This window comes from Thamnophis elegans, chromosome 4 (genome assembly GCF_009769535.1).
Source record: "Thamnophis elegans isolate rThaEle1 chromosome 4, rThaEle1.pri, whole genome shotgun sequence".
NCBI classification, from domain to species: Eukaryota; Metazoa; Chordata; class Lepidosauria; order Squamata; family Colubridae; genus Thamnophis; species Thamnophis elegans.
The window spans coordinates 105458504-105602682 of record NC_045544.1 but is presented as its reverse complement, the minus strand read 5'-3'; the positions used below and the strand labels follow the sequence as shown (position 1 = coordinate 105602682).

The 144179-nt window shown below is 37.7% G+C and overlaps 2 protein-coding genes and 1 long non-coding RNA gene across 3 annotated transcripts; 2 read left to right on the top strand and 1 right to left on the bottom strand.

The window, feature by feature from the left end:
* Positions 1 to 33076: 33076 nt before the first annotated feature.
* EFEMP1 (EGF containing fibulin extracellular matrix protein 1) lies at positions 33077 to 85956 on the top strand. Its single transcript, XM_032216204.1, is given in 14 exon segments — positions 33077 to 33253; positions 47601 to 47688; positions 48599 to 48647; positions 50109 to 50168; positions 50171 to 50347; positions 71705 to 71830; positions 73824 to 73898; positions 73901 to 73936; positions 80463 to 80585; positions 81469 to 81588; positions 83735 to 83769; positions 83771 to 83857; positions 83946 to 84143; positions 85019 to 85956. Coding segments are annotated over 13 exon segments (1332 nt in total). The 5' UTR covers positions 33077 to 33253; positions 47601 to 47607; the 3' UTR covers positions 85184 to 85956.
* On the bottom strand, positions 81233 to 107312 carry LOC116507854. Its single transcript, XR_004255240.1, has 3 exons — positions 106888 to 107312; positions 102566 to 102714; positions 81233 to 81602 (listed from the first exon to the last, which is right to left on the bottom strand). It is a non-coding gene; the product is annotated as an uncharacterized LOC116507854 (long non-coding RNA).
* Positions 107313 to 107504: 192 nt separating this feature from the next.
* On the top strand, positions 107505 to 143893 carry PNPT1 (polyribonucleotide nucleotidyltransferase 1). Its single transcript, XM_032216539.1, has 28 exons — positions 107505 to 107812; positions 108379 to 108439; positions 108600 to 108674; positions 109252 to 109357; positions 111700 to 111749; positions 114011 to 114074; positions 114167 to 114214; positions 114711 to 114824; positions 116947 to 117133; positions 119463 to 119514; positions 120188 to 120245; positions 121300 to 121396; positions 121830 to 121932; positions 122757 to 122827; positions 124459 to 124495; positions 125891 to 125957; positions 126038 to 126127; positions 126871 to 126924; positions 130235 to 130344; positions 133772 to 133843; positions 133953 to 134016; positions 136126 to 136209; positions 138549 to 138632; positions 138724 to 138830; positions 139515 to 139570; positions 140809 to 140887; positions 141490 to 141537; positions 142702 to 143893. Exons 1-28 carry the CDS (start codon positions 107601 to 107603, stop codon positions 142849 to 142851), a joined length of 2400 nt encoding a protein of 799 aa, XP_032072430.1. The 5' UTR covers positions 107505 to 107600; the 3' UTR covers positions 142852 to 143893.
* Positions 143894 to 144179: the final 286 nt, after the last annotated feature.

Sequence of the window (144179 nt, the reverse complement as noted above, 5' to 3'; positions counted from 1 at the left end):
CATAGATAAAGTGTATTTGTAGAAATCTCTTGTGCATTTGATGAATGCATATTGGTAGGGTAGAAATGAAGTTACTGATCATGCCTCCCAGCAACACATTAGCTTAGGAGTTTCAATACTGCATATATTGTTTTTGAAAATTGAAATATAATTCCTTGGGTAAATGAAGACTATAGAGGTGCCAAGAAAAGTCAATTTATTTGGCTTACAATGAATACTTTAACAAATAAAAATATCTCTCAGACTAGTTACCAGTCCCAGATTGAGAAATCTCTGCAGGCAAATGTGATGTCACGATTGCAGTTTCACAGTTACCAGTAGAGGTTCTGCAATCTGGAAGGCTACAACACTAGTGGTGGAACCTGCCTATGGAAATTCTTACTTTATTTCTGAGGAAACATCAAGGATGGCATTGTTAACTTCCTGTTATCTCCAGGAAAGAGTCTAGAGTTTTCCATCGCTTCCTTGCTGTCCCAACTTGAAGAACTTCACTCTCCCAGACTTCAAGGTTGTCATAAGCAGCATCCCTTACCTTTCCCTCTTCCCGAGTTATGTAGAGTAGGAATACAGTTTGCACTAAAGATGTGAGGCACGCAAAACGTAGAGGTGACTTTGACCAAGTGAATGTTGGCAGAAAGGTTGCTAGATCATATACTGATTGCAAGCAGCTGAATCATGCTTTTCTGGTGTCATATCACTCCATGTTAATTTGGAAGAGGCTTTTTCCAGATGGAATTTTCATCAATAATGCTCGGCTGATGTGAATGGCAAAATTTATAGCACAGTCTACAAGCACATGCTTACAGGCTTGTGTGCAGATAGAATTGCCAGGTTTTGAAAAGAGGCTAGATTTGTGCAAAGCCTTTGAAAGAAGTGTTTATTCAAGCGTGCTAGCTTCAGCAAGAAGCTAGAATGATCTGCCAACAGGTAAAGAAAATTTGTCAAAAAAAAAAAAACCAGCAGCACTAATGATTTTGTATACAAGGGCTGGTCAGGATTTTTGATTTGATTTTCAAAGGAAGTTTCTAGCATGCAAGCGCACAGGAGTGTTGCAAAATATGTTTTTTAAAAAGCCAAAGTGGTATTTACAAATGTCAAAGCGCTGCCCATTTTGATGCAGGTAGTCCAGCCACAGTTGGGACCACAATTTCCAGTACTAATCAAGGAGTTTGTTAAGTGAGTCATGCCCAATTTTATGACCTCGTTTGCAGTTGATAAGTGAATCAGGCAATCATTGAGTGAATCCAGTTTCCCTCATTGACTTTGCTTGTCAGAATCTGTCTAGCAAAGCTGCAGATGGGGACCCCAGATTGCTGCAAGCATTGTAAATACATGCCAGTTGCCAAGCAGCCAAATTTCAATCGCATGACTGTGGGAATGTTGCAGCAGTCATAAGTGTGAGGACTGGTTGTAAGTCACTTTTACAGTGCCATTATAATTTCAAACAATCACTAAACAAATGGTTGTAAATTGACAACCTATTGGCTTCCTACATGCATTACAATCCTGCAAATATCCCTGCAGGAGTGTAAATGTAACTATTGCCTGTAACACCTTGACACAGCTGTGGTTCCAGGATCACCCACTGTGCCCAGCTGCCTGCCCCACAATGCTGGGAAAAAAACAGATGCTTTAGGAGGTTGCAGCAGGTGCTACCTTTGTGCCTCTGCACCTGCCAAATTTCTAGTGATCAAATCTGAATTCCTGCCCAACCCTGCTGATATAATCTTTGATTAGTGGCAGGGGGGCGGGATCATTCTGGTATTGAATGTTGAACCCTCAGTGCTGTTTCACCATGTTAATTTTGTGCTGCATTTCTGATCTATCCTGTACTAAAATAAGCATATCTTTATTGATTAGGAAAAAGGATAAAAATGGAGCCATCCACATTTCAACAAGCAATTTATAGATATGTGAATAACCAGCTTCCTGCAGCAATTTCTCTATAATGTATAATTTAGTTCTGTTAATGTGGGCATTAAATTCACACAAACTTCTCTTCCAGTTATGAACAAAAATGTTTGCACTAAATAAGGAACAAAAGCCAATGTGACTTGATTAGCTTTGATTGACCATCTTATGTCAATAAAGCTATTATGCCTTGAACAAATCAGAATCAAGGAAACCATGTTTTAATATAACAGATAAAGCAAATTTGTTTCTTCTTTATTTTTCTGTTTTGTTTTGCTGACTTCGTTATTGTAGTTGCCTTTATTCTCTAGGGCTGTTAAATCCTTAAAAAAAAACCATCCCAAATTGGCTTGAAGACCTAAATAGGAGGATTCAGTTATGTTGATTTTGTCACATAAAGCTGAAATATCCAAATGAATTACAAACATTTGGCACTAAGCTGTAAATAAAAATCCCTCATATTACTCAGGGTTGCTAAAAAGGCATAACTGTCTTTGGCAATGTGCAGCATATTGATGTAGTAAAGCTAAGGATGTGGAACCAAAAAAATAATCCTATTTTTATGTTCCTTGCCCCCCCAGGTTGAAGTTCAGGGGAACAGCTGGAGATATTTGTTCACGCCAGCTCTGGTGCTGGAGCACAGCTGTGCCTTGTCCGGCATTTAAACTCCTTCCATTAAACTCTTGTAGCCTTCAAACAACACATATTTTCTGCCAGAGATTACTAACGGTAGGATTTAAGAAGACATTTTGAAAGCCGTTATCAAATCTCAAAATCTAATAATACAATAAAAAGATACAGAGTTTCATGTTACCATGCCATTTACACATCTGTGGAAGTGAACTCCCTTTCACTGGATATAATCAAATGGAAGCTGGATGAACATCTGTTGAGGGTGCTGTAATTTGCACAGAGCAGGGTTGGATTTGATCATCTAAATGTCCCCTTCCAGCTTGATGATTCTATCGAACCAGCACTGACTTTAATTTGACAAAGCCCTCAGCAAAGGGTCTTCTGGAGGCCATATCATTTAACTGCTTGAGGGCAAGGGGGGAACTCTGGTAAAGTGTTAATGCAAGATCTATGCAGAAATATCAGGCCTTTATAGGGACTCATGTTTTTTCTTCAAACGCTGGACAAAGTCTAAGTTTTACTATAGGAGTGAGTTATTGGAAGGGAGGGCTAAATGTTCTATTCAATTTTATGTGTGAGGAGTATCCAGTAACTCCTGGTTACACAACTGGGCATTAGTCTGTCCATGGACAATGTCCTTGGTACTTGCCAGGTTCTTTGATTTTTATTTCAAAAATTGCTTTAATTGAAACAAATAGAAAGTGACCAGGATATAAAGCAATGTATTAATACTCAAACATAGTCTGACCTTCCAGCAATACCTCTGGCCATATGTAGACTCACAGACATTTTTTTTTGAAACAAATAATTTGAAATGTGAACAGTTGCAGCCCAGTTTGTTTGAAAATATGCCTGCCTATTACACTAAAAAAGGCTAAGGATAAACTGAGGCAAGAACAAACATCCTAGATGTTTTAGAGATCTGGTAATGGATGACTTCACCATCAACTTGTAGCAGCCAACAGCCTCTTATGAAATGGGTAGATCTGTGGGAGGGGATGATTGTTTTATATTGTAGCCTGCACCAAAAGTACCATCAGTCCTAACTAGGCCCTGGGTTAATTCAATTCAATATGACCATTGGCAAAGCCTCCTGATGGCCTACTCAACTATAACTCTATTCTAATGGATATGAATATGAAAATAACAGAGTTGGAAGGAACCTTGGAGGTCTTCTAGTCCAACCCCCTGCATAAGTATGAGGTCTTAAATCATTCCAGACAAGTGGCTGTCCAATCTCTTCTTAAAAGCCTCCAGTAATTGAGCACCCACAACTTCTGAAGTGAAGAGATGGGCATTTCTTAGACAAACTTCCCAGAGGGTCCTACAACTGTGCTATATCAGAACGATTGGGGGAAATTAAAATGATAGATGAGCACTAGAAAAAGAAGGATATCAAGGAAAGGTGTTGGAGCTTCATAGCTGTACAGAGATCACATGCCAATGTGAACTGATCTAGTTTTCTATGTATGTCAACAATATACTTTTTAAAATATGTGTTTGATGCATAAAAAAGAGGCTGAAATTTTGCCTGATCTGATATTTGTGTTTAAGGTGAGATGAAGTTCCTCTTCCCTTAATTGTCAACCAGATAATAGCTCAGTTTAATTTCCCCTTTAGGTCCCAATAGGAGCTGCTGTGAACTAAGAAAACCCCTGTTAACAGAAAATATGCTCTCTCTAATTAGCCACACCCACAGCCTATTGTATTTGCTACTATGATACCCGGGACTAAATAAATACATACTGACTTTGAATCAATATACCATATAGCATGTTTAGTTTCTCTATACTTTTCCAAAAAAAACCATAAGACTTCAGGTGTTTGAATGGATTCTGCTACTAAAATGGTGTTTGAGCTGCCAGAATAGAGAGCAGAACTAAGGCACTACTAAAAGTTACACACTAATAAATGATTGTAACACATAGAGATAGAGATTTTACTTTTCTGAACCAATGCCAAGTTGTCTTTGTTCAGCTTTGCTTCTTGTTTTTCCCTCATCTTTGCTCTGTTCCTTTTGTTCCTTGGACTTTAGCCCGCCCACCCATCTTACACAAGTTAATAGCAATTTGGGATTAATTACAGTGAAATGTAACAGGAATTACAGCTATTGTCCCTTTTCCATTCATGTAAACCTTTTCCAATATCTCTAGTTCAATATTTTGCTCAATGTTGCATTTCATTGCATTCCTTATTACCCAAGATGAACTAAATATGCCATTAGAGAGGAACAAGTTATTCTTTTAGCAGCTTTACTGCTCCATATATGCCAAGTATCACCGGAACATAAGTTTCAGCACTGCAAAGGGAGATGTTTGACATTCACAACAACCTCTGCTTTCCATCTTTTCTTCTTTTTCATGAAATGCTCTTCTTATTGATATCAGATGTTCTGAATACTAAAATTGGCTATTCTGAGCCCAGCAAGAATGCTTTCACCTTAGTGTGAGGTTTAAGATCTAAAAGATCCAAGATAGTGGATGTGTTCACATATAGCATCTTAAAGCATTGTTTACTTTAATGAGAATAACCATCTGTGAACATTGGCTTCTCTTGTCTTTGATGGATTGACAGAGTTCCACCAAACAATTTAGAAGCTTTAGGTTCTGTTTTAGACTAACCATGTTTTCCTTTATCATTCAAATCTGGCTAAACTGTGGTTTTTAAAAAATTAATGATGCCTGAAAGTTAAATCAGTTTCAAGTAATAATTAGCTAATTTGTTCCAATGAGCAGTATTACAGTTTTGTGACTAAATGTTAAATTGTATTTAATCCAAAGTGGAACCAGAGGGAAAGTGGGGATATCCTAAAGTCTGTCATGGGAATTCGGAATCACCCTTAGTGGCTCCCCCAGTGCTTCTTTCTATTAAACTAGACATACCCAGTTCCTGGAACTGTTCTTCATATTTTTTCAGTCTCCAGTCCCCTAATCATCTTTGTTGCTCTTCTCTGCACTCTTTCTAGAATCTCCACATCTTTTCTACATCATGGTGACCAAAACTGAATGCAGTATTCCAAGTGTGGCCTTACCAAGGCATTATAAAGTGGTATTAAACTTCACGTGATCTTGATTCTATCCCTCTGTTTATGCAGCCTAGAATTGTGTTGGCTTTTTTGGCAGCTACTGCACACTGCTGGCTCATGTTTAAATGGTTGTCCACTAGGATTCCAAGATCCCTTTCACAGTTACTACTGTTGAGCAAGGTACCACCTATACTGTACCTGTGCATTTCATTTTTCTTGCATAAATGTAGAATCTTACTCTTTTCACCATTCAATTTCATTTTATTAGATAGTGGCCAATGTTCAAGTTTGTCAAGATCCTTCTGTATCTTTAGCCTATCTTCTGGAGTGTTGACTATTCCTTCCAACTTGGTGTCATCTGCAAATTTGATGAATTCCCCATTTATTCCCTCATCCAAATGATTGATGAAGATGTTGAAGAGTACTGGGCCCAAAACAGAGCCTTGGGGTACTCCACTGTATACTTCTTCCCTCCATGAATATGCAGTTCCATTGAGGACTACACGTTGAGTGTGGTTGGTCAGCCAGTTACGAATCCATCTGGTGATGATGCTGTCTAACCCACATTCTTCTACTTTTTCTAGTAGTAGGTTATGATCTACCTTATCAAATGCCTTACTGAAGTCCAAGTAAACTATATCAACGGCATTCCTCTGGTCCACTAATTTTGTCAAATTATCAAAGAATGCATTAAGATTAGTCTGGCATGATCTGTTTTTGACAAACTCATGTTGGCTTTTGGCTATTACTTTGTTTACTTCTAGGTGTTCGCTAATTCGTTGCTTGATTATCTTTTACAGAATCTTTCCTGGTATTGAGGTCAGGCTGATAGGTCTGTAGTTTCCTGGATCTGTTTTTTTTTCCCTTTTTTGAAGATGGGAACCACATCAACTCTTTTCCAGTCCTCTGGTAGTTCCCCGGTGTTCCAGGATCTCTGAAAGATATAGTTCAGTGGTTCTGAGATCTCGTCTGCCAGTTCCTTCAGAACCCTGGGGTGTAATCCATCCGGTCCTGGTGATTTGAACTCTTCTAGGGCGAACAGGTGCTCACTTACCATTTTCTTCCCTATTTCAACTTGTGTTCCTAATCTGATTTTTGTGGTGCTGTTTTTGATAGGTTGGATTGTTTTATCCCTTTGTATAAAGTCAGATGCAAAAAAATGAGTTAAATAGTTCTGCTTTTTCCCTGTTGCTTGTCACCTTCTTGCCACTTTCTCCCAGCAATGGACCAATTGTTTCCTTAACTGTTCTTATGGTCCCTTATGGTCTTATGGTTCTTATGGTCCCTTCCCTATTCTGTCCATTTTGCACAGTGTAGAAGTCTATTGCATGAACTCATCCTACTTTATTAAAGGTTAACATATTTTCATCCTACTACTCTTAATAGGTTTATAAATACATTTTCTGAACACATTTCCCCTACAGATCTTCTTGGGCAAGGAAGGTCAGAGATGGAACAAGTAAATGTATGATCTTGTACACATTGCCAACTTTATACCTAATGTTTTAATGTATAAATAAGCCTCTTATCTTGTTTCTAAGACTGAACTGGTGCCATTAATACTCATTCATTGCCTCAATTTAAAAAAATATTTTAAATTTTATAATTTGTTTCAATTCCTTCCACCCCCAAAACCAGATGCACTAATAAAACAGTGCAAAGCGTTGATTTATATAGAGTTGAATCAAAACTCTTTGACTGGGCCAAAGAATTTTCATGAAAATATAAATGCATTTGCAATGAGCCTTGCATTTTCTATTATTTTCAATTGAATTACATGCAACTTACATGCAAAAATTGGTTTAGTTTTGTTTCTACTGGCTCCTTTTACTGAAGGGCATGCTTTGTATATGGTTTTTTTGTTTTCATTCTTCTAACTGTACATTATCTGGAGTCACTCTGAGAGAGAAATGTGTGGTAGCTACATTTGACAAATAAGTAAATGGAAGCAAGCAACCATATTCACATATGTTCTATCTGTAATATAGGAATCTCTCCAGACTCACCTTACTTTGAGAAGAGATAGATAAGGTTCCATGGAACCGGTGGGGAGGGGGAGTCAGTCCTGTATCTCTTGCAGCTGCACAATGATTTAAGGCTAATTCCCCACTGGTAACATCTAGAAGAATGGATATAAAAGTGAACTGAAAGCTGCGAATTTAATATTGAGCAATTCATTGGCAAATTTAATAACATAAACAAAACTATTATAAAGTTATAGGGAACATGTGTTTTTGACATAAACACTTTTATATTCTCTCTTCTGCCAAAGTAGTTTATTTTGTACAAATATTATAGAGTCTTCATCAACCCAAAGCTCAGTGGATTACATTACATAAGTTTTTTTTCAAAGCATAACCTGAATATAAGATTGTTGCATATAAATTTGAAGGTCAAAATATTGTCAGTTGTCCTAGAACTCTTGAAGGAAAAATAAGATCAAAACGTAATAATATCATCACTTTGATTTGGCCTGATCTCATCCAGAGCTCCTTCAGGATGTCATATTATATGCATTTGGAGAGGAGGAAAGGCATATAGCACTAGAAGTGGCCATCAAGAATATAAATCCAACCTTAGGTCTTCCATAGATGGCTGTGAATTGGTTTAATCTCAGCTGGCAACTGTGAGCAGTTAATAAATCCTCTCACAGTGGTATCTGGGATTATGCTAAACACAGCAATTTCCTTGCTTTTATGGATCAATGCACCTGCCAAAATACAGTGCCAATTAGAGTCTTTTGCATGAAAACTTCTTCTCATAAATGCACACTTTAACCGCTGACCTTACTGACTGTTGCGCATTATAAAGCATTCTGTATAAACACGGCAGCTACCACAGATTATAATTCATTCCATTCTTACAGCATATTGGAAATGTATTTAGTCAACTCAGCTGGTACATACTCAGCAGTTTGTGTTGTCCAAAGAATCCCCCAGAGAACAGAGAGATCCATTCTACAGAAAACAGAGCATGACCAGGTTCTCACACAATACTAAGCCATAAAGTAGTTTATCTGCTTTCAGTTTAGCAAGTTATGTGAATCCATCCACGGTAATCTAGCATCAGGCATGAACTGGGCTACTATGACTTGCTCAACAAACCATGGAGTAAAATATTTTGATTTATGATTAGTCATCTTATAAATTGCTTGCTGGCTGACCTGAGTTGTATATGTTATACAACATACATGTTGTATATGTTTGTGAAGACCTGTTCTATTGGAGGCATTTGTGTTTTATGAATATGTGTGAGTATTCCTTGAAAGAGAGAGTTTTAGCTGAGGAAGGAAGGGTGAAATAGGTTTCACAATAAAATGGAGGTGATTTTACAGAAAAGGAAAAAACTAGCATTTGGCTACTTATATTATATTAGGAAATTGGTCCATGTGCTTCATGCACAGATGCCAGGGAAGACAGACAGAAAGAAATGACCTCAGATTAGCAACCTTTTAGACATTCAGATTCTTCAACAAATTCCCATTTCAAATACTCATTTCATATCTCACATCATTCCATTTCAAACACAGGACCCGAAGGAAATTTTATATCTTGTTGTAGAAAGTTTATTAAATCCCCTTATATAATCCCCAATTAAATGAGTAGATTTTTTTAATAGTTTTGCACAGAAGCTCTATCTGCTAAATTTAGTAAATAACTAAATATCATATATATTTTCTTGTCTACTAGGCATTTGCTATGTTGCACTAGGGAAAAGGTTCCAATCCAAACTAATGGTGCAACAACATACATTATTCCCAAAATGAATAATCAACACAAAGTAGTCCCTAAGTCTAGATCGCGATGAAATTGTAATGCTTTAATATATTCTTCAAGGAATAGAGGGATAAATTGGTAAACAGCATTCCAGGCTGGAGCCATACTTTTTCTAGTTAAAAGCAGGTTTTTACAGAAAATTCTGTGAAATTGTTTGGGGATGTTTTCACAGAGAAAGAAAGAGAGAAAGAGAATGAAAGAGAGAGAGAGAAAAGAGAAAGAAAGAAAGAAAGAAAGAAGATAGATAGATAGATAGATAGATGATAGATAGATAGATAGATAGATAGATAGATAGATAGATAGATAGATAGATAGATAGATAGATAGATATAGATAGTTGGATTCTTGGGAATGGGACAGAGATTATCATTATCATTCTATGTCAGGGGTGTTAAACTCAAGGCCTGCAGGGTGCTTAGATCTGGCCCATGGGGCCATCCTGGAAACAGTGACGGACTAGCCCGCGGAGCCTCTGCCAATAAAAATGGCAAAGGCAGGAGGCCATCACAGCTGAAAAGAAAGCTTGAGAGGGGTTACAGGTGGTCTTTACGATGGCACAGGGTTACAGGAGGCCGTTGCAGCAAACAAAATGAAGCTTAGGAGCCCATTTTCACTGGCAGAGCACTCGGGCCACCACGGACACTCCCGACACAAGTGACATAGCTGACCATGCCCACCCTGGCCACATTCACTTTGCCCCCTTCAGGTCAAACACAACCCTGATGTGGCCCTCAATGAAATCAAGTTTGACACCCCTGTTCTATGTCATAGGCAAGGAAGATAACATTGTGTATTTTGGAAAAACCAGAAATATGCTTTGAACATTTATAATTTGTAGCCATCTATCCCCATTTTATCTAGTTATGTTTCAAATAATCATTTTTGTTATGGAAAGTCCTCAATATACAACCACAATGAAGCCCAGAATTGCAATCATACATCACTGCAGTCATTCAGCAAATCCAGCATATTCAATGGGTGTTCTTTGTCATTTTATCCTGGAAAATGGCAGCAGATATCACAAATCACAGTGACTTGACCCTGGACATTGCAACTGTTCATAAATGTGACAAGTTGCAAGCACCTGAAACACATTCATATGACCATGGAGGGATGTACTGTAGTCTTAATTTCAAGGACAGATTATAAGTACTTTTTTGAAGTCCATTATAACATTAATAGTAGTACCCAATAGTAGTAACTGTGCGAGAGATCTTGTAGTGGACTTAAATATGAGCCACAGTCCTGGGCTGCATTAAAAGAGGGATAGAATCAAGATCAGAACTGTTAGTATCACTTTATATTGCCTTAGTAAGACCACACTTGGAATATTGCATCCAGTTTTGGTCACAACAATATAAAAAGAAGAAGTTGAGAATCTAGAAAGTTTGCAGAGAAGAATAACAAAGATGATTAGAGGACTAGAGGCTAAAACATATAAAGTAGGGTTGCAGGATTTGGGCATGTCTAGTTTAATGAAAAGAAAGACTAGGGGTTACATGATAGTAGTGTTCCTATATGTCAGGGGTTGCCACAAAGAAGAGGAAGTCAAGCTATTCTCCAAAGTACCAGAAGGCAACAGATGGAAACTAATCAAGGACAGAACCAACTTAGAACTAAGGAGATTTCCTGACAGGACAATTAATCAATAGAACAATTTGACTCCAGAAGTTGTGGGTGCTCCAACATTGGACATTTTAAGGAACAGATTGGACAGCCATTTGTCTGAAATGATATAGGTTTTCCTGCTTGAGAACTAGAAGACCTCCCAAGGTCCCTTTCAATTCTGTTATTCTGTTATTCTGCATTATTCGGTTATCAACTGTTGTAAGTCAATGTCTAACTGTGTGTTTTTTAAAGGCTTTATATAATCACCTATTTCATACAAATAATTCTGGACAATTTATAAGATTACAACAGACAAATTCACCAATCAAGCACCTCCAACACCCAAAGATAAACAACTGACCCTACTCAACATCCATAGTAACAGGGTTCATCTATCCACCTGACCCAAATGCCTGGGGAAACAGCGAGATCTTCAACGTTGAATGTATTGCTCAACAGTAATTTACAATCAATCATTTAAATGCCTCAGCATGTATCATTTAATGCCTTAGGATCTGTCAATCATCCCTACTCTTGAAATGAATAGCAAGGGTTTTTTTTAAAAAAACCTTCAAATTAAATTTTAATACCTACTTAAATGGCCACAATCATGCCATTTTCTTGACGTGATAGGGTAGTAAATTGCAATTTCTTGCTTCCAGGAAATTTTATTCCATTTCCTGGTGTAATCCACCAGCCTGGATTTCCCAGATGATCCCCCTGTCATTGACAAATTAGGGCCAATGCCATATCAGTCAATGATGGCTAGCTGCCGCTATCCAGATGGACTTTTTAAAGAATTCTTCACTAAATAACAAATCTAAAATAAATACCCAATTAGAATAATAAACCCAATTAGAATAATAAACCTGTTTTCTTAAAGAATAACAAGACAGCATTCATATTTGATCTTATTTTTACATGGTAATGCACAGAATTGCATTATAAGGGTTTGTGTTACTTTAACTGGATTAAAATTGTTTTTGATATTCCTTTTAAAGTCACACCAAAAAAGCAACTTTTACTCTGCAGTCAGCCTTCTAAGAGGATTCCAGAATTGGTCCTTTGAATCAGAACCTGCCCTTTGAACCAAGCCTTACCTGAGCTTTGTTGACCTCTGAGTAAATCTAAAATAGAGTCGCTGAGCTCCTGATTACATGGACAATATGCAAGCTATTTTTTTTTTTAGCAATAGCAGTAGACTTATATACCGCTTCATAGGGCTTTCAGCCCTCTCTAAGCGATTTACAGAGAGTCAGCATATTGCCCCCAACAATCCGGGTCCTCATTTTACCCACCTCGGAAGGATGGAAGGCTGAGTCAACCCTGAGCCGGTGAGATTTGAACCGCTGAACTGCTGATCTAGCAGTAGCCTGCAGTGCTGCATTTAACCACTGCGCCACCTCGGCTCTATTTATTTGTTTATCAAATTTCTAGACAACATATAAACTTGGATATTAGCAACCTTCTAAAGTTTTCTTCTGGATTAATGTCTTCTTCAAATTAGTTTGCTTGTTTGTCATAAGAATATAACCAGATTAAATATAGTGCATGAACATAATAACATCCCACACTCATTACAGAAATACCCCTCTTTTTCATATTGCTTCAAAACCTTGCAAATTAAGTTTTACTTCTTGCAATAAATATTATCATTTTTGCTCTTAAACAGAGCTAAAATCCAGACAAACACTAGATGGCTGCAAAGAGGTACAGATAACTTATTTTTTTTGCTTCCCTTTGCCAATAATACCTTGCTGTAAATCAGAATAATTTTTTCTTTGATCTAAAGCTCTCTCACACACGCTTTCTTTCCATCTCTCTTTCTGTCACACTTCAAGCATTCCTAGAATTTGCAAACACACCCTGCAGATACGGACATCATTTCCTGTCTTACGGTAACTACATTCAAAAGAAGCTGAACATTTGCTGACTAATATGCCCCAGTTCATTTATTCCACCCACATACACACATTCAGTGGGAACTCAACAGAGCTGCTAGAAATCTTTAGCCAGGGAAATTGTTCCAACAACAAAATTAAGTTACTGCATTGTTTTAGAGATGGGATTATCTTACGTTTTGGCATGCATTTTGCAGGCAATAGACTAGGAAAGTAATGAGTATTAGAGATATCTATGCATCCCTCTTTTTTCCCCAAAAAACTTCAAGAATTCTCATGAGAACTCAAAACAATAAAATTTTCCTAGTAAATTCATGCAAAACTTACTACCTTGTTTCATCTTTACCACTGACCTTCAAGCACATCAAAATATATCTGGGGCATAAAGAGAAGGAGGCAAAATAACTGAGTTTGAAGGAACATTGCACGTCTTCTAGCCCAACTCATGCTTAATCAACTAGAATTAGTTGTCCAATCTTTTCTTAAAAACTTCCAGTGTTGGAGCACCCAAAACTTCTGGAGGCAAGTCTTTTCACTGAATAATTGTTCTAACTGTCAGGAAATTTCTCCTTAGTTTTAGGTTGGTTCTCTCCTTGATTAGTTTCCATCCATAGTTTCTTGTCTTGCCTTCTGGTACTTTGGAGAATAGGTTGATCCCCTCTTCTTTGTGGCAGCCACTTAGATATTAGAAAATTGCTATCCTGTGACCCCTAGTTTCTTCTTTTCATTGAAAGGCAATGAAGATAATGGTGGAAGGAGTATTGTCACTACATGTTTCAGTATCCTAAGCACGAATGTCATTCCAACACAGCCTTTCTGACATGCTGAACTATGTAATTCCTATGCCCTCCTCAATAAGCATGTAATATTCTACCAAAGACCTACAACCCCAGCTGTTTCTTTACCAACACCCCCATTTTGTAAGAACAAAAACATCCAGTGAAATTGAGACTGTTTTCTCATGAATTTAACAACTGCCTTATTTCAATACTGCTGCTGTTCCAAATCCATTTATACATTAATGCATTAATTGTACATCAAATGTTGATGTATACTGATACATTGTAAGAATAACTAGAAGACTGAGGTACAGTGCAATTAAAATAGAAATAGCAAAATGAATAGCAATTTTACAGAGAATTTAGAAATTTAATCCTAGTCCTGAAATATTGAAATAATTTCAATCACCTCTACCACCAGTTGCACCTTTAGAGATAGAGGCAAAATGTCCTTCTCAAGTTTTGTTGTCTACAGGAAGTTTGGATAATATCTCAGTGTCCTGTATTGGGTTCTAATGGTGCTAAAGGAAGCAGTTACAACCTTCTCATAGCACCATTGCATATGCAATCTTCTCGGAGAAGCATCGCATAAGCAATTAAAATCTTCTCATAGTTACTATTGCATATGTATAAATTAACAATTACGGTATAATTCATTTGGTATTAACTGAGCTGAAATCTTTGAGAAGGAATTTTATGTGATTTTCTCCCCTTCTCATCTCTTGAAAAATCCCCCCATCCCAATTCTCAATTTACAGTTAATATGAATTTCACTTAATGTGTATGTCTCAAGAACAGTGAACAGTGAACAGTTCTTTTCATTTTTCAACAGGGGATGGGGGAAATGAATGCAGAGCATACACATAAATACATCTCACAAATAGTTAGTGGTAAACATTTCAAAATGGAAAGCAATCCTCACCATTCTTTACATAATGAATAATCAGAAAACAAAAACATGATAGAATGTACAGTACAATTAATTAAAAATAATACATATACCTGCATTGAGCTGCTGAATTTTTGATGTCGCAGATACTGCATCAGGAACTGATTGGATAATAATCATGCACCATCAGTTCTTAATGCATTGCCTTCAGCATCTAAACAAGCTTCAGGGAAATGCTCATATTGATCAATTTGTATATGCTTGTTTTTAAAGTTTATGAGCCAGCTTCAAAATCAGTCCATCCAGGGACCTAATAGTATTGTCTTCACTACCAGAAAATGATATGCATCTAAATATTTCCACATTTTTGTCCCATTGCAAGAAAAATACTGACAAACTGCATCATTTATAGAAGAATTTGTTATTGCATATTGGGTTATTATTAAGCTTGCCTGTGATCTTGTATTATTAATTCATTATCTTAAACTGCCTGAATATATTATCATTCTTGCTGGCTTCCCAAAGGTTTTTTTTTTTTTTTTGAAACAAGGAATAGAAAAACTTACTCCTGAATCGTGTGTTGTTTATTTGATTCATTAAAAGGATACTGATGAAAAGAAATGATCAATAACCAGAAGCAATTAGAAAAATCAAGAGATGAAGGTACTAGGAACCTTAGAATATTAGGAATATGAATGTTTGATGGTGTCCAGATGCCTGACATTATATAAAAGAATCATGAATATCTTTTTGAGCCAGGCTTCTTTAAAAAGGGTATCTGTTTTATTTAGCTTTATGGGTGGCCTTGATCATCAACTCCTACTGTCAGTCTTCAGTCCACAAAAAAAGTTTCTACTTACAGCCACTGATTGAGTGTTTCATTTCTTGGAGAGAGAGAGAGATCAAATATAAAATTGGAAAGGACATACAGTATTGGAAGTGCAGACAGAATACCTTGTCTACCTCTATAGAGTCTGAAAAATCCATATCAGGTGGGAATTTCTTTGACTCTTTAAACTTTTGTTGAAACCCCAACACAAGTTCAACTCTGTACAATAATCGTGTTCAGGAATGTCTCTGTCAATGGACTATCAACAGCACCAAGATAAACTTATGCTTCACAAGGGTTAAATTATATAAGGCTCAAGAGTCACCATATTGACCAAATTGACAGGTGAATGTTGACAAGCTATATATTAGATATCTAGGAGTAGTAAGGATGAAGTTTGGGTTTGGTGACTGGGAATATATCTGAACAATCTGCAATAGGTGGCTCAGCTTGACAATATATTCCTGAAAATATCAAAAGCATTGTTTCACCCATGAGAATAGGCTGTCTTGTTATATCTAATAATTTATGCAGAGTTAACAGGATCATTTATGGATGCAGGTTTTTTTGTTATATATGTTCGAAGTCTTTTCTCGGTATACAGTATATGTTCAAAGATGCCAGAAATGTTTCCAAAGATTCCAATAATAGCCATTCATACCATAAACACATTGCAAGTGTCACAAGTACTTACTACACACCCGTACATACAGAGAGAGAGCAAGAAAGCACCAGATTACTCAAAATCTTAATGGATTTGTTGAAAGTTTGCTAAAAAACTTAAAGAATGTTTTGCAAATAATATCTGGAGAAAACATGACACTAAGTCAAAAACTTGCAGATTTTCTGTTTTCATATTGCAGTGCAGCATGTACAACAACAATCCAAATGTTTTTAGATTGTACCTGATATTTTTAGATTGTACCTGAAATTCATGGTTAAACTTTCTCAAACCATATTATGTGAAAAAGTGTTCAGGCAAATGGCTGAAACAACTTGGAATATCTTTTCACATTGAAGCATCATACTTTCAAAACAAAACAAAAAGGTTCTATGCACATCAGGGATACATGATGAATTTATCTCTGGGAATCATGAAAGTAATATTAATTCTGCGGTGCATTGGTTTGAATAAATAGTTATCTGTCCCAGGGAAAAAAAGTTGAGATGTTAAGGTGTATTGTGAAAGGCTAGAACAGCATCAGCGAATCAGCTTTTGGTACATTGATAATGACCTTTCCATTTGCTACTCCTTCTTTATATGTCACCAGTCCTTCACAGGTGAGTCAAAAGAGAGGTATAACCAATGGGAATGCCTGTGCTTCTTTTCTCAAAAGAGCCATTTCCCTTATGGAGTTTATAAAAACAGAATAGAGACAACCTAGAAGCCATACCACATCACAGTCGGCCTCTTTACACATTACCCATTGGACAATCCTTGCCTGCAACTACATATTCCAATCACAGTGTGAAATAAGTTACACCCAAGAAAATGTTTGCTTGGGATGCCCCATCAGAGCTGGTTGTTGATGAGTAACTAGCATGAAAACCCAAAGACCTCCCTGGTTCTGCTGAAACTGTGTTCCATTTAGTCCTGGGTGGCTCAGTGTTGGAGCAGATGTACAGCTCTGTCTTCTACCTCTGAAATCCAGCCCTTTGGGGAAATGCAATTTGTTGCCTAAACCAGAGCTACTAAAAAATACATTGCTAAATGCTGACTCATATGGACCACTCTGAGTGCAGTGTCTCTCAAAAGATTTACTTCTCATAATGTTTCTCATATGGCTGAAGATAAAACCCAGAATATCTCCCCTCCAAGTCAATGCGTATCTTTAAATCCAAATGGCTTTTGGCTTGAAGATCCTTATCATAATATAAAATGTCCACTTTCAGAGATACCCTGTCTACTTTACAACAGAAAAGTAGTTGTCTCTCAACCCTGCTTTGGGACTCTTAAGAGCCATATGATTGTTGACTGCTGGAATTTCTGTGCTAGATTAGCTGAATTTGTTGCTGTCCCCTAGCTAATAGAACTTTTTATGGACCTTGTAGAGACAGAATTGAATGTTTGCCATCATTCTATGATAGCGCAGAAAGAACAAAGGCTTTGGTCAATAGGGAAATCATGCAATTCTGTCCAAATCTTACTTTTCATTTTAAAAAGATTTACCCTTTAAATATTTAAAAAGATTTTCTCTAGATTATACTGACTATAATAAAGATGATACAATATTGGTCTTTACCAGAAAAAAACAGTTTGTCTTGTTTTGTTTGGGGGTTTTTTTGGGGGGGGGGATAATCAAACCTCATAGATAATGTTTTCTCCATGAGATAAATGGTCACAGGTCCATTTCCTACTTAGCTGGAATTCACACTTTGTTAAAATATTTTTGTGTGAAGTACCATAGTGTAGGGTATTTACTCAGCCAAATGTGATTTCTTTAATAAAACATGGTTTAACCCAGTGGTGGGATTCAAATAATTTAACAACCGGTCCTCTGCCCTAATGACTAGTTGGGTAGGCGTGGCTTGGTGGTCTTGTGACTGGTCTTGTCACTCAGGTCAATGGGCGCTTCGCCTTAGCTGTTACAATGTAATAAGGGTTAACCGAAGAGGCAGTTTCTGTAAGCAGGGCAATAAAGATTAGGCTAGAAACAACACCAGAATGTTTCCTTCCTGCCTTCCTTACAGGATTAGCCCTGTAAAGTGGGGAAAAACCAAAAGGAGATTTCTTCCAACAACCAGTTCTTCGAACTGCTTAGAAAGTTACCAACCGGTTCTCCCAAATAGGTGCAAACTGGCTGAATCCCACCACTGGTTTTACCATTCATAGCTTAATGTAATGTGTGACCGCTGCCAAAATATTTGCATTAATTTTGGATTATATGCTTCTTTCCTTTCAATGTGATCAATATGAACATGCGGATTACATGAAAAGTATTTTGATGCAGTTATATAGACATTAGCATCAACACTCCATCTTTAATGGTGGCAACTGGAGAATGACAGAAATTAAGAAAAAAACATACTATAAATAAAAGAACACAAAAGGAAAATGGTTTTTGATTACATAGTGCTATACATAGAATTTTTAAAAATTGAGAATTTAAAATTTTAAGTATTGTATTTAGGAAATACAATGGAAAATCTCAAATACATTGATTAATTTCAGGAATAACACTGCTGGCTACTTCAGGATTCCACAACTGAGTAGAAATTTGAAAAGACTCTCCTGAATTTGCTCTCAGTTGAACAAAACTTAATCAGGGCTCCTCTTCTGAATGCCTTTGTTGTTTTACTCTTTTCAAAAGTCCTCTTAAAGGTAAAGGTTTCCCATGTCCAATCATGTTTGATTTTCACCAAACAAAGGACTAATTTTTGGTGCTCCTTGTTAGGTTGCCAAACAGTATCATTGATGTGGTGTTGAGGCTGCACAGAAGATCTGAGGAAAATCCAGGTTGGGAGAACTGGGTAGAGAAAAATCCTGTAGACTTTTTTCATGTTAAAAGAAGAAAATAACAGAGAATACTAATGAAATCAGACATCTTTGGGCATATTTAAAACTTGACTTTCTTCACAGAAGAAATACAACATGTTTTTGCATTAATCCTCAAAACAAGAATGCCAAGAAAGGAGAATATAGTGGTTCAAGGTTGAAATGAGAGGTGCTTGGTGCTCTCTGAGCTTGTTTGTTTTCTTGCAGACATTTCAATACCCAGCCCAACCGAAGAACCTCTAAAACCATCCCCACCAACACTGAGAGGGAAAACTATAAGAATATAAACTGAGAGCAAACGCCACTCATTACTTAAACAACCAAGCTCAGAGAGCATCAAGGACCCCTGAAGAGTGATGGGGACAAGATTTATGAACAGAATAGAATAAAAGGAAAACTAATCTTGCACTTGTGACAATGAAGCTTTGTTTACAAACAGGGCTTGAATGAAAAGATTCTTTCCTGTTATCCCTCATGCTATTAATTATCTAACTTATTGACCTAATTTGGCATAAGTGGAACTTGCCTCTGAGTAAATAAAGCTCTTATACTAAAGCACTTACTAGACAGTAAGCTCCTCTAAACACAATAGGCTTATTTTTAAATACTGTTCTGTCATAAATCTGATAATCTGTTCTCTAGACTACATCTAAGAATTGTTCATGTTAATACAGTGGGAGATACCTTTCATAATTCACTAAAACAGTATAAATCAACTAAACATAAAGCAAACAGGCCTGGCTTACAAGTATACCTTCCCCAAATCAGCTCATAACACAACAAAAGAGGAATTAATTTTCTTTCTTGTTGTTGTTGTCTTGAAGGAGCAAAAACATAAGGAAATTGTTATTCATCTCTAATGATGACAAAGTTGATTTTTTGTATTATTCACATTAGTTCCAGTTTTCATAACACAAGGGACTCTCCTTATTCTTTCCAAAAAATTCCACCCATTCACTAATTACAAACAAGAGATAAAGATTGCCAGCAATAAATTAATGAAGAAGATACATCACTGCCAATTGACTTTACTACTAAATTAATGGGAAAAATATGTATAAAAAGAGCCACCCAAAAGAGAGGGATGGTTCCTATGCTCAGAGGAATATTATTTCAAAAGATACATTTATGATATTAACATACAATTAGCTTAATTTAATTTTTAAAAGAGAAAGAGTTGATATAAATAAAACTCAACACTTACAAAAATGGTATTGCTGCATTTGGTTTTCTGAAGGAAATGTAAGGGCAAAACTTTGTAGATCCTTGCCTGACACAAAGTTTAAATGAGTGCCGAATGTAGCATTTTGAAGTTCTCAGAATACCAAATTTCTAGTTTTTGTAGTTAGAAAGATGACTTAAATTGAAAATATATGAGTTCCTGGAAGCTCCAGGGCTCTAACACTGCCATTAATCTTTTTTATTCTTCTATCATACCAAATCTAATTTTATAAAATAAAGCCATGGTATGACATCACATTTAATATTTCCCTGCCCTTTGAAAATGATGACCAGTGAATTGCAACCAGAACAAAGAAAGATTGAATATTATATTCATGTGTCAGAAATATAAAACCTTACAGAGAAAATTCATGATGTGTAGAGTGGAATGTATAGCTGAGCCAGAGTGAAGGAAGAACTACATGTTTTGGAGTGGAGAGGTATGGGGGTCTTGGCACATGAATAGCTTACTTTTCTCTTCAGTATAATTAGCCAAAGCAGCAAAGTACAATCAAATTAAGGAATTAATAGACTTTCATTATTTTCATGTCTCAATATCTTTCATTTAGAACAGTGGCTCTCAAGGATTGATACTTGGAACCTAAGGTCCCCAAGGTCCTTTCATGAGATCCATGAGGTCAAATCTATTTTCATTAAGATGTTATTTGTCTTTTTCACTCTTATTCTCAAGTAATTAAACAATAAATGTCAGCAATTAACTTACTTTTTTAATACTTCTACTCAGTGGTGGGTTGCCAATTTTTTTACTACTGGTTTGGGCTCACCCATGTGAGCACTTGTGTGTCCATGCAATTCTTCTGAGCATGCACAGAAGCGTCCCAGTGGATGGGCGGAGCCTCCTGCCACCGCTTCTACCGGTTCACCCGATCCAGGCTGAACCGGGAGCAACCCATCTTTGCTTCTACTTACTCTTAATACGAATCTTCAGTTATATATGCTATAATCTCTATAACCTCATTATCTTCCAATAAATCATTAATTGAAATTCCCAAATCATGCATGGGTAAAAAGATCCATTCAAAGTGTAAGGTAGACCAATAGATTTTAATTCAACAGAGTATAGTTATTTGAAAAGACTGATAAAATACTCCTCCTACTCACACTAGTTATCTGTGTGAGGCCAGATTTTCTTTATATACTTCAACCAAAACAACAGATTGCAACAGATTGAATGCAGAAACAGATATGAAGGTCCAGCTGTCTTCTATTAAGTCAGACATTAAAGAGATTTGCAAAAATGTAAAACAATGCCACTCTTCTCACTAATTTTGTTGATTTTGGAAAATTATCATTTTTTTTTCATTAAACTATGTAATTTATGTTAACATATAATGAGTTTATTACCATTACTTTTAAATGAATGAATTAATAAATATTTTAAATGTTTCTCAGTTTTAATTTCTAATGTAGTAAATATTGATGGCTATAACCCTCATAAACAAAAACTCCTCAGGGTCCTCAATAATTTTTAAGAATTTAAAAGAGTCTTGAGTCCAACATGTTTAAGAACTGGTGATTTAGTATATGTCGCAATGGGTAGTAGAGCAATTTCTTATAAACAAGGTTTACTGATGATTCATTTATATGTATCCAGTGACCCAGTATTCCCCAGAATGCTGATATGCACATTATGCTGCTGTTTAGAACTACAGCAAGTCATGACTTATTCCATAACCATTTCTACAATAATATGAATGTGTTCATCTTTTTATTCTTAATTGCCTTTTTTAAGCTATAATTTGTCAATTAGCAGTCAAGTTCATTATTGGAAAGAATGCTCAAGTTTATTTATAGAAATCAAGCACATCAACAACCATTGGTCTTTACAATTAAATAGAATGTTTCTGTTTAGATATAATAACCTTTCAATACCAGCTGCTGGAGAAAACTATCACCTTCAATTTCTGCATCTAGGCTTCCCAAAGTCATTTTGGTTGCCATTCCTGGAAGAAAGATTATTAATTGTGTCTGTCATTTGCACCTTGTCTAACCCTAACCCTAACCCTTCCATTAAGGACCTGTATGTTGCACAAATCAGAAAGAGGGTTGTGAAAATATCTACAGACCCCTCACATCCTGAACATAAACTGTTTCAACTTCTATCTTCAAGACGACGCTACAGGACATTGCACGCCAGAACAACTAGGCACAAGGACAGTATTTTCCCCCATGCCATCACTCTGCTAAACAACTAATTCCCACAACACTATCATACTACCTAGTAGGGCTGTATTACTATTATTCTTCTCATCTTTCCTATTACCTATTTCCTTATCTTCTTATGACTATAACTTTGTTGCTTGTATCTTATGATATATATTGTTTTATTTAGTATCCTAGTATGATTTATGTTGATTGCTTATTTAGTATTCCATGACTATCACTACGTGTTATGATTTATGATGAATGTATTTTATGATAAGTATGATCATGATTTATCACTTGTTACTTGTATGTATACTGACAGCTTATGCACCAGCGACAAATTCCTTGTGTGTCCAATTACCCTTGGCCAATAAAAAATTCTGTTCTGTTCGGTTCTGTTCTACTCTACACTATTCTATTATTTTTAAAAGCTGTGGTTTACTCAGCTCTTATGATCAAGTGCACGAAGGCAAATATCATAGCACCAACTAAAAAGACTTGACAAGAGAAAAGGGAAAGTTACAATATAATCAATGAAATACTCCTTCACACTTTCATTAAAAATTAGATTGAATCAAGACTATATTCTTCAATGCATTTTCCTATAAATCAATCTGGTAGAGTTGAATGGCCCTTATATATGAACATATAAACATAAGATTGTTTCATTAACCTTTAAATTGTAAAAGAACCTTTGGAATTGATTTCAGTGAAACCTAATTTCAGGTAAGCATTTGAAATACATTTGACTTCAGACAAGTCAGATATTCTAAAACTGATGATTCTTATCTCCTATTTCAATTTGATCTTCCATTTTCTAATTTATTTCTTTGTTTCGTTGCTTATTTAAGTGTGCATTTTTTTTCTCCTAAAGACTTTGTTAATTTGGAGCAGTTTCAACCAGCCCCAGCCCCTCAGCTTGTCATCATAAAGCCCCACCAACAATTCTGTTCCTCCCAAACAAATTCCCTTTTGCTTTGCTCTGAGGGATCCTGAAATATTTGTTATTCCCAGAACCTGAAACTTAAGACAAATTGCTGAACTCAACAACTCTTCGCCTTGCCAGTTTGGGAAGGATCCAGATTCATCTTTCCCCGAATCACTTAGCATACCAAACCTCCTGCTTAAACAAACTCAGCAGGAAAAAAACATTTAACTCAATACACACATGCCCGGCATAGCTTCAGGCAACATAAATATAAAAGTTATTTCAAGGTATGCAGTTACTGGGTTAAAATATTTAGAGCTTTCATACGCCCTAAAGACATGTCACTGTGCTTGGGGACCTGAATATGTGATATAGCCTATGAAATGGTTATGATGATTTCTCTGTTGTTTGTTGAGGAGGGTTTTTTTAACCTTGGTTACCAATTATGTGTGTATTGTTTTTATTGTTATAGGTTATTTTATGCTGTTTTTACTTTACCTTTTTTTATTCACCCAGTCATGAAGCTGAGGAAGGTGGCCTTATAAATTAAAAATAAAGAAAGAAAGGAGTAGAGTTTTCTTCTGCCTACTTTAAAAGAACTAACTCCAGGGAGTTTTGCAAGAATTGCAACTTTTACAGGTAGCCAGGTTCAAAACCACAGGTTTTGCTTAATCAATCAATAATAAAAATAATGTTATACACTTCATCTGTGCCTACCAAAGTGAAATCCTGATTATATTTACAAATCTAGACAAATCTAGACACAAATGTGATGCCTTTCTTATATAAATGGTACAACATCTGCAGTCATATCCAAGAATCTTCAGGCCACCAAAAGGCCTGGAAATTGTGGAGCAACAATTACGTCTGTATCAAACTTGGATTAAAATGATCCTTGGTGATAACTTTCTGTAATCTCCAACCATGTCAACTGCAACTTCTTATATCTGTAGCACAGCTGATCAATGTATTAACTCTAAATGTTCTGAAAATCGATCCCTCCAATTTAATAAATAATCCAATTTTTTTTTATCTTGTCCTCTTACACTCCCCTCTAGTAACTTGTTAGAACAGACTGCTTGACTGAAAAATGTTATATTTTAGCAATAGCAATAGCAGTTAGACTTATATACCACTTCATAGGGCTTTCAGCCCTCTCTAAGCAGTTTACAGAGTCAGCATATCGCCCCCACAGTCTGGGTCCTCATTTCACCAACCTCGGAAGGATGGAAGGCTGAGTCAACCTTGAGCCAGTGAGATTAGAACCGCTGAACTGCAGATAACAGTCAGCTGAAGTGGCCTGCAGTACTGCACCCTAACCACTGCGCCACCTCGGCTTTTTAATGTGAGAAGATTGCTCATTTTGGTCCGCCTGTTCTGAACAACTCTCCATAAATTAGATCTGAAAAGGGCTAAGCATGAATATAAGGTACAAGTTAAGAACAACATTGCTGACATTTGATCTGGAGACAGTAATGGGCCTCTCTTAGCTTCTCTGACAATTATCTCAACCATGTAGAGAAAAGAGGAGATGACCTTCACAGAAATGAGCAAGACTCATGGAATAAGCAAATAGGACTGAAATATTATTTAAGTCCTAAAATGCAAAACAATATTCAGAAGTAACTTAGAAAGGCTCCTCCCTGATTCACTAAGAACATAAGAAGGAAGGGAGATAAAGCACAATCATGCTTGCAAGATTCTGTTATTATAACCAAACTATTTCAATAAAAAAATATATTCCTAGTCTTCCTATGAATTTGATTTTTTCCCCTAGTCTACGCAGTTGTGATGGGAAGTTTCTCAATCTCTGAGAGTTAAAAAAAACATTAAAATCTAACCAAGTAACATGATTGGAGATTACAGTAATTCCTAAATTATCCCACCAAGTAGCATTTAAATCCAAAGTTGACATAGATGTTTTTAATTTTTTTATCCTGTATACAAAATATTCTGCTCAAATTTACATTGTTGTGTACTTTTGAATTCTATTTGGTAACTGTCCCCTTCAAAGAAAAAAGCTTAATGAGCAGTTGTTCTAAGTAGAATCCCCTTTTGTTGACTAAATATTGAGAACATATAGTTAACAATTAGAGATATATAGATACAGAGAAAAATATTTGCAGCTCAGGTTGAACTGTGGTGTCCTTGACGCTCTCTGAGTCTGTTAACATGATGTCACCTAGTTCGATAATGAAACATCTGCAAAAAAAAACCTACCAAGCTCAGAAAGCAACCGTCCTTCGGTGGTTCTCCTCCTACCTCTCGGACAGGTCGCAGTCGGTGTTGGTCGGAGGGCAGAGATCGACCCCAAGGCCCCTCAACTACGGGGTGCCGCAGGGTTCGGTCCTGTCCTGTCCCCCCTCCTATTTAACATCTACATGAAGCCACTGGGTGAGATCATACGCTGGCACGGGATTAAGTATCACCAATACGCAGATGATACGCAGTTGTATCTGTCCGCCCCATGCCAACTCAGCGAAGCAGTAGAAGTGATGTGCCAGTGCCTGGAGGCTGTTAGGGTCTGGATGGGAGCAAACAAGTTGGCACTCAATCCAGACAAGACTGAGTGGCTTCTGATGTTCCCTCCCAAAGATTGGCCAATTATTCCATCTCTCAGGCTGGGGGGTGAAATTATATGCCCCTCAGAGAGGGTTCGCAATTTGGGAGTCCTCCTGGATCCCCAGCTGACTTTAGAACACCATTTGTCGGCTGTGACCAGGGGGACCTTTGCCCAGGTTCGCCTGGTGTGCCAATTGCGACCTTACCTTGATCGGGAGGCCCTTCAGACAGTCACTCACGCCCTTGTGACCTCAAGACTGGATTATTGTAACGTGCTCTACATGGGACTGCCCTTGAAGAGTGTTCGAAGACTTCAGTTAGTCCAGAATGCAGCCGCGCGAGTGATTGTGGGTGCACCCAGGTACACCCACGTCACACCTATCCTCCGCGAGCTGCACTGGCTACCCATTAGTCTCCGGATCCGCTTCAAGGTGCTGGTCGCTACCTATAAAGCCCTACATGGCATCGGACCTGGGTACCTGAGAGACCGCCTCCTGCCGATTACCTCCCAGAGACTGATTAGATCTCACAGGTTAGGTCTCCTCCAGATTCCATCCGCCAGCCAATGTCGGCTGGCGACTCCCCGGGGGAGAGCCTTCTCTGTTGCAGCTTCAGCCCTCTGGAATGACCTCCCCATGGAGATCCGGACCCTTACTACCCTCCCAGCCTTCCGCAAAGCCACCAAGTCCTGGCTGCTCCAGCAGGCCGGGGGGCTTGTGAAACATCCAGCCCCACGGAAACTGTGAATGTTGCGTTTCTTTTAAAGTGTTGTCTTTGTCTTGTTATTTCCCCTTCCCTTGTCTATTGTGAGCCGCCCCGAGTCCTTCGGGAGTGGGCGGCATACAAGACAAATAAATACAATACAATGAAGGTTAAACGTTTTATGCCCAAAAACAAGCATGGTGATTCTCTATTTATTTAAGTGTAATTCTTCTCTGCAGCTGTGAAATAACATAATGAAAAACCTATAATGGATTCACTGCCATAAATATGTATTTTATGCAATCCCATAAATATGGTCATCCTATGTGTTATCCTTTATTGTCATAAAAAGTACAGTAAAGAGAAGAAAAAGAAGAGATAAAATATTTATTTAAAAAAACTGAGGGTTTTTTTTAATTTAAACTTTGACCATGCAAAATGGTATTTTCATTACTTTGATAAAAGAATAGATCGTAAGCAGACAGTGAATACTTTTTATCCATACAAGGTAGTAAAGCTTGGTGAGGTGGTAATGTTTTCATTGTAAAAGAGAAATCTTTTTTTACCTTAATGCTCAATTAATTCAAATAGATATTCATATACATATTCTTCATATACAAAATAACAGAGTTGGAAGGGACTTTAGAGATCTTCTAGTTCAACTCCCTGCTCAAGCAACTATTTCAGACAAATGATTGTCCAATCTGTTCTTTAAAATCTTACCAAAACAGTCATAAGTAAGTCACTGAAAAAGCTATATTATATTAAAATTATTGATTTATTTCTCAGTAACTTTTGACTAATCCAAGTATAAAAATAGAAAAACCCTGATGCATATTCTTTGTTTTGATCATTTTAATACTAGAAATACTACTGTTATTACTTGCTTGTTGCTTCAGTCAGGAGGCCAATAAATGAATGGATTTTAGCAGGTCCAAAGTGAATACCATATAATTATACAACAGTGAATCACCATTTTTAAAGGATCGTATTTTTCTTTTCCCACTACAAATTTTGAAGACATATTAATCAGTTACTAGACCTTGAGGTGTGTGTGTGTGTGCATCTGTGCGTGCGTGTGGGTGTGGGTGTGCATGTCCACGCCTGCGCACCTGCACGCTTTGGAGGGAGAAAGAGAAACACTGAAGAACAGTGCCTCCCAACCTCTTCAGCTGGCCCAGAAGGACACTACTCTTTATGAATCATCAGGACGAATACAGCCAATGTAATATAGTTATATTGAGAAAAAGCAGAAGTATAAAAGCATTTCTATCAGCACTCCTCTACATAACATATAAGTGTGTCAGGATGAAACCCCAGACCAGCCTAGAACTTCCTACTTTATCTGTTCACAATAATCTATATTGTAATTGACTAAAAAAATCACAATAATTCTGGTTCATGGTGAACAATTTGGCACTATAAAGAGACTGCCTTGTCCTTCTGGGCTGAAATATATATGTTACAGATCTTTGATGGGTCACCATTACACCATATCTCCCTCCCCCACTCCCTCTCTCTCCTTGCACACTAGCTAGATATAAAACAATTTGTGCATTATATTTTAACACTGAAGAAAATTTAGAGTTCAGGATAAGTTTTGCCCTTGATCTTTTGTGCAAGTTATAAGTAGTGATTCATAATAATAATATATCTTTTCATTTGAAAAGGCTTACATCCTAATACATGATATTTTAATAGACTGAATGTTTTGGCAAATTTCATGTTTCACTCTTCTTAACATCTTCATAATTCCAAAACTTGCTATGTTGCCAGTGCAGCTTGTTCAATAAAAGATAATATACGGCCCCTCTTAGGCACCAAGGTGTTTTTCACAGCTTTTGATTCAATCAATTTCAATATGACAAATTTCACTCTGGATATGAGAAACTATCCCTTTGTGTCTGTATATAATTAACTCCCATGCAGAACTTGACTAATGCTCTTGAAGAGATCTGTACATTAAATTCCTTTCGTGAAACATCAGAATTTTCTCTCAGATCATTAATAAACAGAAATGCAACTTGCTAGCAGCATTCTGAGTTAAACCTTAAATCTTAAGCCAATCTCAAATATATGAGTTGTGTCCTGACATTCTCTCACAGAAGTAGATTTATAGGGTGAGGCCTCCCCACATGCTCATATATCTCACTCTTACATATATGAGCAAAGTTTGATAAATATGTACTTGGATAGTTGAGGCCCCAGATTTTGAGAAGCTGGGAGAATCACTTCTAACATTGAATATTCTTGCCAGATCACTCACTGGTTCATAGCCCTGCCAAACACTGCAGATAACAGATACTGATGAAGGACTAGAACCTGAAAACAAAAATTGAAAAACGTTACTCATTTGAATAAGTTTGCAACTTGAGAATAGAACTGACAATGCATGGATTAATGTAACCATGAACACATATGGGGGACTTTACTTGCTGCCTCAAAAATTCATCTGTAAAAAATAAAGTCTACATTTGCACCAAAATTACACAATTCTGGTTCCTTTAGCTGGTACAGGCTTCTGTGTTTTGCAACATTTTCAAAAATGTGGATGGCATCTACATGTATGCAGGCTGCGTGTAACCATATGCTCCTTATTTATACATTTTGCTATACGTTTTGCTGCACATAATATTATCTGTATCAAGAAAAGTCCAGATTGTTTTGGGACTTTTAGTTGGGATAATATTCAAGCTGATTATGCAGCTTCCTGATTCCATCCAGAGCATCACTAACCATTAAGACAGATAACAGTGTTGAATTTGCTTTCTTCCAAAGATACTTGTTGCATTGCCTTCCACCACAACCATAGAACTAGAATAGTATAATCAGGTTCTGCAACTGCAGAATTCCAGTTTGAATCAGAAGATTCAGAGCAGCCATGAAGTGGGGTTATATACCTGGAATATGTTGTTCTAGAATATATAGGAAATAAGCCATGTAGCAAGAGTGATTTTTGTTGCAAGCTAAGCTTATGATGTATTTATCTTCTGTGTGGCCTTCTATGCTGTACAAAAACAAAGGCCTCTGCTCCAATAAATTTATAATCCAAAATATGGTTCATTAACCTGATTTGTGCACTGTAATAAATTAGAGTTTGGTAAATAAAACATAGTTGCCTGGATTTACACACGATGATCCAAAACCAATCAAATTGTCCTTTTTGGGTCCAGACAGACAGCTCATCCCTTAACAAGAACTGACCAATCATAATTGGGGTACTAATGTAACAATTTAAACCTTATACTCAATGGTTGGATTTCTACAATATACTGAATCACAAACCATTCACCTAATTTAGCCCATAATATAAGCCAAGTGTTCTAAGAAGCTCAATGGCAAATGAAATAACCAAAACTGATTATGATTTCCTTCTTCTACCATATTTTTTCCCTCTCTTTATTACTGCTTTTTTTTCTCAGCATGCTAATGCTCAACCACATATATTGATTGAAAAATCAAACTCTGTTAAAGAGTTATTTTAATGATAAATATTAAGGGCATAGTAGGAAGAAATAGAAAAGAAAGAAATTTTAAAATGATTTTGGTTTATTTTACTTTACTGCATCATATAAAATTATTTATATTACTGCTTGCTGTCTTGTCAAGGATTGTTATGTTGTTTTGAATTCCCTATCCAACTTCGAGTAGACACAGATTCTGTGTTTGCATTATTTGCTACATAATTAGAATAAAACTTGTTTAAGTTTTGAAAACACAACTAAAGGGATAGGCTGATGCTGTTATAGCCAGTTGACTAAAATGTTATGCAAGTATTACCTAAAAGTACATTAATATGCAAACTTGTCTTCTTTTTTGAATGTGAGATCCAGTAGCCCTATGCAGTTCAAAGTCCTCCATGGTCTTCCAGTGAAAAATCATCCAGTCCAAATATGATTGGGAGATAAAAAATCATAAAATGGTAAGCAAGGAGCTGAGGTATTCCATTAACAGGTAGCACTTGGAACATCAGGTGAAGCATACATATAAGGCTCGTCCTATATCCCTCTAACTTCAACACAAAGATTCCTTCCTATGTCATCTCCTTGATGGATGGTTGATGATGCAGTCAAGCTGGCATCTGGCTAGTTGTCATTGGACATTTCAAGCTATGTGGGTATATCCTTCCCCTCCAGTTGCTCAGCAATGGCTTCCATGGTCATTTTGATTTAATTTAACTTCCATGGAGTTAGGATACTAGTTGTAGTGGGTGGAAGAGAAGAAGCTTTGAAAGAATTCCTTAGAAAACTACAACTCCACTGGAAGCTCCTCTCCATTGCAACTCAACCCATCTTTTCATGAATCCGGGTTCCAACCTCTGGCCACAGTATTGCTCCTTTTCCAGCAAAAATTTCTCTTCCATGAGCACTGTCTTCTTCAGTGCATGTCACCATCAACACCTTGATCATCACCTACTGATGAACTTCAATTATGTCTCTTGCAAAAATTAGTATTTTTTTCTTTATTTCTGTTGATTGTCTTCACATAGATTTATTTTAAACATGGATTTAGCACTATTTTAGAATAGAATGGATGGCTAAACCAGCCTTCTAGCCCTCCATCAAAACCAAGCCAGGAATGATTGATAGATTTTTGCCTTGCTTATTGATGACAATTAATGAGAGGGTAAATAACCCCAGGAGTGTCTATCAATAGCTTTCTTTAACTTGTCCAGGTGTTAAAGGACATGTCCCACTCTCTGGACTCATTGGCACTGCACACCAGAACAACTAGACACAAGGACAGTTTTTTGCTGAATGCTGAATTCTGTTTTTCTAAATGTCTTAGAAAATAAATAAATGTTCCTCAGACAATCACATTTAAAGGCAGAACAACAATCCTTGGATTTTTGGATTTAACAAAATTAATTTAGGACTTTCAACATGCTCTCCATTCTCATCACTTAAGAGGAATATCTGCAGAAGAGGCAAGGAATGAAAAAAAAATCAAGATGATAGCCTTGATGGTTGATGCCATCTAGTCTCTCCTTCAGACATTCCTGCTCCCAAGCTCTCAGAACTGCAGATGTAACACACCATTCTCATCATTACTGCCCACAAGAGAGTACAGCTACACTTTATCCCAGGGGTTGTCAAACCCACGTGCTGGATGTGTCCTGTGCTGGCCACGCCTACCCCAGGTTTAGCGAAGTGGGGGGAAAGTTGTGATACATCATGTGATGACAATGGTACGCTCCAAGTTTGACACCCCTCCTCTATCCCAATTTTTCTCAACCTTGACAACTTTAAGTTGTGTGGGCTTTGATTCCCAGAATTCTCCAATCAGCATGCTGGGAATTGAAATTCACACAACTTAAAAGTTCTCCAGGTTGAAAAAGACTGCTCTATCCAATGCACCCCTCAGCCTCAATTTTTGCTTCACCAACTTGTTTGGCAGGGAGGAAAAGCAATCATGATCCAGGACTGTGTCAAAACTACTTCTACTAAGTAATCATGGAGAAAGGATAACAAAATTCCACCGGCCTTTGACTTAAAGAGGGGACCAAAAAGAGAGGAAAGTGGGAAACAGAGCATTCTTGCCTTCCAAAATCAACAGGTTGGCCTGATGCTCATGCTGACTCCTGAAATGCCAACCAATAAGAAGGCATCTGAATTTGCAAGATCCAGTTAACCTAAACAGTTCTGATTAATGGCTATTAGGAAGGGGGACAGGCCACAAAATGATGTGCTGCTGTTCCACATTCGGATCAGCCTTGCTTATTCAGTATTGTTCTCACAGCTTTCTGATTCAATTTATTTTTATTATATTTTTTTCATTCTTGCAAAGCTTGGGGTTCATTCAAGCCCACCCATTGTTTGTCTTTGTTTTGCAGATATTTGGGCAGAGAAGTACCTGAGTTTTCTTCTGAACTCTGGAATTTTAGGGGAAAATAAACTCATATTCTATTAATTACAGGTGGATTGCATCAACAGTAATTAAGATGGTGGTGGTGATAGAACTTTTCTGCAACTAAGTAAAATACAGGTAGTCCTCAATTTACAACAGTTCGCTTAGTGACCAAGTTACAACACCACTGAAAAAAGCGGCTTATGAACATTTTTCACAGGCTGACTACTGACTGTTCAGCAGTTCCATTCTCACCCACTCAAGGTTGACTCAGTGTTCCATCCTTCTCAGATGGATAAAATGAGGACCCAGATTATTTGGGGTAATATGCTAACTGTAAACCTCTTAGAGAGAGGTATAAAGCACTGTGAAGTGGTATATAAGTAGTATGTGCTACTAACAAATTTCTCCCTTAGCAATATAGATTTTGGGCTCAATTGTGGTCGTAAATTGAGGACTACCTGTGCTTTCCTTAATGGGAATGTCTGAGAGAGATTAAAAATCAGGAATGCCGTTCCCTTTCCTTGTTTAAAAAAGGGGGGGACCTTGCTCAGTAGCATGCATGCAAACATTAAAATACGATTTCGTTCCTTTGCAAAGTTCAGGCCAACGAGATATCATTTCACCTCTACCAGCCACAGAATTTTTTCCAACCCGTTACCAAATTCTCCACAGAAAGGGTTAACTCAGAAGAAGATCGGTAGGGGGCGTTAAACGGATGCTGACGGTAGCTAAAACTTTTAAAGTCGGTCCAAAACATCAAGAGGGAGGGGAAGCGGGGGCCGGGGGGGGGAGAGCGCTTTCCCCACCGTGACTCGAGGAGCCGGGCGAAGGCGCGGGGTTAACCTTCAACTGCGTCTCTTCGGGAGGGAGTTGCTCCGCTCGCTCTCCCCAGCCGCCTCCCTTGGCAGCAGCTCTGCCTGCACGGGAAGGGAATCCCCTCCCCACCTCGCCGCACGCCCGTTGTTGGAGCGACGCAGGTAAGACGCTCCGGATTCTCCTTTTCTCGCCGGCCTTTGCGGTAACACGGTGGGAGAAGAAAGCAAGACAGTTTCGCAGCGCGGTGCGATGCAATGTTTCACCGGTTGCACGGGTTGCTTGCTCCACGCTCGTGCGAACGCGTGGGATGATCTTTCAGGAGGTCGCGTCGCGGGGCAGATTTGCCCGCGTGAGGTTTTGATTCTCCCCCCGCCCCCCGGGTGTTCGTGGAATGGGTCGGAGGAATAGAATAGAAAAATAGAAAAACAGAGTTGGAAGGGACCTTGGAGGTCTTCTAGTCCAACCCCCTGCTTAGGCAGGAAACAATTGTATTGATGAGTTGCTGATCTTCGTGAAGGGAGAATAAAAAACATTTAGATCGTCCAAGGAAGAGCAAATGCAGAGGGTGCAGGTTTAGAGGGGAAAGTATCCATGATTAATCGCGTTGTACAAGTCTGCCCCTGCCCCCTGAACCGGCAACTAACCAAATTGCCGATTGCAAAACTAACCAAGTCCACTGAAGTGAATTCCTGGGAAAGTAGCAAATCTTCCTTTCTGATCCGGTATGCGCAGCCTAGAAACAGGTTTCTGGGATACAGAAGATGGGACAGGATGCAGAAGAATAGAATAGAATAGAATAGAATAGAATAGAATAGAATAGAATAACAGAGTTGGAAGGGACCTTGGAGGTCTTCTAGTCCAACCCCTTGGACTAGAGCATTCACAACTTCTGGAGGCAAGTTGTTCCATTTATTAATTGTTTTATCTGTCAGAAAATTTCTCCTTAGTTCTAAGTTGCTTCTCTCCTTGATTAGTTTCCACCCATTGCTTCTTGCTCTACTCCAAGTGCTTTGGAGAATAGTTTGCCTCCCTCTTCTTTGTGGCAGCCCCTGAGATATCGGATCATCGCTATTATGTCACTCCTAGTCTTTCTTTTCATTAAACTAGGCATACCCAATCCTGCAACCGTTCTTCCTATGTGTTAGCCTCCAGTCCCCTAATCATCTCTGTTGCAGGCTTTCTAGAGTCTCTACATCTTTTTTACATCATGGTGGCCAAAACTTTTGTGTGTGTGTAAATTGATCAGTTCTGGTAGACTGATTGTTTATATGTCAGTTCTGTGGGTGTTCTGGCCCCCCACATGTCTTTACAAAAGAGGTAAAATCATGAATCACATTTCAGGAGTTGAACGCACATCTGCCACCTTATTCTGAGCTCATCCATTTATGCTGCCAGAGAGAAGTGGTCCAGTTGAGCCAAGTATTGGCTATTTTGAGCCTGGCAACTTCTCCAAGTTCTTGGGAGAATTCTTGCCCAGCTTTGTTATTTGAGATCCTCTTAAAGGGAGATTAGTCAAGGAGGTTGCCTTAGATCAGGCTGCTGGAGTATCTCCTCTGATGGCAGACAGGAGATTTGCACATCACTTGCTGCTTTTAACTGAAGAGGTCACAACTTGAACATACATGGCCCGCTTGTACATTTTTCTAGGGCTGTCCTGCTTACCCAGTCTAGGCTGCTCTGGCCAATAGTCAGATAAGGAGACTATGAAGGGACACAATTTCTGCTATCCTGAATTCCTTCACAGGAAAAAAGTGGGAAGTAAAAAAAAATACAACACAAACAGGATTAAAATCTCAAGACATTTAATTATCACCAGCTGTTCTCCTAGTCACCTAATAGGCAAGCAAGAGGCAATTGGGAAGAGGCAGCTGGACCATCCTTTTTTAGATATAAACCTGGTTGGTTGGTTGGTTTTGGTGCTTTCAAGGCAGCCTTGATTCCTGGTGACTGCTTGAGAAAGTTCCTGCAGTTTTCTTGGCAAGATTTCAGAAGTAGTTTGCCATTGCTTCTTTGCTAGAGTTGAAAGGGAGAGAGACTGGCCCAGGGTGACTGGCTTCTTGCCTGGGGTGGGATTGGAACTTAGACTTCCAGTTTCTAGCCTGGTTCTTTAATTACTTAGCTACTTCATACAGACAAAACTCATCAGAAGGAAATTCAACCCTGTGACACAAGCCCCAAATTTGTTTGCAATTCATTCATGAAATTTCTGGTAGAAGGGATAGAAAACTCACCTATAACAGCTGTTGGTAAATATTACTTCCAAAGATCCTGGAAGGGTCCTACTGATCAGAATGGGAGATACATGTTTCCTACATGGGTCTTGTCGCATTAGTTTTCATTCCCCTCCCTTCGTGATTTTTCTTTTATTTTTTAATTTAAAATTAGACAAGAGGCCTGGTGATATCTTTCAAGTACCAATATGCAAAAAAAAAAAATTAATACAGGTCAGTTTCTCCGGCCTGTGTAGATTTCTGTTCAGATAATGGGCTACATAGATACTTTAGGCATGGAGAATTTATCTACAAGGCTGTCTTTGAGCTATTCAACTCCTAGATTTTTGGGAGTGAATAGAAGTTTGGCTTCTCCATGCAGCAGTCTAAGAAGAGAAGCTATACAGGCTTTCTGGTACAGGACAGCAAAGAGACCTGAGTAAGACATTCTGTTAGAAATAGGAGATTCCTGAGTTGACCCATGTGATACAGTAAATTGCTCTGAGTGATTCTAGGATTCAATTAAGTTTGAAATAAAAAGTACAGCCAGTAAGCTGAACTTCGTGCAACTTCATTTTGCTAGACTTCTGTAGGTCCTTCAAATCGACCCATTAAAACTGTTTTCATTTGCTAATATTTTGTAAATCACACAAATAATAGAGTAACAGAATTGGAAAGGACTTTGGAGGTCTTCTAGTCCAACCCCCTGCCCAGGAAGGAAATCCTATACCATTTCAAACAAATGGTTGTCCAGTCTCTTTTTTAAAACCTGCAGTGTTGGAGCATCCACAACTTCTGGAAGCAAGCCATTCCACTGATTAATTGTTCTAACTGTCAGGAAATTTGTCCTTATTCTAGGTTGCTTCTCTCCTTGATTAGTTTCCGTCCATTGCTTCTTGTCCTGCCCTCAGATGTTTTAGAGAATAGCTTGAGTCCCTCTTCTCTGTGGCGCTCCTTGAGATATTGGAACGCTGCTATCATGTCTCCCCTAGTCCTTCTTTTCGTTAAACTAGACTTCTCTCATTCCAGCAACTGATTTTTATCTGCTTTAGCCTCCTGTCTCCTTAAATAAGGTGAGTGACATGGGAGAACCTCTTTGAACACTAGTAGAGGTTCTGCTAGTCAGAGCAGGTAATATTAGCTAGATCATTTTTATATCAAGGGACACCCTTCCTTTTCCTACCCCTACATGGGGCAACAAGATCCTATAGAGAGGGCAAGGGAATTTTGGAGAGGGGGAAAGGATTTTCAGGATTTGGGATGCTGGTCTTAGTTTACTAGAAGTCCAAACTCATTTGTTTCTTTGAAGGAACCATTGCGGGAACAGGCAGTACACAACATTTTGGGATTAATAAGGCAAATCTGGAGAACTCCATGGGAGTAAAAACTAAGAACTATATCAACTTACATAGTATGATATTTCTTGCTTTTTGATAGTGTAGCAGACTGTAGTGAGATTTGATGCTGAATTTCCTGCCCATTTTTTTCCTATTAACATGTTGCTGTTCATCAATGAAGGCTGCATTTGTGAAATAGACATTGGCACTCAAATTATTTGAATCATCATTTCTAACTCAACAGTATTCAAAGGGAGTTGTTTATATCGTAGCTGCGGTCCCTTCATTAATTAGACAATGATGAAGCTGGCTGGGATTCAGCCTTCCCACGATGGTCTCAAGTGGAGTTAGATAGAATTGTAAATGCCATTGTATTGTACATTGTACAGTTATTACCATGTAATGCAGATAGGTTGACAAGAGGGAAAGATGTAGCCTTCTTCAATCTGATTCCTTTTCCTCAAATTCCCATCTCACATAGGTAATCTCTCTGCTGAGTAGCAATTATGGGTGTTTGTATTCCCAATAAATGTACAAGGGAAATGTTGCCTTATTATATCAGCAATTGATAATTTAAGGAAATGTCCAGATTCTGGTTTTGTCTTGTCCATTAGAGCCATTTCACACATTGCACAAGGTTTTATTTGTTATCCAATGAATTTAGGTGTCAGTGTCTGTCAGCTCTTTGAGGTAGACAAGGTCAAAGCAAGAGTTTTAGTAGTGTTCTTCATTGTATAGGATAGAATAATAGCACCTGGAAAGCCTGTCAAAATCTCTCTGCATCCTGTCTTATACTAAACAAAATGAGGGTGAGATTAGTTTGAATTTCATTTCTTATTGCCAAAGTAAGAACTACATTCCTTCACAACCCCATTGTCAAGTATAAGCAGGGGTGGGATTCTACTGGTTCGGACCAGTTCAGGTGAACCAGTAGCTCCGACAATCGGATGGACCCATCCACCTTCCTGCGCTATTTCCCTACCTTTATGTATTCAGCTGATTCGTGCAGCAAGGCGGATTGCTGCATGAATCAGCTGTGTTACTCCTCCGAAGAAACCTGGAGGTGAAGATTTCTTCAAACTGTGCATGCACACAAAGTGTGTGATCACCAAACCAGTTGTTAAACCAGTTGATAATACCACCACTGAGTGTAAGGCATCTGAAACTGGTTCTATGCATCCAATGCCTGGGGGATTAAAATGTAACTGGGACTAGTACAGAGATGGTATTCTGCAGGTTCTGACCAGTTATGTAGAATCAGTAGCAGAAATTTTGAGTAGTTTGGAAAAACGGTAGATACCACCGCTGACTGGCCCTGTCCCCATCTATTCTCTGCCTCCCGAGTCCCAGCTGATCAGGAGGAAATGGGGATTTTGCAGTAACCTTCCCTTGGGGTGGGGAGGGAATGGAGATTTTACTGTGTCTTTCCCCTGCTACATCTACCAAGCCACACCCATAGAACAGGTAGTAAAAAAATTTGAATCCCACCACTGGACTATTAGCTGCCATTTTAATCCCCTGCAATTCCTCCATATAGATGCTATGGTGGGATATACAGAGCATTGTTGCTCCCACCCCTCCCCACTATCGGCTGGTATATCAAACATGAAAAATAAGGGAAGTAAAGTTCTTCAGAATTCTCAAGTAATGCTACCTTATTGGGTGTTATGGCTGCACCAACAAAAAAAAGTTAGTTGGCTTCCAGCAAGCTTTCTAGAAGTTCAGAAGTTTTAAGAGTGAAGTTCATAAAGAGCTTCCAAATCCACTGCAATTTGGAGAAATCTGAACAAGAGAGGGACAGCTATAGTTAAAAAAAAGTCTCTCTCTTCCCACAAAACAGAATGTAACAAAGAAATATTGTAAGAGAAAGGAGAAGAATGAAGAATAGAATAAAGAACCCATCTGAGGGTTGGGCAACTCCTGCTCTTTAGAAGCACTTGCTGTCTTGTGTACATCCAGTAGTGGGAGGTATATACCATCCCAAGTCTGGGAGACTTTCTGTCAATCTCTGGAGAACCTGAAGATAGCTTTACCTGCCATATGGCAAGATGTATAAACAGTGGTTCTTAATCAAGAGCCCTTCTTGATTATAGCAGTGGCAATATGCCAAAATGACAGTTTTTCTCTTAGCATATTGTTTGCTACAATTAGGCAAGTTCTCCTTTCTTTTCTGGGAGAAAATTTCTTGGGGGTCATGTTTAGCAATGTCAAGATTATATGATGGTTTCCTCCACTCCCTATTGAATCTGTAGAAAACAAAATAGATCCGTTCTTCCCCTTTCTCTAAATCTGCCTCCAATAAGCTCAGTAGAGACTTTTAATCAAGACCTTGGATTAATGTGATTCAGGACCAGAGGAAGAAATGTATATATTATTATTATGCTTCATTAACAATCAGCCAGATGTTTAGACTGATTCTGGCATTTTTATCCGCCCATCACGTCCTTCCTTTGGACCTGACATAGGCAAATGTTTGATGGAGATAAAAATATAATTGCAGGAGGTAAGCTATTCTAAATAAAGATGCCTTTTGTAATTGACTGGGAGTGAGTTTATCAATGCTGATGGCATCCAAGTGGTGGTCCAAATGTTTTAGGAGTACACCCAAGGCACCTATTATTATTGATACTATCTTTGTTTTCTTTTGCCACAGTCGTTCTACTTCTATTTCTATGTCTTTGCATTTTATAATTTTCTCCAGTTCTCTCTCCTGTTATCTCCGAGTACTGCAACATCGCTATCCAGACTTTTTTTGTCTTTCTTATCAGCAGATATTAAATCTGGAATGTTATATGGCAGGTGCCTGTCTAGTGAAATTCTAAATTCCCAGTGCTCTCTAGCTTCTTCATTTTCTGTTATTTTCTGTATTTTGTGGTCCCCCTAGTTCTTGCTTGCCTGCAAATGATGTTTCTTGCAGATCTTCCGATGCACCATTGTTGCTACTTTGTCATGCCATTATTATTTGTGGTCAATCTGTACAGTCTTCTTGCAGCAGCTAACTAGGTGGTCTGCAGTTTCTTCAGCTTCATTGGACAGGTGGTATTTGCTGTCTGTGCTGTCTTCTCAAATCTGGCTTTATATGCACTTAAGGCTTTTTCTTGGCAGCTAGAATTAGCCCCTCTGTTTCTTTATTCAACTCCTCTCTTCTTAGCTATTGTCAGGTCTTATTGCTATCAGTTTTGCCTGGTATTGTTTTATTCGTGGTATACTAGTTTCAGTGCATCTTCTTCACTTTCCTTCAGATGTTCTTCCAATTCTCTTTTTTCTTCTTATCAACTGCCTGGTGTACTTGCAACATTCCAGTGGTTCCACCACAAAACCGCGAAGCCCTTATCCGCACCGACATAAGTGCGGAGGCAAATCCGCGCCGTCCGAAGCGCTAAGGAAAATGCGACCCTACCGCGATGACATAACCGCGGAGGGCAAATCCGCGCCTTCCGAAACACTCAGAACCCTAAACCTAACCCTAACCCTAAACCTAACCCTAAACCTAACCCTAAACCTAACCCTAAACCTAACCCTAAACCTAATCCTAAACCTAACCCTAACCCTAAACCTAAACCTAAACCTAAACCTAACCCTTACCTTAATTTAAATCGGCTTTCTGCCGCCGCGCTGTTTTAAAGCGCCCTTCTGTCGCCGCGCTGTTGTCATGGCGGTGATGACGCGCGGTGATGACGTCGTGGCTTTAGCGACACGGTTTTATCACCGCTATTTTGACGAGCGCGGTTTTGTCGGGCCACGCATTCCAGCCCACCTATTTTCTTTGGTAAGTAGCATCTGTCAACATGATGAAGGACATGATTTACTGTCTTTTTTCTGTTTCAGTTCTGCTTGTATCCAATCCACTATTTTAGCTGAATATTTAATGACTGGAATTACCTAACTATTAATTGTCTTAATGATATTTTCTCCACCATCCAATTTGAGTGATCACAGAAAGACACCAGAAAAATAAAACTTTTTGCATCCCTTATATAGTAGCTCTAGTCCATCTCACACACACATACACACACACACATACACACACACACAAAAATCTCATTCACACACTGTATGTTTTGTTTTACATATCTTTCATTATAATGATCCATACATGGTCTGTATCTGTAAACAAATCTGTAATTATAAGTATCAACTTTTCAGTTTATTGAGTAATTAAGTAATTGAAGGCCATAAGTTTATCCTCCCAACATTGAAGAACAAGTCTCAGAGCAGTAAGGGGCTGAAGCTTTGCACTATAGCATGCCAGCTTCCTATTTCTAGTGGTATCTTTGGCTCCTGGCATAATTTCCTGCAAATGGTATTTCTTGCTTCAGTTAAAATTTGGAGCAAGAGGAATAAATGTTCTCTAAGTGTTTTTGAACTAGATGACTTTCCCCATTTGTGAATGTTTTGGTTGCCCATCATTTGTGTGCTATTCAGTGTTGTTCAGGGAGATGATAAAAATATCAGGATGGTGCCTGTAGGATTGAAACCTTTTTTATGTGCAGGGGGGACTTCAACACCATCTTGTTTTCATCCTGCCTTGCAAAAAGATGCCCCTGAATGATGCCAACACTGTTTCTGTCCATCAACTTTGCAAGAGTCATAAAAGAAATATGATTTTTGAACCGTCTTCTTCTCCCTGATTCTCACTTATCAACAATTAAAGGTCTCCACTTAAATATCTCCTACAGTTTTGCTTGCATATGGGAGTCAATACATAAGAAACACAACGGAATTTTGTCAGAGGGCCTGTTGCTATTTACAAACAATTATTTGGCGGTGGCTCAACTTGGATGGTAGAAAGTGGCTGAAGTCAATGAGAAATGACCTTCGGATGAAAAAACTGTTTCATGAAATCAGAAAGTAAATCCCTAAGGCATGAAATGACACCACTTCCTAATCCTGGGCTGTTGCCTGTTCCTGTAACAGGACCAAAACATCTGCATATAGCAAACAGTTAATATTTGAATCATTTAGAAACGGGCTTGTTCCAACATCTGCCTGAATGATCAATGATATATAAATGGGGGGAAGCAAGAGGGTGGATCCCCTCTTAGTTTTACACATCCTTCTTTTAAAAACCCTTAGTTTTGTTTCCAATTTTATGTTACATCTGAAGAGTTGGTATGGAGATGTGATGGTGAGATCATATGTTTTTTAATCCAATTCCATAGCAATTCAGAAGTTCGGGCTTTAATTCCAGATGGTGTCAAATACTTTGAAGCTCATGAACAGAAAAAAAAACATTTTTCATGAAGTTTTATTTATATGTGTTGCTTGAAATGTCCCTCCCTTTTTTTTTCCAGAGAAAAAAGCAGCTTGGTGCACATCATATAGTTCATTCAAACTGCTGCACACATTGAAGGAATGTGCTCATACAGAGTAGATCTGCCATCACTGCTACTATGCACCCTACTAATCAATTTTTTGAAACTAAAGGAAGGGAAGACATGTTTTATTGCTTTATCTTTCCATCAGTGTTCCTCAATCTCAATAACTTGAAAGTCGATGGACTACAATTCCCAGAATTTCCCAGCCAGCACATTCTCTAAAGAATTCTGGGAGTTGAAGTCCACACATCTTCAAATCCCTGTGATTGAGAAACAGAACTTTATATGCTAATAGTCCCTTAAGGTAAAAGTAAAGGTTCCCTTCGCACATATGTGCTATTCATTCCTGACTCTAGGGGGTGGTGCTTATCTCTGTGGTGGCTCTGGCCCTTTGGAACGAGCTCCCCGCAGAGATTTGGACCCTCACCTCTCTCCAGGCCTTCCGAAAAGCCGTTAAAACCTGGCTGTGTCGGCAGGCCTGGGGTCGATGAGTTCCCTTCCCCTCTCGAATCGTGTGGCTGTTGGTTGTTTTAAATGCCCTGTACTCTTTGTAGTTTTTGTGTTTCCCTCCCCCTTCCTTGGGTTTGTGCGCCGCCCTGAGTCCCGCTGGGAATAGGGCGGCATATAAATAAAATGAACCTTGAACCTCCGTTTCAAAGCTGAAGAGTTAGGACTGTCCAAAGACATCTCCGTGGTCATGTGGCAAGCATGACAAAAACGAAGTATGGAATCACTACCTATCATGTTAATCCACACCTTTATTTCAAAATGATACAGTCAGTACAGAGTAAGAACCAGTGGTGGGATTCAATTTTTTTACTACTGGTTCTGTGGGCGTGGCTTGGTAGGCGTGGCATGCCTTGGTAGGCGTGGCAGGGGAAGGATACTGCAAAATCCCCATTTCCTCCTGATCAGCTGGGACTCCGGAGGCATAGAATACAGGGGCCAGTCAGAGTTGGTATTTACCAGTTCTCCAAACTGCTGAATACCACCTATCGTAAGAACCAAATGTAGAAACTGCTCTTATTGTTAGTGCATATCCAGATCACTTTCTTAATATTTTAATCAGCTTTTCTGTGAGTCAGGGTAATTTAAAGTAATTACAACTTTGATTGATTGTGGCAAAAGTAGTCAGTAGTGTGCTATATATTGGTAGAATTGTGTGAAATGGTGTTTGTTCATCCCAAAAGCAGTCCCTGCACTAGAATAGAAAGAAGAGAAAACTGGATATTGGTAAAGATAATTTTAAAAAATCCCATAAAGCCTTGCTATGTCCTGTGAATGAGAGAAAATGAGATCAAGGGCAGGAAAGCCAGTATTGTATCTGCCCACCAAGGCAAGCATGTGAGCTTTTTAACTGAGCTGGAAGGATAGATTGTCAGTGGAAAAGACGCTCCAAAGAGGAGAAACAGCCTAATGGCCCTGTACAGTATGCGCAACATACTGAAATTGACTCAGAGGACAAAGTTAGTGTGTCCTGCAAAGTGAAAAAGCCAGGGAGATGTTATTAATTACATAGAGCCGAGATGGCGCAGTGGTTAAATGCAGCACTGCAGGCTACTTCAGCTGACTGCAGTTCTGCAGTTCAGCTGTTCAAATCTTACCGGCTCAGGGTTGATTCAGCCTTCCATCCTTCCAAGGTGGGTAAAATGAGGACCCAGATTGTTGTTGGGGGCAATATGCTGACTCTGTAAACCACTTAGAGAGGGCTGAAAGCCCTATGAGGCGGTATATAAGTCTAACTACTATTGCTATAGCTATTGCTATATTTATTTGAAAACATTAAGAGGGTGGCTGCAACCGTGCAATTGAAACCCTTTTATTGTACCTCTTGATTTTTTTTTCACCCCTGCCTTGCTTGCCCCATGGCACTTCGGTCTTCTTTGGCAATGCCAGTAAAGAGTGCTTAGTCCTGTTACGTGCTAAAGCCTCAATGCCAGCTGGGTGGCATTGATTTAAAATGTGTGTCTCCTGTGTCTCTTTTCTTATGTAAGCCATTTATTTATTCTTGACACTCAACTTTCAATTGCCAGTGAAGACACAGACAATTCTATAACAGTATTCAAAGGTGGGATTTGAGTAAACACAGAGCTTGAGTTTTCAAAGCTATTAGTCCTCACAAAGTTATGATTTTCTCTCTGATTAGATCTTTTTTAAGCACTGCCACACTGCAATCCTACTTATATTTATTGGGAAATAAGTCCGATCAGTGGAAAGGTATTTTATTTATTGTCATTATTTATTTTATACCCTACTTTACATTTAGGTGTTCCCTCTTTCTAATTTTTCTGCAACCACAACATGTGAGCTATTTTGGACTGGCCCAAAGTAACCAATTGAACTAGTGTGGCTTATATTAAAACCAAGAAAGTTTTCTTAATAGTACTGAAAGCTTTTGGCCAACAAAAGATTAAATGATTGATTTCATTTTGTTCTTTGGATTGTTATTCTGTGTTTGTTTAGATTGATATTTAATTACAGCACTTATAATACCATATTTAGAATGATTCCAGGTGTTTTTTTAAAAATAAATTAACTTTTTAAAATATCTGGATTTCACAAAAGTGCCTTGTGGTTACATAAATAATGTTGCTTTAAATAATATATTGGGCATAATATGTTTTGTTTTATTATAATGCTCATGTTTTTATTTCTAGTTCTGGAAATATACTAATGTCAACTTTCTTTAGGACTTTTATACTTTGGGACCCTTCCCTTTAATTTATCCAAGTAGGTTTGCTGTGTCCTCTATCTTGGAGCAAGTTTCATAACATATCCCAATATTTGAGCAACAGAATAACAGAGTTAGAAGGATCTTGGAGGTTGTATAATCCAACCCCCTGCTCAAGCTGGAGACCCTATTTCATTTCAGACAAATGGGTGTCCAATCTCTTCTTAAAACCGTTTGTGATGGAGCATGTCATATCTGATGGAGCACATCAGTGACGGAGCAGGTCATTTGAGCATTATATCTCTGTGTGTGTATCTTAGTAATATTAACAATGAAGTGGATCACCTTTAATTTGTTTAGCAAATGGATGCTATTTGGCAGCAGCATTATGAATATTGTGCACTTTTTAATTAGTAGGCAGGGTGGGGGTTCTTTTGCCTATGACTGGACATCAAATAAGCTAGCTGAAGGGTGGTTTTTTTTTCTTTTTTCTTTACAAAACCTAGATTCAGAAGGGTGCTTTTAGCCATGCTCTTTCTTCCTGTGACATAGATCTTAGTGGTAAAATCCTGTCTGGGAAAATTGTACAATTAAATGAATATTTGTTCTGGTAATTAGCAGCATGCAGAAAACTAGAACCTTTCTCCTTGAACCTTGTTTTTCATGTAGGTAGAGGATTGAACACTCAGGATTGAACAGTGTTTTATACAATACAATACAATACAATACAATACAATACAATACAATACAATACAATACAATACAATACAATACAATACAATAGCAGAGTTGAAAGGGACCTTGGAGGTCTTCTAGTCCAAACTCCTGCCTAGGCAGGAAACCCTATACCATTTCAGACAAATGGCTATCCAACATCTTCTTAAAGACTTCCAGTTTTGGGGCATTCACAACATCTGGAGGCAATCTGTTCCACTGATAATTGTTCTAACAGTCAGGAAATTTCTCCTGAGTTCTAAGTTGCTTCTCTCCTTGATTAGCTTCCACCCATTGCTTCTTGTTCTATGCTCAGGTGCTTCAGAGAATAGTTTGACTCCCGCTTCTTTGTGGCAACCCCTGAGATATTGGAACACTGCTATCATGGCTCCCCTAGTCCTTCTTTTCATTAAATTAGACATACCCAGTTCCTGCAACCGTTCTTAATGTTTTAGTCTCCAGGCCCCTAATCATCTTTGTTGTTCTTCTCTGCATGCTTTCTAGAGTCACCACATCTTTCTACATTGTGGCAACCAAAACTGAATGCAGTATTCCAAGTGTGGCCTCACCAAGGCATTATAAAGTGGTATTAACACTTCACGTGATTTTGATTCTATCCCTCTGTTTATGCAGCCTAGAACTGTGTTGCTTTTTTGGCAGCTGCTGCACACTGCTGGCTCATATTTAAATGGTTGTCCACTAGGACTCCAAGATCTCACAGTTACTACTATTGAGCAAGGTACCACCTATACTGTACATGTGCGTTCGTTTTTGTTGCCTAAATGTAGAACCTTACTCTTTTCACCATTGAATTTCATTTATTAGATAGTGCCCAATGTTCAAGTTTGTCAAGATCCTTCTGTATCTTGAGCCTATCTTCTGGAGTGTTGGCTATTCCTGCCAGCTTGGTGTCATCTGCAAATTTGATGAGTTCCCCATTTATTCCCTCATCCAAATCATTGATGAAGATATTGAAGAGCCTTGGGATACTCCACTGCATATTTCCCTCCATGTAGATGCAGTTCCAATGAGGACTACACATTGAGTGTGGTTGGTCAGCCAGTTACGAATCCATGTGGTGGTGATGCTGTCTAACCCACATTCTTCTACTTTATCTAGTAGTAGATTATGGTCTACCTTACTAATTTTGTCACTTTGTCAATGAATGCAATAAGATTAGTCTGGCATGATTTGTTTTTGACAAACCCATGTTGTCAAAACCCATTACTTTGTTTACTTCTAGGTGTTCTCTAATTCGGTGCTTCATTATCTTTTACAGAATCTTTCCTGGTATTGAGGTCAGGCTGATAGGTCTGTAGTTTCCTTTTTTGAAGATGGGAACCACATCTGCTCTTTTTCCCGTCCTCTGGTAGTTCCCCGGTGCCCAGAATCTCTGAAGATATAGTTCAGGGTTCTGAGATCTCATCTGCCAGTTCCTTCAGAACCCTGGGGTGTAATCCCTCCGGTCCTGGTAATTTGAACTTGTCTAGGGTAGACAGGTGCTTACTTACCATTTTCTTCTCTATTTCAACTTGGTTCCTAATCTGATTTTTGTGGTGCTGTTTTTGATAGGTTGGACTGTTTTTTCCCTTGTGTAAAGGACAGATGCAAAAAATGAGTTAAATAGTTCTGCTTTCTCCTGTTGCTTGTCACCTTCTTGCCACTTTCTCCCAGCAAGGGACCAATTGTTTCCTTAACTTTTTTCTTGTTTTTAACATTTTGGAAGAAGCTTTTTTTGTTTTGGTTTTTTTTTTTTTACTTTGTGGCAAGCCTTTCTTCATTATAAGGCCTTAGCTTTCCTCTCTTCATCTTTACAGGCTTGGGCTATTTCCTGATATTCTGCCTTAGTTATGTCCCCCTTTTACATTTTTTATACTTATCTTTTTTGTCTTTCAATTTGTCAGAGAATTCTGTATGCAGCCATGCTGTTTCTTTTGGAGCTGTTATTTTTCTTCTTCATTGGTATTGTGCTGGACTGGTCTTTTGTAATCTCATTTTCAAAATTTCCCAAGATTCTTGAGTTGGTTTTCCCCTTGAGGATTCTCATCCATGGAATTCTTCCCAAGCTCTCTCTAAGTTACATTCGCCTCCCTCCTAACTAATTGTTTTATGTTTTAGTAGGGTTGACATGACCTTTACCTTTAGGGTACCTGTAGCAAACACAACAGGGAAGTGTAGAGATGTCCTCAGATATACCCGATATGTTTATATGAGTATATATCAAATATTTTTAAAAAAATAATGCTTTTTTTTTTTAGATTCATCATGGTCATCTTTGCTGTCCTGGCTGCTCTGCTCCTTGCTACAGGACACTCACAAGAAGCAGATGAAACTATCACATTCACGGGTAAGATGGTATTTTAACAAAGAGAAGAAAGAGAAAAAAACTTAGTATGTTAGAGTGTTTTCAAAAATGTTGTTTTTTATTCATTCAGAGAATCTGTGATTTTCAAGGAGTGGATGTGGAAAAAACCTGCTAGAAAATAATTCTGTATCTAAATCTCGTTTTACTAGATAGTTATTATTTCAGTACCAAAACAGCAGTTTCCAATCTGCTGCTGTCTTTGTGAATGGATTTCAATTCTCATTAGTTTTATTATTTGATAACTATGAGATACTTCTTAAAGATACAAGATTCCCTACTAATATCACAATTTTGGGAACATAGCATCCAACATTGGATGGAGGAGGATGCGCAGGTGGGAGAATAAATTCTAAAATAATATACTGTAGCCTCTGTGGCATCTTTAAAATGGAGAAAGGCAGAAATTGAAACCTTGGACTTTTCCTAGATAAAAATTCTTATCTGCCATTCAAATCTAGAAGGCTGGTCTAGGTTAAGTGCTACATGGTTCTGACTTAGATGAGAGGTTTTAAGTAAGAAATAAATATGTAAAAAAATATTAAAAATACTGAACTACCTAGGAAATAATTACATGGTGCATTAATGATAGATAATCTTTGATTCTTCAAATAAATCAATTGAAGGGTCTTGTAAGTATTATCAACAAAATTTCAGGAAGATCATGCAGCAACCTAGATGTTAAAAAGTGATTCGTGGAATATAAAAAGATTGAATTGAGAATTCCACAGTGATATGTTTGTTAATTGCTGTGAAATAATTCTTTCAAACTCTGGAGGCCATTCCTATGTAGCAGTAATGTGATGAATGGAAATATGCCAGTTCATCAATCATTTTGTGGCTTAACATCAGTGCATTTAATCTATTTTTCTTCATTTTTTGTTTTCTATGCAGCAATGCACAGATGGTTATGAATGGGACCCCATCATGCAGCGATGCAAAGGTACATTGGGTGTGCATTAATAGTTTCATATCTGTCAGAAGTACTTAGAAGCCAGATCTTGCATAGTAAAATTTCCTCTGTAGTTTCCCCAGTGGAAGCTTTTTATAGAGAAAACAATGGGGGAATCTAGAGGTTTTCATATATGCAAATTTGGAGATATATCTTTAATAGCAGTAGTTGTCCCAATTATCTGTGTTTTGGGTCACCTCCTGATATGTTTTTTTTAATTTTTGATCTAATGAGAATGATCCACAAGGGTTGTTCTCTTTGGATCATACAAATGTAAAATTTTATAAAATGCATACACGAGGCTGAACAGTTCATCAGTCCTGTCATATTTGATATGAATGATTTATTTAAATAATTTATATGGCTGCCCAACTCATTAATAGAAACTTGTTAGCTAAGGATGATTAAAACATTAAAATAAAATATAATAAAACAAAAAACAGAAGCACATTACACACAGCAAAACCCAGACCACACTTCAAATATATTCCAAATCATTGCAAAACAGGCTTATATGGTAGAGGTCATGTTTTCAAGGTCTTATGAAAGACTGACAGGGTCAGGACATCTTAATCTCAGAGCATATGCTGTTCCAAAGGGAAAGCACTTGATAGAGAGGATCTGCTTCTTGGATCCCACAAGGTGACTTGTCTCATAGAAGGGATCCAAAACATATCCATCTTGCCAGGTTTAGTGGGACAGAGACAAATGGAGACCTGGGACAGGGGGAGGGGTTTCTGCAGATAACCAGACCTGTACCATAAATAGCTTAAGAGATGGTTGCAACACCTGAATTGAATCTGAAAGCCTGTAAGGAGCCCAGTGGAGCTTGCAAAATTAGAAGTGTTACATGACCCACCTCTGACCCATGCAAGGCAGATTAAAAGTCTCTCAGTACCATCCGTCTTGGACTCCATTGCTTTGACAAGAAAGCTACTATGTGGCAGGAAGATGGCACACCCGCAGCATCTCATCTCGAATCCTCCTGATGACAGCTGATTAGAAAATGTGTTCCAGAACTTCCACGTCCCTTCGTTCTTTTATTCTAAAAATAATTTGAAATGTTGCAATAATTAATACATCTATTTCTCTTTTCCAGAGTGGTGTTCATCTTCCTATAGTTAGGGGGTCACTTAACTTACAAAATCAAATATATATTTACGAGTGGAACTCAAAATCCAAATGCTCGCCTGTCTTTTGTCTATATCATCTATATGTAGGGCTTCTAATATTACCTGTTCAAAACCATAGACATATCCATCTAAAAAGGAACATGAACTTGTCATCTGATGCTGGCTTAATTTTATTTCTTCATTCATCAGTCCACTTGTTATTCTAACTATTGATAATTTCCTGAACACTACTGTTTACTTCAGATTATTAATCTTGACAAATAACACAGAGCTCACTATGATTAATAATTGCTTTTCTTTTTGTCATTACTGATCACAGATATTGATGAATGTGAAATTGTGCACGAAGCATGTAAAGGTGGAATGAAATGTGTTAATCACTTGGAGGATACCTCTGTCTGCCCAGAACAGCCCAGATTATTGTCAACAACGGCCAAGAACAAACAGCATCAGACACTGGTAGCAGAAATGGTAATCCTATCCGCCGGACACCTCAGGTACCATCTCAGATACAGTGTGCAGCTGGGTACGAGGCAAACGATCATAATGTGTGCCAAGGTAAGGAGGCTGTTTCACAGCTTGGTGAAAGAAAACTGGAGCAATAAATGTGGCCATAGTGTATGATGAATTTAGGGGATAAAAATGAATGTAGGATGACATTAATCAGAAGTGGTACAAATAAAAATGATATAATTGATATTGTAGCATGCCGTTGAATCATATACCTGCATTTTAATACTGCAGCTCAAGACACTATATACTAAGGAATTTCAAAATCTAGAAACCAGATTAACATCCTTACCGATGGATAGTCTGCCACATAGAAGATAGTTGGCACTGATCAAAGTACATCCTTTGTGTTACAGAAAAAGAAAAGTAGTATGGGAAAAGTGGGAGATTTCAAATACAAAAAGAGCCATAGTTCAGATACTGAAAGAGCTGTGATACAGTGATACAGTGGTTAGAATGCAGTATTGCACCTGACTCTGGCCCCTGCCTGACGGATTGACTCAGGCTTTCATCCTTTCAAGTTTAGTAAAAGGAGGTTCCAGATTGTTGGGAGCAATATGCTGACTCTGTAAATCACTTAGAGAGGGCTATAAAGCTCTATGAAGCAGTATATAAGGCGAAGTGCTATTGCTAAAAAGTTGAGTTATCCATTGAAATGGTTGGATAGTACAGTCAATATGGAATTAGTTTCTATGATGACCACAGATTCAGATAGTTTTAAAGGTGGATTGCAGAAATTCACAAGGAAGTAATGTATCAGCAGCTGTCAGTCAAACTAGCCAAAAGGAAACTGCAAGGCCAAACTTAATATATATTAGACAGAAGATGGGACAAAGAGTAGGGAAGGTATTGCTGGGCTTTCTGAAAGTATTAGACAAATCCACTGGGAATTTCTCACAGGGGATTCATAGAAATTTATTCTGGGCAACCTCTGTGTGGATAAGCATGAAGATTAAAAATGAAAAATCATAATCCAGACAATACATTTAAAAAGCAAATAATTTTGATTTATAATGTATTTTATATGACACTCTCCTGTCTTAGAATATCAGTTAATAGTAATAGATCCTTACTATGGTAATTGATTAATAGTAGTACTGTAATGAGTAATTAATCCTTAGTCTCTGCAACATATAAAGGGTAAGTGTTCAGAAGTGGAGAATAGGAGCAGAGAGGTGGAACCAATATTTGATACTTTGAGAAAGGAGGCTGGCCCATGGAAGCAGCTTAGAAATAATGCCATGAGCTGGGGATTAGAGTCAGTTATTTCCATTGATCCTTAATTTATAGTATATAGTATCCCCAAAAGACGTGATTGGCTGGAATCTGAGCAACGTCAATCAAATTAAGATCAACCTCTATGGATGGTGGGCAATATTTACTTTCTATATTCATAGGTCATACAGGCCTACCACCTATTATGCTCTCATTTAACTATGGGTCGTAGTTGTATTAGTTTTAAGAGGAGTTAATGCACTTAGTTTGGGCATGATAAATCATTTAAAGGCAAAAGCTTGAGATTTGTGAAAATTATTGGGGTGTTAACTGCAACTTATTTTAATTTTAATTAATTTCTGCTTAATTTAGAAAAGTGTAAATTAATTTGAAAATGACTTTTTGTTAAATAAGTCTGGCACTGTAAATAAAGGTACAGAGAAACAAACTACAGCAATATAAGAGATTTTTTTTAATATTGCACTAGATAACCACTACCCACTATAATTAGATGAAAAGATACAAGTTTTGTGTTTTGTTTTTCTCAATTGAAGCCAAAGAATGAAAATGAATAGCCTGAGATTTGGATGGGTTTGTTGACGTTTGCTTGGATCCCCATTGGCTTTTCTTCAACAAGTGTTTATGAATCAAAAATGGAATTTGGCTCCAGGTCTTTTCTTTCACAAAACGATACACACACTCAGGGAACAGATGTTGCACTATTTATACTAACAATAAAATGGGAAACAGCCTCCAGAGTTTCCAACAATATTGCAACCCTTATTCCTAATTGTGCAACCTCAAAAAATTGCTAAGTCCTGGGAATTTTGGAGAGAAAGGTGATAAAAATAGATTATGTACTATAAACACTAATGAATGTTGTGCATTGGTTACCTTTTTAAAATGATGGCAAGTTTTAACCTGGATCCAAATGCACAGATATGAACAAAAAGTTAGTGCCAAAGCACCATAGGATTGCTAATACCAGAGATCAGAGTACCTGATCCAAATTCAATCGTAGAACCTCTGCTTAAAGGTCTAGTAAATGGGAATTATTATCCTCTGAGCCTCTAGCATAGCTTGTCACTGGGCTAGATAAATGGATAGATAATGGATAAATTGTCCATTTACATGGAAAAGGTCCAGAAAATATCAGAAAGTAGGTAAAGAAGTGCCTACAATGTAGACAATGTAGATTCAGCCAGTGGGGACAGTCCTGGGCCACATAGTTCAATATAATAAAAGGCAGTTCCACATGTCATTGTGTCAGAATCATTTCTTTAAAAAAAGCTAGCTTTAGATTAAAAAAACAAATTTCCTTTCCTTCCCTTCTCATCCATTCCCTTCCATTCCATTTCAAGCTTGTGAGTTGTAGCCCCTATCTACATTGTACACTTTTATTGATTTTCAATTAATTGAACAGTAATGTCCTCCCCCAAACGCACTCTCCTCAAAAAAGTATCCTGTGGAATTTATGTTGGCAGGGATTGGGAGACAAGCCCCTAATCAAACACCATCAGAATAGAAGGAATAATTGCTAAAATAGTTGAAATGTGTGACATTATCATATTAATGGATGTTTTTCTTAATTGCTTTGCAATATGAAGATGAAACTTCAGCATTATCAGCTTATCCACGCTATAGTGCCCATACTTGAATAACCTCCAGTGAGAGGTCATGTAATTATGAGCCATGGTGGTGTAGTGGTTACAATGCAGTATTGAGGCTAATTCTGCTGACTGCCAGGGGTTTGATCCTCACTAGCTCAAGGTTGACTTAGCCTTTTATCCTTCCCGAGGTTGGTAAAATGAGGAGCCAGAGTCAGCAATATGTTACCCTGTAAACTGCTTAGAGAGGGCTGTAAAGAACTGTTAAGCTGTATATAAATCTAAGTGCTATTGCTATATAATGCTCTTCATGTGGGCTGGTCTTGACACTCTTTGAAAGCTTCAGTTAGCTAAAATCCAGCTGCAAAACTTCTGGCTAATTGCTTCAGGTGATGTATTACATCTGTTGAGAACTTGGATTGACTACCTATTTTTTAACAAATTCTTTTCAAACTGTTGATGTTTATATTTCAAGCTGTACAGACAAATCTGCTGCCATACCAACCATAGGGTGAGAAGAAGGCTGGTAGGATCGAAGTTTCGACAAGGGGGAAAATATAATAGCAATAGCACTTAGACTTATATACCGCTTCATAGTTTTTACAGCCCTCTCTAAGCGGTTTTACAGAGTCAGCATATTGCTCCCAACAATTTGGGTCCTCGTTTTACCCACCTCGGAAGGATGGAAGGCTGAGTCAACCTTGAGCCTGGTGAGATTTGAACTGCCGAATTGAATCTAGCAGTCAGCTAAAGTAGCCTGCAATATTGCACTCTAACCACTGTGCCACCTCAGCTCTTATGGGAGATGAAGTGAACTGCTCTCAGGAAATTGGCATATTTATTTATTTAGTAAATCTATAGGTGACCCATTTCATATACATAACTCTGCAGAGTTCACAATTAAAACAAAGAAAAAGAATTAAAACAACAAAAATACATAAAATAGTAGCCAAGAACACTCATAAACACTCATAATGAGCTCACCTGTGCTACCAGGGCTATTAAATGAATTTGGGGATACCTTTATATTGTTGATAAAAATAGGGAAATTTATGGTAGAAATAAATGTTAGTAGAAAAGTAATATTAGTGAATATATGTTGAAAGAAGCAAAAAAGTGTGTGTGTCTTTTAGATAAGTGAGAATTGGATAGGTCAAGAAAAATCAGAGTACTTAAATCCATGTGGTAAAAAAGAAGAAACAGTCAAGAAGAGGAATGAATAGGTGATAAAATGCATTGAAAGCAAAGGTGGTATTCAGCAGGTTCTGACCAGTTCTGGAGAACCGGTAGCAGAAATTTTGAGTAGTTCAGAGAACCAGTAAATATCATGACTGCCCCTGCCCCCGTCTATTCTCTGCTTCCTGAGTCCTAGCTGATAGGGAGGGAATGGAGTTTTTACAGTATCCTTCCCCTGCCACGCCTACCAAGCCATGCCCACAGAACCAGTTGTAAAAAATTTGGAATCCCACCACTGCATTGAAGTATATTTGGTGTATAGAAAGATTAATCAAAATCAAAGCTGTTTTTCCTGAAAGTTAAGAGCATGATGAGCTCTTAACTTTTGTTAATAACTCTTAATGTTAAGAACATGAAATGCATGGACAAGATAAATAACAGGCTAACAGTTGTTAATAATCAATTCACATACAAGAAGCAAAATAGTAGAAAATGTTGAAGTTACACAAGTCCTTGAAAGCTCCACTAATTGTTCGTATAACAAAATTACCGCTACAAACATATGATTTTTTTCAATTACAAAAATCACACTTCGATGGAAAATGCTAGTAACATAGAAAACACTGTAATCATTGTACAAGAAATGAGAATAAATATGAACCAATTCATAAAATTTTGTTTTTAGTCAATGGTTGGAAATCTTTTTTGATTTCCAGCTGCAGACAATATCTCTCGAAATTCAAATGTTAAAATCCTTCCAAAAACTCATTTGCAACTGATGTATATATTCTAATAATTAGAATGGATAAACACAAAAAATGTGTACATATTTGAGAAAAATGTATTTTCTACACCGTGAAGAGTTACATTTTACCTTATACAGTGAAGGCTTGTGTGAACTAAAAATACAAAAGGGATTTACAAATTATAGAGTGATTGGGCAGCTTGATCTACACGTGGTAATTATGAAATTGCTTCTATATTAATTAACATTTTGTGTTTCATTTGTGTCATGTTGTTGCTCTCAAACTATAGTAAAATATTCTCTTATTGTAAGTCTAGGGGGGCTATTTTCATTTTTTTTTATGTATAATTAGATAATAGTGTGCCATAATAGTGAAACTGAAAAAAGATGGAAAGCAAATTGAGCTAGTCTCTTATTTTTATAAATTACAGTGATCCAATAATAGAATATCTTTGAGCAAATGGAAGGCTTTTCTTCTCATAACAAAAGATCTAATGAAGTAGTGAATTGAGCAGTGCTAAAATGACATTAAGATGTAGTCATCCATAATATTCCATTTGGCTTTTCACTACTATGATCAGGCTATGTTGAACTGCCCCACGTACTGTATTTGGGTTGTGGGTTTTTTTGTTTCTTTGTCTTTGTACTTTGGCACAGCTTATTGATTCCCCAAGCCTGCCCATCTTTCTGTAAGAAGGGCACTTTTTGGGATACATGAAATATGAAAAAGTGATATGGTAACAAATCATACTTAATTTACTTTACATAATATGCTTGCTTTGTTTTGATCTAAGGATTCCTGATGTTTCACTGTTTTGTGCTCAGCCCAATTGTTATTACAAAATGGACAACTATATCAATCTTTTAAATATAAATAAATAAAACTAAAGAATTGCCTGAATGCTGCAATCCAGCAACATGGTGTGTGAATTTTTGTGATGAAGCTCATACAATCTGCTGACATTTGAAATCTAAAAGATCTGTTTTAAATCATTGAATTTTAAAATAAGACACAATAAAGCAAACAATGTTTAACAACAATTATAAAAGGATTAAAAACAGTTCATTAAAAATACCAAGGAAAGCAATAGCTAAACCTAAAAGCAAATCAGTGGTGGCTGTGAGGTATGTCCTATATGTGTCCAGTTGTTTTCTGGAAGAAGCTAATGTAGAGACCACTTGAAAGAAAGTTCCATAACTGGGATACTAAAATAAAGAAGGGTGTACTTTTGGCCACACACACACACTCTTTTGAGTCAGTGTTAATCCCTTCTCACTCTCTGCAGTCTTTTTGACAAGATTTTCAGAAATGGTTTGCCCTTGCCTCTTCTTCATAGGAATAAGAGAGAGCGAACACAAAATTAGTGGACCAGAGGAATACCGTCGATATAGTTTACTTGGACTTCAGTAAGGCATTTGATAAGGTAGACCATAACTTACTACTAGATAAAGTAGAAGAATGTGGGTTAGACAGCATCACCACCACATGGATTCGTAACTGGCTGACCAACTGCACTCAACGTGTGTCCTCAATGGAACTGCATCTACATGGAGGGAAGTTGCTCTGTTTTAAGCCCAGTACTCTTCAACATCTTCATCGATGATTTGGATGAGGGAATAAATGGGGAATTCATCAAATTTGCAGATGACACCAAGCTGCAGGATAGCCAACACTCCAGAAGATAGGCTCAAGATACAGAAGGATCTTGACAAACTTGAACATTGGGCACTATCTAATAAAATGAATTCAATGGTGAAAGAGTAAGGTTCTACATTTAGGCAACAAAAACGAAATGCACAGGTACAGTATAGGGGGTACTTTGCTCATAGTAGTAACTGTGAGAGGGATCTTGGAGTCCTTGTGGACAACCATTTAAATATGAGCCAGCAATGTGCAGCAGCTGCCAAAAAAGCCAACACAGTTCTAGGCTGCATAAATAGAGGGATAGAATCAAGATTACGTGAAGTGTTAATACCACTTTATATGCCTTGGTGAGGCCACACTTGGAATACTGCATTCAGTTTTGGTTGCCACAATGTAGAAAAGATGTGGAGACTCTAGAAAGCATGCAGAGAAGAGCAACAAAGATGATTAGGGCCTGGAGACTAAACATGAAGAATGGTTGCAGAACTGGATATGTCTAGTTTAATGAAAGAAGGACTAGGGGAGCCATGATAGCAGTGTTCCAAATCTCAGGGGTTACCACAAAGAAGAGAGGGAGTCAATCCAGAAAGAAGCAATGGGTGGAAGCTAATCAAGGAGAGAAGCAACTTAGAACTCAGGAGAAATTTCCTGACTGTTAGAACAATTAATCAGTGGAACAGATTGCCTCCAGATGTTGTGAATGCCCCAACACTGGAAGTCTTTAATAAGATGTTGGATAGCCATGTCTGAAATGGTATAGCGTTTCCTGCCTAGCCAGGGGGTTGGACTAGAAGACCTCCAAGGTCCCTTCCAACTCTGCTATTGTATTGTATAACACACAGCTGACTTCATGTCTAAGGTAAGACTAGAACCCAGTCTCCTGATTTCTAGTTGGTGCCTTAACCATATCCTAAACTGACCCTCTTTCAAGAATAATAGAAGCATATTAAAGAAAAGTGGCCCTAGTCTTATCTTTGGGATTAAGCAATAAATACAGCTGAAAGATCTCTTGTGAAATGCATTGGGCACTACATAATTGGAGAGGGTGAAGTGCTGGTGATCTTCGGGTCCCAATCAGTTCACATGAATTAAAGCTGGAGAAAATTGAAGATGCTGAAAAATAATGGGGCTTCTTTAAGTAAAGATGCCTACATCTGACTCTATGTATGCAGCATGATTATTAAGTTATTTTCCACAGCGTGAATCTCTTGTATACTAAATCAGACAGTCCAAGTCAGATGCTTATGAATTTCAAGTGTTAAACAGTTTCTTCCCCCTATATGAGTACTTAAGATTTGGTAAATGCGGATATTAGGAAATCAACCTGGAATACCTTGTATCAGTGGTGGGATTCAAAAAATTTTACTTCCAGTTCTGTGGGCCTGGCTTTGTGGGCGTGGTGTGGCTTTGTGGGTGTGGCTTTGTGGTCCTGGGAGGGGAAGGATACTGCAAAATCCCCACTCCCTCCATACCCCACTAACCTTCTTTCCAACTCCGTTCTCCTGTTCAGGGCAACAAAAGAACATCAGCTGGGAGGCAGCAGGGGGCGGGGCCAGCCTATTTCCCAGTTCTCCAAACTACTCAAAATTTCCACTACAAGTTCTCCAGAACCTGTCAGAACTGGCTAAATACCACCTCTGCCTTGTATGCAATGTATGCATAGACATCTCTTATTGAGTTATTTCTCTTATGCTCACTTCGGTGTAGATTTTAATCATAACAGCAGCAGTTCCACAAGCAGTTATATTAATTATTTTGTTGCAAAAATATTGAACCACAACTCTTTGATTATGGCATGAACCTATTTTTAAAAAATTCCTGAAAGATTCTTCAAGTATTGACTTACAGTGGTTCTATTTTTCTGCTGATCAAAGCTGTCCTTTCATAAGACTTTGGAGCTGCATTGCACAATGATGGTGAATTTCTCTTTGCTTTTGTTGGCAACCAGTTTACTTACCATTGCACCCAGTTAAAAATTACAGAACTAACATCTAAAGTATATGTTTGTTTCTTGTGTTATTTGAACCAAAGCTTCTTAGTAGGTTTCAATTAGGAGTAGTAGTATCAGACATAAAGTCAACTGTGAGCTGATTTTATTTATTTAAGTATTCTAACTGAAATACTCACTGTAGGTCCATCTTCGGACACTTTTTGTGAGGCTGCAATACTATGTTATTTTCTTCAGAAATAAAGCCCTTTAAATCTTTATCTGAAAGACAGTTTTGTTAAATACAAAGGAGCTACCTTTTTGGTAAATGAGCATAGGGTTACAATCAAATCCTATGCATGTTTTTACTTTCAAGAAATATCATTGAAGTGTTTGTGGTAAATATTTAATTTAGTAGAATTGTCTTCTAAGTAAACATCGAAGTGAAAGCAGTGGTCATTTCTGCATCTTTTGGGAGAAAAACACATTTAACTGCATGTTGTCTGAAGAAGTATTTACTTGTCCCGTGTTTAAATTACTGCCAATTTGTTTTCACTGGATTATCCGGAGTTCACTTATTATAGAAAACAGAAAAAAGATCTAACCCAACCATTCACTACTTTCTACCAAAGTCACTTAAAAAAAAAATCCTTAAGGGTTAAACTTTTTTTGACATTTATCTCTATATTTACCAAATCAGAATATAATATCGTTGCCTTACTTTAGAGAGATGGGTGAAAAAATAATAAATAATTTCCAAGTTCTTTGAACTTTAATTTAATAATCCCAACCAGCACGATTGGTGATTTTGAGAAATGAGGTTATTTCCCATTAAGGAATCTTTGCCAGCCTTAAGAGTCTTCTAATCTTATTCATTTGAGTTAAAGTCCATAAATTGATCATGTCTTTTTCAACTTTTTATGCTTATGCAAAATATTTATCCTTTAAATAATGACTATTGTTCACTTTCATGTAAGCTTTTCCAACAAAAATGCCCCCCCCCCCAATAACCCTGAAGAAACCAAACCAGAGGTGGGTTCCTACCGGTTTGAACCAGTTCAGCCGAATAGATAGTAACTCAACTGGCCACACCCCCGAACTGGTTCTATGACACCGCCATCTTGTTTTTTGCTTCTGCACATGTGCAGAAGCAATTTTTTTTACTATTGTGCATGCGCACATAGCATGCATCAAGCGCGCAAAGCAAGCAAACACAAAGCACATCCCTGAGCAAACCGGCAGTAACGGAAGCCGGAACCCACCTCTGAATCAAAAATTACTGTGGTGAATGAATCAAGTAAACAGATCAGTACTATAGGCAAGTAATCTCTCAGTTGTGACCTGGGCTACTTACAGCAGAAAACTGGTAAAGCATACATATTTTACAGAATTGTTTTAAGAATTGATGTGCTAATATAGTGCAATGGCCACTATCTCCTTTTTGTGAACCCCAGAATTTCATCAGACCACCACTGCCAAAAATCAATATTGTCCTTTTGGGAGACAAATAAACCTGCAATAAATATGGGCTTAGTTACAATAAATAAAGAAAATCTCACCACAGGAAAAGACTATTATTGAGGCATAATGTAGGAAGTTCATGCTAGCTCTAAATTCCTTTAATACATCTCATGCTAAACCTACTTAGTAAATATCCTGATGTGTTCTGAAATGCTCCCTATTTTGCACACTGTTCAGATTGTCAGCTCGTGACATGAATAAACCTCAACTACATTCCTTATCTAACCAAGGACATACCTACCTCTATGCTAGAAGTGTGCTAGAGGATCACATGGACATCGTTGATGGGGGAAAATCACCCTGGCTTGTTCCTGGCTGAGCCCTTCAAAGGCATATTTTAAAGCTGGAACAGCATCAGGAATCTACTTATTTACTCAGGGAGTTGTAGAGAAAGGAACCTGCTGCCAAGAGATAGCATGATTGCAGATGGAAAACAATATCCTGGTTCAGATAAGTGTTCCTCTTTTGATAGCTGTCACTGAACTCAGCTTGAACTTGAACTGTATTTGCAGCCTGTAAACCACAATCCTCAAAAGGCCCGGGGATTTCTTCAGAGGGAAAGTTGGGGGCTTGAGGATAAAATTAAGTTGAGTGGGGGGACAAACTGTCAGTTCAGTGTGGTAGCACCTAGGCCAGAGCTCCAGGTAAAAAGGACCTTTTGGATGGCAATGAGAAGAAAGACCTAGACCCCTGGAAAAGTGCTGCCAGATTTGGGAATATGGGCTGGAGCAATGATGACAGTGCCGAAAGCATGCGCATGCACCACACCCATAATGCAATGCATGCGTGACTCCACTCCACCCCCACGCATGCACGTGCAATACTCCCCGTGTGTGCCCCATCCCCCACACATAAATGTGCGCCTCCTGCATACGCCCTGTCTCCCACGCATGCACAGTAATACCTGAAAACCAGTTGGCCGGCAGGAGGCATGCATGTGCATGTGCAGCGGAACTGAGTTGGGGTGATAGCTTGGGTGCCCGTAGAGAGGGTTTGCATGCCATCTGTGGCATGCATATCATAGGTTCACTATCACAGGGCTAGAGGGACAGAGTAAGGGCTGAAAGGTAGCTTCCTATATAAAACAGTTTACTCAGCTAACACAGTAAGAAGCTGTGTTACAGCTACATCTCTCAATAGTAAATTCTCCCCTTTCCTCTCTATCCCATGAATCACCAGTCACTAATGCAGACAGCCTCTGAGTCATGGCTCTTAATATTAGTACTTTTGGCACATTCATGCTACAGGTTTAAACAAGCACAGCTTTATTACCTCTTCTCGGGGAATTCTAAGAATTTTATTTCATGGGATAAGAAAACAAGGATTTCTGAGGGCAAATTCTCTACACCAATTCTCTGGATTCTTTAGGGAAAGCTGGAGAAACAAAGGAAATCAAAAGATAACTCTGAAATATGTTCACATTGCAGATGGAGATATAATGTAAGTGGCCTCAGCCATGTTGTACATGCAGCCTGTAGCCAAGCAGAGACAAAATTGTCCATCATTTCAGTTCTTGATCTAGAAAGGTTTTGCTGGCTTAGCACTTAGTGGAAAGATGGTACATGTAATGGGCAATAATAATCTTGAGAAGCAAGACGAAGAGCCGCAACCAAGACAATGGTTGGATGAAAAAGAACTTGAGTCCCAGATGAAAATGTAATTTTGAGAAAATGTCTCAGGCTTGACCTCCCTAGTTCTCTTTAAGTTAAAGGGTTGGAGGAGAGACCCATTCAGATTTACGATATTCTGTTACTGTAACCATATAATAAAAATAATATTAGCATTCATAGTTTTCATTTCCTAGTCTGTTGTGGTCTGTCAGTATCAGAGGAACAAGAAAAAAAGCAATTTTAAGAAAAGTGACTTTGCTAAATGTATAGTTGTCATTCTGCCATTGCAGAAACATAGCAGTGATCATTGGATTAACAGATAAATAAAAATCCACCTCTTTGTTGCTAGCTATTGGTTGCCTGAATTTTTTCTTGCTCAAATGTGGCCAGTCTAGCAATGTTAAATGGATAAAAATAATTGGAATGTCCTTTACTTAATTGATAAATGTAATAATTCAGAATACTTTGTGGCTCTAATCCGGAGAACATACCCTTCTCTTCCCAAAGCCTTGGATACTGTTCTCTGACACTTGCAAGATGTATTTATTTAATATGATAAAATGGGAATATTAAACAAATGTGGCACAATTCATTTAAATCAAAGTTATTTTTTCTCCTGAATCCACCCATTTTAGGGTGAACTATTTTTCAGGATTGTGGCCTGACCTATACATGGACCAAATAAATCCATGTGAACATCTAAGATGTTACCATCTACAGACAGAATATAACATTTTTAATGTCAATAAAGGGGGGGGGGAATCTCCTAGCAGATGGGAAATTAGCACTATAGTTTATACATAATATTATGTAACTAGCATACATAATAACTATGTCCTTAACATTCTCCTTTTTATTCACTTCTTATGGCAAATTGCCATCCATACTATTGCCAAGAAAGAGATATAGATGTAGTCAGCAAGAATCAAATTCTCACCATTATTGCTTATAGGAAAGTGTACATTTACTCATTGAGAAGTACTTGTCTATTATTGGAAATGTAGAGTATCTTTGGTCCATAGATCTCCCTATTAAAATACTTGGATCACACCCACTCACAAGATTCCTTACCAATGCACAATAAAAGAATCATTGCAGTCTACTATGAATAACTGCCAGCTCTTCTCCATAAAGTTTTGATTAGAGTCGGGCACAAATGACGTTTTGAAACTTAACTTCAAATTTGTAGACAATAAAACTAGGTGAACATTTTTTCAAAATTCCCCAATTTCTCAAGGGTAAGACTCAAGTTAGGTTAAAGTTTCATTTCTTTCTACTTCATGACTAGTTTATGGAGGACATGGTTCACAGAGAGTTTTCCTGGATTACAAAGGATATTGGGAAAGAAATATATGTGAAAATGTCAGTTTGTGACCTATCTAACCAAACTATAGGCTTGTTTGGTCATTTACATGGAGGGCACTGGGACTTTCATTGTTGCTGTTTTTCTCTGCTTGGAATAAAAGGAAACAGTTTTCAATGCTTGAAGACCTTCAGGTAGAACATTTTAGTGATTCTTCTAGCCTTGAAGAGGGACATTTGATTTTCTTGGATACTTAGTGAAAACTTGAATTGGCAGTAAAGAATGATCTTGTGATCTTGGCAAATGTTTAATCTTGCTACCCTTCAGTTTGATTGTCAAGAACGTGATAGGTCAAAATCTATAACGTAAATAAGTCACAATTTGTGCAAGCTTTACTTCCTAGATTTCCTAGAAGTGAAATAAGCAAAACCAAAATGGTTTGCAATCTGGAAATATTTTCAAAAATCAGCATTTAAGATTTTAAAAGTGCAGATAATTAGAGAGCCAGTTTGGTCTAATGGTTAAGAGCAAAGAGCAGGAGACTGTGACTTTTACTCATTCTCTCTCAACCCAACCCACCTCTCAGGATTATTGTGGGGAAAATAGGAAAAGAAAAATGTGTTGAATATTTGCTGCCTTTAGTTATTTGTAAAAATAATAAAGATAGGATAAAAATAAATAAATAAAAATTCTAGACATGAGATTTTCTATTCCTTTTCAAGAAAGAAAGCAGCTTCCTATCCAACATATACTTAGATACTTGATTTATGTTTCCCTTATCTCTTAATTTCTTTTTACAATTGTTGAGGTGATGAACCAGGGTTAATTTAGTTATTTTATTTTATTTTACTGTCATTTTGTTTCTTTGTTTCAAAAACATTTTTAAAACTGCAGAAAATGGTAATGAAAGAGAACACATGGAACAATTCCATAATAATTCTGAAAAATGGTGTGCCAAAAAAGGAAAAACACTTTTTATCTGTAATTATATTTTTGAATATCCTCCAAAATTCATTGGTCATCATGGGTGGGTTATTTCTGTTTATGTGTTGCATTAGTTTCATGTTTGCTTGATATGGAACAGGAACACTTTTAAAGAAGTAACTTGGGAAAGGTCTCCACAGTTGGTACAATCTGTTAAAATCCTATTACTACTTTGGTAACTAATGTCAAAATACTAGACTAATGTCAAAAGTGACTAGAACACTTTTGGTCAATGTATCAGATTCATTTCTTTTATTAAATGCAGGCCCCACTTTATAATTTGCAATATTTTATCTTTTGAAATGATGGTAACAGTCTCCCCCAATATGCTTTCCTGCAAATGTGTTGGGATTATAATTCCCAGAATTCACAATATCGTGTAGAAAGGTACCCAACAATTTTAAATAGTTGGATCCCGTTAAGTTTAATAAAAGACTTTGAAGCTGTGTTAGAATAGTGGAAATACTCCTTTATACTGTTGTAGCTAATTATGATTTAAGCAAGTCTCACTCATGAATGGGGATGAAATAAGGGAAATCACGGGAACAAGATGAAAAATCATGTTGTTAGAGCATGGATTGTACCATGATTCATGTTAGTAACCTGTGATTCAATAAAGCATGCTTTGAATGCCATTGTTAAAACATTAGATTCTGGGCAACAAGGTCTTGGATTTTTCCAACCCTGCAACCAGCAACCAAGAGTAACAAGTTCCTAGCACATGCTTGGATAGCTAGGACACTGTCAAAAGATTGTAGTAAAAGGACATCAAGAGAGCTTGTGACTTGTTACAAAGGGCTGTTCTAAAGGAATAATTTGCACAGAAGTGTAAAGGACTGGTGGGAACCACGCTGAAATGCCAAGCATGGCTGTGATTATCTAGTTGTAGGAAGTGAAGTGTGGAGATTAGAATGTTACATAAGAAAACAAATGAGCTGAATGAGTCAAGGGTTTGGGGAAGAATGAGTCACAGTCAGAAGGAACCAAGCCAGGCATGCAAGTGGAGAACGGAAGGATCAAGGAAAAAAGAGAGCTCGTAAGCCCCATGACTTGGTGTCACTTCCAATGAAATCTGTGAGGCACAAGTCAGTCAGGTTTGTTTTTAGGTTTCAGAGGGAATCCAGTGGTCACGGGCAAGGAGGGGAAGCTGCAGCGGATGCCTTAAAAGAACAGTTTGCTTCAAGAAAGGGTCGTTCAGGACCTCAAAGCAGTTCACCCAGCATTTTAGCACAGAACAACAAGCATGCTGCCAAAGTCAGCATCAGAAGGGACAAAACAGTATAAATAACTTCTCAAAGAAGCACTGGGTACATTTTTTGGCAAATGCAGAGAAATCACTGGCAATTAATGAACCTGACGGGAATGAGGACAATGAAATGCAAATTGATCTGTATTCAGCAGGGGGGAAAGGCAATAGGCTCCCTTCCCCCTCATACCCACATACCTTTTATATTCCTTTTGGCTATCTCATAAATCTTAGCACATAACCAAGCCATTTCAAAAGTACTTTGGAAACCTGTTCTTCATGATTATATTAAAAAAAGTTGTTAAAGTTTGTGTGGTGGATGCATCTCAAGTCTTGCATTGTTACAATAAAACATTTGTCTTGCACTGTGTTATGGGGTTTTTGCAGTGGGTGGTGAAACCTATAATGACACTAAATGACCCTAAAGTTACAGAGGGCTAAGCAGTTAAATATCTCTGGCTTGAGCTAGCTGGGCTGTTAACGTTTTATAAAGGTATTAAGAATCTTGCAAAGATATAAGGAAAGAATTAGAATATGTAGAGCTGTAAAGAGAGGAACTAAAAGGAGGCATGTGCTGAGAAAAATAGAAGTTAGGAAGAGAAGATGCAGAATTGCTGTATCACTGAGATGGGCAGGATAAAAATGAAATAAAAGATGCAAGAGGGGGGGGAGAAAAAGAACTAAGAGAACAGCATAGGGACAGGGAAGAATTAGGGATGTGGGTGGGGGGTGGGCTTGTCTGAGCTCATGATATTGTGTGTTTGATTATTGAGGCCATTTATTTTTATCCTGTTCCAGAATACATACTGAAAATTATAGCAGATCTGATATTTTCTATTTTAGATCTGTATAAATGGCTACAGCTCTGCATAAAGATGGTTCATTTTCCCACTAGGAAGAATTCTTCCTTGTCCATTTTCCTTGCTCAAGCCATCCATTATTTTTTACTCCCTCCTCTCCATCCTGAGTTTCAGCAACTTTATTTATCTCTCTCATTAATCCATAGCATCCAGCAAACAGGGTTAAACCACTGGAGAAATATATGCTGACCACTCACCATTTTTCATCTTTAGGGTCTTTTAAATGCAAGAGAGGAAATAGCACCTTGTGTGGGAGAAGCTTCTCTTCATAGCAACCAATTAAGGGGAAAGAATATCACCAAACAAATCTATATATATGTACTGAAAAATGTCAAACAGAAATTAGCAATGCATTTCTTTTTATTTGATGTGGGGAGAGATCTTATTTGTTTGTTTCTCCAGATTTAGTGATATTTTTTTCTTATATCTGGTTTTGGTATACTTACCATTGATTCTGGTTCTTACCATTTTTACCTTTAGTCCCAGTTAATTCTTTTATGAGATATTTCGCGTGTGTGGAAAAATATTTCTTAGCTGTCATTAAAATTCTAGTCTAGGATTTTTTTTTGATTCTTCAATTAAAAAGAATCAATTTTACCTTGGCTACGTCACTTGATTAAATTATTAGAAGTCAGTTCTTAGATAAGCAAGTGGATAAACATGTATTTGCCTTACAATCATATTAAAAGAATTCTTGATACATTGGATGTTGATTTATATCTTATCTTTACACTTGAAGTAGCTAACATTAATAAAGTAAAATAAAGTAAGACAATTAATAAATGGATCCAGCAACCTGCAGATCTATAAGCCTGACATCAATACCTGGAAAGAGTCTAGAAAATAATCAAGCAATGAATCTGAGAACACGTAGAGGCAAACAAAGTCATAACCAGTAGCCAACATGTGTTTGTCAAAAACATCATGCCAGACAAAACTTATTCATTCTTTGATAAAGTGGCAAAATTAGTGGACCAGCGAAATGCTGTGATTGTAATTTACTTAGACTTCAGTAAAGCATTTGATAAAGTAGACCACAGCCTACTTGATAAGATAGAAAATTAAAACATTGTTAAAACTACTATTAAATGCACATTAATACATAAAGATACCTCCCATAAAACTGAATAATTAAATTAGTTTTTATGAATTAAAACCTGCTGAATTAAAACACATTTGCCTGACAGGAGAAAAAAAACATCCACATCATTTGTTTCTCTTTTCTTTCTGAACATTTGAGATTTTCTATGCAGTATTGCCATAATATCTTCTTTAAGAAAGACTTGTAAGGTTGTAATATGTGACCTCCCTCAATGACTCCCATAATACATGAAATGAATGGTTTTATTGAATGATGATTAAGCAAGAGATAAATATACCTTATTACTTTTTAATCCATAAGTGAAATAAAACAGAACCTTGTGACTTTATCAGATATTTCATTGAAAATGAGCAAAACCCAAAACTCATAATTTTAAATCATATTTTCAACAGGAGAGATGACCTTGCTTGCTTACTTGTACCCAACTCCTAAAATCTGGGTTTTGCTAAGATCCTGTCATTCACTGAATTCAAAAAAGAGAAGACTTTTTCTGGTCTGAAATCAGCTTCTCTTATACTGCTGCAACTTGTAAAACACTTAACAGTGCTCCTGGTACTCTTTTGCTCCCTCTTAGTGTCTTTTCTTTTACACTTTACTGCTTATAACACACAGAAACAGATCCTTGGCACTTCGTTCCTCATAACCCTTCTCCCTTTATGTATGTGTGTGTGTTTTTTCAAGTCAGTGTTGACTCCTGGACAAAATTTGGAAAGTTGTCTGCCATTGCCTTCTTGGCTCATGGATCTAGTCTGGTGCCTGAACCACTACACCAAACTGGCTCTCAGATGAAATCTACCTTCCTGGAAACCATCCAAGTTAGGAAACACACAACTCTTTTAGTTAGTTTCTTTTATCTCATTTAGGAAGGCTATTTAAACGCCAACCTTATTAGGCCTCTGTCTGAGAGTTAATATTATTCATAATACTATGAATGGTGTTCCCTTTTTTACAGTCAGATTGTTTTTTTTCTGAATTTAGAGTTTTGAAAGTGTTTTGACTGAACAGTACAGCACAAATGCTTCAACAAGACAATGCATTGCAATGAATGTCATCTGCCTTGAAATTGTTTGGAGATGTGATTTATGGAAAATAGAAATAATCATAGTTATGAATGAGTGCTTTCAATAGATCATTTTAAAGGAATTGGAGGAAGGAAGGGGCCAAGCCTTGCCCTGCCATAAACTGCTGGCAGGCATCATCTTCTCTTTCTAATGTTGTTTCTCCATCCATTTATTTCTTCCTTCTGTCTTTTGCGGTATTTGGATCTTGGATTTGGATCTTTCTGCCAAAGTTGGGGGTGGGGGGCAATGCTTAGGAACAAATGCATTGTGTGAGGGTTTTTTAAAAATATATTTGCAAAAACATAATTCAGAAGGACAGGGTGGTGTGAAAGCAGAAAGAAGTTTGTGTGTGAGAAAGGGGAGGGTGATAGAAAGAGGAAGACTCTTCACTAACCTTTATCCTTTTCTCATGTGAACTTGCTGGTGATTCTTATCTGTTTTACTCTCATGCACACACACATACTGTTATCTTTACATGCAGTGGAACAAGGTACTCGATTTCTGGGAATTATTAAAAAAATTAGTGTTGGCTGCAAATGAGAAATCACTACTGTGTTGTTATTAATGTTCCCCTACGTAAAAAAACATGCATGTTGCTTGAAAACAAGCATAATGGCAGGAAATAGGTTAAGCTAAAGAATAAGAGACAATTTGGTGTAGTGGTTAAAGCACCAGGCTAGAAACCAGGAGGTGGTGAGTTCTAGTTCCCCTTTAGACATGAAGTCAGTTTGGTGCCCTTGAGACAGTCACTTGCTCTGTGTCCTAAGAGGAAGGCAATAGCATACCATTTCCAAGAATATGCCAGAAAAACTGCAGGAAGCACAGCCACTCCATGAAGCCTCAACTGTCTTATCCAAGCCCAGCAGCACAGTACAAAAAGTTGGCTTTGGAACTGCATGAAACCGCTGAGTCACAGTGCAGTGCAAATCCCTTTGCAGTGCAAAGCCAAGCCCTATGCAGCACAAAGGGGTTTCTTGATGCACTGCAGCTCTGGGACTGCAAGGAAACATTTGAGGCACAGCACAACACAAATTCCTTTGTAATACAAAATCCAGCTTAGCCCAGCCCAGCAGTGCAGTGCAAAACTGCAATTGCCACACAAAGCTGCCGCCACTCCAACCTAGTTCCCAACCAGTCACCTTCACAACCTTGCACTCCGAGGTTCCTACCACCATGTGCTTTGTTGCTCCCACTGACCTTTGCCATCTTCTTGCTCACCCTGCTGACCAGGCATATCTGACCTGACCCTTCACAAGGCAGCTAATGGCCAGTGAGGGAACCACTCAGTGGTGGCATTCAGCAGGTTCTGACTAGTTCTAGAGAACCGGTAGCAGAAATTTTGAATAGTTCGGAGAACCGGTAAATACCACCTCTGACTGGCCCATCCCCATCTATTCTCTGCCTCCCGAGTCCCAACTGATCAGGGGAAATGGGGATTTTGCAGTAACCTTCCCCTGGAGTGGGGAGATAAGGAGATTTTGCAGCATCCTTCCCCTGTCACATCCACCAAGCCATGCCCACCAAGCCATGCCAAGCCCGCAAAACCACAGAACCAGTGGTAAAAACATTTGAATCCCACCACTGGAACCATTGTTTGTGACTCACAGGAAAAAAGGCTTATATGGCCACAACTGCCTCATGAAGGGACAGGCCAGACATATGAACAGTCTTCAGCACTGGGAGAAAAAATACAGCAAAAATCAGGTAGGGCACAGGAGTCATGGAGTGCCAGGGATCAAAGGAGCATAGATGGTGGAGAAAGATGGATGGGAGAAGTCGAAGTGTCTTTGCAATTCTAAGTGTAGGTCGGCTGCCAAGTGCCTCAATTTTGATCATGTGACAATGGGGCACTGCAACAACTGTAACTTTGGACTCCAACTATAAGTCCCTTCATTTACACTGCCATAAATTTGAATAGTTGCTGAACAAATAGTCATAAGTTAAGGATTACCTGTACATGCATGTACAGATACACTAATATGTACTACGCAGGGTTTTTTCAAAATGCAAGCCTTTATCTCCCCCAGCCCTATTCATACATGCAAACATACTAACTCAATAGTGCTTGCTTGCAAGATACATTCTCTCCCCTGTTTATCTTACACTCAACCCACCTGAGATATGAGGCATTTTGCAAGTTAATAAAAATTCTGCATTCCCCCGTCTGTCATCTTTGTATTTTTTTTTAAGCAGTACACCAGCTTTTAAGAACTGATAACAGCTATCAGTTCAAAGACCAAGGCAGGTCGGAAGAAAATTTATATCAAGCTGTCAGTTAGAAAGGAAGCATGTTGGAAAATATGTGGGTATTTGAAGTGAGAACTGGAGGGAGGAGCAAGTTTAAAGAATAAGGTCAAAACAGTTCAATTTGTGATTTGAGTCTTGTGGTCAACATTGTTTTCATTTTGCATGAGAAAGAATCCATTTTTTCTTTTCCATGGCTCCACCCGGAATCTGCCACTGGTCCCCAGTTCCTGAACAAATACAAAGAGTTCAACTGGGATTTGTAAACTAGTTTTAAGGAATTTGTTTATTCAGCTTAGAAACTTTCAGTTGGTTTTGAATGTCAGAAGGAAGTCATGTCATAGTACTGTATTAGATTATAGGAGGCATAAAACTGGGATCTCAACTACAGCTCACTACAGAGATACAGTCTGCTATAAGAGGAAAAGAGGAGGAAAACATTTTAATCCATTAAAGTGATACTACTCCAAAGGGAGGATGAACCTACAAAATGCAGTCCAACAAACATATGCCTGCACTTTCAGGGAATAGTTATATGTCCTTTTACATAACAATCTTCAAACATCCATCTGCCTTGGAGAAGAATAAAAACAAGTATGCTACTATACCTCCTTTCCCTCAAAACTGAACACATTGGACTATAAACATAACCAATATTGTGTTTCTGTGTTCAGGTATGACTACAGAGAATGCAGCCATATCTATCAAATGAGATCCAGAATCCTACTTTCCTTGATTAGTATGATCTGAATAAAATTGCTTGGACTGTTTCATTGAGACAGTTAGTTGTTATTTCAAGTAGATTTTATATACACCATATTGTTTTATGTGGTCCCTCTTAGCTACTTATAATTGGCAGGTAAGTTGGCAAGTTATTACCCCAAGAAATCTTTGTAGAAATCTCTGCCTACATCATTATTTTATGAAAAATGATGAAAAAAAATGATATTGAGAAAGACTACAAAAGAACTGGCATTGCCATGAACACAGAAATAGAGTGAGGAATGATTTATTCAGGATGTCAATTATGACTTTCTTTGACTAATGTTGGAATCAGACCTTGGTAGTAACACCTTTATAGTTTGAAGAAAAATACAAAAGTTATAATGACCTTTCCAAAGTTCATAACATTTCATTTTCTTTCTTTCTTTTTTAAAAGATATTGATGAATGTACCACCAGTGGCCACACCTGTAGGTCAGATCAGGTCTGTGTCAACTTAAGGGGATCATTCACCTGCCAATGCCGAACTGGGTATCAAAAACGAGGAGACCAGTGCTTTGGTAAGTACCACACTGCGAAATATATTTTGTGGAGTTTGTGGCCGGGCTGAAGCAGCCCAGCAACACTGAAGCACAGCAATTTCCTTGGGAGTAATAGGTCCCAATATTCTGCAAGTTATCCCATTTGAGGACCATTTGTTAACAAAGTGAAAAATTACAGACATGGGAGTTTTAGTATATATAGTATATGTGGCCATATGTAGGTTTTTGCAATTAAATAAATAAATAAATGGACACATGTGTGGGAAATAACAGGTTTGCTGTTACTCAACCTCTACAGCCAGCAGAGTAGTTGCATTCATGAGGATGATGAAAGTTGTAGTTAACACACATGAAGGATAGGTAGCTGTGAAAACTACTACAAGGTTTAAGATGGAAAGCTTTTAAGAGGACTGCATTGAAACATTTCAAAAAAATAAGTTCAACATGTAGAAGCATGTAAAAGCACCTATTTTCAAATAGTTAAAGCAGTCACGTGGACTCTACATGTTTATGCCTGCGCATAAGAGGGTAGCTGCTAAACCAGCACACGGGCTTTGCAAATGACAGACCCAGGCGTTACCAATTCAAAAATAGGTGCTTTATTTGCTGTCTCATGCACTATGAAGCACATGTGTCAGATATTTTGCCCAGCATCTCTCTGACCTGCTTGATGTTTGAGGATAATTTTAATTTTGGGGTTTTAAATCCTTTAAAATTTTTCCATTCAGTGTCTGAATTTGAAGAAAACCAGGCAGAGCTCAAGCAGTGACTTTTGACTGAGATTTACAGAATGATCCCAGACCTAGCTCTAAAGGGCTGCTATAGGAAGGCCTCCTAGTGGGAAATTTCTTGTTACCCTCTCTGACCAGCACTACCGCTCTGCTGTTCCATATCAGTCTTTGGCTTTTTTTAAAAAAAGGAGTACAGATAGTCCTCAACTTACTACCACGCTTGAGCCCAACATTTCTGTTGCTAAATGTGACATTTCCCACATTTTACAACCTTCCTTGGTACAATTGTTAAATGAATCCCTGCAGTTGTTACGTTAGTAATACGGTGAAGTAATTCTGGCTTCCCCATTGACTTTGCTTGTCAGAAGGTTCGCAAGAGGTGATCACATGACCCCAGGACACTGCAAACGTCATAACTAAATTATTGATCATTGTTAATTTTAATCGAATTTTTTTAAAAATGTTATTGTTATCTGACTTGATTTGTTTGGGATATTCTATTTAATTCTTTTTAACTTTTGTAATATGTGTTTTTTTAATGTTGTACGCACCCTGAGTCCTTGGGAAAAAGGGCGGGCATATAAATTCACTAAACCAAACCAAACCAAATATGAGTCAGTTGCCAAGCATCTGCATTTGGATCACAGGACAATGAATATGCTACATGGTCTAAGGGTGACAAATAGTCATAAGTCACTTTTTTTCAGTGCCATGTAACTTTGAACAGTCACTAAATAGCAATAGCATGGTACTTATCACTTCACAGTGTTTTGCAGCCCTCTCTAGTGGTTACAGAGTCAGCATATTGCCCCCAACAATCTGGGTTCTCATTTACGGACCCTCGGAAAGATGGAAGGCAAAGTCAGCCTTGAGCCGGTGGAATTGGACTGCTGGCAGTCGGAAGAGTCAGCTCTTCTGTTCTAGTTGTAAGTCTATTGTAAGTTGAGACTATCTGTATTGGAAATTAGCCTCCATTAGAATGTTGAATGAAAGATGGTGTTGCACATTGAGATTTTTCTTTGCAATATGCTACTTTTCTATTAACTTTTTATAAATTTTGTTTTAAAACAAATTTATTACATTTGGTTTTAATGAAAAATACATAAAAGAAAATAAAAAAGGAAAGTGAGGGGCAGCAAAGGGGGTGTTTGCAGATATTGCTGCTGATCAGCTCCATGTATACACTTCCTATGATATTAAGATCATATGTGCAGTTCTTGTTTTTGTAACTCCATTTTGGAATTATGTTTAAAATACTTCTGTTCTAATGGCAACATAGACATTTGATGAATGCACGTTCCTTCCTTTTGCCAACCATCGGTGTGTGAACAGTGCTGGCTCCTACCATTGCCATTGCAATGCGGCTTTCAGTTAACTCCTGACAACCGCACCTGTGCGGAAGCACACTTCAGGACATTCTGTAGAAATTGTCATGTTTACTTTTTTTTACTGTCATATTTGCTAGTTATAGATGCAAGATGCAGGGACTCCAATGAAGATATCTATTTAAATGGTATATATATATAAAATGGCCAGTCACTTCAAGAAATGCAATCATCAAAAATTCAAAATACTTCCTGTATTGAGGTCATTTTTGTTCTTTTATAGAATAATAATAAAAAAATGAAAAGGTGCTCTATATCAATAACAGTGATTTAGATTTAATAGTGATTTAGATTAGTGTGGACTGTAATGTATATATGTCTTAAAGTAGTGCTCTGATCCGACCTTTGTGTGTGTGTGTGATGCATTTCTTATTTCAGTTTCAAATAGCTTTCCATTAAGGATATTTAATAGAGTTTGTTATGAACATTTAGGGAACTAATTGAAGAGTAATTATAGAAGTAATGCTAAAATCTCCCCCTCCCCCCATATCTTCACCCAAAATATGTTGTAATAGTTATTTTCCAGAGTTCATAGAATTATTTCTGAAAAAGCTAACCCAGGATCTCCAATATTGGTGGGTGGACAGTGGGTACATTTGAAATGTTGAAAGTCTGTTGGGGGGTGTCATACTGCACTGGGAATATTTTGGATTTGATATAATGGATATATAGAGCCAGTTTGATGTCATGGTTAAGGTATCAGGCCAGAAACCGAGAATCTGAGTTCTACTCCGTGCCTTAAGCACAAAGCCAGCTGAGTGACCTTGGGCCAGTCACTTTCTTTGAACCACTGGAAGAAAGCAATAACAAACTACTACTGAAAAATCTTGCCAGAAAATTGTAGGAACTGTCCAGGCAGTCTTCAAGAGTTGGGCTGTGATTGAATGGAATTTAAAAAATGGATATAATCACATATAACATGGATGTAATACAGTTTGCATATGAATAAAACAACATTTCTGTAGAAAGGAGTCTGCTTTCTTTATGTCTGAATAGATATGTTCTTTTAGAAAATATTTGTTTCCATCCCAGTTCCATTCAGATGCTTGGATTTCAAGTCCGAACCTGTTAAAAATGCAATTATTGGAATTGAAATCATAGGGAATTGCTTGAGACTTTCATAGAAATATATTGGTCATCTAAATATTTATAAGCAGTAATGTTAAAACTTATAGATTGGGTGGGGGATCTTTTGTTCATTTAAGTAGAAGTTACTTTCAAGTCTTGCAATTGATTGAATGTTGCATCTTTAATGAAAGTTGAATGAGAATAAAAGGGCAAGTTTTGATTCATTAAATGTTAAGATTAAGAGCTCAGTGCTAGAAATTTGATGTGACTGAATTAATAATTTGGTTTTGTTGAATGACTGGTCTATGATTAGTGGTGATTTTTTGAACAGACTTAATCAACCTGTGATAGAACCACACTATTGTGTGCAAAATGTTACATGTCCATTCCTGGAATCTCACTTAACAGGATATGATGGAAGGAGGGTTACCCATTATCTGCAAAACCAGTGGCAATCTGTGCAGGCAACTATAGGCTGGTAAAATATATAATTAAGTTTTTGTATCGTAGAGCAGGGGTCCCCAATCCCTGGGCTGCAACCAATACTGGGCCATGGCCTGTTTGAAACCAGGCTGCATAAGCGATCTCCATTCACTTGAGCAGAGGGCGTACACACCTGCTGCTCACATCAATGGAGCTGTGCACTCACGTGTGTAAAAATAAATAAAAGTACAATAAAAAAAAGAAGTGCAAAGGAAAGATATATAAAAAGGTTACTCCCCTTCCCTCAAAATAAATAGAAATAATTTCAGTAACTTAACACTTAATAAAGTGTAAAGTTAGTTATATTGTTTCCTTATAACATGTTATCACTATTAATTCTTATGCCTGACTGTTGCTGGTTCATCATCTCAGGAAGAATTTTATACTACTAATGAAATATATACCTGCTTTGTTAAAAGTTACGTTTAATCCTGAAAAAAACTTTATTTAATGATGTTTTATGTTCTCCAATAAATAGCAGTGAAATACCAAAAACAGTATATAGTCTTTCCTCAACTATAAAATACTGTGTCTTGCAGCTCTTCCTTACTATCTACCTATTATTAAGAAGCATGAAACAGACCTGAAGAAGAATTACATGGATTTCATTTTCTTAGTTCTCTTATGAAATTGTTTATAACCTTTATATGGACTTTAACTTTATTATATATACCAAGCTTGGGGAACTTACAAAAAAATTGTACACAGAAATTGTCCACGTTAGTGAAAAAGTGGGCTTGATTTCTAAAATGTACATATTGGTATGTATGTAAGTTTAAAATATACAGTATAGATCAGGGATCATGCAAATCTAATGAATATACATCAATTATGAAAAAAAATATTACTGCATTCTTATGGTTTGAAATTATATGGTTATTTGGCAAAAAGACCAGATAGCAGGAGCTTAATTTTTATTATATTCTTCTTCACTATCCAATAATACATTTAGGCTAAAATCCAAATGTCTTAAAACACTTAAAACTACATTACAGCTTGGTCCCCAATCTTAAAATAGCAATTTTAATTTAATTAGTTTGATTAACATTTTATTTGACTTTATTGAGATGACAATTAATTACAAAAACCAAATCTCAGCTTAAGTTAAAAAAAGTGATCATGACCAATTTCTAACCCTCAGAGTTCATAATAATCTTAGTAAATCTCAGGAAACAGATAGAATTATATGAATTTTTGAGTTCCCATTTTGAGGTTATGCCATATCTATAGAGAAATTTGGGTGAAATTGTGGAAGATGATACCCCATACACCTGAGGTTTCCATTTAGCAGATGACTTCCATTTTATTTTTCATGAAAATATTTAGACGCTGTATCCTAACAAATTCTCATTTTGAAACATTTTTTTTTGAAGAAACTATAGTATTTGCACTTCTTAGGTCAATATATAAGTAGAATAGAATAATAGAATTGGAAGGGACCTTGGAGGTCTTCTAGTCCAACCCCCTGCTCAAGCATTATATCATTTCAGGCAAATGGCTACCTAATTTGGTTTTGGTTATGTTTTTGCCATAAACGTGGCAAGATGGCCTGAAGCAAATAAATAGATATAAGGATACAAAAACTTAACTGTAGAAAACTAAGAAGCCACCATAAATGAATACCAAGGATTGATGTGTCACTTATTAATTGGGGTTGTATGCACAAATCCATAGCATAACAAATAACATGAAAATGCAATTTAAAATAAAAGCAATAACATGTTTGTGGTTGTGTAGGTATATATAAAATAGCCATTGTAAATAACGAAGATTAAAAAACCTAGCAATTAAAGCAATTAAAATGCACCATAACATTCAGATTAATTATCTACCTACTTAATGTTATTACATACTATGAACATGATGTTCCATTAATATTAGTATAACAACACTCAGCAGCACTTCAGTAGCTACATACAAATGTCATTAGGCTCTCATTGGAACAGCTCATCCTTAACCACTTTCTGGAGGGCACCACACTTGAAGCTACCTGTTATTTAAGAAAGTTGGTCCATAATGAATGAGTGAAAAGCATTGTTAACTAGCTTCATCAAAATGTGAGTATGTGAGACATTTTCCCATTAAGATTGCATGGAAAGGTTGATTCTGGTTGGAAAAGGCAACCTTGGAGGTATTTACTAAGGCCTTATAGGTGAAAACCAGCACTTTGAATTTCACTTAAAAGCTTGCTGGCAACCAATGCAGAGTAATCAATATCTCCCATCAAGCAAGCTTTTCCATTTGAATCAATTGTAGCTTATAGTGGTCTTCAAGATCTTACTGCAGTAATCTAAGCCTGTGACCATGAGGGCTTGAGTTACTATTGGTCTTCATGCTTCGGAAAAGGGAATAACTAGTGCCCAGACAGAGCTTAGCAAACACCTTCCAGACCTACTGCCTATCTGGCAGTAACTTCAAGCCCAGAAGGACTCTCAAGTCACACGCCTATTTCCTTGTGATAATACCTCTTTCCTCAAGAGATATCACCAAAACTAATTAGGAATTTGCTTGGGTTCAACTTTTCGTTTCATCCCATTTAGTTCCTACCAACCTCCTGACACTGGGACAGATCGCCAAAGTAGAGGGTTTTGTGCTTTTGTGCTTTTAGTGATGACTCTTGGTAGCTGCCTAGACATGTTTCCTGCAGTTTTCTTGGCAATATTTCAGAAGTGATTGATCATTGTCTTCTATCTGAGGCTGAAAGACTAACTGGCCCAAAATCACTCAGGGATTTGTGCTTAAAGGCAAGACTAGAATTCATGGCATCCTAGTTTCTAGCCTTTTGCCTTAATCACTACACCAATAACTAATCTGACTTATGACCTCCTGCAGTAGCTTCATGTAGATATTAAACAACAGGAAGATGACAAAATCCTGCTACAGTATATTACACAAGAGAGAAGCTATGTCCCTGTGCTTTTTGAGAGAGCCGAGGTGGCGCTGTGGTTAAATGCAGCACTGCAGGCTACTTCAGCTGACTGCAGTTCTGCAGTTCGGCTGTTTAAATCTCACCAGCTCAGGGTTGACTCAGCCTTCCATCCTTCCGAGGTGGGTAAAATGAGGACCCAGATTGTTGTTGGGGGCAATATGCTGACTCTGTAAACCGCTTAGAGAGGGCTGAAAGCCCTATGAAGCGGTATATAAGTCTACTGCTATTGCTATTGCTATTTTCTCCGCTTATCACCATTGAGTAAAAGCACCCACTAAAGAAAGAAAAATCATTGCTCCAGTACTTAATTTTGGCAGGTGGAAAAAATGATACAATTGTCAATAATATCAATGCCACTGAAAATCCAGAAGGAAGGAATAGAACAAGAATACTATTTGCATCTAAATCCCAACAAGATTGATTCTTAGGGTAGCCAGTGCTATTTCCACTCCATGGTGAATCCTAACTAAAAAAACATCTAGCTAATCCTCTTCTACCATGGTGGTGGTAGACCAGGGGTCTCCAACCTTGGCAACTTTAAGCCTGGAGGACTTCCAACTCCCAGAATTCTGGGAGTTGAAGTCCACCAAGCCTAAAGTTGCCAAGGTTGGAGACCCCTGTTGTAGACTATGTTCCCACCATCTTTCAATAACTTTTCCCCAAAGGTAATGTTGTAAACGGTTTTAATTATCCAATTGGCTGTTTCCAGCCCCTAAAGGGAGGGACAAGTCTCAGCTTTCATCAGGCTACAAGCACCATCATGTTTCCTTCTGTCCATTATAGGATCCAAATTAGCACAGATATAGCCATGAATGGCAGAGAGTATGCTACATAGTTTCTTAGCCATTTTATCAGAACCTAGAGGCCAAAAGAGTCCCAGCTAATGCCACAGGTGTTATCTCAGCCTTTGTAGAGTGTAAGGAAGAAAACTGACAAAAATATTAAGCATCATTACCTAGGCAAAGAAGCTGAAACATTTTTGAAGTCCAAACAACAGAACATTTGGAAGCAGCTCAGAAACATGCTTCTTAATTCAGTGGTGTATAAGAAGGACGATGAGGTAAAGAACTTTGTAAGGTTCTGTTATTCAATCTGCTATCCAATCTTAATAAAAGTAGTTTTAGTCTCCTGTGTGTTCATTTCCTGTTGTGGTCTACTTAGTGAGAATGTCAGTCTTCATATACACCCTGCTTGAGAAGAGTTATGATAGAACAAATCTAACTGATTCTTTCAGCCAAGTACTGGGCAAATTGGTGATGGCCTAGGCAGAAAGAGAGAGAAAATGTTTGCTCGCTTTTCCTAAGAAAGGAGCTCAAAATCATAACAAACTGTTGGTCAACAGCCTACCACCACAATAAGGAGGAAAATGAAAAGCTTTTGTCTCTCCTCCAACCACAGGGTAGAGCTGAATGTGGGCTTGTACCAGTGGTGGGATCCAGCCAGTTCGCACCACTTCGGGAGAACCGGTTGTTAACTTTCTGAACAGTTTGCTGAACTGGTTGTTGGAAGAAATCATTAGGGCAGAGAACCAGTTGTTAAATTATTTGAATCCCACCACTGGCTTGTACCCATTCTCAGTGAGGCTTAGGTTTTGTGTTCCTCCATCATTGCTTTAGGTATTGCATTTGATGCTTCATCTCCAAGAACCAAAAGAAAATTGGGATGTGGTTAAAACCACTGAGGTACACTCATCAGCCTTGGTTATTTTCTGTTCCAAGTAGTTTACTGCTGAATGAAATTAACAAACTGCAGGGAAATCCCCACCTCCAATGCTATGCTAGAAGCTATTCAGATCCATAAAGCACCTGGATTAATTTTACTTCTAATTATATAAGCCACTATGTGTATGCATAAAATACACAGTTATTTTAATTTGAGGAAGGAAGCAAATCTAAGGAGGTCGAATAGTCCATACTTAGGAGGCTGGAGTTTCACTCCCTGTCCATATAAAATGATTTAAAGTGAACAAGCATGTATAGTATACAAAGAATATGAGTAATATGTTCCAAAATCGTTCAAGAAAAGATCAAAATGCCACATTTGTTTTGCTTTCTTCTCAGACATAAATGAGTGTGAGACCGGAAACCCCTGTGCCCAACTGTGCTACAATATAGTTGGTTCTTTCTTATGCCAGTGCAATCAAGGCTTTCAGTTAAGCCCAGATAGAATCAGCTGTGATGGTGAGTAGTTGCTCAGCTTGATGAAGTTCTCAAACAACAGGGATGGGAAGGAACTTTTGAGTAGAATGTGTTCACTGTTAGTAATATGCAAAGAAAGCATCATGCAGGCTCATTTCTTCTTCCTAATCAGAAGCTTAATACCTTCTTTAGGCAATAATAGTAAATCTTATCACACACAAGCAAACATAAGCACACTGGAATCTTATATAACCTAATTTGTTCATGCTATGATTTCAGTAACCAAGGAAGATAGATACTAATCTGGAAATGCCACACAATTATAGTTTCCAGAATTCCCAGGAATCCCATTTGAGAATTCCCAGAATATAATCTCAGTGCCTCTTGGAGTTTTCCCCTTTGTTATCTCCTAGGGAAGAATAATTCTTCCTTGGCAAAGAAATTATATCATGAGCAAAATGGGTTAGAAGTAAGTAGAAAAAAGACCACTTCTGCACTTTGATTTTCCCACTAACATTGTGCTGGGCTCCCACAATACTGTATGTCAAAAAATAGACAATCCATGTTATGGCTTAAAATATTGTGTCAACCATACTAATATATTAGGCTCACATTCTTTGGCAAACTTTTGCAATTAAAAAAAGGTTTTAAAAGGCTGATTTTTTCACTAAAATCTTGTTTTTGAAAGGTTTTTTTTTTTTTTTTGCTTTCTACTTGGTAGTAGTGATTCTATTCCTGTTCATGCACCTCATTCTTGCAGGCAGATGCAATTTCCCTCCAAAAACTGTCAGAAAGTAGAAAGGAAGAAAGAGCTATTTGTATTTTGCAGCCCAAGTACCAAAGATAATAGGCAAGGAACAAGTTCAGTGTAAAAGCAGATGCTGAAGCTTCAATAATTGGCTTAGAAAGTGCCTCTGTTTTGCAGATGTTGATGAATGTAGAGCTTCTAACTTCCTGTGCCAATATCAGTGTGTCAATGAGCCAGGAAGATACTCCTGCGCGTGTCCAGATGGATACCAGGTGGTCAGAGGAAGAAACTGTCAAGGTAAGTTCACATATCTGCAAAAGTAATGATAATATTAACACTATTTTTTAAAAAATCAAATCATACAAGTGCTAAATTCCTGCTTAAGATAAAATGTTCTCTCTGTAATATAAAATAAAAAGTCTGCAACCAACACAGACCATTAATCTCCCACAGTTTACAGCATATTGAAAACCTTATTTGTTTTTTGTTTAAGACTGCAAAAATCAAGGATAGGAAGGAGAAAGGAGAAATCAAGTATAGTATGACTATTTAGTTGGGGAATCCCACTTAAAAGTAAATAAAAATATAGATGATATATAGATGTAAATAAAATAACTATAAAAAGGCTTTCATTTCTAAGATAAACTATAGTAGATGAAGAATGAGGCAACCCTTAGATCTATGAGGTCTGTTTTCTTTTTATATGTACTTCATGATCCACATATGTGCAAAGAGGAGCTAACAAGGTAGTTTGCAGACTGCATCAAATTAAGCTCTAACTACAGGGCGGGGCATAACCTTTTCCTAGGGGGTCACAGCAACACTTGTAATAACAACACAAATAATTCATACACCATTCGAAAGCCCATCAAAAACTGAGTTTATTGACACGATTTAATAGTCAGTATGACCACCATTAGCCCTTCGAACAGCATTCAAACGAGGTGGATAAGAACACAACAAATCTTCAAACAGTTCCGTTCGATTTTCCAGATTTTTCAACACAGTTTCCAAATTCATTCTCAAAGTTTCACCGAATATCGATTTTGACCTTGCTCCTGAATCATCAGAGCTTCCACTTCATCCTTAATTATGGCCCCAATGTTCTCTGCCGGATTGAGATCTGGCGAATTTCCCGGCCAGACGTCATTGCCCCAAAATTCGACATTGTTTTCCTTTAACAATTGCTGAGTCGCATTTGCACGCATGCAAGGAGCTTTGTCATGAAGAAAGACAGCCTCACCAACCACCAAGACATTGTCTGGATCACTGAGAAATGGAATGACATTCTCCAATAAAATTTTATCACGGAAATAACTGCCATCCAGGATTCCCCTTTATCCTTCAAAACCCAATGCAGTTTCTTGGCTGTGAAAATGACGAAAATCCCGATGCAAGTCGGATTGCGAACGATTTGTCGATATCGTTCATGTTTGGCGATGTCGTCGACGTCTTTAGCCCAAATTCGATCGTTCTGGAAATTCGGTTTTCGAATGGCATAAACGAAGAATTCGTCAGATGGCGCCAAATGAAGAAAATCTTCCTCGGTCCATTCAGACAACCAATCGCACAACCAAAGCCGATCTTGAACGTGTGTTTGAGTTTTCAATGGTTTGCAAATGACGTGGAATGGCTTCAAACCTTCTCGTTCTCGATATCGGCCGATTGTCCTTTGATCAACTCGTTTTCCACGAATTTGAAGGATTTCTTGGGCCACTTTTCGGTTTCCTTTTCGTTGTTTGCGACTGCCAGTTGCAATGATGGCTTTGCTTTCTTGGGACAGTTGCAGAGGACGCCCTTCTCCAAATTTTGTGAAACATTCTTGGGCTGTTTTGTTCCAATTATCAGTAACCCAATCCGGATGACGTTTCAATTTGTTTGCAATCCATTTTCGATTGATAACGTCGCTCCAGCATCGCGAGCCTCTCGAAAGGCAATGCATTTTATTCTGTCAATGATCCTTTGTTCTTCCGAATCGAATTTTCCAGCCATTCTTAAAGCAATTTAACATTTAATAGCTCATTCAATTCAGTTTTTTATGGGCTTTAAAATGAGGTGTCGCGGAAGTTGTAAACTGCTGTCGATCTTGCTGTGACCCCCTAGGAAAAGGTTATGCCCGCCCTGTACTAAGATATTTTGCAGATTCAAAGATGCTTTTCAAAAGGCAACTGGATTTTCTTGGTTTTTTTCCTTGAAAACATTTCACTTCTCATCCAAGAAGTTTCTTCAGTCCTGACTAAATGGTGGGGAGTGAAAAGAAAAAGAAAACAAAACAAAACAAGAAAGTCCAGTTGCCTTTTGAAAAGCAATTTTGAGACAACCGTGACCTGGATGTTTGAGAATTTCCATAGACATTTGCAGATTCGTGTTTATGAATAACTCCAGCTCAAAGATTGCAAATAGCAGAATTGTAGAACTTTTTTTACTTTTTTCCCTAATATAGATATAAATGAATGTGAAACACGCAATGAATGTCGAGGAAGATGAGTTGTGTTCTAATTATCCTGGTGGCTATCGCTGTTACCCAAGAAATCCTTGTCAGGAGCCTTACATGCTTGCATCTGAAAGTAAGAGATGTTATCAACAGAGTTTTCAAACTGAACACCAGTTTGCAATGGAACAAGAATGTTTTCAATCATTGTGCTTTCTTTTACAGTCGCTGTATTTGTCCAGTGTCTAATCCTCTTTGTCGGGACCTGCCATATTCCATTGTTCACAAATATATGAGCATCCATTCAGAGAGGACTGTGCCCTCTGATATCTTCCAAATTCAGGCAACCACAATTTTTCCCAATACAATTAACACCTTCCGGATTAAATCTGGAAATGACAATGGAGACTTCTTTCTTAGAGTAAGTATTCTGTATGTTCTTCTGAAGTTTCTTTGATGCTGTTGAAGATGGAACTCAGCAAATATAATACATGCCAAATTAAAGAGGCTAGAATCAACAGCTTTGTTGTCCCATTGTGTCATCTGATCACTACTGAAGACATAATTCATGTTTTATGTTCTTCCCATTTTTTATACAAAATAACTCAATTGTCAGATCTCAGAAATTAAAACACTCAGTGATTCTTTAAAGCAGATTTCTTTATTGCTCCATAAAATAGAAAAAAATTGTGAAACTGAAACAGACTGCAACCTACATCAAGCATTTAGAGTTATTAAGGAGGGGCTGTTTTCACCCTCTTTCTCTTACATAAACTATCTGAACTGAGTTGCCTCTTACTACTCTGGAGTGCTCTCCCTCCCTCCTGAGAATCCAGGCTACATCTGTGCTGAGTTCACCCAGAGTTTCCCAGTGAACTTCATGGCTGAGGGAGAATTGGAACCTGCCCTTGGTGGTGCTAACTTTAACACCTTAACCATTACAATACACTGGATATACTGTATCTCTGTGTGTGAATATCTATATAGGAGTACATACACTCTGACGATGATTTGGAAGAAATTTTTCCAATCTCATGCAAGCGTAACACATCTGTTATTAATTAAAGAAGCCATATTTAGAGTCATTAAAATGACCTAAAGCAGTGGTCTTTTTCATAGTGAAGCCTGGAAAAGGGATGTGATTGCTTTAATTAGTAGGAGAGAGAAAGTTGCACTCACACTTGTGTGAGGTCTGAAATATATTTCCTAAATCATTTTCACATAAGCACGTATCCTGGGAAATTATTTGTGGGTGCATTGGCTGTACATGAACATTTTTTTCCTTCTTTCTTTCAGCAAACAAGCTCAGTGAGTGCAATGCTTGTGTTGGTCAAGCCATTAACAGGTCCACGAGAACATATCATCGACCTGGAGCTGTTGACGGTCAACAACATAAACTATCGTACAAGTTCAGTATTGAGGTTAACACTTATTGTGGGACCTTACTCTTTTAGTCACTGAAAATAAGTAATTGGCAAGCACCCAAAGCAACCAAAGAAGCTTTCTTTTGAATGAAGCACTTATGATTTTATTTATAGATTTTACATGGTGTTTTTTAAAAGAAAAAAAACTTTATTAAGAAAATCAGTAGTTGTAATCATGTTATTACACAATATAACCTGGATGTTGTCACCTTCTGTTGAGAAACTGCACCTCTATCACACTTACAATAACTTGTACTCATTGCCATCCTATAGGATAGCAGCTCTTTTCTGAAAAAAATGCATGGAGGGAATGAGCCAAATTGCATTCTTACTCAGCTCCTGCTTGGCTGTGGTTACTAGAAGTTGTAATCAAATTCAATGTGGGATCTAAGCAAGCAGAATTTTCAATTTCATAGAAACATCTTACTTCTGACACATACATATTCATTCATACATTCAGCAATCATAGCTGAGTTGTGGGGTTAGACCGTAAATATAGTTTATGTGATTTCAAAAAAAAGCCTTCATACATTTTCAAAATAACTTGGAAACTAACGTTGTTTTCAGTTGTGATATTCAGGGCATATGTGCAAATATTTAACCCAATATTACAATAGTACCACTTTTATCCAGTGAAATAGTGAGTATCTTAATCCAGTATGCCAACCCTTTGCTTGCAAAGGCTCCATTTATTTCCACAGAGGAAAATCAATCAATATAAGGATGAAATAAGACAGCTGTTAAGAAAAAGGGTCTCATGTGTTCTTAACGAAGTGGCCCAGACCAAAAGGGCGATTTTATTATTCATTGACAGTAAACTCAATAGGACCTTGACATGAACTACATACACATAGAGGGAAGTAAACACTGGGGTACCCCAAGTAAGCAATGGGGTACCCTAAGATTTTAGGTCCAGTACTCTTCAATATCTTCATAAATAATCTAGACAAGGAAATTGAAGGGGAACTCATCAAATTTGCAGAGAACACTAGGGTGACAGGAATAGCCAAGTCTCCAGAAGACAAGCTCAAGATCCAAAAAGATTTTGACAGACTTGAATACTGGGCCCTATCCAACAAAATGAAATTCAACATAGATGAAAGTAAGGTTTTACATTTAGGTAAGAAAAAACAACTGAATAGCAGAGATTGTGTTCAGCAGGTTCTGACCAGTTCTGGAAAACTGGTAGCAGAAATTTTGAGTAATTTAGAGAACCGGTAAATACCATCTCTGACTGCCCCCACCCATCTATCCTTGCCTCCCAAGTCCCAGCTGATCGGGAGGAAATAGGGATTTTGCAGTAACCTTCCCCTGGTATGGGGTGGTAATGGAGATTTTATAGTATCCTTCCCCTGCCACACCCACCAAGCACACCCACAGAACCGGTAGTAAAAAAAATGGATCCCACCACTGCTGTATAGATATAGAGTAGCTGAAACCTGGGCTTAATGCCAGTAACTACAAGAGAGAACTTGGACTCTTAGTGGACAACCACTTAAATATGAACCAATATGGTGTGGCAGCAGCCAAAACAGCCAATGCAATCCTAAGCTGCAGTACAGCCTTACAAAACCTTCGTAAGAGCACACTTGGAATACTGCATCCAGTTCTGTCACCACAATATAAAAAGAGTACAGAGAAGAGCAACAGAAATCATTAGGGGGCTAAAAGTTACGAAGAACGGTTACAGAATTTGGGTGTGACTAGTCTAATAAAAATAAGGAGTTTTTGGGGGGGGGCATGATAGCACTATTCCAATATTTGAGGAGCTCCTACAAAGATGAGGGGGTTAAACTATTTTCCAAAGCACCAAAAGGCAATACAAGAAACAATGGTTGGGAACTAACCAAGGAGAGAAGCAAGAACTAGAACTAAGGAGAAATTTCCTAACAGTGAGAGCAATTAACTGTTGGACTAGCTTGCCTTCAGAGGTTGTGTGTGTTCCATCACTGAAGGCTTTCTGGAGACTGGATAACAATTTATTTGAAATGATATAGGGTCTTGAGTAGGCGGTTGGACTATAAGACCACGGACGTCTCTTCAAATCTATTATATGTAGTTACTAAATGGCTACTGAATTAATTACCAGTGTCAGTAGTACATACATATAGATGCATGTACACATACAGCCATCCAGTGCTCAAGGTTCTAGATTCTATATCTTTCAATTCTCTCACGTAGCAAAACTAGGAAAGAAATCCTGCCAGTGACAATCAAAATATATGTTGGGTTACACAGACAAATTCCTGCTTCATATGTGAAGGAATCATATATTTTTCTAACGTAAGTGAAACACAGCAAATCATGCCAATAGGGGAAAGTAAAGTGCTTCTAGAGGGGGATTCTTGAAGTACCGTATTCCTTCGGGGCCCTATAGTGGAATATATAGACTCTTATATTAACCTGCATATTAAGGACATTTGAGCAATGTGTATTAGATACATCCCTCGCTGTTGTTCTTTTCAAGTGCCTTAACTTTAAAGAAAAGAAAGAATTCTTTAGAGAGTTATTTGTTCTTATAGTGGAGGTTTTTTTAAAAAAATACCATAAAGATTAATAGGTATGATAAAAAAGGAAATAGTTTGCACTTGGTGTTTCCTGAACAAAAGATACTGGGCAAATCTTTTCTACTTAAACATACCGTTCATTGATATTTTAACTTTTCCAAGAAAAATAGGACATAAAGAGAAGTATTTTCCAAACATTAGTAAGCCTCTCAACCGAAACAATAAAAAAATCATTTGGATAAAACATTTTATCTTAAGTATTATTGTTTGTACAGGAGCAACCGTTCAAGTCTCCAACAAAAAGATGGGGAGAAATAGATATGTGTTTGTATACTAAGATCTTCCAATCTAAAAAACAGCTGTTTTTATATTTCTTTTTTTAAATCATGTTTGGCTCTGGTTTTTCTATTTTTAAAATTGAGGTCCAAGAGTTAGCTTCTCTTGATAAAGTTTTCTACAATATGAATTAGTCAACCGATATATCTGTTTTATAACTCAGAATTGTGATTCTAAATATATGGTGTTTAGCAAAAGAAAAGTGTAATAGGACCTCGAGTTAAAAGCATTCTTTTGTATTATGTAAAGACTTCTCTTGCTTCTTATCTAAAAATCATAACAAAGAACTCTTTGATGTACATTTTTCTAAAAAATAAATAAATAAAAGAACATATCTTTTAGTGGATTCATTTTGTCTTGCAAGTTAAGCTAAAGGACAGCTCAAAGAAACCAGATCAGTGGCTGGTGTATGTCATTAATTTTACAGGGATGCACAAGTTCATGCTGGCTATTGTCTAACTGTCTTTTAGTAGCAGAATGCATATTCTCTTGTAAAGTGGGGAAAAAAGTTATAGGGAGCATGGTTAGAAAAGTATGTGCTGTAAACATTTTAATTAAAATAATCATTAATACTCTCTAATAAAATATTGTTTCCACTAACCTAGATTATAGTCTGAATCAGTTCAGATAGTTACTGTAATTCAGCGATAGGCAGCATGATGTCCATCACTTTAATGGACTGAAAGCAATTCCAAATGAAGTGTTGGCTCCCGGAACTGTCTAACTTTTGTTCCCTGTGTGAACCCCCCAAAAAATAAAGATGGTGGTCTGTATATCATTATTATGCAATTATGTAACAGGGAGAAAAACAGGTTGAAGTGGGGGGTAAGAAATGGATGGATCCAAATAGCAGGTTCTAGTGAAGGGAGAAGCAAGGGAATGGCAGCATGGAAACCAAGAGAACACCAGACACATCTGAGGAGAGAATCAGAGGTTGCTAAGGAAAAGTCAAGAAATTAAAAGACGTTTGGCCCTGGGGAGGAAATCTATGGAAAATCTAGATAGCATACAAAAAAGCAGAGACATCATCCTGCCAACAAAAGTGCATATAGTCAAGGCTATGGTTTTTCCAGTTGCAATGGATGGCTGTGAAGGTTGGACCATAAGAAAGGCTGAGCGCTAAAGAATTGAGGCCTTTGAACTCTGGTGCTGGAGAAGACTCCTGCGAGTCCCCTTGGACTGCAAGGCGATCAAACCGGTCAGTCCTAGAGGAGATCAATCCTGACTACTCTTTAGAAGGCCAGATCTTGAAGATGAAACTCAAATACTTTGGCCACCAAATGAGAAGGAAGGACTCACTGGAGAAGAGCCTAGTGCTGGAAAAGATGGAGGGCAAAAGAAAAAGAAGAGGACGACAGAATGAGGTGGCTGGCTGGAGTCATCAAAACAATAGGCATGAGCTTAAATGGACTCCAGAGGATGGTAGGGGACAGGAAGGCCTGGAGGAACGTTGTCCATGGGGTTGTGATGGGTCAGACACGACTTCACAGCTAAGAACAAGAAAGAAAGGAGGAACACTAGGCTGGGGAGATGGCTGCAGAAAACCAATAGCCTCTAGCAAAGAAAGTGGGCATTTGTGGGTCAGCCTGACATGAGAGAGAGTACCTGGGAAAGTCAAGACTGATATGAGGATAGCTGCAGAGATGGAAGGATGGAGGAGGAAAGCATTGAAGGTATATGATTGCGTAATATGACAATTGATACACAAGGGATGAACATTTGGTAATGGATGTGCAGGCTTCATTTCAGCAGATGTTTGGATGCCTTTTGGTGTTTTCATAACTATTTTCTCTTTAAGGTTTATTTTAATTTTAAAAGGTAGGTTACATCCATTTTTGCTTGTCCACATCCCACCTCCCCGATATTCTATGAGACTTAGCTGCAATTCTCAGTTTTAAGAAGGCCATTCCCTTAGGCTGTAACTCTGGTATTTTTAGTTGTGGTATTCTAAAACAGCCACAGTTTTATTTTAGGAATGGTCCTTAGCCCCAAATGGTTCCTTGAAATTTCTTAGAAAATAAAAATGTTGGGAGCATTTGTTTAGAAATAACACCTAGAGTGTAGACAAAAAGCAACACCAAAGAAAAGCAGAGTGGCAGAGGTGGGGTGGGGTGGCTACTGATTGTGACAATCAAAACTCGTAAATTGGAGCTTTTAAACTCAATTCCCCTAGGCAACCATTTTGTGAAGGTGCCCACCCAGAAACTAAAAATGTCCAGATTGTGCTGTAGCCAAAAGGTGAGGCCTTTCTACAAATGCTGGGGGGAAGTGATCTTTCTACCTTTGGTTCTATTTCTTCTCTGTTCTTATCCCTCACCTGCTGATAAACTGCAGCTGTAATCCTACCCTTAAATTATTCCATCTCTGCAACATATAGGAAAGGAGAAATAACAACAGAATATGTGAAACAACAGATCAGGGAGTACAAGGGTGTGAAAGTACCAAACTGCACAATGGTAGTCATATTTTAATATGTTTTGATATTGCTTTAAGCAATATTCATGTTTAGATTACAAATTATTTAGAGTGCCCTTATTGTTTGTGATTATGCCCTCGAGGCTTTTTAGATTAGAGCTCCAAAAATCCTTGTCCCTTGCATTATGCTTGCTTGGGGGGGGGGGGGTGTTGCCATTTAAAAATCTGGGTGAGCCTTTGGGGCCTCCATCATGCCCAAAACCCATCTTTCAAAGGCAATTTGAAGATTATTTGCAAAATAAATCAATTCCATAATCAGTTCTATAAATATCCTGGGTTCCGTTACAGAGCTGGTTTTGGATTAGCACAGGTTCCTCACATGAGGATGTCCTCGTGGTTCCTATTCTAGGTTGGAATGGTAAAATATGCCTCTTTAAGTAGCAGATAAAATCTGGCTCTGTGCTACTTACTCCTTTAAGTGACTTAAGGAGTATGTGCAATTGACGTAAAATCTGCTCTGTCCTTGCAACTGTTTTGAAATAACATAAAATTGTCCCTAAAGTACAGCATCTTCCCAGAAACCTGGATCGTGTCAGTAAAAATAAAATTCTTGAGTAAACAAGCCTGCTGTGGGCATAGTAACCAAGTTCATTCACTCTTCAGGACCACCTGAACATGAGTCCAGTGGGATTATTATGTTTGGACATCTTTAAAAACAGGAGTTTACTGTTGAAATCCATCACCATAGTAGCAGGCAGTTGCTTATGTTTTGAAAAGGCCAACCACGTTTCTAACTTTATAGCTCTTCAACTCAAATACAGAACAGCTGCTTGACTGATCATATGCTATGCGTATGGGGGCCCACTAGGGATAAAGGCAACTCTTCATCAAATAACATTTAACGCCCTCGCATTTCCATCAAAAACTATAAACTCTGCTAGATGGCAAATGTCCACATTTCCCAGGTGGGGGAACACCTGCCTGATACAAAATTAAAGCACACAGCATCTGGTTGCTGTGGAGGGGGAGGCAAATCTTATTTCATCTGGCCCACAGAACAAATTATGGTTGCTAGTGAAAGGAGAGAGGGTAAAAAGTCAAATGCTTTTTATAGTTAGGCAAAAACAGATGTTCAATGGAGCTGTTTATCTTGTATATACTTTATGTATATGTTAAAAAGAGACAGACCCTTTTAATAAAATACGAGTTCAAATTGTCCACAGTTCAGAATAGTATTCTGAACATTGTACAGTTAATAATTTGGGTAATATATTTCCACCCACCATCACTCCTGTTCCAATCATTACTAGTGGACACAAGCTGAACAGGAGGCAATAGTGGACTTTTCCCAGCCTTTTCTGTCCTCTTACTCTCAACTTTCGTAATTTTCAATCAGTAATACTGAGAATGTTGAGAAGTGTGATCCCAACACATGTAAAAAGCATCTGAATCCAGGACCTCTGGGTACAATCCTCTGGGTACAGCCTCTGAACACCCCTTGTCCAATAGTTTAGAGACTCTAGAAGCTTGAAAGGTCTTGTCAAAGTCTTTTTACTACTCTTGTGGCCCAGCAGCACCAATCCTGGTATCTTCTATAGCAAAACAGTAGAGTACGTTGGTCACCAATTCTACTTGAAGAATGGAATCTTAATATAACAGTTGCATGCTCCACACACATCCAGGACCTTGCCCATGCAAACAGATTTATCAGTTTGCTTAGTGAAATGCCAGCATTTCTCAGAATATGTTTCATTTTTAATTTCCTTCTGGAGAACAACTGGCAGGTAATTCATATTTCCCATGTGGCAATGGCATACCTAGAATATTTGGGCCCTGAAGCCAATGGGGGCTAACCAACAGCTGCAGGAACAGTAACAGAATGCAGCCTGGTCCAGTCACACTACTGCCAGCCTGCCTTTCTCCATCTCAGATGCCTTTCTCCAAGCAGCTGTTTGATGTGCCAGCAGCAGAGATCCAACTTCCCACCCACGACCATCATGTTCTGGATAGGATACCATCTTTGGGCAATGTAACTCCTTATTATCAGAAACCTGGAGTACAGCATACCCACTGCCCTGCCTTGGTATGCCACTGCAATATAGATATACAATCTATATTGTAAAACAACAATTCAACATTGCTGGTCTTTCTGTGCACTATATAGATAGGACTTATTTAGTAACCACAACTGAGGGCAGCAACTGGTTATTAAACAAAACAAGTGCTAAATGAAAATGCGTCACTGCTTATAATCTCCTTTCAGCTTTCCATTGCTTTACTCATCTGCAAAAACTGTAAATGTGAGGATTGGTTGTAAAGTTGCTTTTTCATCACTGCTGTAAACGCAAATGATAGTTAATAAAAGCAGTTGCTAAATGATGGCTACTTGCACTGCCAAATTGTTGGTAGGTTGCATTCTGTCACCCAAAGGAGGCAATTGTGATACTTTGCAATTAAGAACCAGGATTGAAAATCTTCTACTTAAAGGTATATGAATTTTTGCTTTTAAAATATGAGAGGTTAGGTCAGGTTAAAATAAAAAGGCCATTGAGTACTGTGAAGATATCATCAATGAGATTAGTCACATAGCAGTGCAAAAATGCTTTTGAGATTGTGGAGGGAGTGAAGCCAGCAAGTATGTAGAAGTACTCTTGTGTCAGAATAAGAAATACAGTTATGTACAGTGGGCTGATTTGAATAGAAAAATGGATAAATGTGAGCCTAGAAAACAGATAACAATGTTGTGCAAACATAGCCATTTACTTAGGAGCTTCTGGGGAACCCTAAGGAATTACTGTACTAAATTACAAAACATACCCACACATACAGACACATTTTAAATGTTTTCCAAATATATTAAGGGTTATTGTTACAAACAAAGGAGATAGTTGAAAAGGGGAAGTGGTCTTGATTTGTGTCTGAATGAAAACAACTATGTAGACCAATGTGACTTATTCTGACTTTTATTAATGGAGAAAGTAAAGCATAGTAAAAGGCAAGCAAATTCAGAAATAAGTGTTGCACTGCACAATCTTCCACACTTCTGAATATTAACTGCTTTTTCAATGGCTTGTTGCATCTTGGTTAGAGTACTTAATTGGAATATATATGGATGCATTACTATTATTACTATACAGCCAAAGACATGCTGTCCAACACCATGGGCCCTGTATTAGCTGAATGCATACCATTTAGAAGTCGCTTAGGGGACTCAAAACATCCAAGGCAGATACTTACATGTTTTAATTGCATCTTGCAGGAACTTCCCAAATTCATTGCAAAGCCAGTACCAACTTGATTAGTGAAACAGAGTTCAGGCTTGTCAAGTGAACATCTGGGTATGACTTCCTGGCCCCAGATAATTGTGACTCTGAGTGTATGTGTATCTTGTGCATCTATAATCCTTCCAAAATACAATAGGGATATTTTTTTACAATTTTTTTTTACTTCAAATGATTCCTATGAAAGACTGCAACCAGCCATTTCATTCCTGTCCAATCAAGAACTGAGCTTTATATCTTAGAGCCCTTATCTTTTAATCCTAATATTTAATGAGGCTATTTTTTTTTCTTTTGAGGGCTAAAAAAACCCCACAAACAACTATAAAGATCTGGCAAAGGGACAGAGTGGGTAAACATGAAGAAACATGTTGAGGACTTTACTGAGAGGCCCGACTGTTTTATTCTTCCCCAAGTCATGAAACTCAAAAATAGAAACATGAAACTTTAATGGGAAAGAAGAATTCTGTCTTTGCTCTGGAATGCTTAAAAGGGGGAAGCCCTAAATTATCCAGTGCAATCTTTAACCAAGCACTAAATTTCATGGAATTTAGAAAAGTCTGTTATTGAGCCAGAGATCTAGTTATTGTTTTTCCCTCTGGATTTTTTTTATAACCATCCATAAAGTTTTCTTTTGAACCATGTTCACATAGTTCTGTCAGCAAGACAGTTCTAGAGGTAAACCAGGAAACTCCCTTGAGTGTTCACAATCAAGGAATGCCTGATGAAAATACACAGATGTCTTGGAGAAGACAACCCTGGACTTTGAAGAGGTACAGAATGGCCTCATAGCAGTTTATTGGCTGGGAGATGACCTATATCTTCCAAGGGACCAGCTAAGAATCTCCATTGCCTGTTCAGAACATCATCACTGTTTATGACATTAGATGCAAAGCATTGGCATCTTCAGCCAACCATGTTAACACCAAATAATGAAATGTATATTGCACCAGTCTTTCATAACTGTGTTAGTGTTACATGCAAGAACATAAGAGGTAGAAAATATGTTGTGACACGCATTGCAATATGTAGTCCCTTCTCCTGCATGGATTCCTATGTAAGAATGGACATGTAAGGCCACTGCTCTCTAGGACATTTTTTTTATATCAAGGGCCACATCTCCTCAGAGATCAAGATTTTGAGACTGCGTGCCAAATCCCAGTGTGATTAAAGCAATGGGGAAGTACAACAAAATGGATATGAGACACATATCTCCAGCATCCACTTCTTTCCCCTGTAGCAATCTATGGGGAAGGGAGAGACAGGTTGCCAGAGGTCTGAATCAATTATTTAATGGGGTTCTCCAAAATCCATCCAAACTTGTAAAAGCCACCATATGTTTGAATGGTCATTGAATAAGTGATTGCTAAATGAGGATCACCTGTAGATACTTGCCTGCTATTTCCTGTTAGCCCATATAAATCCAGTGAAGCAATGCCATTTTGCACACACTTCCATGTTCTACAGCCAATTGCTGCCAGAATTCCAATGCAATACTTATTGATTTGAGATCTTTAGGCATTAGAGTAAAATTGACAAGAATTTTCCTAGTTTCTCCTTCTAGCCAAAGGAGACAGCAATAGCAATAGCAATAGCAGTAGACTTATATACCGCTTCATAGGCCTTTCAGGCCTCTCTAAGCGGTTTACAGAGAGTCAGCATATTGCCCCCAACAATCTGGGTCCTCATTTTACCCACCTCGGAAGGATGGAAGGCTGAGTCAACCCTGAGCCGGTGAGATTTGAACCGCTCAACTGCTGATCTAGCAGTAGCCTGCAGTGCTGCATTTAACCACTGCGCCACCTTGGAAGGAAGAATGATAGAGTTTTCTGTAAGGCTGGTAAACCATAGTCCAAATATAGCCTAGATGACAGATACAGAAACAAATCCAATCTCTAATCAGGCAACTCACATTGATAAGACCCTTTTTTGTGAATCTTATGAACATTTGATTTGAAAGAATTAGGAATATCTGAATAGTCTGGATATAGTTTGCATATATCAACCCAAACTACATTTCTGGAAAATAAACAGGCTTAATCCAGAGATGGTATTTCATTGGTTCAGACCAGTTACCTGCTACCTGAACTGGTAGCAGAAATACAGCCACCCTGGCTGTATGGCAACACATTTATTTATTTATTATTTGTTATTATTTGTTATTATTTGTTATTATTTGTTATTATTTGTTATTAGTTATTAGTTATTAGTTATTAGTTATTATTATTGTCAGCCTCTGCTTTGCTGCTGCTTCGGCTGCCATTGAAATGGGGAGGGGGGCATGGTATTTGGGAGGGGATTACTAATTGTGCTGGAGGAAGATTCTGGAGTTCTGCTGCCTGTCTTACTGCGCATGCCGAGGACGTTTCCCGCCAAGGCCAACGGCACCGACATTCCATCTTGGTGATGCCTTTCGAAGTTATCTCGCACCTGACACTTGGGAAAATTATGATTGGACTGTAACTGGGATGCCAAGGGGTGGGGAATGGGTTATTCTGAGCCAAGGTGGCGCAGTGGTTAAATGCAGCACTGCAGGCTACTGCTAGATCAGCAGTTCAGCGGTTCAAATCTCACCGGCTCAGGGTTGACTCAGCCTTCCATCCTTCCGAGGTGGGTAAAATGAGGACCCAGATTGTTGGGGGCAATATGCTGACTCTCTGTAAACCGCTTAGAGAGGCCTGAAAGGCCTATGAAGCGGTATATAAGTCTACTGCTATTGCTATTGCTATTGCTATTATTCTATATATCATTTGCTTTCGCGCCTAAATAATCAGTCTTCACTTTGCTATGCTTCTGATCATTTATAATTAGTAAAAGTACACTTGATTTCTATCAATGGAGTCTCGTGGTTTTCTTTCCTAATTATTCAATGGAGGAGTGCTGACAATTATTTATTTATTTATTATTATTTATTTATTTATTATTTATTTATTTAGTCCCTTTTTCTCCAAAAGCACATGTGCAGAAGGCTGAGAGAATGCACGGAGGCAGCCCATGTAAGCGAAGCAAGCATGAGAGCACTTTCACATTTGCAAACCGGTAGGGTATGTAAGTGAATGCCACCCCTGGCTTATCTGCCTGTAACACAGTAATGTCTGTTTAGCAGTCTGTACTACAACAGACTTCACATGAAATAAACCAAATTTCTATTATTTATGCAATTGCTATAATTATTTCATCACCCAAATGATATAAATTGATACAAATTATATTGTTTTCATGTTATCATTACACAAATGACATGAATTGGTGCAAATTACATTATCTGCATAATGTACATAATGCCATGATACAAATTGTGTGAATTGATAGGTTAACACACTTTCGTATGTAACAGGCATTCATTGTAACAGACACTCCATTTGTGTGATAAAACTAGGTTTCATTGTAAAAAGATTTTCTGTGACCTTGGAAACAAGCATGTAAACACACAAATACACATACAGGAGAGTTTAGGTCAATCAATACTTCCATTCTTTTGTGGATTTTTTTAAGGTTCCTAATTTATCATTTTACAAATAAAAATTCCATCCAACCCAGAACAGTCAAGTTCAGATGCCAAGTTAGTTCAGTAGCATATAATACTAAAGGATTTTGGCTAATACTGTGACTAATTGGGAATGATGTTATTAGATCTTATAAAAGAAACAAGATTTCAGGCATAATCTGAAGACATATTCATCTAAGCAGAATTTTTCTGACGCTTGAAGGTTTATGAACTATTTGAAAAAAATTCCAGTAAATAGGAAGATCAGTGACAAATTTCTAGGTTTACAGAATGGATCCTGTGTGGATCACTCTTTCCAGAAATCAGTGGGTACATGTGATACGTAACAACCTAAAAGTAAAGTATATTTTGCAGTAGGCTAAATATCTAAAGGCTACATGGAGAACATAGTTTTCTTGGCAACAGGATAGAAGTGGTTTATTGTTGCTTTTTCAGATGTATTTCTGCATTCTATTCTAACCCCTGTGTTCTCTAGAAGTACCCAATCAAAAGCCTAACCAGAATCCACCTTGCTTACCTTCTAAGCCCAAACAGGGTTTTCTATGAGCTGTGACTTGATAATATGAACAGCTCTTTGTGGTTGTGATTGTTACCTTTGAGTCAGTGTTGACTCTTGGCAATTGCTTGCACATGTCCCTGCAGTTTTCTTGGCAAGGTTTTTAGAAGTGTTTGTCATTGACTTCTTCCTAGGCAGAAAGAGAGTGACGGGCCCAAAATCATCCAGCTGGTTTTGTGCCTAAACTAGGATTAGAACTCATGGTCTCCTGGTTTCTAGCCTGTTCCCTTAACCATTAAAAAGGCTGGTTCTTTTTAACAGTTTAGGGCTCTTCTAATGGCACAGAGCAACTTAACATTGATTTATCTTTGCTTCTGGTTTCTCTTTCCTTTGAGCTTAGAAATAGAGGTAGGCCAGCTGAAAAGTGATCTTCTCTTGATCAGCCAGCAGCATCCACCAATCTTTTTTTTTTTTTAATTTTGCCCACAATCAATAGGGGCAGCGTCATTGTTGCAGTGACCAAAAAGGAATCGGCAACGAAGAAGCTGAATTTAAAGATTCAGTAGTTCTGGATAGTACTGGAACTTAGCAGTTTAGCCACCTGGCAAATTGCCTAATGAAAAAGTGGTAGGAAAACAAGTCATCCCCAATGTACCTCATGCTAGAAAAGCCAGAATGAAAGATGCAAAATGTTTCCGTCCACCAAGGGCAGTCTAAATTATCATGGCCAATCCTAATAGCCACAGGAACTGCAGCTGCATGAGGTGGACCCAAGAAAATTAATTGCTAAGGGAGACAATTGTAACACTCATTGCAAACCCTCAAGAATAATAAAACTAGGAAAAACAACAAACAAATGCTACCAAGCGGAAGCAGCAAACTATCCCACACTCCCTTAATAGATTTAATTGTGACATAATTAGCAAATAGAATTGAGTCCTCTGAACCAGTTAATATCACCATTCTGGGCAGATTGTGTGTGTTTTCAAGAGACTGTAAAAACTATTTAAAAAACAGGTCTAACATTCTTTGAAAAAAAATTAGTAAACCTGTTTTGACAGGGAGCACAGCTAAGATCTGGTACTGGGAAATGCCAATCTGGAAATACAAAGACAGATATCTCTGTGAAGGCCAGATGCCCAGTCCCTTCCGAGGCTCAAAGCAAAATCTCATAGACAACAATTTCTAATGACCAGAGGAGAGAGCACATAGATATTACAGTGACCAGTGTGGTCAGGGAACTCCTTGGCTAAAGTTGAGCTCCCCAGCCAAGTTCCAGGCAGAGACTGTGGCCACAGTACTGCTAGACTAGCCAGCTGTAGATGTTGTTATGCCCATTAAAGAGCTGAATAAGACTAACTGGCTAATTGGAAAGTTGGCATGGATGCAGGTAAGTGGGCCTGTGGCTGGTCAGTCCATTCTCTGCTGGCTGGTAAATTGAGTGCTCCTTCTTTGGGTTTCCTGGCAAAGCCAAGATAGTCATAACTCTCACATCATTTGGAGGGGTGGGGTAATAAACAGAGCTTGAGTTTGGGAAAGGTAGAAGGCTAGTTCTGCCTGGCAGCAGTCATGCCAATTGAGAATTTCAGCACTGTGTCTTCCAGAGGGGGGGAGGTTAGTCATGCTGCTCTTTTCCTCACACATAGAATTCTGTACAGTTGATTTTAGGATAATACAGGTATCCTGGTTGTTAGATAGGGTGAACGGAGGAGACAGGATTCAGGCTTCAGTGACAACAAACAGCTCTTTATTTGATAACTATGTACAGATCCAGCACTGGCCTGACAGACAGCTAGCCCTTTTATAGGGAGCTGTCAGACAGCTCAGCCAATCGACTTTGAGTATTTTCCCGCCGAAATGGAGGAACTTGGTGGAGCCTATTGCTCCAGTCTCAATATGTAACGCTGATACTGTTAAATAATTTCACATTTTTATCAAACCCTCTGAAGCTGGCAAGCTGAGAAAACCACAAACATGAATTTCTCAATTACTTATAGGGTAATAGAATCATGTCAAGATTACCAAAGTAATTCTTACCAAAGTAATTCTCTGCAGAGTTTACAACTACTAGGGCAGTGATGGCAAATCTTTTTCGGCTCGTGTGCCATAAGCAGGAGGAGTGCAGGGGGGTCGTGTGCAGGTGTGCCACACCCATAATGCAATGCACAACACACACCCCAGCACATATGCGCATATGACAGGTGCTCCCCCCCCCATTTTTTGCATGCTTTTTTCACCCTCCCCAGGCTCCAGAGGCTTTATAGGAGCCTGGGGAGGGCGAAAAAAAACCTCCCCGCTCCCCCCAGAGGCCCTGCAGAGGCTTCAGGAGCTTACCTGAAGCCTCCAGAGTGCAAAAAACTGGCCCTGCGGGCAAAATGGAAGTTCGCGGATGGAGTTCCGGTTTGCTCGTAGGCCTGTTTTAAGCCCTCCGAAGCCTTCAGGGGCCTTTTGGAGGTTTCCCTGAAGGCTCCAGAGGATGAAAAACGACCCTACGAGCAAACCGGAAGTGACTTTTGGAGTTCCACACTGCAGATTTACAAACCCTAGCAATCCTCACTACATGTCACGCGGATTGGACTCTTCCATCTGTTAGGTACTGATTCAGTGGGATAAATCTATTTTCTATTAATACAGAGAGAGGTAAGATGATTATTTGTTCATTATTTCAATATCTTGTTTAACCTGATAACATGTATTTTATCCAGGAGTGAAATTCAGCAGGTTCTGAGAGAATCTGGAGAACCGGTAGCGAAAATTTTGAGTAGTTCGGAGAACTGGCAAATACCACCTCTGGCTGGCCCCAGTGGGGGGTGGAAATGGAGATTTTGCAATAACCTTCCCCCTGGAGTGGGGAGGGAATGGGGATTTTGCAGTATCTTTCCCCTGCCATGCCCATCAAACCCACAGAACCAGTAATAAAAAAATTGAATTTCACCACTGATTTCATCCCTCTTTTTCTATAACTTTTGTAGATGTTCACAACTTTTGTCTTATACATGCATGAGAAGAAAACAATTTCATTCCTTCTCTGCTTGGTAATCTGTCATTCAAAGTATATCCCTCTCTTCTCTTAAAACCGTACCCATGGTATGAATCTACCCTAAGGAATGTATAGGCTTGATGTGTTCTACCATCGGTTGTGGCCTGTTCTGTTTGCTTTTTAGTAGTTCCTATTGACATGCCCAATAGTTAAATTTTGAAAAGGAGAACAGTTTCCTACCATCTTCCAGTCCCACCCTGCAGAGTGGAGGGCAAACATTTTTGCCTGGCAGGTAAGATTTATGAACTCTCTGCAGGTCTAACAAATGGCATTTATATTTTGGCACATTGCTCAAGTGGCGGCTTTGGATTGGTTTATATTGGAACCAAAAAGCAAACCTCTTTCCCACGTCTCTGTTCCTGGTCTAATGGAACAAAAGAGTTAGGCAGACAGAATGCATGTGTTTGTTTAGCTTATCATTGTAAATTATTGCTCTATTTACTTGAGCAATTTAGCTTCGGATTCCAGTTTCAAAGGGATATAAGGCCTCATTCAGTTATTGTATATGTCTTTATTCTGTATTACACTGATAGGATTAAAAAAAATTACTGCCAGTTCTGTGGATGTGTTGTGGCTTGGTAGGTGTGGCTTGGTGGTCGTGGCAGGGGAAGGATACTGCAGAATCTCTATTTACTTCCCCACCCCACAAACCTGTTTTCCAACTCTGTTCTCCTGTGCGGGGCAACAGAAGAAGACCAGCTGGGATACCTATCAGCTGGGACTCGGGAGGCAGCAAATAGATGGAGGCGGAGCCAGCCAGAGGTGGTATTTTCCAGTTCTTTGAACTACTCAAAATTTCCGCTATTGGTTTGCCAGAACCAGTCAGAACTGGCTGAATACCACCTCTGATTGTGCATCGCTTCGCCCCGTTTTTGCCTGGTGTTAATATTTGGTTGGGCATTTCAAAGGGAATACAATACATATTTAATTTTACACATGTTAACAGCTGCTGGAATTGTGTTTGCACAACAGTGGAAAAACAAAGATATGAAAATGAATAAATATTAGAATGTGCAGGAATGAATAAGTTGACAATTAAAATCAAGAAGGCTTTGAATACTTTTTCACGTGAGATTTGTTTTATCAATTGCTAACTAACAGAAACAGAAATTAGAACTCTAAAAGTATGAAAGAAAACACCAATTATGTAAGGAAAGGTCACTAAAATATATAAGGAAATATTATTAATACTTGATCATTATTAATGTGTAGATAACTGCGGGACATTACACACCCACGCACACAAACAATGACAGTGCCAGGAAAACACCAAAAAATAACAATTTCCCCCTAAAAGACTGCAGATGAAACCAGTTTTTTCCCCTAACCCTAAGGACAGGAAAGACAAAGCCACTGGAATAAAAATCATCAAGGCATTGTGGGAAACTATAAAGGATAGTGCTGGGAAGTTCACAGAACCAGGAACCACAATTACCTAAACAACCAGGTATCGTACACAAACACACAAATCTGGCAAAGCTGCCTTGCACCAACCTGGCCTACCCATAGAAAAGCAGCCACTTTGAGACACATAAACCATGCACCAACCTGCACACTTAAAAGCAACATATTGCATCACAAATAAAACATTTGCTAAAAGGAATAGTATTTCTTGTAATAAACATATTATATAAACAATAAGCAAATAAAAATTCCATAAAATAATTTTTTTTAAAAGATATTCTATAAATAATAACTATAACTAGGAATTAATCAATTTCCATTTACTTAAATGGAACAATTCCATTTATTTTGACTTAACATTTTGTCTAGAAAACGATAAAAAGAAAGAGGAAGGATAGAAATTATATTGTTCGGATAAACCCTGGAATACTTTACCTGGATAATGATAAATTGTGGTGTTAAGAGTACTACCAGACGACCAGCCCATCGGAATCCAGTATAAAATGCACAGAAGACGGATCTGTTATTCTTTCTTCTTCTTGTGCCATATCCATCATTGGGCATCGGTGATCATGTTGGTGATCCTATTTTGTTTAAAAAAATATTTCCAAACACAAACACACAACACACAACACATATAACATAAAAGCTTCTTCAATTACACAGTGTGGCAATTGGTTACAATAGTGGTAGTCAACCTGGTCCCTACCGCCCACTAGTGGTTAGAGAGCACTGCTCCAAGTATTTAGAATTGTGGGCAGTGCCCAATACTGTTTAATACAGTGGTCACCAACTGGTGGTTCGGGGACCACTAGTGGTCTGTGAGGAAATGTTGGTGGTCCACGGAAAAATTATTTGCATTTTTATATTGCACTAAATACTATTTATCTTTTTAAAAAATTCAGATTAATGGTACACGGGATTTAAAATTATGAAATTAGTGGTCCCTGAGGTCCGAAACGGTGGTGACCCCCCCACCCCGGGTTTAATATACCATTGAAATAAGCAAGCATTTAGCTGTGGCATTAAGAGAAGATTAACATGATAAAACCCTGAGTTTCTGCTACTAATCCAAAGAGGTAGGATGTATTATCTAATGTATTGGAATTTGAATTATTTCATTAGTAAATTAGGTTTCAGCATGGATTAAATTTACTTTAGAATACTTCTTTATGTAAAAGTCATGACAAGACATAGATTTTCAGTTATCCAAATATTTTGTCTATTTTATTTCAGTGTGACCAAGAAAAATGAGATTTAATTTGTTTAGTCATTTTTTAAAGCTTTGCAAGAGGAAATGACTTTCATTAATCAATTAATAAAAACTCTTGATCAGATAGTTAGCTGATGATGCCACCTAATGGCTAAAAGAGGAGAGCTTTAATAAACACTACAATGTTTGAAATATTTCCCTTCAGTATGTTTCTTGTTCAAAAATCACACAAGCCTATATAATCACAAAGATATTTTAGAAGAATTATTTATCTCAAAGAGATTTATGTTGCTTTCCAGATCAAATTATCCTAAGACAACTTGCTATCAATCCATCACATGCAACAAGTAATACAAGATTAAAGTCTTTATGTGTCTTACTGCCAACAAGGGGTGTTGAGGTTAGACTAACCAAGATCTTTAAGGCTTGTAATTTTCTAAACTAATCTTCCTCTAACTGGTTCTATTCATGCATACTACACTTTGATATTTTCCAGCCAAACTTCCCAACATATCTGAAGAGCATCAGTTGAGGAAAACAGATTCAAACAATGGACTTCCTGGAGTAAAGATTCACAATTTGTGATCTGAAGACCTCTGATCAATCTAATTCACTCTTCCCCTCCCTACCCTGAGGGCTCTGCACATTTCTCAAGCAGTTTGGAGCCAGAATTTTTAAAAACTATTTATTTAATTTTTAAATCCTGTAGACATCACTTGATAATGGAGGAATGCCTACAGCTTCCATGTTGTTGATCCTGGCTGATATGATGACAATAGAAGGTCACAATAATGACAGAGTGCTCCCCATCAGAGAAAAAGTAGGGAAACACTGAACTAAGGCTTAGATTATTTTTAATGTAAAGTAAAATAAAACAGCAGCTGAGAGTCATATTGATTGCAGTGGTGTAAAAGTGTATTTATTTAATTTCTAGGCTACCCAATTTTACTGTGACTCTGGGTGGTATAAAATATAATTAAAATGATCTAGTAGATAATATCCTGGGGGAGGAAGCAATCATAATTTCACAACTCGAGCAACCCACACAAGGGGAGGGTGGGAGACACTACATATTCTAATCCAAGTTCTGGGATAAAAGCCAAACCGAAGGTCTCATTTAAAGTACAGTAAGCTCTAAATGGGAGCTATATGAATCTCTGGAGGATATCATTCCAGTGGGCAAGTGCTAAAATAGAGAAGGCACAATAAATAAATAAATAAATAAATAAATAAATAAAGCTAATTCATGTCATCAATGAGTCTTGAACATACTATATATGGGGTCAATTTTATCTTTTATGATAGGCTAATTATAGCATTAGCTTGGAATATGGGGGATAAATCTATGATAAATAATTGCATATGTTCTTATCCCACTCACCATACTTTTCTGACTTTACTTATCCTTCTCTTCTTCTAATCTCTATTAATCCAGACAACCTATTTATATGTTTTTTTTAAAATCCCTGAAGACAGCAGAATATAGTTAACGAACAAACAGATAATCTAGGTGCGGAAGTATTTTTCTTTCTTGTCTGGGTAGATCTAATTAAACACACTAAAAAAAAAACCACAGCAGAAGACACTGATGAGATCTCATTGATTTTACATAAACAAGAGTGCAATTAAAACAGCTTCCCTATCCAACAAATGTCACTTATTGATCATCAGGTGTTGCTTGGAAGGGTGCTTTTGTTCCTTGGTTGGATGCAAACTCTATCCCATAATAGGATCTCAGAAGGAGGTGTGTTCAATTGGCTGTATTCACTGCTGAGAGGGATGGGAGCTGCAGTTTCAAAACTTCAGCTGATTCCAAAAGCTGAAGTTTAGTCACAGGGGCTGTGGGTAATATTTGTATCTAGATGATTTTATATATCATGGTCTTAATGGGTTTGGTTTTATGCATGTGATGTCAATTATTCCAAGTTTTTATTGATTTACTAAATTTATATAGGACCCATCTCAATGTAAGGCTCTTGGTAGCTCACAATTAAAAACAGCATAAAAAAACAGTACAATGAAAAACCATATAAAATCATATAACAAAATTCATAATGGACAAAATGATCATATCCATCTATAACAGTCAATATAGCCACTCTGACAGCTCTACCATGCTCCTATGTCTGCAGCCCATTGGCAAAGACTTTGCAAAATTCAGGGCTGATCTGATCTTTGGGGGAGGTGGGGTGATGTTCCTCAGAGCAGCTGCTATGACAGAAAAGCCTCTCTTCCTGGGCCACACCAGATGATACTCCCTGATTGACGGGACCCAATGCATGCCCCGCTTGTTGGACCTGTTGGAATAGGTTGATGTGATTGGAAAAAAACCTCAAATAGTATGCTGTATGCATGCAGCCAATTTTGGTTTACTAATAACATAAGATGCTATCATTTTTTTCCTAATGGAATCTCCACTTTATTCAAAACTTTTCCTTCAGACGTGTTTGTTATACGTGACAAACAAATAGGTATTTACCTGGGAATACTGTAATAAATCACAGTAAATTCAGTGGGATTTGTTTTAGAGTAGACTTGTATTCTCAAAAGGATTTGCAAGGTAATATGTTATTTTAATATCTACTATATCTACTAGTAGATATTTTAATATCTACTATTACCTTTGCAAGGTAATATGTTATTTTAATATCTACTATGAAACTAAATTTCATAGTTTAATCATGAAATTAAACTATGATTTAATTTCATAGTACACAATGCACCTTAATCAATTTTCAGAATCATTGTGAAAAGCAAACTACCACTTAACAGATGACTTAGGAATGCATTAAGAACACCAGTTACTGCTACTATATTTATTCTATAGATTTTAGAGTTTTATAGAAATTATAGAATATATGATTTTACAGAATACAAGACTATACTTCTTGACCTTATGGTCTTCTATAAATCTTCTTTTTGCTTATTTCAGTAATGTATAACCTCTCTGTATAATGACTAAATGAATAATACAAACTGAAGCTATCTTTTGATTTTATAAGAAATTTATATTTAGTAGAGATCCTTTATTCATCTATTAAAGATTTTGCAACTGGCCAGCCAAGCCACAGACTGTTACTTTGCAATTGTTATGGCATCAAAATGAAGCCAAAGCCAACTTTATCATAATCATCATTACCATCATAATTTTCACAATTATGAACTTTGTGTCAACTGTATTATGGCAGCTGATTCAAGTCGTGTGATATGATGCACAGACCATCCTTTTGTTTCTCCACCACCACCACAAAGACACTCCCACCCTTTATCACAAATAATTTTGTGTCCCTGGGGTTACTATTTTCTTTGTAATTGCATCCAACTTTTGTTAGTGATGTTCAAACAAGCCACCACCACAATGCATTATTTCAAAGAAATAAAATTAAAAAGTACCGTAAGGTATAATAAAAGCATAGCTAATTCATGATACATGTAATGACAAATGGAGCACCTATAATGCACTATAATTTGCTTATATATAATATAATTATATCTGAAACTCCAGAAATTTTTAATTATGCTTCTTTCTGAATTATTCTGCTACCTGAGCATGAAGAAACAAGTCTCTCCAAATGAGCCATAAAGAGGGCTTGAGTTCTAATCCTGTTTCAGGCATAATGGGCCAGTCACTCTCTCTCAGCCCTAGGAAGCAGACAAAGACAAATCACTTCTAAAATATATAAAAATGAGAGAGATTTGAGAAGTGAGTTGTCTGTTATAGAGGTGCAGATGACAAACTCAATAATTCCTCTGTAGAACTGTATCAGCAGCTCCTTGGGCAGTTTAAGCTTCCTGAGTTGGCGCAGACAAAGACAAATCACTTCTAAAATATCTCTCTCGCCTGGTCTCAATATCTAAAACAGGGTTCATTTAGCGGCGCCAGGTAGATCAATCACGTCTTCCAACCTAAAATGTTACTCAGAGATGCTCCAACTCGCATTCCGTCGAGCCTTCCCGGAACAGGAAAAGCGCAAGAAGAATTTGCTCGAGTACTAGAAACTTTTAAAACTGCGAGGACACTCCCACCGCTAGAGGGCGAGCGACCATCTCTGCGTTCTTTCTCCCTTCTTGGCAATCGAAACTGAACTGCGGGAAGCACCCGCCTCCATCTGTCCCTTTCTTTTCCATTCCTCAGCTTCTCTGGCTAACACGCACGTGCGTGCCACAACAGCCAATGGCGACCGAGTTTGTTGCGTAGAGCCAATCAGCTGTCTCTTAACGTGAAGCACTCGCCTTGCCGGGTGACTATTAGGTTTAATGGCTGCTTGCTGTGCTGCTTGCCGTTCGTGGCTGAGATGGAGGACGAAGTCGGTGGGGAGTGCTGTGATAGCAGCCACCCGCGAAGTAGGCCCTGCGGGTTTTCGGCTGAGGGGGCCCGGCTGCCTTCCCCTTATGCGGCTGAGTTCGACCACAGGTTTTAATAGCTCTCCTGCCACCTCTATAGCGACGACTGTGGATGTTGGAAGCAAGTAAGAAAGAAAGACTGGAAGGCTTATTAAAGAAGGGGGTCTCTTTTTTCCTCCCAGGAGGAAAATTTGCGCAGGGATGATAAAAATCCCTGGAGAATCTTTCCAAAGCATGGTTAAGTTTTGGAGTATCTCAGGTCATTCTGACCACGTGCAGGTTGCCTTCCTCCATGGACTGTTTGTGTTGTTTTTTTAATCACTTACGCAGAATTACATCTGGTTGGATTGGAACACAATATATTTCGTCCTGTCACTTTGAAATAGCAACAGCACTTAGATTTTATACCGCTTCACAGTGCTTTACAGCCCGCTCTAAGCGGTTTATAGAGTCAGCCTATTGCCCCCAACAATCTGGGTCCTCATTTTACCCACTTCGGAAGGGATGAGCCTGGTGAGATTGGAACTGCAAACTGCAAACAATCAGCAAAAGTAGCCTGAGGTACTGCGCCACCACAGCTCTTAAATACTCTGTGGCATCCAATATTTTTGGTAGAATTAGATGTTGGATTGAGGTGAACAAATTCTAAGATTAACTAAACATAAATACGTCTATGTTCTTCCTTTTCTAGGAAATTGGAAATATCTTCAGGAAAACTAGCCAGATTTGCTGATGGTTGTGCTGTGGTTAAGGTATTCACTTCACTGTGAAATAATTTTGGTCTTACCATTGAGTGGTTTGTGGGCTGGTTTCTCCCCTCAATTTTTACCCTTAAAAATATAATGAAGCCTGTGAATAGAGCTAGCATGATTCATCTCTGTTTCCTCTGTTTTTTTGTATGTTTAAATTAAGTTAGGTGATACAACAGTGATGGTGACAGCAGTCAGTAAAACAAAAGCTTCTCAATCTCAGTTCCTGCCTTTGGTGGTATGTATTTCAATAAAAAATTCTAAAGTATTATATGCCAAACATAACACTACAGATAGTCCTTAACTTACAATCACAATTGAGCCCAAAATTTATGTTGCTAAGTGGGAAACTTATTAAGTGAGTTTTGTCCCATTTTATGACTTTTTTGCCATGGTTGTTAAGTGAAACTGGCTTCCTCATTGACTTTGCTTGTCTTAAGGTCACAAAAGGAAATTACATGACCGCTGGAAACTACAACTGTCATAAATATGAACTACTTGTCAAGAATTCAAATGTAAATCATGGGGATGCTGCAAAGGTCATAAGTGTGAAAAATAGTCATAACTCACTTTTTCAGTGCAGCTGTAACTTCAAACAGTCACTAAACAAACTGTTGTAATTCAAGGACTACTTTGTATAACTTTTGGTCATGATGCAGAACATTTGTCAAAATAATAAGATTTTTAGATGCTGTATTGAAAAATATATCATAGTTCTGAATAGACCAGATAAACTGGAATGTTTATTCCTGATTCATTACCTGAAATGTCACCTTGTCTTAAAATTCAAAACAAAATGCTGCTTCTTACATTAGGTTGACTATCGGCAAAAGGGTGCTGCTGTAGGAAGAATACCTACCAATTACTTGAGAAGAGAACTGCGTACTACAGATCATGAAATTCTTACAAGCAGATTAATAGGTATGTAGTATAAACATCAAGTAGTCTTATTTATAAGTGTTGGTTTTCTTTAAAAGACAAATTGTAGAGACAGTTCTGAATTGGATCATATTCAGTTAATTATACCTCTTGTGAAATGGCCATATAAATTTGATCAATAAATGATATTCTGTATCTAATGTAGCATTAGGGCATCTGTTCAAGCTATATATGTTTTAGAACAAGTGCTGATGGATGACTAAATTGTTTTCTACTGTAAGGTTTGGTAGGTGACAGTCAGAACAAACTAATACATTTTGCCTGGCATATTAACTACTACATATCCGAGATGGGTGACAAATTTAATAAATACTGTAATTCAATCACAGTGTCAATCTGAATTTAAAACCACTGATATTTTCATTTAATAAAAAGTTAGTCATGTACTTTCTCTAAATGTTTGGGAGGGAGTCTAGCCATAGAACGAAGAGAAAATGTCTGGAGGAGAAGGAAGAAGGAACTTTATTTCTCTTTTCCTCTTGGGCTCCCTCCAATTCTGTTGTGCCTTTCCTGCCTTCCATGCTAAAAGTATATGTGCTGTTCCTTGGAAGGGAGGTGAAAGAAGTTGGCAATAGGTAGCAACAATGGACGTTTGGAAAAAACAACCCACCCCTCCACCCCCATGATTCTTTGCTGTGACATGAGGCATCTTTGCAAACTATACTAGAAAATCCCTGTTGAGCCTAAGCAGGTGTGTATGTGGAGGTTTAGCATACTTGATTTTGGCAGGGAGGATTTTCAGCGTCAGCAGAGAAGCAGCAATAATGTATGGAGCATGGGGTGCCTTGGGGGGGGGGGGGTGAGGCACAATGTGTGTGCATGCATCTTTGCTCTGACACTGAAAATCCTGCAAACAGAGTAGAGTAGAGAAACAAGTCATGCACAGCCTGCAGCTACCCCCCCAAAGTCTTCCCCGCTCTCCTGAGGCACCCTGCACTCCTAACATGTGTCTCCATATGCTTAACAACCCACAAGATAACTTAACAACCACTGCTGGGATTGAAGCCATTGAGTGAAGCAGTCACATGATATTTTGTTTTAACAACCACTTTGCTTAATGACCAAAATTTTGGTCCCAATTGTGGTTGCAAGTCAAGGACTACCTGTACTAATACCGGTATGTTCTTTATGCCTTTCTGTATCTAATGAAACTGATAATGAGCCTTATTCCATATTTTCTTTTTCCTAAAAACCAATTCTTCTTGAGAATTCTTGGGCTAGTATCTAGAAACAATTTTGTGAATAGAGGAAAATAACCTGATGTTTAATATGGTCAAAATGGAAGCATCATTCGTAGAAAATTAACACCTTTTTCTTTTGGGTTGGGTTATTTTGGGAGGGAGTGATAGTGACTCTTGTTAATAGCAGAAATTTATGATATAAATTTGAGGAATTCTTGGGATTGGTCTTATGTTATTATTGATAGTGCTCATTTTATTTTTGCTATTTTCTTATTACAGAGATAGTACAATGGGTTTTCAGGTATTTTAGATTTCAGATCCCATCAATGTAAACCAGCATATCCAAAGGATTCTGGGAGTTATAGCCCCCAAAATCTTATTTTTATATGGGTGTTTATTTTGTTATTTAACAATAGTCAGCACAAAAAACAATTAAAGAAATAATATGCTATTTTAATAAATGTGATAATTGGCTTTTGAAAATTCATTATTGTAAATTTATTATATTTATTAAATTTATATGCTGCTATCTCACCCTCAAGTAACTTAGGAAGCTTAGAACTAGATAAAAATATGAATATGAAACATTAAAATATTAGAATGATAAATCAGTAATAAACCAATTGAAAAAGCTTTTGAAAATCCACCAATAGTTAAATTTTCAAGAAATATCATTGAACAACTATTAGTTTTTTTGTCAACAAGAAATAAACAACCAGCTCCTTATTTTTAAGCGAGGTACCAATAGTCCTTCACTTCTGTGATCTTAAGCCTAAAATAAGTGAATCTGGCTTCGCCATTGATTTTGCTTGTCAGAAAGTTGCAAAAGGTCATGCCAGTTGCCAAGTATCCAAATTTTGATCAGTATCCAGAAGGATCCTGAATAATGTCACTTTTTCAGTGCTGTAACTTCAAACAGTCATTAAATGAATGGTTTAAATCAAGGACTACTTGTAGTGGATCATAAAAATAGATGCAACAAACCTATTTCTGGAAAACCTTTGACTAAAATAAGATTTGTTTTAATTATAAAAGCCACATTGCAAGATGGTTACCTTTATAGATTATCTGAACATATTTAAATTAATTAATTAATTTTATGGGGTTTTTTTATATAACATCTTCAAATATTATATTTTACAGATCGATCAATTCGACCACTTTTTCCAGCAGGCTACTATTATGATACACAGGTAGGCTACTTCGGTCACTTCTCATTTTCTGTCTAATTAATAGTGCAATAATGGTGTTAAGTAGCTACTTAGTAATGTAGAATCCAATTTGTTTTTCTGTTATAGAACTGCTTTTGTTTCTCGAAGTGTCAATGAATAACTTCCTTTTGTTCATTGTGCCCTCAAAAATTTCAGAAATTTAGTGGATTGTTAATGCATTCCCAAACCAACTTCAATTCAAAGGAGCATTTTTCTTATAATGTGATTCCCATTTGATAAAAACATAGGGACTTCAAGAAAATGAAAGAAGAAGAATATGAGTGAAAATATGCAGCATTTTATCCTAGTTTGTTGTGTTTTGGACAGTATCAACCATTGTTCTCTCTAAGGTGCGCGGCCGCACACCTGGCAAGAAAAGACTGCGCGCAGTGATTTCTGTCACAGGCTCCGGAAGCTGAGGGGCATCAGAAAATCTAGGATTAACATGGGCGTGGGGACAGCGGCAGGAGCTTACGCGGCACAGTCAATCTCCTAGGTCCTCCTAGGCTCCGGCTGCGCCGCTCATTACTGTCAGTCGCCCCATGTTCAGCAAAGAAAACGCAGGGAAGTCCTTTGCAGGCGGCTAGAACTGGCCACCTGCAAAGGACCTCCCCAGACTTGTTTTGATGAGCACGGAGCAACTGACGGTAGTTTGCACCAGCCTCTCAAACGAGTGTCAGTTGCCCCGTGTTCAGCAAAGCAAGCCCGGGGAGGTCCTTTGTGGGCGGCCAATCCTAGCCATTTGCGCCCAGTGCTGCGGCTGAAGTAAACCCCCGCCGCCACCAAAATATCTGCTGCCGCCTCCTCCTCCAACAGCACTGCCGGATTTGCCACCCGACACTGCGGCTGAGGTGAAGCCACCAAAGCTCCCGCCGGCACCCCTGCCCATGGCAGTGGTGCCTCCCCCTCCACGCGGAGCACCTGAACTGGGCCCCGTGTTATCTCTCCTCCGCTGTGCTTTTGAGGCCGCGGGAGCCAGTAGGAAGGCGGCGGAGGGGGCGGGAGCAGGGAAAAAAGGCCTCATGGCTTCTCAAAAGCATGGTGGAGGAGGAGGAGGCGGCGGCAGGGGTAACACAGCCCAGCTCAGGTGCTCTGCAGAGGGGAGGAGGCACCGCCGCCGCTGCCATGGGCGGGAGCGTCAGCGGGAGCTTTGGCGGCTTCACCTCAGCCGCAGCCCCAGGCAGCAAATGTGATAGTGCTGTTGGAGGAGGAGGAGGAGGCGGCAGCAGCAGTTATTGTGGCGGGGGCTCGTCGGCATCTTCAGTGGCAGCCATGCCCCCAGTGAAAAAACTGAAGATGGAGCAGATCCATGCAGATGACGTTGCTGCAACATGACTGGAGGAGGAATTCTGGGAGTTGAAGTCCACAAGTCTTAAAGCTGTCAGGTTTGAAGACCCCTGGGTTTTTTTTTTTCCTAAAGGGTTATGGGTGCAAGGATCTTGTAACTTGACAGCTTTCAGACTTGCACATTTCAATGCCAGAGTTCCTGAACCAACATGACTGGAGGAGGAATTCTAGGAGTTGAAGTCCACAAGTCTTAAAGCTGTCAGTTTTGAAGAGCCCTGGGGGTTTTTTTCTAAAAGGGTTAGGGGTGCAAGGATCTTGTAACAACAGCTTTAAGACTTGCGTGCTTCAAATGCCAGACCTTCTGAGCCAACATTTTGGTTGCTAAGCAGGAGCGTTGTTAAGTGATACTGATATTATATAACACTTTTAATTAAGCGGGTACCTTGAATAAACATAACTTTGAGTTTCAAATAATACTGATTTCGTTGTTGTCTTAGGTGACATCTGTGAAAAAAAATCAGATGCTCAGGCATGAAAATGTGCCGCTCAAACACTATACTTTTCTGCTCACACTGAAAAAAAATTAGAGGGAACATTGGTATCAACGCTGTTTAGTAAAACTTGATTTTCCTCTAAAAAGAGTACTTGAAATTATCTGCTCATTTTTCCATCTCTATCTTCTGCATGTTTCTAGTTGCTTTTTTGTTTTTGCATTTTATGTAATATTTCTGTGCATCATTTGGGTTTTCAACTAATACAAAAGTTATATTTATGTTCTCAGACAATATGTCTTTAACTCATTTCAATTATTCCTTATACATTTGCCTATAAATGCATTAAACAATCAAAGAGGCATGATACATTCTTGCTCAGTGTTGAACCATTTGCCAGGCTATTGAAATTTAGTATTCAATTACTGTTAACTAAAACGGTATTACTTGTTTTTCTTGTGTTAGATCATTTGTAATCTTTTAGCTGTAGATGATGCCTACAGTCCTGAGGTGCAGGCAATTAATGCAGGTAATGAATTTTTAAAATCTTTTTCCCCTCTAGAATAGATTGACTTAGTGAACTACCATAAACAGTTTCAAATAATAATTCTTACTGTTTAGCTTCTGCAGCTCTTGCATTATCAGACATTCCATGGAATGGACCTATTGGTAAGTACAGATGATAATTTAAACTATTATTTAGGTTTTTTTATACACAAACACATACATATATAAATTTGGGGGAGTTATAATCAAAGTTCATGACTGCTTCCAGTCCTAACCTTTGAGATTGTTTCCCTTTTCTAAGTTATCATAATCTGATTGTAAAACAAGTGCCAGAGATGCACTATGGAAGTAGCTTTTGTCATACATTATAATCACTGTTCTAATATCTTCTCAAGTTAAAGCAAAGGCAATTTGCTTTCCTTCCTTTGCTGAATTAGACACAAGCACTGTTTGGGAATTCTCTTTGTGATATAGCTTTTAAAATATTTGCTCAGTAAAGCAAATTCTTTTAAACAGCAAATTTGATAAGTAGTACATTACCGGTATTAAGCTGAATTTTTTGTAGTTCAAAAACATTGAAAACGTTCACAAATTATTGATTATATTGTTTGATTTGCATAACTGATGGAATATATTAATTTATGGGGTACCTCCTTAGGAGCTGTAAGAGTTGGAATGATTGATGGAGAAGTTGTTATTAATCCCACTCGAAAAGAAATGTCTTCTAGTACTTTGAATTTAGTGGTTTCTGGAGCCCCTCGAAACCATATTGGTAAGTGGTTCAGATATACATATAGAGTTAATTCTTGGCTTGAGACTGGTTTTCGGTCACTTGGAAACTAGCTTACATTCACAACTTTTACAACCACATGATTCACTTAACAATTACATGATTTGGACATACAGGTGGTATGATTTGCTTAGTGTCCACCATAAAAAGAGTCATAAAATCATGTTCAGTCATATACATACCTTGATTTATAACTGTCACAACTTATAACTGAATTTTTGATCTGAATTGTGGTAGATTGAGGACTACCTAGCTTTGATTTTAAAAGACTGAACAATTTTACTTCTATATGGAAACCACTTTTGGACTTTTTGTCAGAAACTGAAAGAAATTAAATTTTGTTTTTGGAAATTATAATCCCATACTAGAATTATATGAGATTATTGAAATATTGTGTATTTTGAACTGTGCAGAGTAGGGGCATGATGTGCACTGCATCTCAATTTTTTGGATGCTCTTCAAGGGCAGCTCCATGTAGAATGTGTTACAATAATGTGGGAGGCAACTAAAATATGAGGGAGTAGGGCCCCCCAATCTAGGAATGGGCAAGCTGTGCACAATCCGTAATTGTACAAAGACCCTCTTGCTATGACAGCAACCTGTTCCTTGAGCAGTAGTCATGAGTCCAGAAGGACTCCCAGATTGTGCATTGCCTCTGTAGAGGTAGTGCAGCCCTCTCCATGATAAATTTCCAGATCCTTTGGTTCCAAAACTCAAAGCTGTTGTTAAGTTCAACCCAAAAACAATATAGCTAAAAGTTCAATTCTTTATTTGCTCACACCATATAGACAGAATCTTGCCAGACTAAATCTATACTACTGAAGAAATAATTAGAGATTCTAGGAGTGACTGTCCTAAAAAATTTTATTTGATCCAACTCTGGGTTGTATTGCTCATCCCCTCTCCTTTATTCCATCTGTCCTGGGAAATTGTCACTGTATTATAGTCCATCACACTACCTTCCTCTTTGTAGACACATTCCATCATACCCATTCAATCTTGCCAGTGTTGGGCCAGTCTAAAACCCTATATCCTCTAGCTACCAAGACATGATGTCAGTAGCATTGCTTACTTCACCATGTGTATGGATATGCAGCTGGATATTATCAACATACTTATGATACCTTACTACAGGTGTATCAAACTCATATCCTTACGGAGTCATGTGACGTATCACGACTTTTTTCTCCTTTGTAAACGGTGTGGCCAGTGCATGACTCATCTGGCCCGCAGGCTGCAAGTTTGACACCCTGCCTTACCACATGATTACCAATAACCTCTTAGCTTCATGTATATGTTGAACATTAATGGAGAGAGTCTTGTGGCATCCCACAGTGTAGGGGCTGAGGGCAGGTTCTCTAGTTTCCAATCAACACTGACTGGCACCAGCAACGGGGGAAAGAAGAAAAATAATACTGTATATGCTACTCACTCCAACCCTGACAATTAGCCCAGAAAGACATGTTTGATGATATTTTGTCACTTTTCTTCTGAAAGTCTTTTTTGGTGTACCTGACTTAAACACTTTTTTTGGATGCTAAATCTGTTTCATCCCCAGTGCCTTCTTCAAATAGTACTTTTTTGTCACAATCAGTAAGCATTTAGTGCTTTTTTTTTACAATTGTCTTTCAAGATATATTATTACCCCAGAACAGATTGTTTATTCTTTGCTATTTTATTGTTTCTTGTTAGCCACCCAGAGTTGCATTTTCAAGATGGGCAGCCATATAGATTCATTAAATAAAATACTTAATACTTCCGAATCACAAAAATCTGGCAAAGAAGCTAGCTGTCTGAAGTATGCTTAAGTATTTTTTGCTGATGTTTATTGCTGTTTGCCAGTGACTTAGTTTAACTTGTTATTTGAGGAAGGTTCTAAAGTAGTGTTTCCAAGCCAGAGCAGAAAAAGCTAAGTGAAATAGGATAGATTTCTTTACAGCAAAGCAGTTAAATCTTCATATGTGTGAATCTTAAATTATTAATCTCAATTCATTACATAATATAGGCTGGCCATTTCTTTTACTTAGAAATTTTGTTAATAGCTAGTACATTTCGTACTGAAAGCTGTTGGAATGATTAACTACCTCTCAATTATATTCAATAGTTATGTTGGAAGCTGCAGCAGACAACATCCTTCAACAAGATTTCTGCCATGCCATCAAAGTAGGTTTGAAGCATACCCAGCAAATCATTCAAGGCATACAGCAGCTGGAAAGAGAGCAAGGAGTCAAAAAGAGAACTGACCATAAGTTATTGACTGCCCCTGAGGAGATTGTAAAATATGCACAACAGTAAGTGTGGACACAGACATCTGGAGAACCGTAATTGAATATGCCTTGGCTTCTTGTATTCTTTCTTACTTAAAAATAACTGTAGCTACATAATTGTTGCACACAAACATATGCTGCCTAATGTCAAGTGACCGAAGCAGCACAAAAATAATATACCATATTTTTCGGAGTAAAAGATGCACCAAGATTTTGAAGCAGCGAATTAAAAAAAAGTTTTTGCACTCTGCAGACCACCCAAAAACGGCATGCATAGCTTTTAGGAGGCTTATAGAGTGCTCCTGGGGGTTGGGGGGGGGCAAAAATGAGCAAAAAACACCCATTGTTTGCTCATTTTGCCCTCTTCAGCCCCCAGGAGCACTCCTTGCACTCTGCAAGGCTCCTAAAGGCTATGCACAGCCATTTTTGCGAAGGGCAGAGTTTCGGGAGGCCAAAAATGCTGTATTCAGTGTATAAGACGCACCTAGATTTTCACCCTCTTTTTTGTGGGAAAAAGGTGTGTCTTATACTCTGAAAAATACGGTATTTTCTTCACATCCCATTTTATACAGGTAGTCCTCAACTTACAATAGTACATTTAGTGACTGGAGTTACAATGGCATTGAAAAAAGTTACTTATGACCATTTTTCATATTTGTGACTATTGCAGATCCCTATGGTCATGATTAAAATTCAGGCACTTGGCAGCTAACTCATACTTATCACAATTGCGGTGTCCCATCTTTTGTGATCTGACAACAGAGTCAGTGGAGAAACCAGATTCAATTAACAACCATGTCTCTAACTTAACTGCAGGGAGTCACTTAACAACTGTCGCAAAAAAGATCATAAAATGGGGCAAAACTCAACAACAGAAATTTTGGGCTCAGTTGTGATTGTAACTCGAGGACACTTAACAAATAGGTAGAACTGGATATGTTAAATTCTGAAGATGTAAAATTTGCAGAAATGTTACAGGTATGAAAGAAAAAATGTTTCAATGAAAAACAAACTTAGAAGAAAATGAAAGTACATGTAGAGTTTAATATATTTCTATATCATACTTTAAGAACAAATTAGGCAAGCTCCTTTTTTTAAAAAAAAGTTTAGTAAAGCAGGTACTTTATAGGGTTGTAAAATGTATGCCATTTAGTGCTCTTCCAGTTAAATTAATAATATTCTTAATAAGACCTCTTCAAGGATGTCCTAGCACTTACAAGGTTATGTAAAGTCAGGTCACTAGTAGCACAGCACTTTCGTGCTCTGAGTTCTACTTGGTCTCATAGCCTGAAGTTGACTCTGCCAAATCTGCATTTTTCTTTTTTGCTAATATTCCATTATCCGCCCCCCCCCCCCCCCAACCCAGGTTAGATACTGATTTGTGGCTTGGGAAGTGTGTGAAAACATGCTTAGAAATGTGGAGCAGCTTAGAGCAGCAGTCCCCAACCTTTGGCAACCGGGGGGAGGGGGGAAGAAACCTGGCTTGTCACTTGTTAATGTTGAACTGTGCACGCACTTTTGTGCCTGCCAATCGCACAAGTCTAGCTATGCACATGTGCGTGTGTCAGCCAGCCACTGATGCAACCCAGTTACGAACAGGTCATATGGCCCAGTAGTGGACTGGAGCCTGGAGGTTGGGGACCCTGGCTTAAAAGATATACTGCACCTGAAAGTTGTTATCAAAATTAGTTCATTTACTAAAACGTCTGTTCCTGGCTTCTTTCCTAATTTCAAAGGATGAAGCTGAATTTCTAAATTGTGTCCAACGTAATATTGAGAAGATTTTGTTTTCTAAATTGATGTTTATTTTTTGGACTTCAAATGCATATAATAGATCTTATTGGTATATATATACTTTTTGTATATACTAGTATATACATTTTGTGCTCTAAATGTAGGTGTTTGAATACTTGCTGGATTATTGTAAAGGAAACCTTTGATTAAATAGATTACTGATGAGAAAGGTGCTTAGTAATACCAAACATTTACTAAATGGCAAATGGGTCTTTTTGAAACCAAAGCACATGGGAAAATCTACTCTTAATATTGAATGCTCATTTTGAGTGGAAGCAGCAAACGTGATCTAAACTGCTTTGATAAATATTAAAACAATACAATGTTTGGGACATTATTCATTCATTATCACCAGCAATTCAAATAAGATTCGCTTCAGCATATTTTGTAAATTAAAAGCAAACTTTATTAAACCAAATTTTTTAGGTTGGAGGGCTTACTCTTTCAAAGCAGAAGGAAAATTCAACATATATACAATATAAATGAAGTACTTATTAAAATATGAACTTGCTACATTGTTTCCTTATTTTTCCATGGTTCCTCCTCCACCTCTGCAAAGACTTGCATCTGAAAAAGTCACAGCAGAATTTTCAGACTTCACACATGATAAAGTAAGTATTTGCATTCATATAATCCCTTCTAAATTCTATTGATATAATTCCATCCCGGTAGGGCAATATACTGATCTTAGCTTCAAGAGGCAAAAGATGATTCAAAACATAGAATTACTAATGTTGGCCAGTGTAAAAATTTTAATAGTATAACATTTAGTGGCAATTTTTTAGCAAAACCCTATGTGTCAGCAAGAATCTAAGATCTATATTTATGAGGAAAAATGGAAGTATAAACATGCATAAATTTTCGGTTCACCATTCTTCTTATGAACCAGGACCAGGACCACCAGATCCATGGACTACTGTTGTCTGCAAAGATATTCTACCTTATCCATAGTCTATGTACCATATACATTTAATAAATAAAATTAAAAATAAATTCCCCACATTATTTTTAAATACCCTAAATCTCAGGAGAGTGCAAAATCCATGGATTCAGCCATTTTTTTTATTACTTCCAATTTATTTTTGGTGTCCCATAGTATTGTTAGATACATAATCATGATTGCAGTTATCAGGTTACTGACTCTTGATTTTTTTCTTAATTATATATTCTTATTTTAATAAATAGGATGTTGTGTTTGAATTCAATTTTGTATCTTTTGCCATCTTGAGCACTACTTATGAAAGGTAGAAGATAAATTTAATAAATAAACATTTTGCATTCCAGATTTCAAGAGATGAAGCTATCAACAAAATCAGGCTTGAAACAGAAGAACAGCTAAAAGGTCAGATACACTAATAATTGTTATATGCATGCATATTATGAAATATATTTTGGAGTGACTTTGTGTACAGATCTATTAAGGAGATAAATTAATGTCTGAGCAATGTAGTATTTCAGACTACAGGGTTTTTAGCCTGATTAAATGTTTTTATTCCTCTGATGTAAAAAATCAAAATCCTAGTACTGTGATGGCTAACTTTTTTGCCATCACATTGCCAAAAACGGGGGGAGTGAGGGGGCACGCGCATATGAGCACCCACCCACCCATGCTTTTGGCCGTGATGGCATGGTGGATTCATTTTTCGCACTCCCCAGGCTCCAGAGTCTCGGGAGGGTGAAGCCTCCAGAGGGCAAAAAACAGCCAAATGCACATACTGGAAGTTCGGGAAAGGACTTCCGGGTTGCCCGTAGGGCTGTATTTCTCCCTCCGGAAGAAGCCTCTGGAGGGAGAAAAACAGCCCGACAGGCAACCCAGAAGTTCAGGAATGGAAGTTCAGAGAAGCCTCGAGTGCGAAAAACGGCCAAAAATGAAGGCCAACATCAGCTGGCCAGCATGCGCATACGCGCTGGAGTTGATAGGGCAATGCCTCACGTACCCTAAGAAATGGCTCCACATGCCACCTGTGGCACACATGCCACAGGTTTGCCATAACAGCCCTAGTATATGAGAAAGAAGATGAATATTCTATTTTTTGTTATGCCTGGACTTTTTTTCTTTGTATAGTACCATACACACACAAACACACATGTTTTGTTTATCATCAACATCCATGTAATATGTTCACAGAATTACAGATTTGGGTTGCACTAAGATGATTATAAGAAAAATAGAATATATATATTTATATTTACATATACACGCACGCGCGCACACACACACACACGTAACCTTTTCCCTTCCTATTTGGTTGCTTTCATTTCTGCTTAGTTGTTCTCTTTGAATCTGCTGAAAGAAAAAGATAGAAAATCATGCTAATTATTTTGTTGCTAAAATGGATGCTTTCACTAATTTTTTAAGGAATAGAAAATAATTTTTCTTCTATGTTAACTTCTAGAAAAGTTTCCGGAGGCTGGTTCTTATGAAATCACAGAATCATTTAATGTTGTTTCCAAGGAAATCTTTAGAAATCTTATCATAAATGAATACCGAAGGTAAATGTGGAATTTATTGTAATTAAGTGGAGTTATTTTCAATGCTAATGGAAGGCAAAATGTGGGATAGATTTTGAAATATCTCATGCCTTGTACATGAGCCAATAAGAATAGAATCCCTAACCAGAAAAAAAATATGTTCTAGAAGTTATACTGGATTAAAACTTTAAAAATATGTGTCAGTTGATTGATTGGTCTGAGCTGTTGACAACCTATTTTAGTTGGACTTATATTTGACTATTATGCCAGTATGTACATATCAGTTGAATAGTAGATACAGGAGGTGCTGTAATAAATGTGCTCCTCTACTCTGTATCAGCTCTGACAGGTAACACTGCTCTTGGATTTAAAGCAAAGGATGCATTCTGTATTTGAGTTTGTGAAATAAGACTTTAGAAAGAAAAAAAAATTCTTTTTAACTCTATTTTTCTAGATGTGATGGTAGAGATTTCAATACACTTAGAAATATCAGTTGTGAAGTGGACTTGTTTAAAACTTTGCATGGTTCAGCTTTATTTCAAAGGGGACAAACACAGGTATTCACTTCTGTTGTTTCTGAATATTATAAGTTTAAAAAATTCTTAAATGTTCCATTTTTAAAGAATTACAATATTTATTTCGGTTTGTTGATTTGGATGATATCCTGGTAAAAACATTAAAAGGGGGATATAATCAGCAGCAAAACTCAAGATTTATATGAACAAGTTCAAGATTTAAAGCTTTATCATCATTTGAAAAAGAAACTTCATGCTCAGGGACTCTGGAAGATGACTGCATGAGTCTATGTCTTAAGAGAGGAAAAAATCTTACAATGCAAATAGTGGTATATTGTTAGTATGCAATTAAAACCAAATTTATGATTTTAAGCTACTGCAATATTTTGAAATAAGTTGACTGCTACTCTAAAATTATCCCTAACTTTCTTTGTGCATAAGCAATTAGAGGACATGGTTTTGTTTTGCATTGCTGTTAAAATTGCATTGTATGAGATATGCATGTCAATGAATGAAAAGCTTCTTGTAGATGAATAGATAAAAATAGTATTATGTGTGATTAGATTTCTTGATCTTAAACTGGTAAAAAGAGTAAATATTTTCTTATTTTTTTCATTCTGAAAAATAAGTTCAATTGATTCGTGCATATATTTGATTGAAAATTTGAATATAGATATAGATATATTTTGAATATATTTGTAGTATAATGTTAAACAAGTACAGCTCAGAAACATTTGAAATGAAGGTGAACATAATTTCACTGTTTCTGAAGCACTTTATATTAATTATCATTTTTATTTTATAGTAATTTAATTTTCATAAAGAGAAATGTTTTTTATAATATTTATTTTTTGGCTAATTTTTAGGTCCTCTGTACAGTTACATTTGATTCATTAGAATCAAGTATAAAATCTGACCTTATCACTACAGTTGCCAGGTATGTACCATTGTATATTTTTCTTTCACCTTCTTTACAATGGCAGTTTTTGCTCTTTGCTGGATCATTTGATTATAACATTGCTTATACAGATAGTCCTCATTTAACCACGAGTAGGGCAGTGAGTGTCCATGACGCTTGCACGACGGGAGTCACAACTGCCTGCAATGCTCACGTAAGTGAGGGCACAAGTTGTTGCGAAGCTCACGCAGGTGAGGCCCCAAGGACTTGTGACCCTCATGCTACTGGGGCTGTTGCAAATAGGCCATGGACCAGTAGATTCGGGACCCCAAAATTATATTGTTTACAAACCATGGGAACTGACTTTTCGCATCATCTTAATTCATAATACAGATAATCCTTGGTAAAGGACCATAATTGGAAGCAGAATTACTATTGATAAGCAAGGTGGTTGTTATGTGAGTCGTGCTCAATCTTATGACCTTTTTGCCATGCTTGTTAAATGAATTACTGCAGTTGTTAAATGAATCATGCAGTCATTAAGCAAATTGAACATCGCCATTGACTTTGCTTGTCAGAAGCCATCTGAGAAAGTCACAAAAGGTGACCTGGTATGTTGCAGCCATCATAAATGCATGTCACTTGCCAAGCACCCAAATTTTCATCATGTTACTGTGGGGATGCTGCAACAGTTGTGTCAAAACCAGTTGTCACTTTTGTCAGTGCCATTGTCTTAGTTTATAAACTAAGAATTTTGGCTTACTGTAGGACAATGGTTTATGGTACTTGAATACATATATGTCTCCAGCATCTTTGTTCTTACAAGCTTACATATCCCTTCTAATAATGTTTTCATTTTTATTTTTTAAATGAAAAGTTGCAACCAAAATGCCATCCCCTAGAATAATTGTATTTATAAGAATGCTTCTAAGCATAACACAAGCTTCCTGGGCATTGCTATAAAATAAAAGTGGATTCATTGCAGCCCAGTGCTTTCTTTGCAAGTTTTCTTACACAGAAAATGTTGGATTAGAAACCAGCATTCTAGAAGGGAAGATAATGGACAATTTCACATTTTTTTTATAAATTAATTTTCCATGATGTGCTGTGCCAATCATTTTTGTGAACAGATAAGCCTCCTTGTGAAAGTGCTCAGAACATTGTTCACTATCTTAAAAAAAGGTGACTAAAACATCAATTCAGACACATTTCTATAATGAGTATGTGCATACATGGATGAGCACATGCTGTACACAGTGTGTAAAACCACTTCTTCAGACAATTTTCTATAAAAAATGGATCAAGTGTAGGCTGATTTAGTTTTAAAAATATACCTTCCTAGTGGTTCATCAGATTAGTTTTTGAGTTCTGAAAAGAGGTTGGTCTAATCATGAAAATTGCTCCATAATAATGTACTTATTATACATTACTATAAGCTAAACTTACTTCAAAAAGTAACTTGCTTCTGAAAATTTCAAGGTTTCTGCAGAATTTTATGGCTTGGGAAAGGTGCTTGGAAAAATGAGATTTCTCATGCCCTAAATCCTGAATTTCATGTTTTGTCCATTTGTTCGTGAAAGAGGACAACGTCGTTTTATTTAAATGTTCATGGATTGATTAAATTATATACAGCTCATTAAGATCTATATAACTTTTTATTTCTATTTTAGTGGGATAAAAGAAAAAAACTTTATGCTTCATTATGAGGTATGATATTTTTCTTTGTTTCACTTGAATTCTATTATTTTTAAGGATGCTTAATCAATAAACTTCAGTACTTGAACTTAGGACAGATTCTACATTGTTTTTCTTAAAAGGAAAATTCCTGTGTGTCATAAGTTTATTCAGATCTCAAGGGAACTCCAAAGTTTACTGTGGAAAAACCAGCTGTATTGTAATAACAATATTCTGGCTGTTGTATTTGTTGTGTACTTTTAATACTTGCATTTGTTAGAATGTGATATTTTTGTGCCTTTTTAATGAGATTTTAATATTTTACTCTGCTTTGAGTATTTTTAGGAAGAAAATAATTAATATACATTGCAAGTGACCACTACCTCTAGGGTTCCCACTTAAACAACATTGTCTGGGTTCCCACTTAAATAAGTTACATTACTTGGATTTCCATCTAATGTTAAGCCATAAATCATATATTGGGGTAAATTGTGAATTCATTGACAGGTTTTGAGAGAAGTAAATTACATTTGGGCAACAGCAATTAAAAGCAGCAATTAAAAGTCAGAGTCAGTAGACAGTCAGATAAAGGTAGTCCTCAACTTACAACAGTTAGTTTAATGACCATTCAAAGTTATAACAGCACTGGAGAAAGTGACTTATGGACATTTTTCATATGACCACTGCAGCATCGCCATGGTCATGAGGTCAAAATACAGATGCTTGGCAATTGACTCATATTTGTGACAGTTGCAGTGTTCCAAGGATATGTGATCACCTTTTGCGATCTTCTGGCAAGCAAAGTCAGTTTCACTCAGCAACTTTGTTACTAACTTAACAAATACAGTGATTTACTTAGCAACTGTGGCAAGTAAGTTCACAAAATGGGGCAACTCACTTAACAAATGTCTCATTTAGCAACAGAAATGGGCTTAATTGTGGCCGTAAGTTGAGGACTATCTGTATATGACCATTTAGAAGTTGCTGTACCCATTCTTGCCTGTAAATGAAGAATTATTTTGTACCACTGAAAAACTATTACTTCACATTATCACTTATTAAAGGGCTTTTATGAAATACCCCTTAGATTGTTCCTAAAACAGTGTGTATGTGTGTGTGTTTGTTTATATGTGGATATATTGCACAGATTTGGGGGGGGGGGGTGGCAAATAGATGCATATATGTATGTATTATAGTTATTTCAAGCAGTAAATGTTTTTTTTACTTTAACATGATATAAACATCTGGTCTGATTTCATGGACTGTGAGAGCCAGTATTTTTCTTCAAACCTGTGAGAATAAATGAACCACTTAAAATGTGGGAATAATTTCTAAATTCTGAAGTATGCATGTGGTATGAATTTCTGGCTCTATATCTTAACATAAATACTGACCTAGCATTTTAAAGTGTCTTCCTTCTCTTTGTAGTTCCCTCCATATGCAACTAATGAGATTGGCAGAGTTTCAGGTATAAATAGGAGAGAACTTGGTCATGGTAAGTAAACCTTTAGACAACTCATTGTTTATATTGAAGTTAAGTATTCTTTGTATTCATGACGTCATTTTTACCTGTAGGCGCACTTGCAGAGAAGGCTTTGAAATCGGTGATTCCAAGTAAATTCCCTTTCACAATAAGAGTTACTGCAGAAGTATTAGAATCAAATGGTATTTGCTTTTTTATATATTTTTCTTCAATCTATAGGATTTGGGATAAGGGATTTATAGTTTTTTTTATCTCTAGTAGAAAATTGCATTGTAGTTTTGGTAAAAATAGAATTTATGAATGTTTCCGACCCTTATATTTCAACTCCTGTTCCAAGTTTTTTTTAAATATATCTCTACTAGAAAATTGCATTGGGGTTTTAGTAAAAATAGAGTTTCTGAATGTTTAAGACACTTATACTTCAACTACTGTTCCAAGCTTTTTTAAAAAATTTCTGAAATGCATCAAGGTTTGGGATTACTACTTTGTTAACGTGTATCTAGAATGACTGAAGAATCTACATCTAGGAGATAGAAATCAAAAGTTGATGAACAGTTATGATTTTCTTCATATTACTAGGATATATTTCATATTCATATATGGGGGGGGAGGTTACCTTCAAGTCAGTTTTGACTCCTGGTGACTGCCTGGATTATTCCCTACATTTTTCTTAGTAAAATTTCAATGGTGGTTTGCCATTGCCTGCTTCCAAGCCCTGAGAAAGAGTAACTGACTCAAGCTCACCCAGCTGGCTTTGTACTTAAGGAGGAATTAGAACTTGATGGTCTCTGGTTTTGATATAATTCCTTCACCCCTACACCAAATTGGCTCTCACTGGGAAAGCAACTCATTTGTAAATATATGTTAGAAAAGTGGTGTTTAATTGACAATGCATTAAGGGATACCTTATAATTTCTGTCCCCAGGTTCATCCTCAATGGCTTCTGTTTGTGGTGGGAGTCTAGCCTTGATGGATGCAGGTATGTTGTTCTAAAGTGTATGAGTTTCGTATTTTGAATTGATTTATGCAATACAATGCTATGAAAATAGTAAAATTAGAAATACTGGTTTCAAATAGCATAAAGGTCAGATCTAACTTTTACTCTTGGGTCCAATTCTGGGTAATACAAACTGTTTGCAGGACAAATTGAGAAAAAGAATATTAAAAGGAGTGAGTAGGAATATTTATTTATTTATTTATTTATTTACTAGATTTATAAGACTACCCAACTCAAACAGTGTGATTCCTATGAAGAAATTTAAGAATTTAGGAAGCTTTGGCCCTAACTAAAGAATAAGTGAAATATTTGAAAAATTGTCACTCAAATGATGACCATCAGTTGTATCATTCTAGACCACGGATCCCTGAGCCAGAGTTCACTACCAGGCCTTGGCTCAGTTCAGATCTGAGCCATGCAAGCGGTGGGCACGCGCATGCGTGCAGCAAAACTAATATAAGCGACAGGCTGACATGCAAACCACTTCCCCTCTCCCCCAACCCTCACCAGGCCGCCAAGCTGTAAAGGTTGTGGACCACTGTTCTAGACTGCAGAATATGTATAATGAGGTATGATTACACATACTGTATATACCTGGAATATAGCAGATTGGTCCTTTTGATCTCATTGAGCACAAGTCCCTAAATCTTCCCCATCCCCAATTTCTATATGTTTCTACACTCCTTAGGAAAATCTAGTAGGAGTGCTACTCTGATATAGTTTGTTTGGGAGGAAAAAAATCTCTGCATTATTTTACTGGGGAAGAAGAAGGTGCTAAACTACTTAATTTCTCTGAGTAGTTTAACTGAACAGAAAAAACATATACCAAGATTGAGGAAATATAACTATGTAAAATAATAAGTTTCACCCCATGAAAAGTTTTTTTTCTTTTTTAGCATATGTAGACATATCAATAATTTATTGTAATTCAAACAATATATAAAATATAGGAGATATAATTTAAAAAATATGACTAATTAATTTTGCAACCCTTTATTCAACAAAAAACATGTCAGTTATGCTATTTCCTTCTATGGAAAAATACACTCTTGGCTCTAAAACCTGGCATTGCTCCCTTTGTTAGAAACAATTTCAGGTAGGCATTTCTTTTAATTAGGTACCATTCTCTGACATCAACCAGGAGGATTTTTTCCCCATTTCTTCAGGTTGAATTTTTCCAGCTGTGTGATGTTTGAGGAGTTTTTTGCATGAATGACCTATTTTAAATCACCTCACAGCTTCTCAGTAGAATTTGGATCTGGGCTTTGCTTTGGCCATTCCAAAATCCTCCTTTTTTCCAGCCATTCCATTGTGAATTAACTGGAATATTCAGAAACATTGTCATGTTGCAAGGTTCACTTTTAGTTGAGCTTTAATCTCCTGACAGATGGTTTTACATTATCCTCAAACACCCTCCAGTACAATGAATAATTCAGGAGTCCTTGGTGCAGTTGGATCTTGGTTGTTTTCATGCAGACATTTCATTACCCAAACTAGGTAACATCGTCAATGGATAATTCATAAGCATTCAACAGTGATAAGCTGCCCAGCCCCTGATGCAGCAAAGCAGTCCCAAATCATAACATTTCCACTACCAAGCATTACAGTTTATATCTGGATCCTCTGGTGAAATGCTTGTCAGGTTTTCAAGTGATGAAACCCATTCAAAGAAGAAATGTGCAAAGTCCATCTTAGAAAACAAATTTATTTTATTTAGGTAGACATCAAATTGGCAAAGTCTGTTGTAATTCTGGAACTGACACAAACCGGAATTACACCACATAATATTATAAGTTAGAAACATTCCTCAAAAGTCACATACTCCAATAAACACTCAATCCACATTGCCCGGTGTCTTCAAACTCACCAGGAGCAGCCTCTGTTCTCACAGGAAAGAAGATCACCTAGCCAAAACAATCCTCACTATCTATTCGGTCCTTCCCCCCCCCCCCCCAAAAAAATCTTACATAGTAAAGACAAAGAAAAGGAATAAATGAGTATAATATAGAGCTAAATAAAATGGTTACAAATATGTCAAATTCGGGCTCGACAATGCTATTTTAGATTTTCACCAAATATGCGGTCTGGTACTTTGACCAAATAGCTATCTTTGCCTTGTTTATCCAGAGCACATTGTTTCAGAAGCCCTGGCCTTTGCCTAGTTTTCATGAAAAAACTTTAGTTTTACCCTAGTATTTTTTCTGGACAGCAAAAGTTTTTTCCTTGGCCCACCTCCCTGGTAAGATGGTCTAAGTAAATTCACAGTTTGAAATCTGCACTTCTAGGGGGTCTTTCAGACAACGGAATGGTTGTTAAAATATTGTTGAAATTAAGATAAAATAACTGTATGTTGAAATACATTGAAAAAGTGAAAAAATTCAATGGGGTTTTCTCACTTTTCACATGACTGTAAATGGAGTTAAAACAGAACGGAAATGTTTAAAAAGGAGAATTGGATATTAATTTGGAAGAGGATTCCCTTGCTTGCTTCTACACAGAGAAGCAAACACATAAAAGAATCATAGCTGTTCATATTAGTCTCTGACATAAACATAGATATTCATTTCATCTAGTTTTGTATGTTAGATAACTTTCTAATTCCTGAACTCTAATCACAATTGCAATGTATCTGGCTTTTAAGCCAGTGCCAGATACAGGTACAAAAGACAAAATTAAGCTGCCCTATTCTTTTTGGAAAAACTTACATGACAGGAGTTTCTCCCTTCTGATTGGTTCGTAGAGTTTGATTTTTCTAGGTTTGTTTATTTCTGTCCACTACATAGACTGACGAATTACATTTTGGTTTTACTTTTAACACTTTTGTGTCAATGTTTGGGAGGAGACGTCTCCCCATTCACTACAACTTGGAGGAAAGCAAGCTTGGGGGAAAATGTTTAATTTTGAAAGTTGGGCATTTTTCCCCAGTGCTACAAGAATTTGTAATCAAACAAATTATCTAGAAAACTGATGGTCTTCCCTTCTTTGAATATGTTCACATTGAGGATAGGAAGAAATATCTCTTGCAGAGTCCAAACTGGGTGCATACAACAGACACTAGAAATATCACACAGAACAGCATACACTCTGTTCCAGCATGAGTCTGAAAGCTTGAAGGACAAAATCTCTGGTTCCAGTGACCAACCCAGATTGGATCCTGCAACATTATCCTGGGACATATATATTTGCCTTCATTTGTGAGAAATATCTCTTGAACTGAGCAGAGGTTGGATTCCAAAGCCTATTTGGTTTCATTCAACAGCATGATTTGGGGGCTTTTTTTTTTCTCTGCCAGGAGTTCCCATATCATCCCCTGTAGCAGGTGTTGCTGTTGGTTTGATTACCAAGCCAAATCCTGAAAAAATTGGAGAGATTGAAAATTATTGCTTATTAACAGACATTCTGGTGAGTATCCTTAAGTTTGTTTCTTAGTTTTGAGATATCTTCAATCTATAAAATTTATATTAAATTATTTCAAAGTTATTATTTTTTTATAAAAATTCAATAAAAAAATTCATAACCATTATATATTACTGGCAAAAAGAAATTGCAATAACATGATGAGAGGCAGAACTTTGAATTAGGAGGGTACCTTTTGAATCTAATGAGTGATATGCTGTTTTAGGAAACCCACTACTTTTCCTCATACATCCTGCTTATCTATTAAATGGAGTGGCCACCATACACATTTTAAAATATCATCATTTTAGCCATTGTCTATCCACTGCAGGATGAAGGCCTCTTCTGCATGTTTCCAACCAATATGGTCCAATGTGCCAATTGGGCCTGGAATACTTTTTTAAAATGTGCATTTTAAAATATAATCTGTGTGAAGTGCTTTAAATATTACACGATCATCAAGAAAATTTAATGTTAAATATTAACACTGGTGGACTCTGGAGATTAGTCAATTATTTTGTTTGGCAGCCATATAACTTTTCTTCCATTTATACAAACTCACATCTGATGAACTGTTGAATTGAGTATCTGCCTGATATGAGTATCATATACCATTAGTTCTTGACATACAAACACAATTTGAACAATTTGCCCCAATTTATGACTTTTCCTGCCACATTTAAATGAATCACTGCAATTGTTAAGTGAATCGGAGGAGGAGATGCCTAGAGCACCGTTGGAGGTCCGATAAGTCCGAATCGAACCGAGCAATGGTAACCACCTGCACCAAGGAATACACCAGGGCACTTAGGGCTGCAAAAAGATCTCACATAGCCACCTTGGTTGCGTCCGCTGAGTCTCGCCCAGCCGCCCTGTTTAGGATAACCCGCTCCCTATTGAATAAAAGGGAAGCGGGGGAACCCTTGCAGGGCAGAGCTGAAGATTATGCCCAATTCTTAGCGGACAAAATTGCTCGGTTTCGGTCGGACTTGGACTCCACCCCCGCAGTTCCAGCCGAGGCACAGGAGGATCAACCAGAACAGCTCTGGGTTGAGTTTCAGGACGTTACCCTTGGGGATGTGGACAAGGCCATGAGGGCTGTAAGTACCTCCACCTGTGTACTGGATCCGTGTCCCTCATGGCTGGTTACTAACTGCAGTGAGGTGACACGAGGCTGGATCCAGGCGGTTGTGACCGCCTCGCTTCGGGAGGGGAACTTCCCCGCTGCACTGAAAGCAGCGGTGGTGAGACCCCTCCTGAAGAAACCATCTTTGGATCCAGCTATCCTTAATAACTATCGTCCAGTTTCCAACCTCCCCTTCCTGGGGAAGGTTGTTGAGAAGGTGGTGGCCTTCCAGCTCCAGCGGTCCTTGGAGGAAGCAAACTATCTAGACCCCTTCCAGTCAGGCTTCAGACCCGGTTACAGCACAGAAACCGCTTTGGTCGCATTGATCGATGATCTCTGGAGAGCCAGAGATGGAGGACATTCCTCCATCCTGGTCCTCCTTGACCTCTCAGCGGCTTTCGATACCATCGACCATGGTATCCTTCTGCGACGACTGCGGGAGGTGGGAGTGGGAGGCACCGTGTTGCGGTGGTTCTCCTCCTACCTCTCGGACAGGTCGCAGTCGGTGTTAGTGGGGGGGCAGAGATCGTCCCCTAGGCCCCTAACTTATGGGGTGCCTCAGGGCTCGGTCTTATCCCCCCTACTATTCAACATCTACATGAAACCGCTGGGAGAGATCATTCGCAGGCACGGGATTAGATACCATCAATATGCGGACAATACTCAATTGTATCTGTCCGCCCCGTGCCAACTCAATGAAGCGGCAGACGTGATGAACCGAGGCCTTGAAGCTGTTATGGACTGGATGAGGGTTAACAAGCTTGTGCTCAACCCAGAAAAGACCGAGTGGCTGTTGTGTTTCCCTCCCAAAAATTCGACCAATATTCCATCTCTCAGGCTGGGGGGTCAAATTTTATACCCCTCAGAGAGGGTTCGCAACTTAGGAGTCCTCCTGGATCCACAGCTATCGTTTGACCACCATTTAATGGCTGTGACCAGGGGGGCATTCGCCCAGGTTCGCCTGGTGCGCCAGTTGCGACCCTACCTGAATCGGGAGGCTCTCACAACAGTCACCCGGGCCCTTGTGACCTCTAGGCTGGAATACTGCAATGTGCTCTACATGGGGCTGCCCTTGAAGAGCATCCGGCGACTTCAGCTAGTACAGAACGCGGCCGCGCGAGTGATTGTGGGTGCACCTCGGTTCACCCGCATAACACCTATCCTCCGCGAGCTGCGCTGGCTACCTGTTGATCTCCGGATGCGCTTCAAGGTGCTATTAGTCACCCATAAAGCCCTACATGGCAGTGGATCTGGATACTTGAGAGACCGCCTTCTGCCAATTACATCCCTGCGACCAATAAGATCACATAGATTAGGCCTCCTCCGCATTCCATCGGCCAGCCAATGTCGGCTGGCAACTACAAGGAGGAGGGCCTTCTCAGTAGTAGCCCCGACCCTTTGGAACGAGCTCCCCGTAGAGATTCGCACCCTCTCCACCGTCCAGGCCTTCCGCACAGCCCTTAAGAACTGGCTCGCCCGTCAGGCCTGGGGACAAGGATAGTTACCCCTCCCGAATGATGAATGTATGTTGTTTACTATTTTATTATATGTTTCTATCTTAACGTCTGTATTCCCCTTCCCCGATTTTATGTGAGCCGCCCTGAGTCCCCTCAGGGAAAAGGGCGGCCTACAAATACTAATAAAATCTAAATCTAAAAAAATCATTCAGTCATTAAGCGAATCTGGCTTCCCCCATTGACTTTGCTTGTTGGAAGCTGGCTCGGAAGGTTACAAATGGTGATCAGATGACCCTGGGGCAGTGCCCAAATTTTGATCACATGGCTATGGGGATGCTGCAGTGGTTGAATGTGTAAAAACTGGTCATTTCTCACTTTTTTCACTGCCGTTGTAACTTTGAATAATCACTAACTGAACGGTTGGAAATTAGAGGCTACCTGTGTTCATGTTGACCCTATAGTCTGTAGTCTATGTAATTTCCCACTCCTCTGACAAAACTCATTTTAATTGTAACATTTTGTAACATAAAAAGATTATACAACTTATTTGAAATCTTAGGAATTTTAGTATTTTACAGCAGATCTTTGTTATGCTGTAAATCATTTATTGGTTTATAGCTTAAACTTCTGGCATCAGTGTATTTAACTATTTATTTAGAGTAACTTTAGTTGACTTTATTTTCCAAGGACATCATATATAGTTTAGAGACATCCATTATATCAATATAAGTATAGAATTTAGCAGCAGTTCTAAAGAAAGTATCACAGCAGAATTTGTTCTTACACTTATGATTGGATTGTTAATAGAACTATTGCAAACTTGTTGATTATTTCAAATGCTCTTATACAGGGAATAGAGGATTATAATGGTGATATGGACTTCAAGATGGCTGGAACAAATAAAGGAATTACTGCCTTACAGGTATCCGCTCTAATACCTTAAACTATCCCAACCCCCAATTTGCTAGAAAATAATTCCATTGATATTAGCTAATGTTAAACTTTTTTATTTGTGATTTGTGTATTTTTAGGCTGATATCAAGATTCCAGGAATACCCTTAAAAATTGTAATGGAAGCTATTCAACAAGCTACAGGTGAGAAGGACAACCACAATTCAATTATTTTTCCCTTTTTCTCTACATTTTTCATATCAACAAAAGGATAAATTGTAAATCTGTAAAAATGTCCAGAGTATTATCTCTGGCCAGGCTCATATTTTGATTGGCATTCAATAGATTAAGTTTATTTATCATATTTATATAATTATCTACTCATAAAGTGACTCTGGGCAGAGTACAGCAATCAATAAAACAACAAAAACTCATAAAAAATTTAAAAAATCATTAAAAATTAAAAACTGAAAAATTTGGAAATGTACAAACCACAAGGAGAGAAGTCCTCTTTAGCTGTGAAAGCCAGTTGGGAGACTTTTGGCCAATCTTCTCTCTTTCTCTTTCTCTTTCTCTCAGCTTAACCCACTTCACAGGGTTTGAGGAAAATAGGAAGAAGGTGTGTTGGATATGTACACTACTTTGAGTTATTTGTACAAATAATAAAGGTGGGACATAAATAAATACATAAATATGTACACTACTTTGAGTTATTTGTACAAATAATAAAGGTGGGACATAAATAAAATAAATACATATTTTTAAGAATTTAAGTAAGCATGGAGAAAGAAGTAATTTTAATAAAGGTGGGACACAAATAAAATAAATATTTTTAAAAATTTAAGTATGGAGAAAAAAGAATAGCTTATTCCATTTCTTTTCATATTTTAAGCTTTTGTTGCAATCTTTTTTATTATGGATCTATTAAGTTTTTAGGTTGGTTCTTGGAATAAAAATTCAGTCACCTTTGGCTGTATAGAACGTCACTTAAGACAATGACAGTATTTTCTGCAAGTAAAATCGAATACCATATTTTTCGGACTATAAGACGTTCTGGACTATAAAACGCACTTAACTTTTGGAGAGGAAAACAAGAAAAAAAATCTGCCTCTGCCTCCCAGCATTTGCCTTGCAGCAAACAGCCTCGCTGGCTTTAGCACAGCCTGATTTAGCATGAGCAGCTGATTGGCGGTTGGATCTGCCTTCCGGAATACCTCCTATCAGCTGTTCCAAGCTGTGGGGATCGCTACTGCCCATCACCATCTCCATGCGCCCCATTTTTGGCCTGTACCAGGCGGCAGTGATTGCTGCTGCCACCTGTCCCCTCCACCTGGAAAGGGCTGAAAACACGCACGTGGAGGCCGAAAATGGGATGTGCAGCGGTGGCAATCCCTGCAGCCTCAGGAGGCAGATCCAACCGCCAATCAGCTTCTGGTGCTAAATCAGGCTGTGCTCAAGCTGACTAGGCTGTTTGCTGCAAGGAGGCAATCTGTGAAGCAGGTGGGGGTCAGTGGATGTGCGGGGCTTCGGCAACATTCGCTCTATAAGACGCACAGACATTTCCACCCACTTTTTTGGGGGGGAGAAGTGAGTCTTATACACTGAAAAATACAGTACATTTTCTTGGTATTCTTCTTTAGGAATACAATAAAAAGCATGTTAAATGCACAGTTCATTGCTGCCATAGAAACAATGATAAACAAGGAACTTTGCTAATTTTTAGGTTGAAAAGCAAAGAAATTTAAAGGGGCCAATACTTTTTAATATTTTAACAGGTATATTATTTGGTTTAAAACTAACTAATCAGTGGGATTGTGATTAAAAAATCTTTGGAAACTCAGATTAATTCCATCTCTGTTATCATTCTGGAAGTCCTCAAGACCTAGTTCTGCTATTAGGCCTGGGGGAGATCTCATGGAGCCAGAGATATTCTTAAATCATGATTGATCTTTTATTCTGCTTTTTAATCTATTGCCTTAGCCACTGGACGAAACTGGCTCTCATAAATATTTTCTACCAGTGGAAATGTAGAGGGTTTCCATGATGCACTGGAAATAGTACAGAAAGCTATACAAAAGATTTGGTCTTATACTAATTCCTTATAAAGTTCTAGACTGGAAATAACATTGCTTTTAACTTAATAGAACAGGTGATTGAAAGTGTCTCAGACTCTTCTGGTGGTGAAATGCTGGAAAGGATTTGCTTGATTAGTCATATTTAAAAAGAAAGGCAGAACACTAACAGTATTTTTTAATGAAAAAGTTAAATTGTATATTGTGTATTTAAATTAAAATGTTATTCATTTTTCTATAGTTGCAAAGAAAGAGATCTTGCAAATAATGAACAAAGTAATTGCAAAACCTAGACCAAGCAGAAAAGAGAATGGACCACTTACAGGTAGTGACCTATACTTTTAACTGGCGTGACTTTTTTGAGTTATGGTTTTCATTCCAGTCATTCAGTTTCATATATGACCTGCAGATTTTGCTAAATCATATAGTATCAATAAAACCAGAATCTGTTAAAGAAAGGCATTTATCATGGATACCACAACATGTTTGTCTTGAGGGAAAATGGAAAAATATTTAAGGGAATTTAAATTTAACAAAGTTTAAAAATTCAAATTAAAAACAAATTAAAGGAAAGCAGAGAGAGAGAGAAACAAATGGGGAAAAACAGGTACTACTTTTACCAACTTTTGGTGTCAAGTATAAAAATTGATTCAATATAATTTTTCTAATCCTGTTTTAATTTTGTTTTTTTAATAACAGTTCTGCCTTTAATGCAATTGGCAGTTTTGATTGATTAAAGCATCACTGTTAGTAATTACTCTGCATTGCTCTAAAAACATTTAGAAATAGATGCTTGCCCGCAAAAAAACATAGTAGTAATATTTATAGAAGTTTTTGTAAATAATTAGTAAATGTTGATATCTATGTGAGTATTTTTTCCCTTTTACACTATTAGTGAACCACATTCACATAAAATCTATGGGAAACATTTTTTTTAATCTGTTAATTTTATTTAGCAAATGTGTTCATTAATATAACTGACAAAGGATAGTATCTGTTTTTCATTTATTTTTTCTTTTTGTGCTGTTTCTTTGTTCTTGATAATTATCCAAACCTCTGCAGATTTGGAGTGGATATAATAGTGCTGTAAGATAAATTCTTTAATATTATCTCCTCTTTTATCAACCCCTGTGTCCTGTGAGCAAAATACAGTTTTTAGAATATTCTCATTGGTCAAATGAACTTTTATTTAGATTTCTAAATACAAGCATGCTGTTATATACAGGGCGGGGCATAACCTTTTCCTAGGGGGTCACAGCAAGATCGACAGCAGTTTACAACTTCCGCGACACCTCATTTTAAAGCCCATAAAAAACTGAATTGAATGAGCTATTAAATGTTAAATTTGCTTTAAGAATGGCTGGAAAATTCGATTCGGAAGAACAAAGGATCATTGACAGAATAAAATGCATTGCCTTTCGAGAGGCTCACGATGCTGGAGCGACGTTTATCAATCGAAAATGGATTGCAAACAAATTGAAACGTCATCCGGATTGGGTTACTGATAATTGGAACAAAACAGCCCAAGAATGTTTCACAAAATTTGGAGAAGGGCGTCCTCTGCAACTGTCCCAAGAAAGCAAAGCCATCATTGCAACTGGCAGTCGCAAACAACGAAAAGGAAACCGAAAAGTGGCCCAAGAAATCCTTCAAATTCGTGGAAAACGAGTTGATCAAAGGACAATCGGCCGATATCGAGAACGAGAAGGTTTGAAGCCATTCCACGTCATTTGCAAACCATTGAAAACTCAAACACACGTTCAAGATCGGCTTTGGTTGTGCGATTGGTTGTCTGAATGGACCGAGGAAGATTTTCTTCATTTGGCGCCATCTGACGAATTCTTCGTTTATGCCATTCGAAAACCGAATTTCCAGAACGATCGAATTTGGGCTAAAGACGTCGACGACATCGCCAAACATGAACGATATCGACAAATCGTTCGCAATCCGACTTGCATCGGGATTTTCGTCATTTTCACAGCCAAGAAACTGCATTGGGTTTTGAAGGATAAAGGGGAATCCTGGGATGGCAGTTATTTCCGTGAGAAAATTTTATTGGAGAATGTCATTCCATTTCTCAGTGATCCAGACAATGTCTTGGTGGTTGGTGAGGCTGTCTTTCTTCATGACAAAGCTCCTTGCATGCGTGCAAATGCGACTCAGCAATTGTTAAAGGAAAACAATGTCGAATTTTGGGGCAATGACGTCTGGCCGGGAAATTCGCCAGATCTCAATCCGGCAGAGAACATTGGGGCCATAATTAAGGATGAAGTGGAAGCTCTGATGATTCAGGAGCAAGGTCAAAATCGATATTCGGTTGAAACTTTGAGAATGAATTTGGAAACTGTGTTGAAAAATCTGGAAAATCGAACGGAACTGTTTGAAGATTTGTTGTGTTCTTATCCACCTCGTTTGAATGCTGTTCGAAGGGCTAATGGTGGTCATACTGACTATTAAATCGTGTCAATAAACTCAGTTTTTGATGGGCTTTCGAATGGTGTATGAATTATTTGTGTTGTTATTACAAGTGTTGCTGTGACCCCCTAGGAAAAGGTTATGCCCCGCCCTGTACAACTTTTCTAAAAGGCAAAATGAACAAATGAAAGTCAACCCCTAAATCCTAGTGTTACACTGTCTTCATATCTTGAATTTTGTTCATTTCAGAAACTATTCAGGTACCATTGGCAAAAAGAGCAAGATTTCTTGGACCAGGAGGTTATAATTTAAAGAAACTTCAAGCTGAAACAGGTAAATTCTGTTTTAATTTTTTTATTTCCCACATTTTTTAAAACTAATACAATAGATTAAATACTAATTGTACCCTGCTTTTATTCCGTAGGGGTAACTGTTAGCCAAGTAGATGAAGATACTTTTTCCATATTTGCTCCAGTACCAGAAGCTATGTATGAAGCAAAAGAATTTATTAATGAAATATGCAAAGATGATGTAAGAGCCTTTTTGATATATTTAGCTTTATTATTCATAATAATTATCTAAAAATATTAGACATTTGGAGTCTGTTTCATTTACATTTCCTATCCCAAGTCCTCTCAGCCTGGACACGTTTTATAGATTTAAATAAAATATAACTTACAACCACAATTGAGCCCAAAATTTATGTTATTAAGAAAAGAATTTTTTAAGTGAGTTTTGTCCCATTTTACGACCTTTCTTGCCATGTTAAGTGAATCTGGTTTCCCCACTGACTTTGCTTGTCAGAAAGTCACAAAAGGGGATCACACAACCCTGGGACACTGCAGCCATCATAAATACAAGTCAGTTGCCAAGGATCTGAATTTTGATCATCTCACCATGGGGATGTTGCAATGATCATAAATGTGAAAAATGGTCCTAAGTCACTTTTTTCAGTACTGTTGTAACTTTGAACTGACACTAAATGAACTACTGTAAATCAAGGACTACCTATTGTTGATTTCCAAAGTACTATATTGAATGAATGAAAAACTAGGCCTTTGAGACTTTCAATATTTTCTTTGAATAGTAGGTCCGTGCCATATTGCATTTTTCTAAAAGGCTATTCTTAAAATTCCTTGGCTTTTGCAAGAATGTTTTTGTTCTTCGCATATATTTATGTCTTTTACTCATGCGACTCTTTCTTTGTATTTGTAGCAAGACTATCAGTTGGAATTTGGAGCTATTTATACAGCAACAATAACTGAATTAAGGTAAACAAATGTATTTTGTTAAGTTGATCAAATAGTATTTCTTCATATGGATGAATGTATGTTCCATCTCTCTCTGTCTCACTGTCTCTGTCTCACTGTCTCTTTCTCTCTCACACACACACATATACACACACACCATATACATTTACTGCATACTCACAATCTTTATTTTTTTAAATATTTCAGCATTTTTATATGTAACCATCTAGGCTATTTCTTACGTATTGAGAAAATTCTGAAGCAAACCAGTCTATTATTCTAATTTTGTTGAGGAAAAAAATATTAATATAAATATTAGTTGGAGGGATTATTAAGAAACAGGCAGTAATGTACAAACTGAAATGAAGAAGTGATGAAACAATGGGTTAATACTTTAACTAAGGCATTAATCTAAAATCTTTCATTTTATGCGATTCCTTGCCCAACAACTTATGTGTATGTTTTTAAAGGAAATTTTAATCTTTTTAATTGCATAGAAATAACATAAATAATGGAAGGCAAAGATGCACACTATCACAACCTTATCCCAAACTCTTAATTGTGTTTTAATACTGAATCATTTGATTCTCTGCCCTTGTGTGTGAACTGATACAAGGGGAGCAATAAAAAACTGAATACGTGATTGATAAGGACTTCCCTGTTTCTCTTCCCAAAATAAGAAAAGGTGATGAGTTCACATAAAAAAATTTCTTTCTTTCAGTGAAGAGAACTCAACTATGTAATAATTTTTGACAATATTTACAAAGTTCAGTTGAGGAAAGGATTATAAAATACTTTTTAAAGTTAAATAATTTATAACATGCGCTCAGTTAGATAAAATGAGATTCTTTATTTAAACAAAATGTTGACGCAAAGTGGGAATAAGGTCAGTGTTGCCTAACAAGCAAGTAGCCCACCACCTCAGCACGAATACCCAGGATGCAGATGAGATGCTAGGCCTTCCACATATTAGGCCTCATGCTCTAGGGTACCTTTGCTTAGAGATCCATTCAGCCACCTCCCACCTTGGCAGCTAGTGAAAATGGTAGTCTTTCATTGGATTTTTTGCCATAATTGATTGTGACTGGGTATAATTTTTAATGAATGCATTTTATTATATTTATTTTTCTATTATATGTTTTCTTTATGCTATATTATTTGATGTTAAATCCTTAATTGATTGAAGTGGTATACAGATATTGCAAAATAAATAAAAATAATAATGAAATAAACATTCTTTTCTTTTTTAAAAAATGCAGAGATGCTGGGGTGATGGTAAAATTATACCCAAACATGAGTCCTGTTCTACTTCACAATTCGCAGTTGGATCAAAGAAAGGTGCTTTTTTATTTTTCTGTTCATATAAGACAATTGTTCAGTAAATTACCATTAGTCGTTTGTGGTGTTTCCATAGAAGGCCTGGGTTTATGATGGGACACCAGGTAGAGGTGTATGCAAAGGTGGGTTCCTCCTGGTTTGGTCCAGTTCACAGAACCAGCAGTGACCCAGACTGGCCACGTCCCTGAATCGGTTCCTTGGTCTACATTAGCATTGCTGCCATTTTGTTTATTACCTTTCAATGGTTTTCGTACATGCGCACAACCATCATCAGTGAACTGCACATGTGCAAGCAACGTGCAGTCCAACAAACCGGTACTGGTTCACGTAGGAACCCACCACTGGGCGTATGTCTGCTATTAGAAGAGTCATTTTACATAGACTTCTAAAATATGTTTCTCTTATATTGAACAATATTGTTAAAACATTCTGTGTACCTGCTGATTCTCTCATTAGTTGTTAATATAGAGTAAAAGGGAATTGGAAATTTGAGAAATAATTCATAAGACAAGTAAATTTTATAAAAATTATTGTATATGCTGTTGTACTGAAAGCAATCTGAAGCTTTGAGACAACTATAATGAGATGATATTTTGTTCTAGATTAAGCATCCTAGTGCTATTGGATTACAAATCGGTCAAGAAATCCAGGTAACTTATTAAATCTTTATTATATGTGGTTGGAAATGATAATTACTATATATCTGTGATGGTGATCCCACAGATGGCATGCAGAGGCCTGTCTGCTGGCATGCGAGCTATCACCCCAGCTCAGCTCCACCATGCATGTGCACGGACTTCCGACTGGCCAGCTGATTTTTGGGTCTCTGCCGCCCATGCGGGAAACAGACGCATGTGCGGGGCAGCACAGGAGAGGGTATGGGGTGGGCACGTGCTGTTTTTGGTTGCAGGAGGCTCCAGGGAGGCCTGCTAGGGCTAAAGCAGGCCACAGAGGGTGCAGCGCATGCCCCATTTTTGGTCCCAGGAGGCTTCAGGGAGGCCTGCTGGGCCCAAAATAGCCTGCAGGGGGGGTTGTGTGTACATGCACAGGGGGAGCATGGGGGGTTGTGTGTGCATGCACAGGCAGTGGAGCATGGGAGGGTCATGCACACGCACGGGGCGGTGGAGCATGGAGGGATCGCTCGTGTATGCATTGCATTATGGGTGTGTGTACATGTGCTGTGTGCACATGCTGCTTTTGGCACACAAGGACAAATGGGTTAGCGATCACTGCTATTTATACTTAACTACAGACACATTCTCCTCCAAGAACTGTTACTTTCATTGTAGTTCAGAACGCTGGGAAATACACTTCAGATCATAAACTTGTTACATTTCATGCTAGAATATCCAGTGTGTGTGTGTGTGTGTGTGTGTAACCCTATTTTTTTAGATTTTGTTAGCTGCTTTAAGCATTCACCAGAGTAAAAAGGTGCAGTATAATAAGGAATTCTTTAAGTGGCAATATATTGTTATCATACTCAATCTTGATAGTAAAATTAATAATTGATCAAGACTTTGATGTAGCTATTGTGCTATATTTAGGAAGATCTGATTTCACAAATTTAATACCTCAATATGCCAGTGGAAATCTTTGTGCACATATGCAACACGTCATTTGAAGAGGGAAAAATATTACTTGTACTGAAATGTTAAATAATTGCTGATAGTTCCCTTATTTTTATTTGTTTAAAAGATTTTAAAGATGTTAGGTTAATACTTTAATTTAGAATTCTATATATCATTAATTCTTTAAAAAATATCATTTTTTTCACTAAAAAACTAACTATCTTGAGCTCAATCTTTTATGAACAGGTGAAATACTTTGGACGTGATCCAACTGATGGAAGAATGAGGCTTTCACGAAAAGTACTTCAGGCTCCAGCTACATCTGTTGTTAAAACACTGAATGACAAAAGTATACTAATAGGAAATTCAGTTCATGAGTCTGCCAATTCAGCATAGCACAAAAATCCTTCTGAAGGAGTAGAACTGTTCTCTTTGATAGAGACTGAGTAATTACTGGTAACATATATAGGTTTCTATATGCCCATATATATGTTAAATTTCATAAAAATATGATTGAATACGAGGTCATTTTCCCTTGTGTTTAATGCCTTTGGAGTTCATTTAAAAAATAAGAATTCATAGTCCTTTGTACATTGTCTAAAAGTTGACAGACATTTTCAAATGACTAGAATGACTGTTTCCAGAAGTATACATACCATCTAAATATTTATTTAAAACCTTATTTCTAGGCTAACGAGACATTTCACACACATAAGCTGTTTTCCTATATATGTATAAATCTGTATTATTACATTTATGTAATATATGTTCCCAGAAATAATTTTAATGGAAGAACAATCATGTTGAAGAAGATGCTTCCAAACATACAAATGCAACACCTGCCTGTAACACATTTTTGAATGTTTGCTTTTTCTAATCCCAGGAAAGTACATTATCTCAAACTGTGAATCTTAACAAGCAAATAAAAGTGGTTAGCAGCTGTTATTGACAATAAATACTTTTTTGTGGAATTATAGAATCTACAAATACTTTTAAAATGGAAAATACCTTCATTCTATGTAGTTTATCTTTGGTTCTATCACCACAAGAAAAATTATTTGATATTACGTGCCATCAATTTCAACTGTTATCTACTACATAGATATTCTCCAATCACAATCTGTTCCTAAAATGATCCTCATCTTCTCTTTCCTACCATTTTTCCCAACTTTAGAGCCTTTGCCAGAGAGTTGAGTGTTTCCATGTGAAGTAAGATAATTTGAGCCTTGTCATTTGTACCAAGTGGATTATCTCAATATAATTCAGTATAAGGAGATAAAAAACAAATGCCAAAATCTTACAAAAAATCCAATGTGTACATATAATTTTTATTATGTAATATTTCATTAATGAGGGGTTGAAGGAATATAAATGTAATATGAATATGCAGACTTTTATTTTGCTATTTTGATCTATTAAAGATATGTAAATTTGTTTACTTTCTTATGGTTTTTTGTTTTTAATTAATAAAAATTGTTGAAACAAAAACAAACTTAGCAAAAAGTGATACGAATACAACAAAGAATACAAAGAATAAGTAATTGCACTTCTATATATACTAATTGAATGCAAATGTTCTAAGTATGTATATTTTTCTAATATATTTATAAAGCGCTATATTTTGTATAAATGAGTCCCATATTTCCTTATACTCATAAGTAGCAAGAGCAATCAAGTCTTCGATCCATTCAGTAAAAGGAGCCGTATTTTTATCTTTCTAATGC

Coding starts and splice junctions, on each gene's coding strand:
- PNPT1 (XM_032216539.1), top strand. CDS start 107,601: ATGGCTGCTTGCTGTGCTGCTTGCCGTTCGTGGCTGAGATGGAGGACG. Junction 126,925..130,234: donor TCTAGCCTTGATGGATGCAG/GTATGTTGTTCT, acceptor TTTCTCTGCCAG/GAGTTCCCATATCATCCCCT. Junction 141,538..142,701: donor AAATCGGTCAAGAAATCCAG/GTAACTTATTAA, acceptor TTTTATGAACAG/GTGAAATACTTTGGACGTGA.